We start from the raw sequence: 139,459 nt of genomic DNA, 5'->3' as shown, positions 1-139,459 counted from the left end.
CCAGCTTCGAGAGGCCGCCCACGTCCCGCGGCGGGTGGCCCCTTCCTCCATCTCCCAAGCCAGCGACGTGCCTCCTTCTAGCCCTTCCTGCATCACAGAATGTTTCCCTCTGACCACAGCGGAGGAGGTTCTCCGCGTCTCAGGACCCGTGCGATTCGATCGGGGCCACACAGAGCATCCAGGACAGCCTCCCCACCGCAAGGCCCGTGAGCACGCCTGCGAGTCCCTTTTGCCGGGTCGGGAAGCATGTTCACGGGTTCTGGTGGCTGCGGTACAGGCATCTCGGAAGGGCGTTATTCTGCGGGCCACGTGTGGTAGCCGTAGCCATCGTTCTTATCTATTAGAAGGATTTTTTTTTTTTTTTGATGTTGCCGATTTCTTCTTTTGTGGCTGGACTGTCCCCAGTGGCCACTCACTGCCATGGGAGGAAGAGCCAGATCAAAAACTCGACTTGATTAATCTCATCACCAAAGCTTTAGAAAGTTGTTTTATTTCATTTATATCCCCCCCCCCTTGGCCTAGGAAGACTTCAAGGACTATTACGGGTCCTTCGGAACGTGATGAGGATGATGCATCAGGTGCAGAAACACAACCTCCTCTTTCCCTCTTTCCATGTGGACCCTCTCGCGACAGTAGAGCACAAATGCACCTGAAGTTGAGGGAAATGAGACATAATGTAGGACCTGCCTCACAGGGTCGTTGTGAGGCTTAAATGAATCACATTTAATTAATTTGTTAATGGAATGATCCTAACCCTCAGAGCAAGGTCTCGTGTATAATACGCTTTAAATAATTTTTTTTAAGAAAAACATATTATTTTCACGATTTTAGAAGTACGCCTCGATGAACAAAGGTCAAATGTTCTCCCCCTGGGGTATAATTTCAGTCCAAACGTGTCCTCTGGGGGGTTCTAGTACGTCATGGGCTTCGTTGCTCCCTGCATATCCTCGTTCCTGCATGAGTCAGCGAGCTGGCCCGTGTCTCTCGAGGTGTCCAGACTTGGGGTCACAGGGGACCTTTTGCGCCCCAGGACCCTGCAACAACAGATCTGGCCAGCTCTTCCTCCAAGGAGAGAGTCCATGATGTTTAGAAATCCAGAGTTTGAGTGAGAATCCCTGTGAATCACCTTGGAGAGTCGAGATGACGCTGGCATCTTCCGCTCCCCTGACAGCATCACTCTTGCCTCCTCTTCTTCCCTAAATAGCCGGCCTGTCCCTCTATATTCTCCCAGGGGTTTTAAAGCTCCCTTATGGTTTTTTCTAGCCTGCGCTCAGCACAGATCCCTGGTAACCTCCCAATCAGCAGTGACTTTTCCATGATAAGGATACTGACCCTTATCTCAATCACTAAGGGATTCTCAGTTCTAAAATAAATAAATAAATAAATAAATAAATAAATAAATAATAAATAAATAAAAATTGACCAGTCCGTGATACAGACATGAGGTGCCTAAAAAGTAGTGAAATCTCATTTGAATTCTCCTACACGCACACCTTGCCACCAGGAAGCCCTGTCCCGCAGATCAGAGTAAAACGGGGCCGTATCCCCTTTCTGCTTTACTTGAATGCTCAGACACTCCCATGCCCCGTTAGCAAGAGGTGGTATTTTGGGAAATCCTCGACTCTAACGAGCCTCACAATCTCCCAGGAGCTTGCACAGCGCAGCAATAATCCGGCCTGCCCTCCACACGAAGCTGGAGGAGAAGTGGGTAGAGGGGTCCGGGGCAGCTGTGTCGTCTCCCTGGCGTCACCACGGCGGCTGGTTCTGTCCAGTTCTTCCAATGCCCGCCCCATTATTTCGACTCTGAGGTTGTAAGTCGTTCGGATGACGCCTCCATCCTCAGGGATGCTCCCCTTCTCCATCTTTTCGCTGCCAGGAGAGCTGGTCCAGGGGAGCTCCTAGAATGAATGATGCGTTGTGTAGAGATTCGCTCTACGGCACAAATTGTAGGGTCTTGGTTCCAGATCATCAGCCTAGATGCCTTCTCTCTATAAGGTTGATTTTATTTTGGGGACCTCATAGCCCTTCCCTACCCTGGGTTAAGGGGAGCCCTCCACCCGCCCGTCCTCAGCAGCTCTACCTAAGAAGACCCCAGGGAGGAATTGGGAAGCTTGGCCCCTTGTCTTCCAAAATGCCTTGGGCTTTTATGCAAATCAATTGTAATTTTCCTCCAGAATGAGTTTCCCCAAGTAGCAGCCTTGCTATGTTGACAAAACTCAGGTGTGCCCCAAACCCAGCACACGGAGTGCCTCTGATGCCTGTACTGACCTCTCACAGGCGAGGGAGAGATGAGCCTCTCTTGGCAACACGTAGGCCCACGCATTTGAGATGAAAAAGCGGAGTCTGAGGACAAAGTCAGACCTGGCCGTGTGAGGCGTTTGAGAACACATTTCTGGCTGACCTGTCCAAACATCAGAATACATTTCTTTAATTTGGGTGAGTTCTGGAAGATTGGAATGCCTGAGATGTGCACACAGAGGCACGGATGGCAACGCTTCCGTCAGATGCGCTGGCTACTGGCAAGGCCTCCAGGAAGATCTCCCGATATCAACATTCCACGCTCTCCTCGGACACGAATATTTGTTAGAAGCAAATTGGCAGCAGGCGGAGGCCCTGGGGACCCCCCACGGCAGGAGCGGAGTGCTGCCCTTGTGGATGGGCGATGCTCGGGACCCCAGACTTCGGCCTGCTCCCCGCCGGCGCTGACAGGACGTGAGAGCAGGACAGCACACGGGGCGAGGCTGCGGAAACCGCGCTCCGCTCGCCAGAATCGTTGGACAGTCTATGCAACACCTGGGGGGAGGCTGACCCCGGCCAACGACTCAGGCCATCTTCACGTCCATGCTGGTCTCCACTGGCCTTGCAGCCGGCAGCTTACTGAAGCGGCTCCACTTCCTCTCCGGGGAGAACTGAGGGCCCGAGTCCTGCAGCCAGAGCCCGGGTGGGGGGCTCCCACCTTCCCCTCAACAGGCAGCTCTGGTCGGTAAGGAGCCCACATCCGGCCCCAGAGGGTGCAGAGCGGCGTCCCCGGGCCTCCCCGGGACAGGGCCCAGCCAGCGGCGGGCGGGAGCCGGTGAGGGGTGCACTAACCACTATCACCTCCAGCTCCACGTTGCACGGAGCAGGGCGGTAGGCCCACGCCACACTGGAAGATGCTAGTTCTGGAGCCGCCAGCTACCTGGCCACGTGTCTTTATCACTGAGCCTCAGTTTCCCTCCCTACAAAGTGGACACAGCGGTGCCACCCCGACCGGTGAGCAGGTGAGGTCGCGTGCTCTGCTGGATTGAGCTGGGGCCCCGTACTTCTGCGCGGCTCAGTGCATCCGCCTGCCCCTCCCCGGAGGGGTCCCGGAGGCGTGCGTGCTGACCCCCCGGGTGGCCGCGGGAAACCATCCCGGGAGGGGGCGCAGGGAGCAGGCAGCGGGCCGGATGGTTAGCTCCTGGGCAGGATCGCACCGTGAGCTTTACGACAAGCAATAGAAGGAGAACATGAAACATCCAAGTGCCACGCGGCGACATTGAGACGTAAGAGGTTTCCAGAGGCATCTCCTTGACAACCGGAGACCCCGAGGAGCCGGCGCAGCTTCTGCGCCTGTTTCTGTCAGAACAAACCATCCCTTCGTCACATCTGTCCTGGGGCCTCTCTGTGCTCCGCAGGAATCCGCGTTTATTCAGTAGCGCGGACTTGCTGCTCTGCGTAAATGCTTCACAAACGAAAATCCCAGGACACAGAGAAAATCACACTCGGGCTTCCTAGGGCCGCGGCCCAGCTCCTCCCAGCGGTGGCCCGTCTCTCTCTCATCGTCTCCCCCTGCGCAAACCTCTCCAAAAGCTTTGCAAGCCCCGGGGATGAAATCCCGGAGCCTGATGGGGCGCCCAGTGGAGCCCATGGCCCCCACCCGTGGGCGCGGGCGCTCTTCCCGGAACAGCCACCCACCCGCCCCCACCGGCGTCGGCCTGTGCGGGGGGAGCCCTGGCCCCCAAGATGCACCCGTACCTCCCCGTCTGCTCCTTCAGGTCCCTGCGCACGTGTGCCCTCATCCGAGGACGTCCTGCCGCCCACCTGAGTTAGCAGCTCCTGTCCCGTCACGATCAGTTCTGGGACTTTTCCAACGTTTTCCCCCGTTGCCCTCGTCCCCGCTGCCGCGGGTGCTCACGTGTGTGTGGGTGCACGTGGACACGTCCGCAGATCGACAGACACGCCGTTCAGATGCCTGCTTCGCCCGCCGCCTCGGGGTGCCCGCCCCTGCCTTGTTCCCGGCGCCCGAGGGGACTCGCCCCGCCACGCAGAGGGGAGCTGACCCGGGGAGAGGAGCTCGCGGGAGGACGGACCGGTGGTGGCCACGCAGGGAGAACTGGAGGAGCGACGTGTCCGGAGAAGGAGAAGGAGAGCCGTGGGGCCACAGCGGCCCTGCTCCCCCAGCCCGGCCTCAGCCCGGCAGCCCAGGGGGCTCCATGCCGGCGTCCAGGATGCAGGCCTTCCACCCGCCCTCTCCGTCACCTTCCTACTGACCCAAGTCTCTGCTTTTTTGTCTTTTTTTACTTGTATTTATCTATTTCAAGGTGGGAGGGGTAGTGGGAGAGGGAGAGACTCTGGAGCAGACTCCCCCCCTGAGCTCTGAGCCCAGCTGGGTCAGGGTTGATCTCATGATCCTGAGACCCTGACCTGGCCGTAATCCAGGGTCAGATGCTCACCTGATGAGCCACCCAGGTGCCCCCAAAGTCCTTCTTGTCTCTCTAATGCCCACCCAATGCTCCCCACCCAGCCCCTCAGCCTTCATGCACCCCTACAAGTTTCGTCAGGTCCTCTGTCCAGCATTAAAGAGGGTTTTGGGGTTTCTTTTCATTTTTTTTTCTCTCCAACTAGATAGTAAACTCGTTCGGGAAGCGAACACGTACAGACTTTTGAGGTGTGTTTGAATCCTGACCCCCTCACTTGGTACCGTATTTCACTGGATCTAAACCAGCGTAAGGCACAGCATTATTTCATAAACCAGGAAAATACCGCCGATCAGCTATATGGCATGATCGACTGCAAAATGCATCCTGGAAAAAAAAATGAAAAAAGAAAAAAAAAGTGAAAAAAGAAAAAAAATGAAAAAAAAAAGTAAAAAAAAAAAAAGCATCCTGAAAAGCGAGAAGGGTATGTCAGAGAATCGGCGAGATACGGAGGGCGTGTGGTCTCCGGTGGGCGGCTAGACCTCTGAAACTCAGACTTTCCTTTTACGAAATGGAAACCACACCTTTGGGTTCATTCAACGAGTATTTGTTGAGGGCTTACGTGTTGCAGTTTTTTAGTTAAGAGGGAAAAGGAACGGGCTCTGGATGACTTCAGCAACAGGAGATTTACCGGAAGGGGATAGGGAGCTGGGAAAATCGGAGAGAGGCCGAGAGGCCAGCAGCAGAGCAGCCCGGCGGCCGGGAAATGGGGACCATGGCAACCGCCTCGCTGGGGGGGGGGTGCGGCCGCTGCGGCATGAGGCGTGAGGCATGAGGCTCGACCTCCGGCGTCGGGTCCCAGCCAGCACCTGGCACCGCTGCCTTCATCAGCGGGAGGCCCGCACCTGAGTCTGCCCCCCCCCCCGACAACACAACACACGGCAGGGGAGAGAGGATGCCCCCAGCAACCTGGGGCGGGTCAGGGGGGCCACAAAGGCGGGACGGACGCTGTGCGGCGGAACGAGGCCGGGGCAGAGCCAACCACCACCGAGGGCACAGTCTACCCCGGGCTGCGCTCCGGCCAGGCCAGGGCCTCCACGCCCGCTTCGGCCTCGCGGGCCCGCGGCTGCTCAGGAGGTGGCGGCGCGCTGTGCCACTGTGCCAGGCTGTCTAGCCTTCCCGCTCCCGGAGAAAATGCACGAAATAACGGGGCCTGAGATACAGGATCCGCAGGGGGAGCCAGTGAAGTCCTGCGCCTCGGAAACTGAGCTGCACAGTGTGCGAGTGGGGAGGTGGGGGCCTCGTGGCCACGGGGCCACACGCCCCCCAAGTCGCCCCCTCGCAGGGCGGCTGAACACTTGGCAATTCACTGTGCTGCCTGCAAGGCAGGCGGGAGGCCCCAAACTCTTTCCCTTCCCTCCGGGTGGAGGCTGTGTCTCCTCCCTCCTTCTCACCAGGCTCCCATCATCCCTGCAAAACCCCCAGTGACGGGCCCCTGGGGGCTCAGCGGTGCAGCGTGAGGACGTGACCACGGGTCCCGGGATCGAGTCCCGCGTCGGGCTCCCTGCATGGAGCCTGCGTCTCCCTCTGCCTGTGTCTCTGCCTCTCTCTCTCTCTGTGTCTCTCAGGAATAGATAAATAAAATCTTTAACAAAAAAAACCTCAATGAAATTGAAAGAAGCTGAAAACACCTCTCGGGCAGCATCACTGTATAATAATAGTAACAATTGGTCACCTTTCTAAAAGTATGTTTTTAAGGCACCCAAATATTTTAGGCTTTTCTAAGGGAAAATGAGGCACCGGCGGGCTGAGCCTGTGGGAGGAGGAAGATGCGCCCCTGCGGGGGGCTGGCCCCCTGGGCCCAGGACCCCTGGGGCTGAGCCCGCCCACCCGGGACGCTGGCCGCTGTGCAGACCACACGTGCGCGGGGCCCCAGCCGGCGGGGGGACACGTCAGCAGGCAGCACTGGGCCGCGGCTGGGGGCGGGGACAGGCACCTGCGCAGCCAGCACTTCTGTGCAGGGTGGTAGGAAGGGGTGGCCTCGCGTTTGCCTGTTCACGGCACGGGGACTCATGTTGCCACAACGCCATCGGAAGGGACAGTCATCAGAGGGGAGCCCCTGGCCCGAGGGAGAGCCCCATGGGGCTTGGGCAGGACCTGCCAGGTCAGGTCTCGGGCTGCGGTGGTGGTGCCCAGGGAACAGAGGGGAGGGCTGCAGAGGGAGGGCCGGGGGACGAGGGTCACTGTGGGCGGGCAGGACCCTGGGACCACGAGTGGAGGGTCACTGCGGGTGGGACCTCGGGGCCCTGGGTGGGACTGGGGTCACTGTGGGCAGGCGGGACCCCGGGTGGAGGGTCACTGCGGGCGGGAGGGACCCCAGGTGGAGGGTCACTGTGGATGGGCAGGAGGGGACCCTGGGTGGAGGATCACTGCAGGCGGGGGGAACCCCGGGGACCCTGGATGGGACAAGGTTCATTGCGGATGGGGGGAGCCCGGGTGGAGGGTCACTGCGGACATGACCCTGGGGCTCCGGGTGGGACTAGGGTCACTGCGGGCGGAGGGGACCCTGGGGCCCCAGGTGGGGGGGCCAGTGTGTGGGGGGAAGGACCCCGGGGCCCCGAGTGGAGGGTCACTGTGGACGGGAGCCCCCAGGGAACCCCGGGCTGCCTCCCAGGACAGGAGGCTCCCAAACATGGACTTTTGTAAAGAAACATTGCCCTCTGGTGGGCACCTGCCCGCGATCCTAACTGCTGTGAAAATTCTCGGAGGCCAAGGGAGGGAGATGTCTGGGAGCCTTTTTCTCCTGCGGCTTCAGCCCCTCGCCCGCCCGTCGCCCGTCGGGGCCGCTCCACAGGCCGATTCTTGAGGGACATTCGCATCAGCGTCCAGGGTCACGTTCATCCAAATGTAAGGTGACGGCCACCGGCCTGCGGCCCGTGAAGACCAAGCCCCGCGCTGCCACTGGGAAGGCCTCTCCATCAGCCCGGCTCCAAGCGAGCCACCGGGGTCACCTCGACACCTTCTCCCTCACGTGCCCCCCGGCCCGGCCCGACACGGGGTCCCGCAGCAGCGTCCCCTCAACCTCTGTGATGCGCCTCCCGGCGTCCCGCAGTCCCCGCGCCCCTCAACAGGCCCCGCTCCTGCTCCTTATCTGATTTCCTTGCTTATCTGGCTCCGGCCTGTGTTGGGGACTCAGGTCACCGCGCTCTCCCTCCAGGGCTCTGCATCCCGCCACGCCAGCCTCCCTTGCTTTCCGGGACATCCCACGCCCTTTCCCACCTCAGGACCCGCACACGCGCTCTCCTGGCTGGCTCGGGTGCTCTCGGCCCTACGGCACTCGGATACTCCCCGTTCATTTTTCGGGTGCGAATCGGAAATACTTGACTCTCAGTGTAAACTGTCTCCATTTTGCTTTATCATGACATCTTCTTAGTTTTTTTTCCCCAGGGCACCTTACTTTTAGCAACTATTCATACGTACGTGTATCTGTTTTTTTAAGGTTTTCCAACTCTTCACCTCCCTTATGATCGTAGGTTCCTCGAAGGGAAGAGCCGTACCTGTTTAGTTCACGTCTGTATCCTTGGGGCCTCACGCAGAGTTACATGCATAGGGGACTATTTAAAAAAAAAATTGAAGGGGATCCCTGGGTGGCGCAGTGGTTTGGCGCCTGCCTTTGGCCCAGGGCGCCATCCTGGAGACCCGGGATCGAGTCCCGCATCGGACTCCCGGTGCATGGAGCCTGCTTCTCCCTCTGCCTGTGTCTCTGCCTCTCTCTCTCTCTCTCTCTCTCTCTCTCTCTCTCTCTGTGACTGTCATAAATAAAAAAAAAATAAAATAAAAAAAATTGAAAACTCACTCTCAAGACCAATATTGCTGCCGTTGTTAATAATAATACTATCTCATTTAATTTTAGTGCGTGATTCATTAAAAGTGCTTTTGTCAAAAAAAAAAGTGCTTTTGTCTGGGGGCACCTGGGTGGCTCAGTTGGTTAAGCATCTGACCCTTGGTTTTGGTTCAGGTCATGATCTAGGGGTCATGAGATCGAGCCCCATGTGGGGGCTTCGTGATGGGCACTGAGCCTGCTTAGGATTCTCTCTCTCCCCCTCCCTCCCTCTCCTGCTGCCCCCAACTCTCTCTCCCCCCAACTCTCTCTCCCCCCAACTCTCTCTCTCTCTCCCCCCAGCTCTCTCTCTCTCCCACGGAAAAGGCGCTGTTTTCATTCCACCAAAGAGGATGTACAGTGGGTGCTATGACCGAATGTCTGTTTCCCCCAAATTCACATTTAAGTCCGAATGCCCAATGTGACGGTATTAGGAGGCGGGCGCTCTGGGAGGTACTTAAGTCCTGAGGGTGGAGCTTCGGGACGGAATTCCTGGCCTTATAAGAAAGGGGAGAAAAGTAGGTCTTTCCTTCTGATATGGGAGGATCCTAAGGGAAGACGGCCGTCTGCAAGCCCGGAAGAGCCCAACCGTGCTGACTGCGGTGCCCACCCCCACCCCCACCCCCCGAGGCCTGCTTCAGCGGCCTGAACTCGGACAGATGCCAAATAAGCACGTGGAAAGATGTTCAGCGCTCCTGGGTGTCCCTAATCTCTTTGCCTGAGGAACCCTCTGTCCAACTGCACTGGCTTTCGCAGTTCGAGACTGTGTCCTCCTTACCGCTACTGCGGCCCAGCGGAGCGCCTGCTTCCTACCCTGCGTACGACCACCCGTCCGCGGGAGCCTTCATAGACGACAGCGGGTCTTTCTCATCAACAAACCTCCCAGAACAGTGTTTTCAAGTGAGGGTCCCAGTCCATTAGTGCGTCAAGACACCCGTCGAGTGGGATGCCACTGACGTGGACTTAAAAGATGAACCAGGCCAAAAAACAAAGACAAACAAAAGAAAAACAGCCACAGGAGATGTTTGCAATGTTGGCATCTTAGTCTCGAGACAGAAGCGTTCAGAAGGTACCTGCGTTTCCCTCTCCCCACCTTCCTGCCTCAGCCCGCCAAAGACCGCGGTTGTGCTCGGCTCCCAGGAGAGAGGGTGCTCCCACCCACACCCGCAGCCCCTCGGCAGCCCCCTCGCAGGTGGTGCAACGGGGCGGCTCGGCCTGGGGGCTGCAGCCCGACTCACCCCAGGGCTTCTTGTGGCTGCTGGAGTCCTCTTCTCTCCTGACCCCTGAGCAGCGGCATCACTCCCCGGGCTCAGGTGTTCCTGGAGGTCCAGGGTTTCGCTCCACAACGTGAGGGTGAGGCGGGCAGGCCCTCCCCGCCCAGTGGGTCAGTGAGTGGGTGAGAACCTGCCGTGCAGGCTCACTGCTCCACACTCAGCCAGTCTCCACTCGAGGGAGTAGAAACCCCCTGCTGGCCTCCAGACCCGGCCCTCCAGCCCCGTAAGCGGACGTGCCTCGTACCCATCACACACCTGTGCTTCTGCGTGTTCCCTGGTCCTCAGACACGTAGCTCCTTGGCTCCTTGGCTCCTTGGCAGGGAGTCTTGGAGGTTTGAGGCACCAAAACTCCACCTCAAACCACATGCAAGACATACCGAGACCTCGGTAATAGGTGAACCGGATTCATTTCATGAATTTTTAAAGACTTCACTCATCGCTCTAAGACTTCAGGCAAGTTTTTAATCTCAAATCTTCAGTCTTGCGTGTTTAATATAAGTGGTGGGACTTGATGTCCCGTCCGGGGCGGCGATGGTAACGCCGGCCTCATAGGTGGCAGTAGGGATTTCCTGGGACAGTGACTGGCACGAGTACGAGCTCACTAGATGTTAACCTTCCTATTAGTTCCTTCCGATTAAAGTAAAAATATTTTAGTATATCATGGTGCATATGTGCAATGACTAGGAATTTAGTCCAAAGGACTCTCGTCGTGGACGTCATGGCAAGGAAAACGCGAAGGTCAATAAAAGAAGTAACAGAAAAGCACGATTCAGGGAAGAAGAAAGGTAAACAAGACATAGTCCCGGGGCCAAAGGAAAGGGGAAAAGAAAATGAGTCACCATGTAAGAGAGCCTAGAAACGCTGACGCTTACGTAGCTTCTCTGGGATCTCACGTCCGGCAACGTGGCCTTACGAGGCGGCCCGGGCGGCCGTCGGAGCCCGGAGCCCCACCGCCCAGGCCGGCATGTGTCTGCCCTGCCAGGCAGCACCTTCGAGTCCCAGGAAGGGTTAGGGACACGCGACAGAACGCGGCTGACGCAACGCAGGTCGCTCGGTTCCTTCCCCAGATGCCCCTGAAGTGTTCGGCGCACCGCAGGCCAACGGGGAAAGGGAGAGGAGACCAACACGGGCCAGAAGGGTAGCCCAGCGGGAAGGCAGCCGACAGGCGACGAAACGGGCTGAAATCTAGGGTCTCCAGGGTGGGGGACGGGTGCTGACACGGAGCTGGCTGCTTCCTTCTGCCAAAACCCACAGGGGCTCAGGACCCGGAGACACCAAGTATTTTTGATGATAGGGATGGGGAGAGGGGCTCACCACATGACTGCCTGGAAGTGTCTGTGAGACCTCCACACCCTGCCACCTGTCGCAGCCAGCCACCACCCACCTGCCCTCGCTGGGGCGGAAGATGGGGCCCGCTGGGTTGCACGGTAAGCTCACCAGGGCAGGGATTTTCATCTGCTTTGATGGCTGGTAGGTCTCACCCAGAATTACGCCTGGCACGAGGTGCTAAGGGAAAACCAGATACATGTGTTGAACGAATAAATGATTGGAAATCCAGAGAATGGGCAGCCCAGGGGGCCCAGCGGTTAGCGCCGCCTTCAGCCCGGGGAATGACCCCGGGGTCCTGGGATCAAGTTCCGCATCGGGCTCCCTGCATGGAGCCTGCTTCTCCCTCTGCCTGGGTCTCTGCCTCTCTCTCTCTCCCCTGTGTTTCTCGTGAATAAATAAATAAAATACTAAAAAAAAAAAAAAAAAAAAAAAAGAGGAAATCCAGAGAGTAAGGACAAGAGCCGCGGTTGAGTACAAGGTACTAGGAAAAGAAAGATAAAGTAAAAAAAAAATCTAGGTTTATAAAGCAAAACAAAACAAAAAACCACGATGAGACTCGCAGGCTCCTAGAGTTCCGACAGCCCGGCTGAACCCTGCCCCAGCCCCAAACGGAGAATCTGCCCTCCTTTCTGGCCCATCTGAGTAGTTCCAGAGAAGAGACCTGCAGAACCAACACCGGTCTGCAGTCAGAAGCCAGGCGTCTGCTGCGGCGCTCACCACCGCCACTCAGTAAGTCCTGCACACGGACACGGGTTCGCATCAGAATCAGCCAAGGACCTGCAGGCTTTTGAGGGAAGCTAACGTGAAAGACGCAGGCAAAAAAAAAATAAAAAATAAAAAATTCAAAAAGAAAAATGAAAAAAAAAAACTCAAAGGAAACAAAAGAGACAATGGAAAAAAATCTCAAAAAATAATTTAAGGATAAGATAGACTTTCTCTTTGAAGGAGGAGGAGTAAGCGTGCTGTCACGGGGCAGGAGTGCTGAACGCCGGCCCCCGGGTTACCGGCCTAAGGAAAGAGGTCGGGGTGGCAACTGCACTGCGAAACATAATTAGTATTTCTAAAGGGCCCAGGGCCAATCAGATTAAGGGGCAGGGTCAAAGGCAAGATTCATTATTACTGCCAGGTTCCTGAATTCCAAGCCAATTCCAAAAATGTGACCTAATCTACCAAAAGCTTCGGCAGATGTCCAGGGCAGCCTGACTGGAGTCGCCAGCACTGTGCCCCAGGATGTCCTCACACTGCAAATGAATAGAATTTGGCATGCGTGCAGCTAGCCCAGAATGAGAGTCTCTGCTCCCAACAAAACTTGTCTCATTTCCTTGCTTGGCATTCAAGGCCGCCCACGATCCAGCCCGGGGTAGCTCTCCTTCATTGCTTCAGCGCTTCACGAGCACTGCCCTGCAGCGGGCGAGGTCCTAAGAGCTGAGGATGCGGCAGTAGAGCAAAGAGACGTGGCCCGTGGAGCTACTGCCCCCCCAGGGAGACAGACCAGACCGAGGGGAGGCTCAGCAAACAGCGCTGGACGGTGGGAAGCGGAAGGAAGAGCAAGGCAGGGGGTAGAGGGACGGGCGAGGGCTGCTTACGGCCAACGTCGGGTGGAGGAACCGGGTTATCGTCCCACTTGTGACAACCTACACACAGACAAAATATCCCAAACAACAGTTTGCAAAACACTGTCCTTCGAGTGACCTGGGGACCGTGACCCTAGAGAGAGGAAACCGATGAGGGGAGCCTCGCCAAGCCTCCCCCCCCCCCGTGAACTGTCCTGAGGGGGTTCCCGGGCACAGCAGAGAGAGGGGACTGGTGGGCCCCCTGGAGTTGGACGTGGGGATGGGAGCTCAGGGAGGCCAAGGCCCCTGGGGCTCACGGGACCGAGCCCCAGAGGAAGCGCCAAGGGAAGGAGAACCTGGAGACCACAGACAGTCCCCCAGACGGTGCAGTGATGGGAATAATGAGTCATGGGGAGCTCACGCAGACGGAGAGCCACCCAGGCCAGGGCAAGAGCCACCTGCAAGGATCAGAGGTAAGTGCCGGATGCTCACGTAGGGCCAGCACCGCCGGGGCCTCTCTACCCGCCAGACCGGAAAAGCTCAAGATTCCTGGAGCCCTGGGTAGACACGCAGGCCTTGCTCCGCTGGGGCGAGAATCGGCTCTAGAGTGACAGCTGCTCCGATCTCGTTGAGTAACTCTTAAAAGCAAGACCTAAAAGTATGAATCTGTTTCCAAGTAACTTAACCATATTCCAGAACAAAGCTCCAGGCTATTTATAGGAATACAAAAATATCTCGCGCAATCCGTCAGCGGCCTCTGGAAGCAGATCCATGCCCAAATCGGTAGGGGAACCATATACGTGACCAATAAATACAAGAAAAGACGCCCGGGAAGTAGGAAAATCACAGGAAGACGCCCAGGGAGGGCTTTAAACATGAGAGGAATGTGGTCAGAACACCCTTTAGGTCAACGCGCCTTTGTCGCGTTCAGCTCTGTGACGCGGCACGTCATCCTCGGGGTAGTCTGGATTTCTGTTTTTAGAAATAGCGAGGTGATAGGGTACGGATACTGCTGCGGCGGCCAGGAGCGTGCCATTGTTGGCATCACTCTGTTATCTCGGTATTCCTGGAGCAATCGGAAACACTACAAAGAAGTCCTCTTAACCGCATTTTCCGGGAGTCCCCAACGTCCCGAACACATCTTGGATATTCCGAGAACCGGGCGGCGTGCGCTGCAGTCACAGAGGTTGCCGGCCTGGTATTTTCCATCCTCACCGGAATCTAAGGCTCGATGAGCTTCACAGGTCTGTTACCCTGGTGCCCGAGAAAACACCCCCATTCGCGTCACAATGGAGCTCACAGGGCAGACCGGGGCCCAGGCTACAGACGGGGACAATCTAATCAGGGCCCACCAGGCCGCTCCCCCTTCGGCCTCCGCGGCGGCCTTCTGTTTTCTCCAGGGAGGGTCTGGGGTGAGTGGCTGGCAGAGAGAATGCTTCTGTTGAGCCATTTAATTACGTGGCATCTCGGTACATTCCACGCCGCGGCCAACATCCAGCCCTCCCGGCCGGGCCGAGGGCGAGGGCGAGGCCGGAGCCAGGGCCTGGGTGCTCCAGCCTTGGTACTTACTCCGGGCCCCGGGGTTTCTGTGAGTGAGAGCCGGGCGCTGGGCAGCACCGCCAGCCAAGGAGGAAACTGCCAGACTCCCCACGTGAGCCCAGGCCACACGGACTGTGGAGACGGGAGGCTTCGGGGGCGCCGCAGGCAGGGGCGAAGGGACGGGACTGGCCTTTCCCGGGGAGCCGACGCCGTCCTTTCCTCCACAGCTCTGCGGGCCGGGGATCCCCCCGGAGCTGCGGTTGATGCTTTGGGACCTCCTGCCTCCTCCCCCGGGATCACCTACTCAGCCCAGGCCCTTCTCAATCACTCTGTCTTGGAGAGACCCGTGCCGGACGGAGGACGGAGAGAAGACCCCCAGTCTCCCTCCAGCTCCGCACCCCCCCGGACCTTGGGGCTGCCCCCATAACCTGTCTCGGGCTCCGCGTGGGCCCCCGCTTGACGCCCTCCGCTGACGGGGCCTCGCTGACCCGGGAGCCCGCGTGGGTCACGGCGACACGGCGGTGCCTGGAGTTTCCACTCTCCAGGGCCACGGGGCCTGCTCTGCAACGAGCCAGACGGCCCGGCCCGAGTCCCCAAGCGCCGGAGTCAGCACCAGGCCTCGGCCACGCCCGCCCAGGCCCCGCAGCCCTCCACCCACGTGGGACGGAACCGGGCGGCTTCGCCCAGGACCCTGCCCACGGTGTTGGTCATAGCCCTGCCCGTGGCCGCACACGTCTCGACAGGTTACTTGGGAGTTTCCAAGACCGTGGGTGCCTCTCCCCGGCCTGACTTCCACCTGGGTAGACGGCAGCCTCTGACCGAGCAGAAAAACCAGTTTGTGAGGCACCTACCCAGGCAGCCTATCCAAAAGGAGGGAGCTCTCCGCGACTTTCGGGGCAGGTTCAGGCAGAGTGTGGCCGCGCGCAACAGGACGGGCAAAATCCTTAGGAAGCAAGTCTGATATTCCGGAAGAATCGTTCCCAGGTCTGCGGGGACCTCACCGCCCCCATCGGCCGCATCTGTTAGAATCCCGTTTCACCCAACTCTTTCTGACGGCTGCGCGACTTAGGGTGTTCTTGCTGGGTAGCACCTCACATGTGAACTGCAACTAACTCTAAAAATCAGTTCTGAGTTTTAAGAAGTTCTCTTGTTTGATTCATGAGGGATTTTATAGCAGAGAAAATCATTGTTTTTAACGTTTTATTTATTTGTTTGAGGGTGAAAGTTCACCCAGTGCCAGCAGGTGTGTATCTGGGGTGGGGGGGACTAGGGGAGGGAGAAGGACAAGCAGACTGTGCACTGAGCAGGAGCTCAAGGCCGCTGGACCCCAGGACCCTGAGATCTTGACCCTCAGGGAAACCAAGACTGAGTTGTTTAACAGTGGACTGTGCCACTCAGGTGCCCCATGAGAAAACCACCTCTTTTTAAAGTGGGACATTAGGGGACGCCTGGGTGGCTCAGTGGCGTGACCCCGGGGTCCCGTGATCGAGTCCCACCATCGGGCTCCCCTGCTTCTCCCTCTGCCTGTGTCTCTGCCTCTCCCTCCGTCTCTCTCATGAATAAATAAAATCTTTTTTAAAAAATGGGAACATTAGAGACCACCCTCTTATAATCTATTTTAAAGACAAGTAAATGCCCAGTAGGGTTAAGAGCCCCAAATTCACAGTTTGTCAGTGGCAAACTCAGGACTTGATCCCAGAGGCTCCATCCCATCATGTGTACTTCACTACACTGCTACTCTTGGGCAATTGCTTTATTTATTTGGATTTATTTGTCTCCAGTGCCATTGCAGGGCTAGGAAATAATTGGGCCAGAACACATAGAAAAGGGAGGAAAAAGAGTGGAAGGAGGAGCGCCTGGCTGGCTCAGTCAGTCGGTGAAGCCACCGACTCTTGATTTCTCAGGCTCCGGAGGTGGACAGTCTGCACCCAGCATGAGTTTCTCTCTCCATCTCCCTCTGTCTCTCCCCCCCTGCACTCTCTCTTTGTAAAATAAATAAGTAAATAAATAAATAAATAAATCTTTTTAAAAAATAAAAATTAAAAGCCTGAAGGAAAAAAATAATTAAATAACCTTATAGTATGAGAAGGGTTAAATGCAATAAAATATTGTCCAGGTGCTACACGGAAGACCCAGGGGCCAGCCCTCCTGGGCTGTGTTTTCCTGTCGTGACCAACTGTAAGAACGAGTGAGATCTCAGGGATCATCTGCCGAGACAGACCTCGTGCGGTGACTCCTAGATCCTCTGCTCAGCGCTGACCCATCCGTGCCTGGTGCCTGACCGTTCCCAGCCCTGTCCTCCCGGGCGTCGCCCTCAGGGAACTGCTTTGCCTATGGCTACACCTTTCTCCAGGTGCAGCGTGTAGAGAAGACTACGAAGGGGACTCAATCTAGTTAGTTTTTTTTTTTTAAAGATTATTATTTATTTATTCCTGAGAGATACACAGAGAGAGAGAGGGAGGGAGGCAGAGACAGGCAGAGGGAGAAGCAGGCTCCCTGCGGGGGGGGGGGGGGGGGACACTGGATCCCGGGACCCCAGGGTCACGCCTTGAGCTGAAGGCGGACGTTGCCCCGCTGAGCCCCCCAGGCGGGCGTTGTGAGCTGCATCTGCTTAGTTCTGAAGAGCCACCCACTCCAGTACCTTCTGGGCTCCAGGCCCAGCTGTGACCACACTGAGAGGAGCTTCTCCCTCTGCCCAGGCCTGCCAACCCCACTTCCTTACAAGTGAGGTGTAACCTTTTAACCACTTGCCAACTAAACTTCAGGTAAGGTGTTTCTAGGTAACTCAATCTGAAATCCCACCTCGATTAACACGCGGCTCCGAATGGGGCTAAGCCCAGACTTCCCGCCCCGTCATCCTACTAACCTAAGCCACTCTCACCTGCTTTCCCTCCTGTGCTGGCTGGAGCTCTGGTTACAGCCGCCTTTCCCGGAGCCGCCCCCTCCCAAGCCCTGGGAGGCCGACTAGTGTACCTGTAAGATGACTGTGCTAGTACCCGACGGGGCCGGGCCGATCTTTTACTTTGACAGCTGTTATCTTAGTGGGGGAGTCCCCAGAAGCAGACCTAGCGTCGAGGACTCAGGGGAAAAGGATTTTATTAGCATCCAGACCAGCTCCGCCGATGGGCCATCCGCAGAGTCAAGCACATCTGTGCAGAAACACAGGACCCCGGACTGGGTCTAACACCTGCTGTTGCCACCTTGAAGTTCCTATAAGCCACGAACACTCTTCTGTATCTTGCGTGGGGCCCTGCCAATCACATAGCTGGTCTGATTAGAACGTGTTCCTAGGAAGGAGCACTGGAAGGGGAGCGGGAGGCGCGGCAAGAATGCGATAGCAGGCAAAGTCCCACAGGGGAGGGCGCGGAGTTTGGCCCGACCTCACGAGGAGCTTTGGAGACGGCAGGGGCCACCCTGGGGTTGCCAGGAGGCCAGGAACCCACTCTGTAGCTCCGTGTGCTCGGTGGCCAGTATCGGTGGCTGGGGCCAGGGTGTGTGCTGCCCCCCCCCCCGCAGATGCAGCAAGTCCAGCGGCTGAGGGTTCTGAGGAGCAGTCAGGCTGCTGGGCCCACAGCCCGGGCCAGGGTGTCCAGCCACACACTGTCCCCTCCTGCAGCCCCGGGCCACGGCTGCCCTGGGCCTCCCTTCTGGTCCACATGCAGATGTCCCTCACCGACGCACCACACTGTGCCCACACAGGTTCCAAGTGACCCACTTGGGCCTCACCTTCTCCTCTGTCCTCACCCTGTCAGACAAGAAAGCAAATCCCGGGGGTCAGCGGAGGTCTGCTGGCCGGCAAGCCCTCTGCCCCGGCCTCTTTCCACCCCTCTGGGCTCTGCAGGCCTCGGCGGGCTCACCTGCGTCTGCAGCCGCTCAGCGCCAGCTGGGGGGGGGGGGCGGGGGGCAGCACCTGCCGGTGGTGCCGACCGTCTGGCCTCGGTCCACACAGGTGGCTTCTCCCGCCCCTGGCGCCGATCCCCCTCCGAACCCAGAGTTCGCGGCCGGCCGGGAGCCCAGGGTCCGGGACAGACGGACGGAGGAACGGAGGAGCCGCGGGGCTCGCGCTTCCAGGTCCGCAATCGCGGTTCCAGCACCGTTTTCTGGGAAACAAAACGTCCCCGTGGCCCCAGGGCCCTTTAAATTGGACTGTGACTGTTTTCTTAAGACATTCCTGGAGCCCGGCCCAGCTCCTGGGGGCGCTGGCAGCCCGCGAGGGCCGAGGCGAGGCCGGCGGGTGAGCGGGGAGTCCGCACGGGCCTCGGGGCGGGGGGCGGGGGTCGGGGGGGGGGGGGGGGGACGGGGAAAGGGGAGGGCGGGGGAGCGAGGCCCGCGACCTAGGGCGGTGGGGCCGCTCGTCCCTGCAGCGCCCCTGCTCCCGCCTCTCCGCCCAAGGGGGAGGGGGAGCCGGGGAGGGGAGAGAGGGGGGGGACAGGAGGAGGGGGGAGGGGAGGAGGGGACAGGGGGAGCCGGGGAGGGGAGGGGGGGGAACAGGAGGAGGGGGGAGGGGAGGAGGGGACAGGGGGAGAGGTGGAGGGGGGAGGGAGGGAGAGGGAGGGGGAGGGAAAGGGGACGGGGAGGGAGAGGGAGGGGAGGGGAGAGGGGAGTGGGGGACGGACGGAGGGAGGAGGGAGGAGAGGGAGGGGAGGGGGGACGAGGGGGCGAGGGGGAGGGGGGAGGGGGGAGGGGGAGGGGAGGGGGGGGAGGGGGAGGACGGGGGAGAGGCGGAGGGCGGGGCGTCCGGGAGGGAGGCCCGGGCCCCGCCGCCCCGCCCGTCGGGCCGTGCGCCCCGCCTCCCCGAGCGAGCGAGCGAGGCAGCGAGGCGGAGCCGGCGCCCGGAGGAGCGGGAGGAGGAGGCGGAGGACAGGTCGGCCCGTCCCGGAGCCCGCGGAGCCCGAGTCCCCGGCGGCGGCGCAGCGGCAGGCGAGTGGGCGCGGGCGCGGGGGGCGCGGGGGGCGCGGGGGGCGCGGGGGCGCAGGCGGGGCGGGGGCGGGGCGGGGCGGGGGCGGCGGGGCTCCGGGCGCTGGGAAGCGAGCGGGAGGGAGGAGGAGGGAGGGAGGAGGAGGGAGGGAGGGAGGGAGGGAGGGAGGGAGGGAGGGAGGGAGCGTGTCCCGGAGGGCGGGGACTGGTCGGGGCCTGGGCGCCGAGACGCGGAGGGGGAGGGGGGAGAGGGAGAGGGAGGGGAGGGGGAGGGGCGGACGGCGCGGGCCCTCGACGGGGCGGGGGCGGGGGCGGGGGCGGGGGGGGGCGGCCCGGGGTTCCCAGCGCTGCCCTGGGGCTGCCCGCGCGCCACGCCCCCTTCCCCGCTCCCTTCCGCTCCTTCCCGGGCCGGGCGGGGGGGCGCGGGTCTGCGGGGAGGCCCCAGGTCCCTCGGGGCCGGGCGGCCGGAGGCCTCGGGGTGGTGCCCGCAGGGGCGGGGGGCGGGGCGCCAGGCGGCCGAGCCCCTGCTCCGGGAGCCCCGAGGGACCCTGGCGGCGCGGGGACCGCAGCCCGTGCTGGTGGCGACGGCGCGGCCCTTGGGGCGTCGAGGGCGCCCGCCCGCCGGGACCGCGGCCTCCTCCGTACCCGGGGCGAGCTCGGGGTCCCCGCGGAGGGGCGCGACCTGGGGCGCGACCTGGGGCGCGGGACCCGAAGCGGCGGGACCTGGGGCGCGACCTGGGGCGCGGGACCCCGAGGAGAGGGACCTGGGGTGCGGGGCCCCGGAGGGGCGGGACCTGGGGCGCGGGACCCCGAGGAGAGGGACCTGGGGCGCGACCTGGGGCGCGGGACCCCGAGGGGCGGGACCTGGGGCGCGGGACCCCGAGGAGAGGGACCTGGGGTGCGGGACCCCGAGGGGCGGGACCTGGGGCGCGGGACCCCGAGGAGAGGAACCTGGGGCGCGGGACCCCGAGGGGCGGGACCTGGGGCGCGGGACCCCGAGGAGAGGAACCTGGGGCGCGGGACCCCGAGGGGCGGGACCTGGGGCGCGGGACCCCGAGGAGAGGAACCTGGGGCGCGGGACCCCGAGGGGCGGGACCTGGGGCGCGACCTGGGGCGCGGGACCCCGAGGGGCGGGACCTGGGGCGCGACCTGGGGCGCAGGACCCCGAGGAGAGGGACCTGGGGTGCGGGACCCCGAGGGGCGGGACCTGGGGCGCGACCTGGGGCGCGGGACCCCGAGGAGAGGGACCTGGGGCGCGACCTGGGGCGCGGGACCCCGAGGGGCGGGACCTGGGGTGCGGGGCTCGGAGGAGAGGGACCTGGGGTGCGGGACCCCGAGGAGAGGGACCTGGGGTGCGGGACCCCGAGGGGCGGGACCCCGAGGGGCGCCGATGCGGCCGGGTCCGCGGTCCCGGGGCGGGCGCGGTGCTGCACAGACGCGGCCCTGGAAGCCCGAGCGCCGCCGCCGAGCCCCGCCCGCCCCGCCCCGCGGCCGCTGTACCTGCGCCGACCGACCGACTGCGATGCGTCTGGGGGCGCCAGTGCCGACCGGGGTCGGGTCAGGTCGAGTCTGGGTCGGGTTGGGGTCCGCGGCCTGCAAGCCCAGTTGGGCCGTTTTCTGGGCCGCCCGCAGGTGTGCCCGGCTCCCCTCCCCCTCCCCCTCGGCTCCCCCCTCCCCTCCCCCTCCCCCTCGGCTCCCCCCCCCGCCTCCCCTCCCCTCCCCCTCCCCCTCGCTCCCCTCGGCTCCCCCCCTCCCCCTCCCCCTCGCTCCCCCCCCGCTCCCTCCCCCTCCCCCTCGGCTCCCCCCCCCCCCGCCTCCCCTCCCCCTCCCCCTCCGCAGGTCACGGCCCCACCTGGAGGACAGGAGGGCGGGGCACCCGAGTGACCGAGTGACCGCAGCGGGGGCCTCTGTCTCCCAAACAATCCCAGTCCCGTAAAGAGCTGTTTGGGGTTCGCAGTGTTTTTTTCTTTTTTTTTTTTTAAGGCCGAATTGTGTGTATGAACAAGCCTCCTGTTTTTCAGCAAACATATGATTCACACACACATAATCTTTTTAAAGTAATCAAACATTTTATAGACTTTAGTGATAAAAGGACTTTGGGATCCAATGTTCGGTCCCTTGGCTCCCCTCACAGTGAACCAGCACCATAAAAGCCTGGTTTCAGTCCAAAAAGTGCTCAACAGTCTTAACAACTGCGTGTTTGGGCCTTATAAAAAAAAAAAAAACGTCGTCGTGTTTTTACTGCATTTGACCCAGGTTCTCCCCTAGGTATGGGACGACGGCATTGGAATTCGTGTACAAATACATAAAAATGTGAAACTGTGTTTCACAAGAGACCGAAAAGATTGATATCGTGAATCTTTCCGCGGAGCCCGCTGCGATCTGGTCTGGAAGATTAGCCTCCGAGGCCGAGATGGGTGGTGTTGGGCTTGTGCTCTCACTTGTTGAAGGACATGGGTGGTTTGTCAAGTTGTGACAGCAAAGAGCTTCCTAGTCAAAACACCGGAGGAAATGGTTCCCTAATGCCAGATTAACTTTGTTTTCCATGTTGAAAACCTCTCTGAAAAGAAAAAAAAATTAAGATTTCAAACAGAAGCGTATCATTGCTGGATAAATTGTCAGATTTGTGTTGATTTTTTTGTGTGTGTTAAGTTTTGTATGTCAGTTGAAGCTGAATTTAGGGAGGTGAGTTGTAGAAGCCAGAATTCTTTTTTTTTTTTTTTTTTTTTTTTTGAGGCCTGATTTGGAAGAGAAGCCCTTTAACAGTGGTTTGGAGTATGAATTTTGGTTGCAGAAACTCCATTCCCCTAGATGGGAATATTTAGTTAAGCTTTTAAGCCTGATTTGTAAAACGGGGATGATACTGGTCTCTCGTTCAAGGATTTTTATGGGAATATACGGAACAATCTTTGCAAAACACGTCGACGGCACCTAACACACAGTTAATAGTCAACATGATTAGATATTTTACTTCTCTAGCTTACTCCAGCGGCAGGCTGTTGGATAAATTACAAGACGCCAGTTTAAGCCTCCTGGAAATGCTAGGGAGAGCTATTTTAAATTCCAAAGAAGCTGCCTGATTTTGTAGGTAGAGCTCTCTATCTATCTAGAGGCACCAGATACCTGTATATATACGCGTCATGTGTCCACCACAGTGGTATGAATAATTGTGATTAATGGATTAATCTGATATGCTTTTAGTGCTGAAGTTATAGTCGTATAGTAGTTTTTAGAGCCAGGCAGCCAGAAATATGAATTATTAATCATATTTTAAATTTAAAGAGGGGATCCCTGGGTGGCTCAGCCGTTTAGGGCCTGCTTTCGGCCCAGGGCATGATCCTGGAGACCCGGGATCGAGTCCCACATCAGGCCCCATGCGTGGAGCCTGCTTCTCCCTCTGCCTGTGTCTCTGCCTCTCTCTGTGTCTCTCATGATTAAATAAATAAAATCTTTAAAAAATAAAAAAAATAAATTTAAAGAGAGTTTATATCTTAAAAAGTTGTGTCTATTAGCCCTGGGTAGGAAATTACACCAGGAGCAGAAATATTTATCTTTAACCAAGTATGATTTTTAATTAAAGCATGAAAAAAAAATGTGGTCTAAGAGTTTCCAGTTCTGTTTCATGAACCGACGTTCGGTGCCAACTGATAAGCCACCAGAAGTGTTTAGGACCGACGGGGAGCTTTTTGTGAACGTTTCGTAAAGGAGTCGTGACTGGTTGCGAACGTACGTTTGCGATCGCGGGTGTTCAGCTGATTCGAGGACTCGCCACATTGTTGAATCATTCGCGAAATTTGGAAGAGATGCTTCCGTCTTTAATGCAAATGGTCTTAAGCACCTGTTGTTTCATCCCTGATGTCCACAGGTGCGGGGGTTGGACGGATCGGAACGGTAGCTCCCGTAACAGAGGACGCCTCGTTTTACTCGGTGCCCCGCAGGGATGCGGAAACGGTGCCGCGTGGTATTTTTGCGTGACTGTTAAAGGGTACGGTGTTACTATGAATTGTTTCTTGCCTGTGACATTATACTCTGAAGCAGTGAAGGAGCTGATTGAATAAATTATTGATTCTTTTCACTCCTACGACCTCCTAGCACAGTGACGGATTCCCGGCTTATGCTTCTAGGTGTGTAGAGTGTGGCAAGTTGCTTCCTCTCCTCCTGCTTCCGCGAGGTGTTGTGACAGTTAAATCAGTGAATCTACCTAAAGCGTTTAGAACAGCGAGTGGCACATAGTCTGTGTTCAACAAATATTAATGTTAAATCATTACTTCCTGAGATTTTCTCTTTCTGAATATTATATAATGAGCATGTATTGCTCTTATAACCAGGAAAACAATTATAGGAAATTCTAATGTTTCCCCCAAATCTAAAGAAGCTCGGTAATTTAAAAAGTCCTGCCAAACCGCGCTAACAAAGTAAGAGAATGTCATTAGGCAATTGTTATCGCATTTTTTAAAATGTGGGATGGATTGCTACATTCATTTGTTCAACAAATTCCAGATCTCGATCCCATTCTCCTTTCTTATTGATACACTTGAAGTCACTAATGCACGAAGTGCTATGTTAGGGTGGGCCAGGTGGGGAAGGGCGGTGTGCACAGTCACAGCGCATTATTAACAATTCTAGCCAGCTCAGCAAAAAAGCTCATGCAGATGAAAAAGTCTAGCAGAAAATACAGACCAGTGGATGGTGGGATTCTGGTGCTTTCCCTCTTTTCTATCCAGTTTCTGCAATGAGTGTGTGAGTGTGTGTATGAAGTCCCCTTGTGTAACGGTAACTCAGTAAAAACTCCGGTTTATTGGCTGCAAATAGCAGGATTTCGTTTTAGGAAAAAAAAAAAAATACCTAGTTGAGTAGCAGTTGAAGGTCCTGAAATGTTAAAACCTTGGTAGTGAGAGTTGTTTGGCAGTGAAAGAGAGGCCCTTTCAGAATTTTGTAGGTTTATCTTTTTCTCCCCTCCCCCCCCAAGATTTACTTATTTAGCTTAGAGAGAGAGAGTGGGGGAGAAGCAGAGGGAGAGGGCGAGTCCTGCTGCAGACTCGCTTCCCAGCGAGGCCCAACGGGGGCTCCGTCCCGGGCCGGAGCCGAAGTGGAGGGTTGGCCGCTCAGCCAGGTGCCCCCGTAGGTTTATCGTCTTGAGATGTGTTTGGAGTTAAGGTTCGCATGCAGACCCGGCCTCCCAACGTTGAGACTGGTTGGAAATGGTCACTTGGAGGGTCTGGGCCCTGCCCTAACGCGCGTGGCCCTCGCCTGTCACGTGCCTCCAGGACGGGACATTCCCGAGGGAGACGCAGGTGCACGTGGTCTAACAGGAAGGTGTTAGAGCACCACGGTGCGTCCATACCTTGGGCTGTTCTGTGTCCTGGGCCCAGATCTAAGCCCGTCACCTGTACGACCTCGCTCAGCCCTCACAAGGAGGCCGAGGGTCCCGCGGAGCCCAGACCAGGGTCTGACCCCGAGTAGTTCCCACCCCGTGTCCATGCAGTCGGCACAGCTGCCTGGAGCTGCCCTGCAGGTGCATCCAGGGAAGGGCTGGGGACGGGGGCTGGGAGTCCCATGCAGAAGCCACGAGTCACACCCAGGGGGAGACGGGAAGGAGGCCCCCGATTCTCATCCCGCCTGGAGGGGCTTCTCCATCGGCGCCGAGAGGTCGCCTCAGACACCCACAGGCCTGACGTGGGCCGTAAAGTCTCCCACGGCTGGACGCCCAGGGAGGCCTTGAGGGTGCCGGTGAAGAAACCGGCCACGTCCTGTTCTCAACCTCGTCCGCCCAGGCCCCGTCGTCCCCGCTGGGGCCGAGGGCCGGAGCGGCGGGCGGGCGGCGGCCTCCAGGGCAGCGGGCGGTGGCACTGGAGGCCGCTTCCAGCTGGGTTTTTCCGTCAGTTGCCAAGTGTCTTAAAAATCGTTTCTAGCGCGACTTCAGCGTTCGGTTTGTCACGTCCGGCTTTATCGGGTCCCGTGAAAGTGAGGGTCTGCTTGCCCTCCTCGGCCAGGGAGGGCCTCTGTCGTCTTGTCATGGGTCTGCCTTTCAGAAGTCTGTGTGATGAAAGCCAGGGTGTGGCGGACGGTCACGACTTCGGGGCTTCCGATTCCGCCGGAGAGTTAGCAGCTAAGAGAACGTCTTTTAGGGTCCGCTCGGTGACCCGGTCGCCGAGCCGCCTCTGTGGTTTCCACGCCCCGGGGGTCACGGCAGAGACCTGGCTTCCTTACCGCGTGCGTGATCCTCGTCCTCAGTCCCCGTCGCCTGACACAGGGCCCCCTAGGGTTGGCCCAGGACAGGGGTGTAGGCTCGGGGTACCGGGGTGGCGGCATCACAGACGCTCGCTGGCGAGGGCTGTCGGTCCACCGCCGACTGTCTACCTGCTGGAGGGCTCGCTCTGAGGGGCCGTGTGCGCCACGTGACCCCCGCAGTGGACTCTCCACGTTACCAGTAGAGAATAATCGGGCTTTTATTTAGTTGCAGATGCTATGGGGTCACGGTGTCCCTGAGCCCCGGACGTTAAGCCCTGGCTCTCACTGGGACCCTTTCACTGGGACCTGTGATGACCTCAAAGTTTGCCTGCTTTTTGCAGAAAAAAAAAAAGATCATTGCAGGGGAGCAACACAATTTCGCTATCAACACGGGCCAGTGAATCCAAGGATGGAGAGAGGACTCAAAACCCAAAAGCTGCGTGGACTTTAGTGAGGCTCAGTGAGGACCTCGTTGATAGAAAACCGTCACCCTGGGTTCATTCGACCTGAATCTCAGGCAAATTGGAAAAGCGTGGAAAGCAGCCGACTTGGTGCGTGTCCTGCACCCAGACTGTTGAAATCTTTTGAATTCTTAGACTGCGACCTGCACACGAGGCCACGGGGCTTTGCACGGGAGGGTAAGGTCCCCACCGGCTGCTCAGGTTGTCGGGAGAGGCGGACGCCGGGCCACATAGCGGAAGGACTGAATCGAGGCTTCCTGCCAGGGCCGCCTTGGACTCCTGTGCGTGGCGGGGGCGCAGGTGCGCTCGGGGCCTTGGGCCGCTGCCCCGTACGGACAGGCAGCGCGTGTGTGACCAGGAAGACGCGCGGGCTCCTAGATGCCTTTTGCCTTTTACCCTGGTCCCCCGTGGCCTCGTTCCCGCCGCGCAGATCCCCAGACACACCAGGCGGATTCCCCCCGGGCTTCCCAGCCTGCGGAGCCACCTGTTGCATTCCCGGGGATGGTTTGGCTTCCGTGGGATTCCCGGAGGCCCGAGTCCCCAGGAATCTGGAGCCAGCAGCGTGTCCTGTGCGCCTGCACCCCGCCCCCCGCTCTTGGAACATGCGGATCCGCTGAGCGGCCTGCTGCGGCCCTTACCACCCACCCGTGGCCGGCTGCCCGTGTGGGGCGAGGGGCCCGGCCTCCCTGCCTCTTCCTCCCACTTCCTGCTGTCCCGTGTCCCCGGCCGCGGCCACTACCAGGGCCCGGGGACGCCCACAGGGCGCCCGGCAGGGGAGGTGCAGGTGCCGGGGGCCGCACTCACCCGCACCCTGGCCGGGGTTTCTCTCCTGATGCCCTGCGGGCCCCGCACCCCTTCTGAGCCGACGTCCTCCCGGGACACGTGTCTTCCCGGCCTGTCCTGTCCCCTCCTCCACGCTCCTGTGACAAATGGCTCGTCCAGCCTCTCCGCTCTGGGGCTGTTTTGTGCAGCGAGCTCGACGCCCAGGGTGGAGCCTGAGCCCAGCATCCGGGGCAGGAGTCCCACGCGGTCCCGCCTGAGCCACCGGGCGCCCCTCGTCGTTTCTCCTACTAGGGCATGTGTTTATCCGGCCCGAGCCCTCAGCCACGGGTAACGGTGATGCCCAGGCGGCTTGCTCCGCCTCCGCGCCCCCAGGTCTTCCCACACCTGCAGCCGGCCTCTCTGCCCCACACGGCCCGTCCCCCTGCGCCCTGCTTTAGTCGCCCTCCCGCCCTTACGCCCAGGGCTGTGCGGGTCCTCGTGCCTCTGCAGGTGCAGCTGGAGGACCGGTTCCCAGACGCCACCCCGCGAGCCGGCCCGTGACCCCCCGGGAGGGCTGACTCATGGCGCTTCCCTCCGGCAACCGTGCGGCCCAGCCTTTGCCCCCGGCCCCCTGGCAAGCCCCGCGTCGGCCCCGTGCCCTCGGCCTGCTGAGAAGCGGGAACTTGCAGCTGTTGGACGGCCCGGAAGGAGGAGCGAGGTGGGCGCCTGGGGCCGCGGTCGGAGCCCGGCCACCCTCCTGCGGGCACCTGCCGGCCTTCCCCGGACACCGGCCTGTCGCCCACGCTGCCCGCCGAGCCCCTTAGACGCGGGCTTCGGACGTGCTCGCTCTTTCGGGCCCGAGGTCCCGGGGCTGCCAAGCTGTCAGCGCAAACCGAGGGAAGTGGAAAGTAGGGTTTTGTGCCCGGCGCTGGCGTCTGATTCGTGACTAGTTTGGGGCCAGTGGCGTCGTGGAGCTGGGGCTCGTCCAGAACCGCCGTGAGGACGAGCTTCTGGAGCTTCTCCCCCTCAAACGGGAGCAGGAGACGGGGTTGAGCGTACGCCAACTCCAGCGGCATTTCCTGCGGGATCTTTAAAGAAATCTAGAGCTTTCTATCGATGTGTACGCCCTGAAAGGCTCTACGCGCCACGTTTTTTTGGTTTGTTTACGCTGAACTGGGCTCTTGCTCTGGCCTTGACTTCAGCCTCAGGGAGCTGTCGACCCCACGTCGTCCACCCGTCCGTCCCGAAGTGCGGTGGAAGGAGAGCGGCCGGGGCTCGGGCTCGGTGACGACCCTGGGCCTGACGTCGCAGATTCGCCTTTGCCCTCGAGGGCCCTTGCGTCAGCCCTGGGGTGGGCGTGCTCCTGAGGCCAGTTGTCCTCTTTTTAAGAATAAAATCCATCAACAGAGAAATCGTGGCTCAGGAAACAGGCGACCGTGGTGTCCTCGGTGTGCTCGTCGGCCTTCGCACAGGCCCGTCCTGTGTCCTGTCACCTGCGTCTCCTAGGATGGAAGGAAGGAAGGAAGGAAGGAAGGAAGGAAGGAAGGAAGGAAGGAGGTCACGGCAGCGCCGCGCCGCTGGGATCTCCCTCCCGGGGCTCACGCGGTGGAGGCCGGGAGGTGCCAGGAGGGGCAGCCCAGCCGGGTGCCCACCCTCCGCCCCGCGTGTCGGTGCCGGACCCTGGGCAGTGGGCGCTCTCGGGGCTTCCGTCTGCGGCTGGGCGCCCGCTCCACGAGGACAAGCACTGGACCAGCTTCTGTCCCGGTCCCGGCTTACCTGGCACCTGCGGGTGCTCCACCCACGGGAGGTGAGTGCTCCTGGGGTCCTTACCTGGGGCCCCGGGTCACACGGGCCTGGTGGGGGCAGCCGTTCCGGCCTGGGCTCTCCGCAGGATGCTCGGCCTCCGTCTGCTTCATCTTTGCCTCCAGCCAAGAGAAAGTTCTGTTTTTAGGGAATCGTTTGCTTCAGGTGGGCCCACCCGGATAATCCAGACGCCGCCCCTACCCCCTGTATTAAGGGGGTGACCCTAATTATAGCTGTGAAGTCCCTCTTCCGTGTCATATAGTCACGGGGTCCAGGGACGAGGACATTAGGCATCTCTGGGGACCAGGCTGGGTCCTCGGTCGTCCCACCATCGGGGACGTCAACACAGTATCCTCAGAATTGACGAGACACGATCTTGAGCTGAGGAATCGGTCACTGATGTGCGTAAATGACGTAAACGTCCAGCGTGTTGGCTGCAGGCGCTCGGGCGCGGAGGACCCCTAGCACTGGCGTGGGATCACACTGTTCACGTCCAACCCGGCATCTTGAATCGCAGTTGAAGCCGTTCACACAGTTCGGTGCCTTTGGCAGCAAATAGTGTTCCAGGAGTTAGCTTGACGACGAGGGTGCGCTCGGAGCTCTGGGTCCTCCTTGCGGACGCCCCCCAGGTCGGCGGTGCTGGCTGCCCTGACGGGCCAGGAAGCAAGGTGGGCGAGGCCGAGAACTGCGGGAGAACCCGCGGGTGGTGGCATCTTGCTTGGAAGCCGGCGTGACCCCGAAGTCTGTGCTCTTCACAGTCCCTGGGGCACCGCGTGACAGGGACGGGGCCTCCAGGTCCATGCACTGGAGGGGAGGGAACACGGAGGACACGTGCCCCGTGACGTGCCTGGGGCTCATGGGGGTCTTTGCCGCTGACGGCTTAGCTCATTGGGGACAAACGTCCTGTCTCTTCATCGTTCCCTCGGTTTTTATCAAGTTCAGAAAAGATCTTCCGTCGTCCAGCAGGTGCTGTCAGTGCCCTACCCCGGGGACGCCGCCGTGAACGGCTCCCTGGCTCATAATACGCGTATTTGGGGTTCATCCCCTTCCTGGCACCCAGTTCCTAAAACTCTGGGAATTTTGAAGGGAGGAGGGTGATAAACACTGTTCTGTTCTGTTAACGGGTGACTCTTGGGCCCCACCTAAGGACGGGCCTGTTGCCAGGGTGACTCAGCTTTGGACCTCGGCCGTGGCCCTCTGGCCTCTGGAGGTGAGGAGCTGGAGCTTGGCTCGCTCAGCAGTGGGACCAGATTGAATTCTTTGTGTCCCCCACGGAGCCTCCGTGAAACCCTGGGCGGGGGCAGCGCCTGGGGGGACGCCTGGGAGGCTGTTCCCGAGTCGCAGCCCGTCGCAGCAAACCAGGAACCCGGTGAATAAAAGGAGTCGAGTCCGTGGGTGCTCACAAGGAGCCCGGCTGGAGGGCGCCGGGCCAGGTTCAGCGGCGCTGCCCTGCCCTCCCGGCTGGCCCCACCCTCGCACGCGGCCACCGGGATCCCTCTAGACCTTGGGGCTGAGTAGTCACTTCCTGTCCAGCAGCCCCCCGGGTGTCGCGTGTCCGTCACCACGAGGGGAGCGACCCCAGCACTTACCCCACGGACGGTGCTGGAGGCGAAGTGAGTTCCTGCGGCGCCGCATGAGGAAGGCCCCCCTGAGCGTGGTCATCCTGCGTGCAGGACCCCAGCGCACCCCTCCTGCTGCCTCCCCTGCCCCACTGCCCTCCTCCCTGCTCCCCTCCCTCCTCCCCACCCACCTCCCTCCTTCCTGCTCCCTTTTTCCCTCCTCCCCGCTCCCTCCTCCCCCTCCCCCCTTCCCTTTCCCTTCCCTCCTCCCCTCTGTCCTCCCCACCCTCCTCCCTCCCTCCTCCCCTCCCTCCTCCCCCCTCCTCCCCTCCTGGTCTGTGGGGTCGCTACAAAGCCCGCATGGACTCAGGCACCGGCCAAGCAGTTACCCCCTCCTCACAGATGGGGAAACTGAGGCTCTTTCTGTAGCGTTGCTGCCGCTCGTCCTGGGTCGTAGAGCTGGCTACGGGCAGGGAGAGCTCGGAACCCAGGCCCCCTGCTTCCTGCTGTGTGCAGCCCCGTCGACTCCTCCGCGCGAGCTGGGGTCTGTGGGTGCTGGCCAGGCTCGCAACCGCTTAGCACTCAGCCCCGCCTGTGCCGGGACGGTTGAGCGGCAGGACCAGGGCAGAGGACCTCAGGACACCTCCCCAGGGCCCGCCTGGCCCGCTGGTACTGATGGCTCACGCTGTCCACGCCGAGGGCCACCTGGACACCTGCCTGCGGGGGGGGGGTTGGGTCACGCCGTCCACGCCGAGGGCCACCTGGACACCTGCCCGCGGGGGGGGGTTGGGTCACGCCGTCCACGCCGAGGGCCACCTGGACACCTGTGGGGGGGAGGTGGGTCACACCATCTATGCCAAGGGCCACCTGGACACCTGCCCGCGGGGGGGGTTGGGTCACGCCGTCCATGCCGAGGGCCACCTGGACACCTGCCCGCGGGGGGGGTTGGGTCACGCCGTCCACGCCGAGGGCCACCTGGACACCTGTGGGGGGGAGGTGGGTCACACCATCTATGCCAAGGGCCACCTGGACACCTGCCCGCAGGGGGGAGGGGGTCACGCCGTCCACGCCGAGGGCTACCTGGACACCTGCCTGCAGGGGAGGGGCAGAGGTGTCCTGGGGCCACAGGAGACGCCCCACCGTGTCAGGCGCTTGGAGGCCTCACAGAGCACTGGGAAGGACATCCAGAGGGCAGCGAGGCCGCTGTTGCCACTTTGTCCACGTCCCTACACGTCTGCGTCCTCTTCCCCCACTGCCGAAGCGGGAGGGATGCCCTTCGCACGTTCTGTGCTCTCACCTCCTAGGCCGGGTCGTCGCCTTCATCCTGGAGGCAGGGCAGAGGGGGATGAAGTCACCCAAGTTCTGACCTTGAATTTTGGTGTTGAGAAAAGTCTAAAATTGAGGATTTTAGCTTATCTTTAAATGGCTTCATCTTTTTCCCTGTGTTTCGTCAGAAGAAAAGAACAGGAATCGTCCAAGGGACGAGGCTCCGTAGTGAGGCAGCCTTGCTAGAGACGTGGGCACCCGTCTGTGGTGGAGGTCAGCTGGGGGCTGACCCTGACCGAGGCCACGCTCAGAGCCCAGCCGGGCGGGCGGCGGTGACAGGCTGGGCGTCCGCGGGGACGTGGGGAGGGCTCGGGGCCGCGGGGCGCGAGGGGGGCCGCGTCTGCCAAGAAGCATGACTCCTGTCGGCCGCGGAGCTGCCCGGCCCGCCTGGTTGTCCCCGGGTGCCGAGAAGCCGGCCCCGTACAGGGGAGACGGCGCTGCCCCTCGTGCAGGTGACAGAGGCCCCGGGCGGCGAGCAGCCTGAGCGCAGGTCCTGTCCTGCGACCTTGAGCCGGTCGCTGCGGTTGCTGCCTTGGCTTCCGTCCTGGGAAATGGGGATGGCGCCCCTTCTTGCTGGGGCTACGGACGCCGAGGACCGTAAGGTGCTGGACCCTGCCGGCACTCAGGGAACTAGGAGCCCCGTGAGCGGTGGCCATCGTCATCCTAATTAACTGGACGGGCTGACACATGATGCGGGGGTCGGGGGTGACCTCCGGCTCCTGCTGATTCTGGGGTCACCATGGGAGGTGCCGCCTTTTATCCCCACGCTGCTCCAAGCTCACGTTTCTAGGATCCTTCTAGGATCCGGCACCCTGAAGGGTCGTCGAGTGCTTATTAGGATGTGTTACCGTCGAGCCGCACCTCCCGGAAGTACAGGATGCGGCCGCTGCTGCAGGTGGGCCGGACCAGGCAGGGGCGGGAGCTGCGCGAGGGGACCTGCTCCCCGCAGCCCGGGTGCTACGGGGGGTCCAGGCACCCGACGCTCCGAGGAGCCAGCCTGCCCCGCAGAGATCCCAGCGGACGGTGTAGCCTCCGTCACCTGCTGAGGGGGGGTCGCAAGCTGCCACCTGCAGCCCCAGGGGCAGGGCCCCGTGATCGTGGGCACCAGCTGCCCGCCCTCTCCCCAGCTGCACCCCTGTCGGGGGGCTGTGCCTCCGAGCCGCCCCATGCCCCGGAACGTTCCGCAGCAGTGGACGTGGGCAGTCAGGCCGCCGCTGGCTCCCGAGTGGCTTGGAATGTGACTCGTGTAGCCGAGGACTTGGCGTTCTCACTTTACGTGCTGGCGGTTAGCCCTGCTGCAGCCCTGCGTGCCACGGCTGTGATGGTGCACGGCCCGGCTCCACGGGCGTGGGGGGGAAGGCCTGTCCCCCCCCACAGCCGCAGGTGCACCGTCCTGCTGCCAAACCCCGAGGCTCCCTCTGGGCCAGCCAGCCCCGTGCGTGGGGCCCTGCAGGACGGGCAGGTGCCGGGCCTTCCTCCTCAGCTGCCTCATCGTGTCACTGTCTTCCTCTAAAATAATGACGATTCTCCTCCTCCTCCCCCTCCTCCCCTCTCCTTCCTCCCCTCCCCTTCCTCCCCCTCCTCCACTCCTCCTCTCCCTCCCTCTCTTCCCCTCGCCCCTCCTCCTCCTCCTCCCCCTTTCCTCCCCCTCCTCCCCTCCCCTCTTTCCCCTCCTCCCATCCACCCCCTCCTCCCTTCCCCCTCCTCCCTGTCCTCCATAGTCTCTGGTGTTGGGAAGCACACTTAGTTTTGATGAGTCCTGGGTGGGTTTTCTCCCCCTGTGATGCCGCAGCTGGTGACCCCGTGTGTCAGGGTGAGCCTGTCGTCAGAGCCATGACTCGCAGCCCGCATGGAACATGAGCTGGAGGACTCGGGACTGACGACAGACGGCAGATCCGGCCCGTGGTCGCTCAACTAGGCGCCCTTCCTCTGTCCTCCCGGAGGCTGCTGTTTGCGGGACAACCCGAAGCAGGTCCCCTCTCTCGAGAGCTGCGGCTCTGCTTCCTTTGGCTCCTTTTTCCCACATCGCCCTGTGGGGAAAGTGTGGCAGCGTGGGTGGTGCAGGGAACGCGTCTGCTCCCAGTGTGGCCCCTCGTCGCCCGCGTCAGTGCTCCTCCGGCCCCGGCCGCCGTCCTCCACCCATGCCTGCGCTCGCTGGCGGGCCTTGACCCGTCCCAGAAGTGCGTCACCCAATTTTGACGGAGGCGTGAAGTCTGTTCCTGCTATGAGGAAGTAAGTCGGTGTCCTGACCGCGTGTGAGCGGGGTCGCAGCCGGGCGGCAGGCAGAGCTGGGCATCTGGGGACGTTCGCCTCCGAGCATGTGGAATAGCCAGAGACGGCAGCAGGACGGTGACCTGGAGGGTGCCTCGGTGTGAAGCGACTCAGCTGAAGGACGACTCGACCCCAGGGCACGTTGTTGCACGGCGGCAGGATCTGCCATAGGACCCTGGTCGAGTCTTTGAGATTCTTCGGTGGCGCCCCCAAGGCCGTGACATCTGGACTCGACCAAAGAGCGCCGTTCCCGCCTCTGCGGTTCCTCGGGGCGGCCCAGGGGAGAGGCCGGGCCCAGGGCCGTGGGTGGCGCCGGCCCACCCCGCACCATCACGCTGCCTCAGCCACGTGCTTCAGCTTTGTTCGGAAGGTTTCCTCTGCTTAGAAAGAAGACGATGGAAACCACTTCCCCAGAGCAGTGGCTCTCAAACTTCAGCGACCGCGTGACTTACTGTTAAAGCAGACGCTGCTGGGCCGACGCCCGGGGGAGTCCGTGTCGAGGCTTGGAAAACCGTCCGTGCACCCAGCTGCCCGGTGGGGCCGAGGGGCTGGGCCCGGGGGCACTTGGACCAGAGAACCACCGAGTGTGGACGACAGAAGGAGTAGCGTTCGCTATGTACTGAGTGTCAGGCCCCGTGTTGGACTCTGTGCCGCTCCAAGCTGCAAGCTTGCGCTACTGCCCCCGAGTCACCAAGGAGGAGACTGAGGCTGCAGAGTTCTGGTGACTCACCTGCCCTTGCTGAATGGGGGGCCAGACCCCAAGGACACCTGCCGCCTGTGGGCCCAGGATCCCCACTGTGTGGCCCAAGGCGGGGAGGGGGAGGATTGTGGTCGGGGGGTTGAACGTCCAGATGTGAAGAAGGCCTGACCCGCAGGCCGCATGTCTCCCCTACTGGACGTCAGCGATCGACGCGTCCCGTGACACGACGCTGGGAAGTCGGAGCAGGTCTCCCATTAAGGACAGAGTCCGGGTGGATCAGCGTCTCCCACCGTGGACGCAAGGGCAGCTACTCTCACGGAGGCTCGCGAGTCGCTTGTTTGGTCCCTGGTGGCGAGAAGCTGCGTTTCTACGAGGAACGACTGGGCACGATGGCACCAGAGCGCAGGGTGGGCGCCTCCCCACCGTCTGGGCCCTGGGGAGACGGAAGCAGACACAGTGTAATGAAGTGAGTCTCATTCAGGAAAGCTGCTGGGACGCTGCCGCCTTCCGGGGTGGGATTTCTCGCCCCGGCCGGCCCGTGCCGAGCCACAGCCTTGACCTGGCGTCCCCGCGTCCTGGCCTCTCCCTGCCCCGTTGCTGGCCGGGCCCGCTCTTCCTCCCAGACCCGGGCGTGTCCTGCGCTCTGTGTCCTGTCCCCCCTCTCCCGGCTGCGTTTCTGCTTCTCTCCCATCTCATGCAAGTGACCGTGTGGGGTAGGCTCACCCGGAGCAGAAACTCCCCTTCCGTCAGCCGTGCCCAGGCTGCCCGCGCTGCTCGGGGTTGGGGTCATCGTGCCCCTACTGTGCGCCTGACTCGGGCCCAGAGCGCGGCTTGCAGCTTCCCCACGGACGCCTGGCGGGTCCTCTGGATGGGAAGGGACACCGCACGTGGTCCGCAGGAGGGAGGGAAGGGAAGGAGGAAAATCCCGTTCTCCCTGTCGTTTCCTCCACCATCTCCTGCGTTTGGTCTCTCACGGCTTTTCCTGAACCTTCTCAACTTACCTTCTCGACTGGTGCGTCTTGACCTTGTGTTCATTGTGACCCTGGAAGGAGAAAGACGTGTCGCGAGGTGGCTTACATTTAAAGGAACGTAGGTGTTTCCCTAGGGAGGTGAGTATGACAAGTGAGAGGGGAGTCAGGTGTTATTGGGCGGGGTTGACTCGGGCGGGCCGCAGACTGTAATATTCACTACTGTCCCCCAAGAGCCAGCTTCCGCCCCGGAGAAGGGAGCGAGCAGTTCCTCGCAGGTGAACAGTCCCTCACCGGGAGCCTGGGGACTTCGGCTGGACGCGTCCGTCATCCCGGGTGTGTCCTCACGCCCGTGGCCAACGGCACCCGGCCCTCCGTCTGCCGCTCGTCCTGCAACGCCTGCTGTGTGCGCTCCCGGCCCCTCGGCCGCACGACTGGCACCGAGCGCACCTGCGACGTCTGGGCCAGGACCGCGTCTTGGGGGGACGGACTCACCTGATGACAGTCCTGTTCTTTACTGATCATCATAGAGGACTTTGAAAATAATACGGGCCCTGATAATAATAATAATAATAATAATAATATGGGCCCCAAATGCCACCTTTGAGAAGTTTGCATCTGGGGAAGCGCCGAATGCCCTTCAGACATCCGGTTTGGCAGAGCAACAGGACAGCGGACGGACGTGGGGCCTAACGTGCCATGCGGGTGAGGGTTGGGAGCCGGTCAGGACTGGTTTTCGGCAGGTGCTTCCTTTCTGCGTGTGTCCCTGACCCCACTTTCTCCCTTTTGTTCCATGTGCCCCCGTGCAGAGTGTCCCAGAGGCGTCGGTTGGCCCTACTGTGTGTCCTTGCCTGCCCGCCCCCGCCCCCCAGGCGCCCCCGGACCGTGGTGACGTTGGCCTTGGCATCCCCAGGCCTGGCCTCCTCGGCCCGCCGGATGCTCGTTCTTCCATCACCCGTCACCCAGCAGCCGGAGCACGAGCTGCTGCTTCCTGCCCAGGCCCGGGTTGTGAAAGCCCAGTGGGCGGGCGGGTGGGCTCTCCCCGGCTCTACCAGCGGCCCCCAGGCGTCCGACACGTAGCTCCCCCTCGTTGTCCTCCCTCCGCTTCCCTCTCAGCCTGCCTGCCCTCCCTGCAGCCAGGAACTGGGCTGGTTGCTTTGTGTGCGTTTTCTCATTTAACACCCACAACGAGCCTGTGCAGCCACCAGACGGGGGGGGGGGGGGGGGGGCGGGGGCGGTGGTTACGGACCAAACGGGGCCTTGTCAGCCTTTGGGCTCATCTGTGGGATCTGAGGCCGCCCCCGCCCGTCTGTCCTTTCACTTCGGGCACAAAAACGGGGCCAAAGTGCTCTGTCCTCCTGCCCCTCCTGCAAGCCGTCCCGGTCCTGCTGCGTTTCGTCCTCGTGCAGCTGACCCCCGGCTCCCCAGCTCCTAACCACGCGTACGGACGACACCCAGGCCGCCCACGGCACGACCCTGCTTTCTGTCCCCTTGGGCACAGGAGGGTGTGGTGGGAGCGACTCGGAACCTGGGTCTGGGTCTGGTCCTGGCCCCGCTTCCAGCCGTGCGGACCTGAGCACAGAATGAATTCCCCTGAGCCTCGTCGCTTCGTTGAATTCAGGGGGCATTTGGCACGTGTCTGGCGCGCTGGCCGCCGTGCGGGGGCTGCCCGTCTTCATTATGAGGAAAGCAAGCGCAGCCCCCACCCAGAGCCGCCGGCCGGCCTCTGCTTCCCCCGGTGCGCGGCAGGGGTGCCGGGTCGGGTCTGCTCCTGCTCCGGCAGAGTTCCCTGCACGCGCACGTCCAGCTCCACCTCGAGTTCCCTGCACGCGCACCTCCAGCTCCACCTGGGCTCGCGTTCCCCCACCGGAACCTCTGAGCATCCTGCGCCGTCTTGGTGGCCCCACCAGAGAGAGACCTGGTCCCTTAACCCGTCCCAGAACCCTCATGCTTAGAACGAAGGTCTCTTCACTCACTGAGGGGTCCCGGAATATTTGTCGAGCGCTTTTCACAACCGTTTTTCACGATGCGGTTCAGAGACCCTGGGAGCCTCGAGGTCCTTTCAGCGCGTCTACAGTCGGATTCATTTTTATAAAATCAAGATGGTCTTTGACGTGTTTGTTCTGTTGATCTTTGCGATGACGCAGAAGCGTGTGGCCAAGCGTGGTGCCTCGTCGTGACCGCGGCGGTGGCTCCCCGAGTGCTCGTGACCCGCATTCCTCACCGCCCCACGCTCACCGCTTAAAAAAAAAAAAGCCGTTTGGACACATTGTGTCCTTGAAGCAGTAGAAAGTATCAGCTTTGTTAAGCCTCAAGCCTTGAGGGCACCTGTTTCCAGGTTCTGGGTGGATCGAGCTCCTCTGAGAACAGCTGACGGTCTCGAGGGCCGCCCCTGGTGCGACCTGGGGGGCGTGGGCCTGCCCGCGGAGCCGACCCCGTTTCTGGTTGAAAGAAGGTCTGATGGGCGGACGCGGACAGGTCAGACCTGGAGGTTTGGTCGGGCAGTTTCTCGAGACAGAACGAAGCCCGGCTGACGCTCCGGGAGAAGCAGCTGTCGGTGTTTGTCACCCGCGATAAAGTCCTAGCTTTCAGGCAAAAATTGTAAATGTGAAGCGAGTGGGTTGGTGCGAAAGCCTGACTGCCCCCCGCTGCACCAGGAGCTTCCCCCACGGCCTCCCGGGGACATCAGCGCTCCCGAGGCCGGGCGACGCCGTGTCCGCACGCGGGGGCCTGGGTGGCTCTGCAAGGCCACGTGTCTCAGGGCCCCGTGCGAGGAACAGTCGTGTTCAAAAGCACCCCAGGCCGGTGGGTGTGAACACAGCGAGTGTGAAGGGTGATGCAAAGGGCTCGGGCCCACCTGGGGGCTTGTCCCTTGCGGAGGTTCGGCGTGACGTCACGGAAGGCGGCCGCATGTGCTCCGCGTGTCCCGGCCTCAGGTTGGGCCTCCTCGGCTCTAGCGTCCCCAGGACGCGGGCAGAGGCCGGGATGGGAGTCGGTGGCCCCGCTGGAGACCGCAGACCTGGCTTCGGGCAGGTCGACGGCCGCGTGAGTCTCGCTGCCTCGCGGAATTTTTTGTTTTGTTCTAGAAAACGATTTTTCATTCAACGTCAGTTTGGGTGAGACCTCAAGGATTTACCAGTTATTTTGAACGCGTCAGTGAGTATTTTTCAGACTTCTGTTTTGGCCTCTGGTAGTAAATTCATCGGTAGGTTGAGGCCAACGTGCAGGAGCCGTTGGCGGGCTTCAACTTGGAGGCGTGGAGAGGGCCCGAAGACCAGGAGGTTCGGGAGCTGCTCCAGGAGGACCGTAGGTGGGAGGTTCTGGCTGGCGGCGCTCACCGGGAGACCTAGCGGCCTCCAGGGACGCCGGCCCTGCCCGTCGGTGGCTCTGGACTCGGCACTGCAGACTGGCTGGAGGACCAGGAGGACGAAGCCACTGTAGACACGTGCTCCGCCTCCGTGGTGTCAGCGCGTTGGGGCCCAGCAGGGCCGTCCCCGGAGGCTGAGCCCCCCAGAGGCCGCGTCCCTGCCACCTGCCCCACGGAGCCCCTCCAGGACACCTGGCCAGACGGCCCGGTCGGCATGACCCTGACTAGCGTGGCTTGGACCCGCGCCTCTGTCGGCCACGGCCCAGTGGCCCCGAGGTGGCCTCGTGCGCCGGGCGTCCCGGACCCTGCGGCAGCGCCAGACCCGCGTGTGGGTGCTGTGGGCCTCCTGGGGTCCTTTGTGGGGATTTGCACACAAGGCATGGCCAGCGCAGGGATTGTCGCCCGGGGCCTTCCCATCTGCGGCCTGGACGCCATCCCAGAGAGGCCCTCGGGTGGCCCCCGTCAGCAGAACCTGGGGAGGCCGCGGCTCACGCCAAACGCATGACAGGAGCCACCGCAGCGAGCGACCCTGCCCTCCGCTTCATGACCTGCCCCCCCTTTTGGTCTCCATGAGCCTGTCCTGCGGCTCACAGCGTCTGTGTATCCACACAGCTTGCTGGACACCTAGGCCTGAGGGTTGGGGTCCCTCTAGAGTCCCCACACGGGGCCTTGCCGCGCAGGAGGGCAATGGGCTGTCCGCCGGGGAGGTGGCTCGGAGGAGATGCGTCAGTGGGGCCTGGCTGCGGCGGGTGGCCAGGGCGGCAGCGTGGCTGGGAGCCGCGTCGGGGCTGGGAGAGGATGAGGGGAGCGGCCCCCGGCAGGGGAGGGGCCGCCGGGCACAGGTAGCCGGGCTGCAGAAGGACCTCGGGGTGCATCATGTGCCCCGGCCCCACCTGGGCTCGTGCTCAGCACCCAGTCGTGGGGGATTCTCTCCCCACCCCACGTGTGTCCCCCCTCCATGTGTCCCTCACTCTAAAATAGTCTTAGAAAACCTCCAAGAAGCGGGAGGGCAGCCGGCCCGGGAGAGAGCAATTGAATCAGGGAAGCTGGAGGAGGCTGCGGGGAGACCCTGCGGTGCTGGGGGGGCGCTGGTCACCGGGGGGGGGGCCACCCCAGCCCACTGCAGGAGCTGCAGAGCCCGGCCAGCTCCCTCCCCTGAAGGCCTGGGCACGGGGGAAGGGGTGCCTTGCTGGGCACCCTGGGCCCACCTTAGGGGCACGACCGGATCCGGCCTCCTCCGGATTCCCTCCGTCTCCCACCCCGTTTTCTAGGTCAGAGCCTCTCCAGCCAGGGTGTGAAGCGTGTTACTGGGAGTCCGCTCAATGGGACCGGTCGAGGATTTGCTCCAAGTCAGGACTTCCCTGGCAAGGGGCCCCTTTTCTTTCGGCCGCACCCTCCTGGTTGGGCTTTTTGAGGTGTCAGGCGTGGAGCGTTAGGTCTCAGGTGTGTGTTATTCATGCAGGAGTCGTGTTTGCTCACAGTCAGCTTAACTCAGGGCTTCGTGCTGCCTCCACTGCCGACGCATCCAAGTGCCGGACGCGCACTAGGACTCGCTTTCTGTGCGTGTCGTGTCCCTGGTGATACCTCGTGGGATGGCATTTCCACCTTGCAGCCAAGTGTCGACGGGTAGGGGGTCCCTGCCTTTCAAGGACCTGCATCTCAGTGGCTGGACAAGTGGAGTATGAGTAGAAAAGGAATTTTGGAAGTTTTCCTTGTGAGCCGGACTTTTTGTGTTTTTATCAGGTCAGAAATTTCTGGAAGAAGCCGGAGTCAGCCGAGGAAAGGGTGTAGAAGGGCAGGCCTGACGCAGAAAGCATCCCGGGTGTGCCAGTCTCGGCAAGGAGTGATTGTCCCTGCACAGCAGACCGGGTTATCTGATGTGCAGCTTGGAAAGTGTCACGTATTGTGCTTTTCACACACATACCCACACACGGGGCATTCATCCTCACGTGGTCTGGGGCACTGAGCACAATGTATATGCTGAGCTTGGCGGATAAATGGATGCCCTTTATCAGTAGGGCGTTTATTTTCATCATAGGCACCGAGAAGGCACGTTTTCCAAACGGGTCACGCGTTCACTTCTGAGCATGTGAGAGTTCTGTCATATTGATCCTAAGGGGGTCTGTGGAGGTCGAGTGGTAAGAGAGAAAAGCCAGTTTGCAAGTGACTTGTTAGATTCTGAGCTTCCCCTGGGCTCCTAAGAACCATCCTTAGGAGTGTAGAGTCACGTTCCAACGCCTGGGTCCGTCCATCTGTGTATTTTTGCGTCGTTGGGATCAGTGTAACATCCTCTTTGCTGATCTGCTTTTGCACGTAACCTTGGTTCATGTTGCTCTTTTCCTGTGTCCTCACACCCCACATCTTTCTCCTTGTAATGGCAACAAAATAATCCCCTGGGCTGATAAGTAGCCGTCGGTTTAACTTTCTATCCAAGCGCTGGACATTTGGGTTGTTTCCAGGGTTTCACAAGAACATATTTGCTGTGATCATCATGTGCAGATTGCTCAGTCAGCAACTTATTTTGCACCTTCTGGAAGGGCAGTCTCTGCCAAGGTCTTGGAAGTGATACCAACTCATTAAGCTAAGAGTCTTCAGAACTGGCATTCAGGATTCCCTGAGACAGCATCTTAGTCTTTGGCTTATTTTTCTTCATTTAATTAGCAGATATGGAGAGAGGACCTGTCGTGGGCCAGAGACCACTAGGCCCTGGTCCCCAGCCGATGGTGCATAGAGCAGCCAGCGGGTTGGAGATGAATGCGGCGGGGGCAGACGTCATCGTGGTGACGTTGCCATCCCGTAAACACGGTGTCGGTCAGACTTCCAGGTGCACAATGGGCATTTGGTCTTCGTGAGGCAAAATGTCTAGATGTAGTGCAGGGTAGCAGATGGTAGGGTGGTGGTAGTAAAAATTGCAGATTAAAACATCAATACAGTTTTTGTTCTTTCTAAATTAGGCTGACAAAGCGATGGCTGGGTTTGAAGCTGTACGGTGTAGTGAAAGCACGAGCCTCTGGATCCAGGGAGTCCTGCATTTGACTCTTAATTCTGTTACTTGTAGACTTGTGGTTTTGGGGGAAACAGTTAAGCCTTCTGAACCTCAGTATCCTTATCTCTAAATTGGGTATAGTAGTTTCTGTCCTTTGAACTGTGTGTATTTCTAGTGCCCAGTCCAGGGTAGGGGGCTCAGCAGATGGTTGTTGGCAGAATAGAAGATGGATGGATGGATGATGGATGAATGATGGAGGGATGGTTGGATGGATGGATGGAGGGATGGTTGGATGGATGGATGATTAGATGGATGGATGATTATATGGATGGGCGGATGGATGGATGGAGGGATGGAGGGATGATTAGATGGATGGATGGAGGGATGGATGATTAGATGGATGGACAGAGGGATGGATGGATGATTGGATGGATGGAGGGATGGATGGATGATTAGATGGATGGATGGATGATTGGATGGATGGAGGGATGGATGGATGATTGGATGGATGGATGATGGATGGATGATTGGATGGATGGATGGATGGATGGATGGATGGATGGAGGGATGATTGGATGGATGGATGGATGGATGATGGATGGATGGATGGATGGATGGATGGAGGGATGATTAGATGGATGGATGGAGGGATGGAGGGAGGGATGGATGGATGATTGGATGGATGGATGGAGGGATGGAGGGAGGGATGGATGGATGATTGGATGGATGATGGATGGATGGATGGATGATTAGATGGAGTGATGGATGGAGGGATGGAGGGATGGTTGGATAGATGGAGCAGTCACTGTGGATTGAGAAGGACTTGAGGGGCAGCCCCAGTGGCGCAGCAGTTTAGCGCCGCCTGCAGCCCAGGGTGTGATCCTGGAGACCCGGGATTGAGTCCCACATCGGGCTCCTTGCGTGGGGCCTGTTTCTCCCTCTGCCTGTGTCTCTGCCTCTCTCTCTCTCTCTCTCTCTCTCTCTCTCTCTCTCTGTGTGTGTGTGTGTTTCATGAATAAATAAATAAATAATTCTTTAAAAAAAAAGAGAAGGACTTGAGGTCCTCTGTAATAAATAATATATCAGCAGCAGGCTATATCTGCCCTATTACCTTGAGGTTTGTTGAGCAGATTTTCTCACCTCTAAATTAAAGGAAACCACATTAAGAATCCACAAGTGTCTCTGTTGGGGCGCCTGTGTGGCTCAGTTGGTTAAGCATCTGCCTTCGGCTCAGGTGAGGATCCCAGGGTCCTGTCCCTGAGCCCCGCCTTGGGCTTCTTGCTCCGTGGGAAGCCTGCTTCTCCCTCCGCCTGCTGCTCTCCCTGCTTGTGTTCGCTCTGTGTCAATTAAATAAAATCTTAAACAAAAAAACTCCTCTCCCTTGTCATCTCCTGTATATTAAAAGCTATAAATGACAAAGCGTGACTCACTGTGGCCCTCACCAGTAGGGGCTTATTTCCCCAGGCCTTCAGAAAGTGTGGAGGAGGCAGCTGCTTCTGCCATTTGCCACCAAGGATCTCTGCTGCCTCCGTTCCTTTGATTTACTCTGTGTTGAGTTTAAAATGTAGACTTTTTGGCGGCCAGCGAATGATCGTCACGGTTCTGAGCCTCGTGACCACTTTCAAGGTTGGGAACCCGAGAGGCACCTGCCAGGCTGCTTCCGTCTCTGATGAGGAGGCAAAGTCCTTCCCCAGCATCCTCAGGCTTCGCTGGGTTGGCAGGGCCCCTGCTGCCCGAGCCCAGGCCCTTCGCTGGGCCCTGCATCTCCACCCGAGCAAACCAGGCCTCCGTCAGCAGGGCCGTGCTGAGGCTGTGTGGACGGGCAGCAGCCCGCGTGCCAGCCACACATCACACAAGTTAACTGAAAAAGTAAAAAAAAAAAAAAAAAAAAAAGGCAGAAGGGCAGGCTTGGTGGAGGTGATTTATTTATACGAGGCCCCCAGCTCAGGTGTTGAGACCGTTGGTTTTAAGCTGGGTGGCGCGTTTTTGTGGCTGCGCGTGACCTTGTGGTGCGTATGGAGGGGTTTTCTTTTTTTTTTTTTTCATTTGTTTTGACTGACAGAAGGAAACAGCAGTAAGAGCCACGACAGGGAACCGCTCTCTAGCGTCAGCTCCAGGCCTCTGAGATGCCGCAGCCCGGACTTGCCAGACGCCCTGCGTGGACGGCGGCCAAAGGACGGTCGGCGAAATCCTTCCCCAGCCAAGCGGAGCGAGGGCGAGAGGATGGGGCCTGAAGAGGCCGCGGGGGGGCTGGCGGCGACACTCCCATGGTCGCTAGGGTTCGGCTGATCCTGGCTCGCGGGGTCACGCCACGCACACGACCTAGCAATCCAGATCCGAGGTCACAGAGAAAAGAACGAGTTTTTGTGGGGGTTTTGGCTTGGACGACAAAATGCCTCGCGATCACCCCCACCATTTCCTCTTTGGACGCCCCCCACCCACCTTCCAAAGGGTTCAGTGGGGTCCCGTGCGCGGACCTCAGGACCTTGGCCTGTAAGGACGTGCCTCCAAGTCGGCCTTCGCCTGACGTCCCCGTGGTGGGCATTGGCCGTGCCTGGAGCCGGCCCTCGGGGACTCGCTCCCCAGTGGTTAGAGCTCAGGGGTGTCTCGTGTGTGTCCCACAGCCCCGGACGTCCAGGTGCAGCGGCCGTCAGAGGAGGAGAAGCACCCGGCAGGCAGATGCCAGCGGGCTGGCCCCCGAGGCCGGGCACAGGCGAGGGACGGGGCGGGATTCAGAGCGAGCGACAGGGCGACAGGGAGAGACCGGGTCGGCAGGGTGGGCCTCACTGCCCCAGGAAGATGCCAGCAGGCAGGAGGAGGACGTCCCCGGCGCCCCCTGCTTGGCGCATCCTGGTAGGTGGGACGTGTGGGGGAGGCACAGCCCCTGGCAGGTGCCCAAGGAGCCGCCGGAAGGCCCAGCGTGTGCAAGGAGCTGGCAGGGGCCCGCGTGTCCCACTGAGTCTGTCCCCACAGCTCCGTCACGCTCGAGGCCGTGAGGTCACGGTGACATGCTCCCTGCTGAGGGACGGCAGGTGGGCATGGGGGTGGGGCAGGGCCGAAGCCCGGGCCCCCCGCGGGGTGCTGCAGCCCAGCCTGGGGCTTGGGGGAGGTGCCCAGAGGGGCTGGATCCGGGGGCGCCTGGAGGGAGGGCGGCCGACACCTGCAGGTGGACCCGCGGGACGGGCGGGAGGCAGAGGGAAGCCACAGGTGAACAGGGTTGGGTGGGGCGCCCCGGAGGCAGCCGTGTAGACAGCTGTCCCCAGTCTGGTTGTGGCCGTCGTTGCGTTTGGGGTCTGGGCGCAGCATCCGTGGGAAGATGAGCAGAAGGCAGGCCGGGAGCCCTGGGCGCGGCGAGGGGCTGCCAACGGACGTGCACCTCTGAAGGCCAGAGGGGGCAGAACCCAGCCGGGGACCCGGAGGACCCTGGGGCCCTGCCTTCCCAGAACAGCCATCTGCCGACGGGGAGGGTCTACGCTCAGCAGACGCTTGACGTTCACAACGCCGCGGGCACCATCCGTGACCCTGGGGCTCAGAGGCAGCGCCCGCAGACAGTGGGACCCTCCGCCCGGGCGCCCTGCTTGCCGGCCCTCCAGGCTGCGTAGCCCAGGTGGCGCTGGGTGTGGATGCGGGTGCTCGGGGTGTCCCTTCCTCCGGGCTTCCCTCCCTCTGGGACATTGGCCCCAGGGCCTTTGTACCTCTGGAGTTTCCCTCCCCTGGAGCCTCCTCCCTCCAGGCCTCCCTCCGTTCTGGGCCTCCTCCCTCTGGGACATTGACCCTGGGGCCTCCCTCCCTCTGGGACTTCCCTCCCTCCAGGGCCTCCCTCCCCCTGGAACCTCCCTCTGGGACATTGACCTTGGGGCCTCACTCCCTCCATGCCTCCATACCTCTGGGCATTGACCCCAGGGTGTCCCTCCCTCTGGGGCCTCCCTCCTTCTGGCCTCCTTCCCTCCCTCCAGGCCTCCACCCTCTAGGGCATTGACCCCAGGGCCTCCATCCCTCCAGGGCCTCCATCCCTCTGAGGCCTCCTCCCCTGGGGCCTCCCTTCCTCTGGGGCCTCCATCCCTCTGGGGCATTGACCTCAGGGCCTCCCTCCCCCTGGGGCCTCCCTCTGGGACATTGACCCTGGGGCCTCCCTCCTTCCCTCCCTCCAGGCCTCCACCCTCTAGGGCATTGACCCCAGGGCCTCCATCCCTCCAGGGCCTCCATCCCTCTGAGGCCTCCTCCCCCTGGGGCCTCCCTTCCTCTGGGACCTCCCTCCTTCTGGGCCTCCCTCCCTCCCTCCAGGGCCTCCCTCCCTCTGGGCCTCCATCCATCTGGGGCATTGACCCCAGGGCCTCCATCCCTCCGGGGCCTCCCTCCCCCTGGGGCATGGGCACAGTCATTTCTCCTGCCTCGCTCATGCCTCCCTGCTTGGATCTTCTGGTTAAGCCTGGAGTCCTTCCCAGGTTAGCGTCAATACTGCTTCCTCCGGGAAGCCTGCCATGCTCACCCCACACTGGAATCGCCACTGCCCTCTGCGCCCCCGGACTCCTCGTCCTTACGACAGTTCCACGCCGTGTGCTGGAGCTCTCACTGCCCCGTCGGGCGTGACGTACCGTGGGCTCCGGGAGGAAGGAGCCTGTGTTGGTCTCTGTCCTCTCGGCAGCGCTTTCCACGTTGCCAGGCTCGGAGTAGGTGGGAAAGGCTCGTGAGGGGCAGGATGGTGAAGGGCCCACCCCCTCCTGTCCCTTGCTTGGGCCGTGGGGGCCCTGCCGACCGCCGGCCGACCGCCCCCTCGGGAGCCCGAAGCCGCCCCAGAGGCCGCAGGAGGACCATGTCGCCAGCCTAGCCGGGTTTCCCTTGGGCGAGGCGCTGAGCCCGCCGTGAAAATACACCGGGCACCGAGCCGGGCTGCGGGGTCACGGGAGCGTCGGCGGGGGCGCAGGCGCCGAGCCCATCCCCCAGACGGAGGCACACGGCTTTCTGTTTGTACGTACGCGGAATAAAAAAAATATCCACTGGGACGAGTTTCGGTGCAGAATCCTCCCCTCCGTTCCGAGGAGGCGGTGGCTCGCAGGCTTCGCTGTGCATTTCGGCTGTGTCGGTTTATAATTCGATCCAGGCTGTTTTTCTTTCTCCCCAGCGGATGTTAATCGTTTCCTGTGAATTTTCATGCTATTAGGGAAACAGATGTTCCGTATTTTTATCTGCGTTTTTCCCAAGGGCTGAGCCAGGCCTCCCGTAGCCGGGCGTGTGTGCGCACGCCGTGGACCTGTGAGGAGGCCGTTCCGTCGGAAGCTGCGAGTGGAAGCACGGCCGGTGCGGCGGCGGCATTGCACAGATGCGTGCAAGGCCGCGGGCGTTGCCGGACGCTCTTCACCACGGTTTGGCATCGTTCAGCCAACACCGGCCTCTGGCCCAGGGATGCGTCGGGACTCCTCGCGGCGGCGGGACAGGGAGCGGTGCAGCGGAAAGCGCAGTCACTGCGGCCTTCACGGCTCTGAGTTTTAACCAAACTGTATTTTTTTTTTTAAACACTGTCTTGCAACCGTGGCAGGTGCTTGAGGGAGTCTCCGTGAGGCGCCGGGGGCGGAGCAGGCGCCTGGGCTCTTCGGGACGTGCAAGCGCACATCGGCCACGGCCCGGAGACCCGCTCCTCCAGCGGAGGGGGTGGAACATGCCCACGTACCGGTGCGGGAGGTCGACAGCGAGAGCGGCGTGGGAATTCAAGAAGCCCGAGAGGGAGGGGATGCTGGCAAGGGGCGCGGTGCTTACGCTGGGTCCGAACAAAGCATAAGGAAGCGACACTTCCCTTAGGTCTGAGTTATTGGGGTTGTTTTAACAGCATACGGGCTTTGGGTGGATTCCCTAAAACTACACCAGCGTTCCTTGTGAGGCAAACACACGCGGCGTCATGGATACGCGGAGTCCAACCCCCAGACGGAACAGACCCAACTCGCAGAAGCGGGAAAGTGGCCACCGGGGCAGGGGCCGCGGGGAAGCCGGTAGACTCAGCTCTGAGGTGACCAAGGTCAGGCCAAGCGTAAAACCTGTTGACTGGAGTTGATTAGCACCGTTTGGTGTCAGTGAAACTCCCTGGAAAAGCAGGACTTACCTGCCCCCACCCCGCCCCGAGGTCACGGGCCGCGCGGCAGGCACTCGATGCCCTGCAGTTTTCATGTCCCTTGTACCCCCAGCGAAGCTAAAGAGAAGATGCCGGCATTGCCGCAGGGCCCCGGTGAGGCGCACGGCTCTCCGAGGCTCTGTGCAAAGGCCCGGCGGCAGGAGGTGATGCAGGCGGTGCTTTGGATGATGAGCCATTTTGCACAAACACGCGTGTCTTTATTTGGCTCCTCTGGCCGCGTCCGGTCTTGGCCGTCTCCCGGCCGCGGCTGAGGCACCTGGCCCCCCGGGGACGCAGTGGGAGCCGCCGTCCCCTCCGCGCCCTCACGGGGTGGCTGAGCACGTCCCGGCGGGTGCGGGTGGACTTGGAAGGGCGATCACGCGGCCGGCACTTCGCCGGGAAGCACCGCCACGGCTCGACAGTCACTGCGGCCACGGCCGCGGCCGGTCATTCATTCAGATGCTGTGCAGATGCGAAGGGGGCTCTCCCGAGCTTCAGAGAACCGGGAGGGTATTTACGGCAAATGCAAACACGAGCTCTGCGCCGTCGGGAGCTCTAAGGAGCTCACTCCAACCCATGACAAAAACGTCAAGATCCCGCGACACGAATAAGCAAAACATAGGAACTTACTTCCTCAGTAAAGGGGGGAATGTTCATATTCGCTAATCAGAAACGCAGATTGAGACGGCGTGAGGAGCGCCGCTGTGTGTGCAGAGCCTCAAGGCCCGTCACTTTGTGGGTGGCATCGTTGCACGCCAGCAAAAGCCCTATTGAAAAAAGAAACTCTTAACTCTACCGTAAGGAATTCAGGGAAGCTGGGGACACGAGGTAAAGGAATGAAGCAAAAAGGTGAAGCATGAACATGAACGTGCCCAGTGTAGCCCTATTTATAATAATGAAAACTGACAACAATCTACATATTTCGCGTGTTTAGGGGAGTGATATAATGAATTGGGACTTTTCGGCACGAAGGACTGTTATTAGGCCCCTTAACCGTGATGAACCTGTGTAGCAACACACATTTAAATATTTAAGATAAAATGGAAGAAATAGTCCTCATTTATGGAGCCGGTCCTAGTGGCATTAGGCCAACATTCTCCCTTTTTATTCTTTTCCTTTTAAGATTTTATGTATTTATTCCTGAGAGAGGCAGAGAGAGAGGCAGAGGCACGGGCAGAGGGAGAAGCAGGTGCCCTGCGGGGAGCCCAACGCAGGACTCGATCCTGGGACCCCCGGGTCACGCCCTGGGCCCGAGGCAGACGCTCCAACGCGGAGCCCCCGGGCGTCCCTCCCCCTTTTTGTCTTACAGCCCCCATGTGCGAAAGGTATCGTCACACTGTGGAGTCGAGGCTCAGAGCCTAATTGCTCAGGGACTCGCCCCTCACCGGTGCAGGAGGGACGTTCAGTCCAGGTCTCGTGATTCCAGAGCTTTCCTTGGGTTCCTGCCAGCAGCGTGTACCTGGCCTCGGTGTCCGTGGCCGTGGGGACCTGAGCACGAGCCCAGTGGTGCTCCCGGCCCCGCTGAAGCTGTCGCTGCGGAGCCGCGTGTGAAGCAGCGTCGCTGCCCTTGCAGTGGGAAGACGGGCAACATCGGTGGAGCGTGACCTTCCAGTTGCTTCTCCGGCTGTTCTGTGTCACCACAGAGGGGTTGGCAAGGTGGGAGTCATGAGTGTGTTTTGAGCGCTTCTCCGTGGCTCTGGTGTCACCAGGCTACGTCCCCGTGTTACTTGCCAAGGAGCTGGGGACATGCGGCCCCGGTGCCTTCACTGGGGGCGTGGCTTCCCATGCCCGGCTCTCCCCGGGTTACGGCTGGTGGGCAGGGGCACCGCCCTCACTCCTGGTGCCTCCAGACACGGGTGTACGCCTCGTGGGGCACATGCCTGCGGTAGCACCGTCTGTGGGCTCTGAGGGCCCTCGTGCCCATTTTGCCCCCTGAGATGGCGTCGTGTCGGGATTCGCAAGTGGAACCAGAGCCGGCGTGAGTACGGAGCACCAGAGGAGAGCTGGACACGTCCGCGGAGCCCCCGGGTCACTCTGCATTCTGCACACGGGGAGACGGAGGCACCCATTGGTTATGTGACTCGCTGGGGGCTGCAGGCAGTGAAGACAGCTGGGAGCCGGGCCCACGGACCCCGTGATCGTCCCGCTCCCTCCAGGCTGTGTCGTGCGTGGAAACCAATGCGATCAGGATCCACCGGCTGTTCCCAGGTGTCCCGGGGCTAGAGGCCCGTATTTCACGATTGCAGCAAGTATCTGGTGGCGCCGGGAGCATAGCAAGGTGTCACGGGCATTCTGGGCAAGTCCCAGCGAGCGGAATTGTCGGGAAGATGCGAGAGCGCAGCTGAGGACACGGGCAGGGCCGAGGAAGGAGCAGCGTCCCCAGGGTGCGGGGAGCCTGCGCGCTTGGCCATCCCGGGTCCGTGGGGTCGTGACCAGAGCCAGTGGGTGCCCCTAGGGCGCAGCTCCTTACGTGCGGCCCAGTAACCGCGTCCCGTGTGCTCACTCACCTGCACTCTGGCCCCGGGACCAGGGGAGGAGTTTCCAGCCGCTTTGGGTGGGATGCGCCGAGAGCCGCCGCCGTTGCCGTGGACAGAGCCGTCCCAGAGCCTGCGTGCCCCCGACGCTCACCTGCGTCTCTCCAAGTGAACAGGGTCCCATCCGTGTCCTGTTCTCGTAAAATGAAGATGTTCTACTTGAGGGAGAGGGAGCAAGTACACCGGGGGGAGGGGCGGGGGGCAGGGAGAGCGTCTGCGAGCACTCACCCCAGAGTGAGGGGCTCCAGGCGTGGCCCGGTCCCAGGACACCCGTGGTCTGAGCCTGGAGCCAGACTCGGACACCTTGGCCCCGAGCCCCCTGCGCGTCGGCCAGGTCGGGATTCCCGGTGTCCGTCCCCCCACAGCCTGCTCCTCCCCCACAGAAGCTACCGGTCGCTGGAGCCAGAGCCGTGGTGTTGCAGTGTCGTCTACACCCGTCGTCTCCCTCGTCCCTCACAGCTGCTTCGTCAGCGGGTCCCCTGCCCTGAGCACCCTCACTGGCCTGCGCCGTGTGTCCCTGGACAAGCGCACGGCCCCGCAGGTGGCCGCCCCGGCCCGTTTATCCACGCAGCCCTCAGGCCCGTCCACGCAGCCGCCCGACACACTGCGAAGCTCTTCAGTCGGTCCCGCTGCTCCCGTGTTTACGTGGAAGCGTCCTCGGGACCTGCTCCATGTCAGGCGCCTGTAGGGACTCGTCTGGGTGCCCATGTGTCCCCTGGCTCTGTCGCAGTGCCAGGCCCGGTGTCGGGAGCCTCATCCCCTCGTTCACAGCCATGTCTCCCACCGTGCAGCTGTGCCCAGGACGTGGTTTATGCTCAGTGAACGCCTCTTCTCAGGAAGAGTCCCGGCGCAGTCGTCGTGACGGAGACCACGCTGGCGCCCGTGCATGGGCGGTGTGGCCTCCTGTCTGCGGCGAGGCCGTGGGGTGGGTGTCAGAGCCGTGTGCGTGCAGCTGCGAGCTCTCGCGGGGCCGCCCCTGCCGTGAGCCCAAGGACGCTCTCCCCCCAGCGCCCCTGATGTCCCGCGTCTTGCAAGTCTCGTCTGCCTCCTGCTGGGGAAGCAGAGGAGCGTCCTCCAAGGTCACCTGTCGTGACCTGCAGGGTGGAGCGGACAAGCTGCCGCCCCACGGCAAAAGGAGACCAGCCACAGAGACTTCTGTTTGGAACACACCCACCGAGTCTTTGAGACCAAGTAGACCTGAAGAAAAGGGATTTTGTGTCTTTTTTTCCCCTTGAATGTCGTGTTTCTAAGAAGACTGTGTGTTCTCCGGCTCTCCTGGGTCACGGCCAGCCGAGGCTTCGGAGGGGAGCGGGGAGTTGTCGGAGGCGAGACGGGCCTGGCCGGGCCAAGGACGATGCCAGCCCCACACACACTGGCTGCGCGGAGTTGCTGACGTCACAACGTGCTTCCCGCCCAAGGACGCTCCTGCCCCGGTGGTTCTGTGCCCGGCCTGGCTCGGCACCGACGGCCCGGGTGGCCGCGGGCTGCTGACCCGTGTGCCTCGGTTTGCTCACCCGCTGAGTGGGCACGGGAGGACCCACCCCGTGCAGCCGCTGAGCAGGCTGGGGGAGCGGAAGCGCGTGGACTAGGGCCCGATGGACTTCTCCGCGGAGCCCGGTGAGTGCTGGCCGCTGCGGCACAGCGCCGTCCCTGAGCCACCGAGGGCTTCGGGGGCTTCCTAGCGAAGGTGACCTACGGGGCGGCCAGTGCAGGAGGGAGGCGAGTGCGTGACAGCAGGACACGCAAGGCACGAGCGAGTGAGGCAGCGGCCCCTGGGCGTGCGGGCAGGTCTGGCCTTACAGGTGGCGGCGACCGAGAGCCCCCGGGCCCCTGGGGGCTGAGGAGGCGGGACCTGGTGCAGAAGCTCGAGGAAGCCGCCGAAGGACTTCCGGGCTCAGCCTGGGACCCCAGGTGACGGCGCCCTGGGTGGCCTTGCCTGCCCCTGCCGGCTGCCCCAGACCTCGGCCCGGCCCCAGCCGCCAGCACAACCCGCCGGCACCGCTGGCACCTGCCACGTGTCACGGGTGCGGCCTTGGGTCCCGGGCTGCCCACTCCTAAGTGGAAGTAAGCGTCCGATTTCAGGTCCTTCGCCTATTGGGAGCCCGGAGGTAAGGCCGCACGGTGGATTGGCCTCCCAGCCCTCCCAGCCGTGGCCTCCGCGCGGGGGGCGGGGGGCTGGGGCCGTGGGGCCCAGCCCTGTTGGGCTCGTCTCCCCGGGAGTCTGCTCAAGATTCCCCCTCTCCCTCCATCCCACCCCTGTGCACGCTCGCTCTTGCTGAAATAAATCCTTTAAAATAAAGGCCTCACGAACAGGCGCCCCCGAGGTGTGGTGAGCATCGTGGAGCCTTGGGCCAGCTCTTCACCTCCCGGAGCCTCCGTGTCGTCATGAACGGGAGCGGACGTCCGCTCAGCTTGTCAGGGCAGCACGAGGACTGGCAGGGGCGAGCTGCTAGCGAGGGTTCCTGGGTACCTAGTGCTGCGTGGACACCGCGAGCCCCGTGACGTCCCAGCAGGATGACGCCGCGAGGGGGGTGCTGATGTGTCCCAGGGCAGGGGAGCAGACGATGCAGCCTCCGTGTGCGCGTGCCTTGCCCCGGCGGCCGGGGGGGTCTCCCTGCGCATGGCAGGCCGTACCCCTTGACGTGCGGCCGCCCTCAGTCCCGAGCCGACCTGCTCGGAATGAAACACTGAAATGGCTCCTTAGTGGCGTTTACGTTCGTTACCCAACAAAACCTCATCGCCCGCGTGGATGCAGTGAGCACCCTGGGGTTTGCCCTTCCCGTGGGGTTACTCGGGAGTGTGAAAGCGCGTGTGGGGCTCGCGTCTCGCCTCCGTGGAGCAGCACTGCCCCCGGCGCACCCTCGCCCGTGACCCAGAGGTGCAGACCCTTGTCTGCACCCGGGCGGCCTCCACATCACCCTTGGGGCTTCCACCCGGCGGCTTGGTCCTGGCAGGACAGGCTCAGGGAACGAGGCGAGGAAGGCGCGTTCCGCTCACGTCGGGGTCCGGCCGGGAACGCTACCGCGGGCGATGCCAGCACCCTCGGGGCCGGGCACAGGATGCCGCCTGCCCAGGGCTCGGGGCCACGTAAGCCAAGATACCCCGTCGCCCGTTAGGAGCCAGCAGAGGCTGCACCCGGGAGCACCGGGCTGCGCCCACCCCCGCGCCCACCTGCCTCACTGTGTTCGCTTGACTCTTTCAGGTTCGTCCCCGCTTCCCGCCTGAAGGCGACGGTGGCCCACAGCACGTCCGACCGGTGAGTCCGCTTTCGTTTCTCGCACAGGGTGACCGTTGAAAGGACGCTGCCACCTCCAGGCCAGACCCCCCGGCCCGGCGCTCCGCTCCGGCGTCTGTTTATTCACACTTTCTTTCTGCCTCGGAAACGATTCGCGATGTCTCCAGGCCTTAAAAACCCACACGGATCCGTGTTCCTCTGCTAGGGACGCGGTCAGGGAAAAGATCTGTGATTACTCGCCAACCGCTACTAAAATAAAACCTCTTTTTTAAAAAAATTTTTATAAAGAGACTATTGTGAGGCCCCCGTCGATGGTGCGCTGGTTCAGGCAGTGCCCAAAGCAACGTGCCCGTCCAGCCAGGGAGGCAGCAGTGGCTCGCGCGGTGCTGGACGGACCCTGGCTCACAGCCGACATACCGGCTTCTGGCTGCCGTGTCTCCCCCCCTCCGTCTTTGCACCTGTCGCTGTGGTGACGTAACCGGTACCAGTGCCAGAAAGCTGCCTGTACGGTCGGGACGGTGACGTGGCCTCCCTCCCGGACGCCGCGGTCGTGCCGTTCCGTGCAGCGTGGAGCAGTCAGCTTCTGCCGCGTGAGAAACCAGCCCGAGATAAACTGCCAGAAACACCCCCGCGAGGCTGCAGATACGGGATCAGCCTGTTAGTAGAGCGGCTGCAGGATCGCTTGTGGTGCCCTTGAGTCCCCCGAGGACCACAGGGCGTGGAGTGAGGCCCCCAGCCATGCCCATCCCGTAGCCCACAGGCCTCCCTCCGCGGCCAGATGGGGGGGCCCTGGCAGCCCAGGTGAGCAGCCCCTGAGGTGAGCAGCTCCTGCCACCACCAGGCTGCCCCCCACTCCCTGCCGTGTTGCTCATGCCTCAGCCCGACCTCCAGGCTGTCACCCCGTTGCTCAGGGGCCACCCGTGCCTGGGACCTCCCACGGCAGCGGCCCTGCTCCTCCACCCGCACCCTTCACCCCGCCTCCTCTCCTGCTCACCTCCCACTGGTCCTTTAATTTCAGTCGGGCTGGCCCGTTCGCCATTTCTCCCGAGGACGCCCCATGCTGTCGCCCCTTTCCCTGCTTGGAATCCCTTCCATGTGCGAGGCCGCTAGAGCTTCCCGTCCTCCGCGACGTGGCCGTCCCTGCCTGTCCCTGCCGTCTGGGGCCTGCCCCGCTCCGACCCCGTTGTATGGTTCGTTGTCTCGGCCTTGGCCAGTCTGCTTCCCCTGCTGCTCCGTCGGCGTTGTCTTTACCCCCGAACAGGCCGGTGTGGGATGGCCGTCACGCCGCGGTCCCGGACAACCTCACGGCCGCGGCGTCCAGGCCGTCCTTGCAGTGCCGCGCGGCGGCTGAGGGCAGAGGCCCTCCGTCAAGCAGGAAGGCACGTGGACGCCGCTCTTGGTTGTGGTCGCGTGAGGCACCTGTTCAGATACCAGCTCCTGGCCCGCCCCGGGGCCGTTCCCATCATCAGGTGCAGGGAGGAGCCCGGGAGCACGGGCTCCCGGGATTGCTCTGAGTCTGCAGCCACTTGCTGTGGAAAGAAGGAGAGACTCATGTGAGACTGCTTGAGCCCTGGCCTGCTACCTCTGGGCTCGTATGAGCCCCACCTACCTGAGCCTCAGTTTCTCCACCTGTGAAATGGGAATAATGTTTGAATTGTGGCCTGCCAAGTCTAAAGGCTGATGTACGTGCCCGTGTTTTACAAACCGTAAAAGATAATTAAAGTGCATTAATCAGTGGTGGGGCTGCGGCCGGCCGGTGTGGAGAGAGGGGCAGGTCCTTCGTGGCCGTGGGCCTAGCTCTGGGGGAGGAAGGGCAGTGGGTAGTCGCGTGGTCGTCCCAGCGGGACCAAGCAGAGCAGCAGAGGCCGCAGCGCCTGCTGGTTGGGCTGCCTGTTTTGCGTCCGACTGCGCCCGGCACTGTGCTGCCTTCCGTGAGATTCCTCCACGTCCACGCCAAGGCCGTCGCGTCGGTCGCATCTGTAGCAGCTCGACCGCCTCACACCACTAGCGGGTCAGTCCCTCGGGTGCTTTTCTCCTCTTTCAAAATATCTGCTTAAAACTGTCCGTCCCTGAGAAGGGAAGTTCCTGGTTGGTCCCAACGTCGAGTCGAGTACAGGGTCCCGCAGACGGGAGGACTTGGGAAGGGAGAGCCGCCGGCGGTGCTCAAAGGGGCGGGGGGGGGGGGGGGGGGGGGGAGGGGGGGGCAGGCCAGAGGGGCCCTCCACCCCCACCTCCACACCTCCACGCCCACCCCACCCCTTCCCATGCTCCACCCTCCTCCATGCCCCCACGCCCACACTGCCCTCACCCCCATGCCTACCCCCACTCCACCCCCATACCCTCCCCTACTCCCAACCCCACCCCGCCCCCACACCCTCCCCCTTCCCTTCCCATCCCCACCACCATGCCCACCCCCACCCTGCCCCATACCCTCCCTACCCCCCGCCCTCATGCCCACTCCCACCTCCACTCCTAGCCCCACCCCTGCTCCCCACCTCCACTCCCACACCACCCCTTCCCCATGGCCCACCCTCCTCCACGCCCCTATGCCCATACCCCACACCCCACCTGCATGCCCAGCCCCCTCCCCTACCCCCATCTGGCCCCCACCCCCTCCAGGACGCTCACCCCATCCCCGCCCCCATGCCCACTCCCACCCCTTCCCAATGCCCCACCCCCACCCCTTCCCCATCCCCACCCCCATGTCCACCCCACCCCTTCCCCATGCCCCACCTCCTCCACGCCCCCATGCCCCACCCCTACCCCTTCCCCTTCCCTACCCCCACGCCCACCCTACCCTTCCCTATGCCCCACCTCCACCCCTTCACCATGCTCCACCTCCTCCACGCGCCCATGCCCACCCTCACCCCACCCCCACACCTTCCCCTACTCCCACCCCATCCCCACCCCCACCCCCATGCCCACCCCCACCTCCACTCCTGCCCCTACCCCCTACCCCACCCCTTCCCCATGCCCCACCCTCCCCCACCCCCCATGCCCACACCCCCGCCCCCACCCCCACGATGCTCTCCACCCCGTCAGGGCTCTGACGCCGAGCCTAGGCATCTGGCTGTGGACCCCGATTGGTGCAGGAGTCGGACTTGCCCCACTGCCCCTGTCATGAAGAGCAATAGGCAACTTCTGAAGGGACCCGTGAGCTGTTTCTCTCGTCCCGGGTCACCTCCAGGTCCACAGCCGGACCCAGCCCTGCCCTGGGCACAGGGAATTTGCAGCGGCCTCGTCCCCTGGCTCCACAGGTATTTCTCCTGCTTGGAGCCCCCTGGCTCTAGGCCGTTCCTGATGCTGGAATGTTCCGGCGAGAACCGGGGCGGCCTGAGGCTCTCACCACCTGTGAGTGTTGGTTTAACCTGGGCCAGCCTGGGTTACTGTTGTCCACCCCGGCGACTTTCTTCTTCCGGTCAGAAGCTTTGATGCTTATGGCAAGGAGTGGGGTCTGGTTGGCGGCAGCGTCGGTAAGAAGAACCGTCAGGGGCAGAGGGTCATGGGAGACTAAGCAAAGCCTAGACTTTTTATAGAAACACCACAGGATGAGAAGCCCTTAATCCAGTAGGATCGCTGTCAGAGAGCAGCCCGCAATTCCCCAAGTGCACCCAGAAACGGGGACTTCCTTTTGAGCTTTATTTTCACTTGGCTCCGGCTTAGTTGTTGTTTTATTATTGTTGTGGTTTGGTTTGCAAGTAACAGAAATCCAGCTTAAACCAGTGGCTTGACTTCACGGTCAGGATGGCTGGAGCGGGCTTCAGGTATGGCCATATCCAGGAGCTCAGAGGCCATCGTGAGGTCATTACCTTCCATGCTCTGCATCCGTCGGCTCAGCCCAGTGCCGTCAGCTTGACCCCGGGGGGGTAGCCGTCGAGCTACGTGTGGGTCACCCCCGCGGCTCTGGATCCTAGTGAAGAGAGCCTGCGTGTCTGGCCGTTGTTCTGACAACAGCATCAAGGAGGCGTCTGGACCGGCTCGGGTTGGCTTCCCTGCCTGGCTCAGCTCGGCCAGAAGAACGTACAAGACACTGAGCAGCGTCATGTGTTCCCGTGGCCCTCGTGAGGGTACATCCCGCCAGAGCCGCGCGCAGTGAGGTCCCTACGACAAAAGGAAGAATTTCGTTACGAGAAGGAGGAGGAAAGACCGAGCATGCCACGAGCATGCCACGCAGATAAAACCTCTAGGTACCAGAGTCCGCTGATTGAGGAATTCGGGCGGGGGTGGGGGTGGGGGCGGGGGTGGCCACTGACCTGGAAAGCTCACAGTTAGATCCGGCTTCTGATCCGATCCATCAGCTGCCGGTCGCAGGTGCCGGGGGCTGGTCGCCTGACCAGGGTAGTGACAGCGAGCACGCGGAGGCGTGAGGGTGGGCGACCCCGCCCCCCACCGTGGGGTCAGGTAGGCGGCCTCGGGCCGCGGTCTCCTTGCGTCCCCCAGAACCTAGGGCGTGACCGCTGGCGTGGAGGAGCGATGGGGTCTCGGGGTCTGCAGGCCTTGAACGAATCAGTGAACGGGCTTCTACGATCGTTGACAGAACCGTACCTACGTTTTGTTTTGTTTTCTGGGAAAAGGGATCGTATTTCCTCTTCTCAGAGGACCCTGTGGTCCCCGGCTGTTTAAAAACCATTGCTCAGGCTTGCTTACGTCGTCGTGCGTTCGGCCCGCGTGATCTTACACATTCGTTTCTGGTCTTGGCTCGACTGGTAAAGCTTAGTGCCCGTGAGAGACGTAGTTCCCTGTGGGATGGACGCAGTGATGTCAGCGGCTGAGCACGTGGCACTGAACTGCGGGCTGAGGTTTCAGGCATAGATGCAGACTGCAGGCCTAGTTGCCACCTGCTGAAGTGCTACCCTGGTGCCAGGCTCTGTGCTAGGTGCGTCGCCTGCGCTCTCTGAACTACTTGTGTGCAGACACGACACTACTTCTGTGAGCCCTGGGCCTGTCCCGGAGCGCCGGCTAGAACCGGCTCCTGCCGGCCGCGTCTCTGGGAACACAGGATACAGACTCTGGATTTTCCCTCTTCCCCACGTCTGCTGCTTTGGGTCCACCTTCCAGACAGATGAGCGGATCCTGGGAACCCAGGGTTGGAAGACACTGCTCAGATCATGCAGCTCAGTGGTTTTCAAGCTCTGCTCCTTGGTGTTCCAGCTTCGGGACGAGGGAAGGCTGGGCAGGCCCCAGGTTCCTGCCCTGCTTCAGCCACCACTGTCTGCTGGAAACCACTCATCTGCGGGAATAAAAAGGGTTCAGGGGGACAGCCCGGGTGGCTCAGCGGTTTAGCGCCACCTTCGGCCCAGGGCCTGATCCTGGAGACCCGGGATCGAGTCCCACCTTGGGCTCCCTGCATGGAGCCTGCTCCTCCCTCTGCCTGTGTCTCTGCCTCTCTCTCTCTGTCTCATGAATAAATAAATAAAATCTTAAAAAAGGGTTCAGGATTAAGTGTCAGACTTGAGGTGGAGTCCAGGCTACTGCTTTACTCACTGACCTGTGCGACTCAGAGTGGTGCCTAACCTCTCTGAGCCATAGCTTCCCCAGCTAGCAATGGGGAGAGAACATGTGCCTCCTGGAGCTGTTAGGGGGCCTGGCCCAGGTCGCATCTGTGAAGTCCCTGGCCCCTGCTGGCCCGCCAGGTTACACACGTGACCTAGGAGACCTAACAGGATGCAGCTGTATTCTTTGTTGTGTGTGGTTCTTTTTTTTTTTTTTAAGATTTTATTTATTTATTTAGAATGAGCATGAGCTAGGGGAGGAACAGCAGGAGAGAGGGAGAGAATCTCAAGCTGACTCCACCCAGAGCACAGAACCTGACTCGAGGCTCCATCTCATGACCTGAGATCATGACCCGAGCTGAACTCAAGAGTCGGACACTCGACCTCCTGAGCCCCCAGCTGAGTCTGTCTCTCACTGTTCCTTCAAAGTCTACGCAGTGGAGTGTGTCTTGCCCCCATTTCCTCTTCAAAACTCGGTCAAGCCCATGACTCTTCTGGTTGCTCTTAGGCAGTGAGGAGTCCCGTGGCCCCTTTAGGTGACACACGGCAGACATGCGCATTTCCTCTGGAAGCTGGAAGTGCTCAGTGTGGCCCACAGCAGTCGGCCTTCACCGGAGAGAAGACGCCCGCCATCCTGCGGGGAGGGGCCTCCCCGTGCTCCAGCCCTGCCCGCTCCAGCCCTGCCCGCGTCGGGCCTCCCTGCGTGAAGCTGACTGCTGCCGTCCCGCCTGGCTCCGGGTCCTCCGGGTCTCTCTCTGTCCTGCTGGCTTCCGTGGCTTTCTCAAGGACTCCCTCTGGAACTTTCCGTTGGATCTCCCAGAACTCAGGCACGTCTCCTGCTAGCTGTGACGTCAGCCGGCAGCTTCGGGCCTCCACACACGTTCCCGCAGCCTCAGGCGGGATTCAGCCCTTTGGATGGAGCCTGATTCAGGGAGACAGGCCGGCATTCCTGGAGCCCAGGGTTCCCGGGGCTTCAGCTCCCAGAGGGGGGCTGGGCAGCCACCCCTGAGTGGCCTTCTGTTCCTCCAGGGTCCGCACCTGGGGGACCCCAACCGGGCCTTGCAGGTGTTGCTTGTGAAACCCCTTCCCTGAGGCTTGAAATGAAGGGCCAGCCGTCTGCCCGTCACCGTCGGGGGGGGGCTGGGGGGGGGTCTGAGCCCTGTAAGGAATCTGCCCCACAGACACCTCCGTGGCGTTCCGCTGCCCCGAACCCGGTTGGGCGTCCTCCTCATGATCTTGGAGCCCGCGAGGTCAGCTTCCTTGAAATTTCCACATTGTGGTCTGGCCCCTTGTTCTGGAATTTCCCATCTGTGGACTCTTGATGCTGGAGTGGAAACTTCCACTTTAGCATCTTGTCAGATTAACTGCTACCCCCAGCCGGGGCCAGGAGCTCCTCTTCAGCGCCCCCCAAAGCAGCCTTAGGTCCTCCTGGAAACCCGGGCCAGCGCCGCACGCTCCCTGCCCAGCCCCGCACGCTCCCTGCCCCTTCCTCCCGCCCAGGTGTCTCACCCCGATCCTCAGGGAACGGGGAGCGGGGGGATTGCTGGGAAGGCGCTGCTTCCAGAGCCCAGCCTGCCCCCCCCCGTCATGTTCCCATCATGGGGGTGGGAGGTGCGCGTGCACCCCAGGCCGCACATCTGCCTGGGGCAGAGATCCCAGGTGCAGGCCGCTTCCCCCGACCCCCACCTCTGAGGTCCCAGAAGCCCTTGACCTGCCTCCGGGAAGGCTTCCCTCCCATCGTGCCGGCGGCAAGGACCTGGAAACTCCACGCTCAGCCACCAGCCACCATTTCTGGTGCTCGTGACCCTGACGCGGTTTCTCTGGCTCCGAGAGCTGACTTGCCGCGCCTCGTGGGGGTTGCACGACTCTGAGAAGTGAAGGCTTGCAGTGTGTGTGCTCGCTCGTGCCCCGATGACGCGGGAACCCCAGGCGGGCAGGCCCCCCCCCGCACCCCCCACCATTCCCGCCTGGGGCCTCACCTTGGCCTCGGGGGACGGAGGGCTCTCTGCTTGGCCGTTCAGGTGGCGTAGACAGGCGCGACCCGGGACACCTGGTGTGTGTGCCCGCTGTGCGGCCCGGAGGCGCGGGTGTGGGCGGGAGGCGGAGGCCGCAGCTTCCTTAGCAACCCAGACACGTCGGGCAGAGTCTCTGAGCCTCCATCTCCTCATTTGTTGGGTGAGGGTAATGCCAGGTGCCCGGAAGCGGGCGGCGTTAGGGGAAGCGTCGGCGCGGGCATTCACAGTGGCCTGCCACACGGTCTACACTCGGCAAGTAGCAGCTTTTACCATTATTTGCTTTTGACTGTTGCCCTGATTCCTGAAATGTCCTCAGAGCCTTGGAAAAAAATAGTCCAATTCTCCAACATTTTTTTTTGGGGGGGGGAGGATCAAATAGGAATCGGAGGGGAAAAAAATCAAAGTATGTGCAGCTTCCTGCTGTAAAAAAGTATTTTGCAAAGCTCGTAAGTCCTTCGTAGCAAACGATGTGACTTTGGGTTGCAGAGGCCACGTGTGTGGCCCAAGGGCTGGGAGCAAAGCTCCGGCTGCCCAGCCCCACATGCACCACTCAGGACCTCCGGCCGCGCGGGCCCCGGGCAGGCCAGTTGCTCCGAAAGCCTCCGTTTCTGCGTGGGTAGCGGTGAGGGTGCTGCGCAGCGTCGCTGTGGGAACTAGCGCGTGGGGCGTGCGGGGTGCAAGCCCCAGAGGAGGGTGGCTCACCTCTTCCCGGCGTCTTCACCTTACGGGGGAGAATCTGCACGACGTTTGTCCCTGGCGACAGACGGCTGCACGGAGACACCGCGTGTGAGAAGCTGTTCTTGCTGTCGTGCTCGGGAGAGAACGAGAACGTCGCGGGGCAGGGCCGCTCACGAGTACCAGGCCGTGGCGGGTAGGACAGCAGGCTCCGTCCGCTAAGCCGCTGGCCTCTTGAGGCCTCCTCTCGTTTCCTTGCCAAGAGTTGGCGACGTGGTCTTGCCACTAGCCCGGGAGACGTTTCTACGTCGCTTGTACGGGTCGTGAGAAGGCGCAGCCGTAGCCGTGGCGGCCAGGCGCTTGGGATTCAGAGCGGTCTGGTTCTCCGCAAGCCTGCGTGGTTGGCACCTTGGTGGAACCAGCGGGGATCTTGAGAGGAGACAGGACCTTCCCGTCGGGGGCCCGTGGCGGAGCTGAGCCCTGACCCAGGAGGACCGGCCCCTCGGACGCAATGGGGCAGGCGTCCCTCGGGCAGATTGTCGTGGGGTCCTCCCGGGGCCGCGGACACTCCCGGGCAGCAGCGGGTCCACGTGGAACCAAGCAAGCTCGCTGTTTGTCGGGCTGATTTCGAAGCCTGCGTTACTCGTGCCTGGACGTCTTTGGTGAACGACTGCCCGGTGAGCAGGAGCCCCGTTCTGACGTGGGGTCTGCAGACGATTCTGGAATACTGTGTGGAAGCTTAGGACCTGGTGGAGAGCCAGGGCCAAGGGAAGGGGCGCAGCCTCAAGGGAGGGGCCAGAGGGTGGGGAACACAGGCCGAGCACCTGCCACGAGCCCAGGCACCTACGGCAACACACTTGCCGCCGGCCACCCGGCAGCCTTTCTGCCCCAGCCCCGTGGGCCACTCCCTGAGCCCAGAGCTGAGCCACGGGACCACAGAGCAGCCGCTGCCGATCCATGGACGAGGGGCACCCCATGCAGCCGCGCCGACCGGGGGCTTCAGCCTCAGACCCCTCGCTCCGAGGACCCCTTCGCTGCCATCAGCATGTGCTGCTCCTAACTCTGTCGTCTTGTCGTAAGACCCCCGAGAGTCCACGGCCCAGGATGCAGAAGGCCAGGTCCTCCGTAGGCCCCGGGGGACCGACCGGCAGGCTTGCTCTAGGGCTTTCCCTCCGCCCTGTTGGTGAGCGCTCACACTCCAGGTTGCTTCGCTGCTTGCCCCCACGTGTGACCCCTTCTGCGCCTCACCTGAGTCCCCGCTGGGGGGACCTGACCCTTCAGTGGAGGGGACGCAGGCCCAGTGAGGAACTGCCGTTGGGGCTGGGTCGCAGCCCCGCACACCCTCTGAAGGGGGAAGGTTCCGGCATCCCTGCAGAAAGGCAGGCCGGTGCCCAGCCCTCCGGCAGCTTCGGGGTGGCTCGGAGGAAGGCCCTGCAGGGGCAGCCGGGAGGCGTCGGACGGCCAATGTAGGCCTGGTGGAAAATTCTCCTAAAACAGAAAGGAAACGAAGCAATGTCCATGAAACTGTGTCCACGCTGGCAAAGCCACAACCGCGTGTCAAGCGTCGGGCGGGGGCCAGCGACCTGCCCGCGTCCCTCCCCTCCTATGGCTCAGAGGCCTGCGGTGCTTTGCTTACTCAGAGCTCAGTGTGTTGGGAAGGAGCGAGAGGAGGGGACGTGGGTCCTAGCCTGGCTTCCCGGGCCCCTGCGCACATCCAGGCGTGCACGGGGCTTCCCATCCGTGAGGCGCTGGCCGACCTCGCCCCTGGAGCAAGACCAGGTCGCCTGGGCCGCGCGGGGCAGGGCCTCGGCCTCCCCGTTCTGGCGGCCTGTGCGGCTCAGGGTACGAAGGGCCCTGCTCTGCACAACCTTTTCTGGTTCTTTTCTTTCCTTTTGCCTCGAAACAGTTATTCTAAACTCAGGTTTAAATGCGTGTTTTTATTTTTTTTCAGATTTTTTTTTAATTTATTCATGAGAGACACAGAGAGAGAGGCAGAGACACAGGCAGAGGGAGAAGCAGGCTCCGTGCAGGGAGCCCAACGTGGGACTCGATCCCGGGACCCCGGGTCACGCCCTGGGCCGGAGGCAGATGCTCAACCACTGAGGCCCCCCCCCATAAATGCATGTTTTTACGTCTGTAGAGAACGACATGGTTAAGACACTACCAGGTTCAAGGCTCACACCTATTACAGTGCACTTGGGGTTTTATTTATTCTTTTTTTTTGCCAGGTCCCTCCATCAATGCTGGTGATGGAAAGTTGCTCCCAATATAGAGCCAGGAACTACCGGGATATAGAAAATGTCAGGCACCGCCCGGTTACGTACGCGTGACCCTCGCGCCCACGCGGCAGCTCGCCTTGCTCGCCCGGACTCCGGGGTTCGTCCTGCTGGGCCGACGCCCCCGCCGGGTTCACCCTCCCTGGCCACTCACACCTGCCCGACAGTCGCTTTCGGCCGCAGCGAGGCCAGCGACGTTTATTTTCCACTTCCTACACGTTTCGTGTTATTTGAGAAACCCAAGTGCGAAACGGAAGGATAGGGAGTTGAAACAGAAAACCCTCTCCCTGTGTTTCCTCTTTTGTTAAAATAGGATTTTTATCCTGACGCCCTGGCTAAGCCCCTGATGACTCCCCGGCTTGAAAGGAGCAGCTCTGACCCAGTTACTCGGCTTCCGTCGTGTCTCTGTAACGAGAGCCCTCGCGGTGAAGGCCTCAGCCACCGGCTTGTTCACCACGCGTGGCTCGTGTCCCCGTGGCTCTGGATTCCCACCCCCAAGTGGAGGGCGCCGTCGCATTGGTACGAGTGATGCATTAAGACTTGGTCCTTTCTCTGCTCTCAGAAGCCCCGAGATGCTGGGTGTTTGGGGCCGGGCCTTGTGAAGAGGCCGTTCGTGGCTCCTGCAGCCGGTTCCCTGCGTACCTGGGCCTGTTCTTCCTCAAGAGAAGGATGCGAAAGGGACGAGTGCACACCCACCGCGCAGGTCACGATCGTGAATCTTCTTGAATACTTCGGAAGAGGTTTCTAATGATTAGTGATCGTAAGCATATATTTTGTGTATGATTTTTCATCTCACGCAATTTTCATTTAAGAAAAACATTTTTGGGGCCATCTCTTCTTTGCTTTTTGTGCCCAATATATGGAAACCGATTGTCGTAAGTGCTAAGCAGGCATGTGGGGGTGGGGCTAGATGTCCCCCGGGGTAAGGTCCTGGAGACTGGCCTTGTGTCTGGGCTCCAGAGGTGCTCGGGGAGGAGTGAGCCTGCGGAGCTGGAGTCCCTGCCGGCCTGCGTCCGCCCGCCGCACGGGCTCGCTGTTCCCCGTGGACACTCATGCTCCACGCCGACGGCTGCAGCACTGCACCTGCTATCTGGAGGGACACACACACACACACACACACACTCACACACACACACACAGCCCCTTCTCGGTCCTCCGTCCGCCGTGGAAAAGGGCCGTCAGCCTGGTGCCGAGACAGCCCGACTCAGTACCGCGACGGCCGCAAGCCTCTCCCTTCACAGGGCTCTCAGGCCTTTGTTCTCACGCACAATTGCAACCCACTCCACCTGGGACTGCGCCGCGGGACAGGCGGGAAGGCCAGGGGCGAGGTTGGCACCAGGAAAGGGCTGTTGGGGCGAGGGCGCAGCAGGGGCTCGCAGCTCAGCAGAGGCCGGCGGTTCGCAGACGCAGTTTGTGGTAAACAGCGTGAGACGCGGGACGGCGGTGCTGAGCCTCCCTGCACAACCCTGCGCTCTTTCCCAAGGAAGCGGGTGCCCGCCTGGGTCCACCTTGCGTGCCCCGCCCCCCCGCCCCCCCACCAGTTGCTTGTTAATGAAGAACCTCATGCCCTTAGCACGGTCGGTATTATCCTGGGTTGTTTGTATTTCTTTATTTGAGAGAGAGCGTGCATGGGAGAAAGAAAGAGCACGAGCAGGGGGTGGGTAGAGGGGGACACAGGCTCCCCGCGGAGCAGGGACGACGACGACGATGGTGACCCCGCCGTGGGGCTCAATCCCAGGACCCTGAGATCTCAACACTTAGCCACCTGAGCCACCGGGTGCCCCTGTGTTATCTTCTATTTCTTTGCGGTAGGAGCTCGAGGTCACCATGCAGGGGATTGGGGGGTGGGGACACCCCGTGCCAGCCATCCTTTAAGATGGAATCTGCTCGTGCAGCAACGCAGGACTCTGGGTCTTTGCCGACCCCGACTGTCTTCCAGCACGGCGGTGTGCAAGGCCACTCCACCCGAGGAGGCGTGGACACCGCTGTCCAGGAGGGGCTGCAACCTGACAGGAGCTCTTAGAAAAGAAGTCATCAATTAACATTCAAAACATCCTTAAAGTAGCCTGAATCCATTCTTTTAACTTTATGACTTAATCATTAATATGGAAAATAATGGAGAGAAGCCAGTAGGTAGACAGTGCACAGGAAGAAAAAGAAAGAGCGTGACCCGGGGGTCGTAGCAACAGTGCACAGCGGCCCCAGTTGCACGGTAAGGGAGCGTTCACGTAATGGGATCTGGCCAAGGTCATTGAAAGTCCCGCATCCTCGCTTCTGTGGCCCAAAGCGCATGACCTTAATCTGTCAGGATAAAGGCCAACCGAGGGGCGTCTCACAAAATAAGGGTCTGCCTGCCCCAGGATCGGAATCGTGAAATACAAAGAAAGGCTCAGGGACCATCCCGGAGTAAAGGGCAGCGGACGTGACGCTTGAACGCGGCCTGAACTGGAAGGTTCCGCTGCCGTCGGGCCAACGGCCGAGGCAGCCCGGGTGGTCCTGGGGTCGCCAGCGTCAGCTTCCGGAGCCCGCTGCCCGCTGACTGCAGCGTGCTGACGCGAGAGCCACGCGGGAGGATTCGAGGCCGCGCGGCCTCACGCCTGCGGGTGTCTCGTGCTCTCCGTCGGAGGCGGAGTGCGGGAATTAGAGGAGAGGCGCCTGCGCGGTCTGGGCGGTTTGCATCCCACTCAGAGTCGACGCCGCCGGCCGTGATCTCAGGGTTGTGGGGTCGCGCCCCACGTCGGGCCTGTGCTCAGCCCGAGTCTGCTGGACTCTCTCCCTCTGCCCCCCTCCCCATCCCACGCTCGCGTGCACGTGCTCTTCCAAATATATTTTTTCAAGAATAAATAAAAAGTAAATATAGCAAAAATGTTGACATTTGAGGAATCCAAATCTGGGTGAAAGACCTCAGAGAATCGTTTTCGCTGTTGCTGTAACTTAGATTCTCTAAGTCTGAAATTCTATCAAAAGTCTTAAAAATGATGTTTGTGAAGACGTGATCACGCAGGGAAATGCCTCTGCTGCGAAGGAGCATAAAATCACAGAATGTGATTTCAGCCCCTTTAAAAACTCACGGAGAAAATATTGGAAGGAAATAGAGCAACACGTGAACGTTTGGAATCTGTTGTCCGTGTTAATATGTGTCACACATTTTTCTCTACGTAGCTGATATAACTTGAAAAGTCAGGAGGAAAAAAATCTTGCGGAAAAAACCTGGCCATCGTCGCGGTCAAGCTGGAGAACATCCCTGCACCGTCGAGGGTCTCCCAAGCCTTTGCTCCTTCCCACTTTCCTGTGTTCATCTGTTTCTAATCTGTCCCTCCAACATAGAAGCTTTTTGAGGAAATCACTTTTGCCGAAGCTCCATCAACACGGCGCCGTCGGCTTCGGGCACACCGCGCCCGCCTGTCACCGTGCTGTCCTCGCAGTATGACCGACCGTGTCCCCCGTGCTGCGCTGCAGCCTCCGTGACCGGTTTGCTTTATGATTAGAACTTTGTACCCTTTAAATCCCCCTCAACTGTTTTACCCACTCCCCATCCCGCCCGCCTCTGGCTGACACCAGTTCTGTCTCTGGTATCTGTGAATCTGTGGCTGGTTGGGTATTAACCTGTTTTTTTTTTTTTTTTTATATTTCACACGAAAGGGAAAGCCTGTGGAATTTGTTTATCCCTGCCTGACCTATGTCCCCTAACACAGTACCCTAGGTCCACCCTTGCCACAAACGGCACGATCCCGTTCTGTTCACGGCTGAGTTATAGCCCGTGATCTGTGGATGTGCATGTGTATACGTGTAAATACCCCCCACGTCCTCTTTACCGTTCACCTGCGGGCGGGCACTTAGCTCACGTCCACATCTTAGCTACTGCAAATAATGCTGCATTAGGCATACGAGTGTGTGTGTCTTTTCATATTAATGGGGTTTTTTAAAAAGATTTAATGTATTTATTAAAGAGAAAGGCATTTTGAGGGCGAGGGGCGGGGGGGAGAAGCTGACTCCCCGCTGAGCAGGGCGCCGGCTGTGGGGCTCCATCCCAGGACCCTGGGGTCGTGACCTGAGCCCTCCGGGCGCCCCTCATGTTAGTGTTTCTGTTTTCTTTGGGTAAATACCTAGTAGTGGGATTACCGGGTCATGTAGTATTCCTATTTTTAATTGTTTGAGGAGCCTCCGTACTGTTTTCCACAGTGGCTGCACTAATTGACATTCCCAGCAACAAAGCCCCAGGCCTCCTGTTATCCTCCTCTTTGCCAACACTTGTCATTTCTTGTCTTTTTGTTGGGAGCTGGTCTGACGGGTATAAGGTAACATCTTACCGTGGTTCTGATTTGTATTTCCCTAATGGTTAGTGATGCTGAGCATCTTTCTACATGTCTTTTGGCCACGTGTATGTCTTCCTTGGAAAGACGTCTATTCCAGTTTTCTGCCCATTTTTAATTAGATTATTTGTGTGTGTGTGTGTGTGTGTGTGTGTGTGCTGAGTTGTGTTCTTTATATATTATGGGTATTAACTCCTTACCAGGTATATCGTTTGCAAATACCTTTTTCCATTCAATAGGTTGCGTTTTTGTTTTGTTCACGGCTTCCTTTGCTGTGCAAAATCTTTTTATTTTTGGTGGAATCCCAATAGTTTATCTTTGCCGTTGCTTCCCTTGCCTCAGGAGACACATCCGTAAGCGTTGCTAAGGCCCGCGTCCGAGGTGGGGAGGTGCTGCCTGTGTTTTCTGTTAGGCGTTCTGCGGTTTCAGGTCTCACAATTAGGTGTTTAATCAGCTTTGGGTTTATTTTTGTGTGTAGTGTGAGAAAGTGGTCCAGGGGTAGTGTATTAAATGCATTTTCCACTGAACACTATTTTCAACTTGCGATGGGTTTATCAGGACATAACACCGTGGTACGTCGAGAACGATCTGTGTGCACGTGTGTACACACACCTTTGAAAAGTTGGTTTCTCTGTAGTGATATTTTAAGGGAAATTCTACATTGGGCAGGAATTCAAACACCCCGATCTCTTAAACCTCTTCCCGGCCCCGAATTCCTTGCTTTCCTTTCTAGTTCGTTGGAAGTCGGCACCTTTGCAACCAGACACAGTGCTGGGTACTGAGCACGTAAGGACAGATGGGTTCATGGTCCCACAGACAGACACATCCGTGACCCCGCACCTGTGGTAGGTCCCGTGGGAGCCCAGCAGTTCCCTTGAGAGGCAGACTGGCCCACGGCAGGGATGGGAGTGTAGGCCAGGCTGGCGTTGACCCCTAGACCCGGGAGGTTAAGTGAGATGGTGCCGTCCAGAGACAGGCGCGGAGCGTTCCGGGCTGAACACTCCAGCATATGCAGCACATCCTGTCACCGCGGCCCTTCAGGGTCATTCTGGAGATGCTGGCCAGGGAGGCGAGCTCTTTCCAAGACCTGGGAGCACCAGATCCCGCAGGGGCTGCTTTCCCAGGTGCAGGAAGAAGTGGTCCAGGCACCCGGGGAGGCTGCGTGTGGCCGGCGGCCGGGTCCCCTCCACCTGCAGAGTCCCGGCAGGGCTTTACCTGTGCTGCCCACCTGCCCCCGGGGAGCACTAAACAAAGGGTCGGGGCAGTGCCGTTTGGGGGAGTTTGCTGCTCTCTGAGGTACCACTCAGTGGCGCTCCTGGAATGTGTGTGATTCGTCTGGAATCATAATAAAAGCAAAGGGCCAGGTCTGCCCGGCACCTGGCCCTATAGGCTGCGTAGCTGTCCCTGGAGTCCCAGAGTTACCCCGAAGTGATGTCACGAAACGTGTCCCCTGCTTCCCTGGACAGTAACTCATCCTTGAACCACCGTCCGCCTGGGCCCATTGTTCATGCCAGTTGTGAGAGCCTGAGGACACTGATACATGAATATTTCGGATCCACCGTGTAACCGGATCCAACAGGGGCAAAGCAGTTAAGAGCCCATAACTGGGTTAGGGCGAAAGCTTCTCCCTTTATCTTCGGACCTTTTTATTTTCCTTTTTGTAATGATTTGAGAGCACGATTTTTTCACTGGGGTATTTTCATGTTAAAGATGCATCATAGGTTCTTTTATTTTTTTATTTTTTTATTTTTTGTGTATTTTTTTCATTGGCATTGGATTGGCCAACATGCAGTACAGCCCGCAGTGCTCATCCCGTCAGGTGCCCCCTCAGGTGCTTAACAGGATCGCATGAGGTGCCACAGATTCAGGACATGGCGAGGAGTGAGCCTCGGGGCTCCCGGTCACTAACTGGCACCGTGTGTGAAGACGAGCACGGCCTAGTCCCGGCTCTACCCCCAAGACCCTAGAGGAGCCCCTGAGCTGGGGAGAGGCCTTCCACCGCTCGCATCTGGTCCAACAAGCTCATTTTTCAGGACCTTAAGAGACAGAAGAGCCCCCGCGATGGCTCGAGGCCTAAGTGTTGTCCCCGTCCTTTCTGAAGCAGGAGTCGCAGCCCTGGGACTGGGGAGGGACCCGGCGCCCCGGGCAGCTCGGGCTCGGCCGGCCGCACAGCAGCAGGGCAGTCGCCTTGGCCGGCGGGGCCGGGCTGAATCCAGGCGACCTCTGAATCCAGGTCCCAGCCCCCAGGTCTAGGCTGCCCATGTGTCCCGGGGCCTCAGCTCCCCGCCTGCCCTCCCTGAGGACAGCGTGTCCCTGGTGCCACTAGGTGTCGCGCTTGGCCCAAGGAGTGGAAGGGAAGGACGAGGGGAAAAGGTCGCCCTGACCCGGCTCCCTGAGCGGAGGGCCAGCCCGGTGCTCGCAGCTCCCAGTCCCGGGGCCCTGGGTGCTTGGGGGCCCCGCCGCGGGGGCGGCCGCCCGGGACGTCCAGGTGCGGGTCTGGGTCAGGGCCCTGCTCGCGCCAGCGAGGGCCCCCCACACCCCGGAAGGCGGGCCCCGGCACAGGGGTGTCCCTGAGACCCCGCGACGCCGCGGCCCATGCCCCCCGCCCATGGGGGCCTCAAGGCTCGCCGCCTGCTTTCAAGAGCCGCTGGCCGGCGGGTGAGGGGAGGCGGGGGCGCTCGCGCCGAGGGGGGCCCGGGCACCCGCACCGTCCTCGCTGCCACAGTTCAAAGGGAGGATTTGTTTGTTGCGTGGACCTTCAGGCAGATGGAGCGTCTGGTTTCTAGAATCCTTTGGGGACAGTCTTCTGGGGGTAAGGAGCAGCGCTCATGGCACACTTAGGTCGCCCCACGTCCTTCTGGTTGAGCCTCACAACCGCCCGTGAGGAGGCAGCGCCGGCCTCTGAGGCCCTTGTGGACGGAGATGAGGGGACGGAGGCGCGGAGACGGTGACCATAGCCCTAGGCCGTGGCCCCGCCTGCTTCCCCAGTGTGGGCCGGGCTCCCCCCGAGGGCCGGGCTCCCCCCAGGGCCAGGCTCCCCCCGAGGGCACCCGTGGCACCTGCTCACCCGAGGAGGCTGCCGAGAGGCCGTGGAAGGAAGGGGGGAGCAGCGCACACAGCTGGCTCCTCCCCACGCGCCGCGCCGTCCCCGCAGCCTTTGATCAAGTAGGTCCTGCTCGGTGTTTGGTGTTCGTGGTGCGTGGTCGGGCCAGGATCCGCCCCTGCGCAGCTCCTCCTCCTTTTACCCAAAACCACACATCTGCCAGCTTCCTCTGGCCCGTGGGGCTGTGTGCCTCCCTCTGAGCGGGATTCTCACGCAGCCTCCTGCGGACAAGCAGACGGCCTCCTGGAAGCGGGCTGTTCCTAGGGCAGGTGTTTTCGGGGCGCGCTTGCACACGGGGCATCTCCGCCAGTTTTGTCTGCTTTGAGGTCCCGCTGTGGTACAGCTGAGGCCTGGTGGGTGGGGGCGCGGGCCCCTGAGGCCCTCGGCGCTGCGGTCCCACGGGCCGGGGATGCAGGGACCTGAGCAGGTGCAGGCGGGGGACGCGGGGAGCCCAGCAGGTGTGGGCGGGTCACGGGGAGCCAAGCAGCTGTGGGCAGGGGCGTGGGGAGCCCAGCAGGTGCGGGCGGGTCACGGGGAGCCAAGCAGGTGTGGGCAGGGGCGTGGGGAGCCCAGCAGGTGCAGACGAGGGCGCGGGAGCCTAGCAGGTGCCAGGGTGGGGGGATGCAGGGAGCCTAGCAGGTGCAGACGGGGGGTGGGGCGTGGGGAGCCCACAGGTGCGGTCGAGGGTTGGGGCACAGGGAGCCGAGCAGGTGTGGGCAGGGGCATGGGGATCCCAGCAGGTGCCAGGGTAGGGGGGCATAGGGAGCCCAGCAGGTGCGGGCGAGGGCGTGGGGAGCCCAGCAGGTGTGGGGGGGTAGTGAGCTCAGTAGGTGCGGGTAGGAGGGGACCACGGGGACCCGAGCAGGTGCGGGGGAGGGGGCGCAGGGAGCCCAGCAGGTGTGAGTGGGGGGCGCAGGTGTCCACCCTGGGGCAGCCGGGATGGGGGGTGGGGGTGGGGGGAAGCAAGCCCAGCTGTGCGTGGGGAGGCCTGCAGGGCAGCACCGGTGTGACCGTCGCACCCCCGGGGCCACGGGCCTGGCCCCCGACCCGCCTGAGCCTCTGGAGCCGGGGCCTGTGGTGTCACCTCTCAGAAGACCTTCAGATTCGTCCTTTCTTTCCTTCCTGCCCCTTCTCTTCCTCCTGCGATAGGGAGATAGGATCTGGGGGCTGAGCTGTGGCTGCCGTCGCAGGGCCCGGAGCACGCCGGTGACGCGGCCCTGCAGGGACGAGCAAACTGACTCTGTGTTTGTGGCATTTTCTGGGAGAGTCTGCACGGGGGGGGGGGGGGGGGGGGGGGGGGGGGCGGGGACAGGCCTTGGCCGGTGACTCAGCAACAGCGGGCACAGCCCCTGCCTGTTTGTGAGAAGCTGTGGCTTGTTGTGTCTCTGCAGACGTGACAAGGGCTGTGGGTGGGGGACGGGGGATGGGTGGGGGGATGCAGTGGGGGGGACACCGAGGGGGAATAGGGGGACAGGGGGATAGGGACGGGATGGGGGTGACGGGGAGATGGGCAGGGGGATGCATGAGGGATGGGCAGGGGGATGGGGCTGGGGCCAGGCGGGGGGCTGCAGCGGGGGCCGCCCTCCCATGGGCCCCACCAACCCCTGCGCTGCTGGCAGCCCTGAGAGGAGGCCCTCAGCTGCACGGAGCACCTAGCCTGTGGGACGTGATCCCGGGGGCCGCGGGGAGCCCCATGAGCGCCCCATGAGCGCCCCATAAGCGCTGAGCCCCTTGGGGTGCCGTCCTGTTCTCTGGGAGCAGCCACCCGTGTTAGCCCGAGGCCCAACCTTCTAGCCTGAGCGTGTTGCACGGTCCTCGTGGGGACATGAGGACACGCGTGTGCTCCGGGAGCTGAACGTGCCTCGTGCGCCTCACGTCGCGGCCCGGGGAGTCGGAGCGTGAGTGTCCGCGCGGCAGCGGCTGAGGTGCAGGGCAGGTAGGTGGCCCGCGTGTGGCCTCGCTGCCCGGACGGGCCAGCCCACAGTCATTGCTGGTCTCCCTCGTCCTGGGCACGAGTGTATTCACTGTTTGTTTTTCTCTTTTTATGAAGATTTTATTTATTTATTCATGAGAGACCCAGAGAGAGAGGCAGACGCAGGCAGAGGGAGAGGCAGGCTCCCTGCGGTACCCGAGGCGGGACTCGATCCCGGGACCAGGGTCACGGCCTGGGCGCAGCTCCGCCGCCAGCCCCGCCTCCTACAGCCCTCCCTCCGCGGTGGGCCTGCGTTCCTCTGCTGCTGCGGGGGGACAGGGAGAGGAAGAGGCCCCGGAAAAATAGGCAGAGAGGAACGTGCCCTGCAGGGGGGCTGGTGACGCTGCGTGGAGTTGGCCGGAGACGGGGAGGCGCCTCAGGGACCGAGTGGGGGAGACAGAGTCAGCGGGGACGGGGCGGGACCCCGCGGAGGGACGGGAGGTGGTGGGCGAGCGAGGGGCAGAGCAAGGGGCCGACATCTGCTGGGGCCGTGTGTGTCCGCGGGCTGCGGGCTGGGGAGGCCGCGTGTGTGTCGGGCTCAGCACCTGTGCACGGGTCCGACCCCCTCTCTCAGCCGCAAGAGAACCTCGTGTTTGGAGGACAGTCCTGCTGCCCGAAGACAACACGGCGACGTGTGCGGCCAGGCCCCACGAGGACGGGTGAAGTCACCCCGAGAGCCACAGCGGCCGCGCGGGTGAGGACTGAGGACCCGGAGGGAGTGAGCGACCCCTCCGCCCTCTCCCTGCCGCCCCCTGCCCCCATCTCGCTGCCTCCACCAAAGACCCCACATCCCCTGTCTCCGAAGGAAACGACACGCATCAAGGAGACACTTTGTAAAGCGCATTCCCGGGAGCCGGGCGCCTGGGCCTCTGAGTGCGCCCCGGAAGGCCGGGCCCTGATTGGCAGCGCCTCCTGCGTCCCGCCTCTGGAGCGTCATGAAGCCAGGGCTCCCTTCACTGGCCTTTCATCACCAAGATGCCCGGATGCCCGGGCCGCCCCCTGCAAAGGCAGCGTTCTGCAGCAGCGGAAGCCTTTAAAAAGTGGACTGTCGTCCAGGGTGCGGGTTCTTGCCACTCCCCTCCCTGCTCCCCTAGAGGAAGGCGCAGCGTTCCCACCGCCGCGCCCTCCCCCTGCCGACCACCAGCCTCTGTTTGGGTTTGGCAGGTGAGGACGGGGACTGTTGATCCGCGGGTCCTCAGCAGCCCGGTGCACACAGCTGCCCCCCTGTGTACAGAGCTCCCCCCTCCATGCACACAGCTGCTCCCCCCGTGCACACAGCTGTGCCCCTGTGCACACAACTGCTCCCCCATGCACACAGCTGTGCCCCCCACCCCGTGCACACAGCAACTCCCCCCATGCACACAGCTGACCCCTGTGTACAGAGCTGCTCCCCCGTGCACACAGCTGCTCCCCCGTGTACACAGCAGCTCCCCCCATGCACACAGCTGTGACTCCCCACCCCATGCACACAGCTGTGCCCGTGTACAGAGCTGCTCTCCCCATACACACAGCTGCTCCCCCATGTACAGAGCTTCTCCCCCCATGTACACAGCTGCTCCCCCATGCACACAGCTGTGCCCCCCACCCCGTGCACACAGCAACTCCCCCCATGCACACAGCTGACCCCTGTGTACAGAGCTGCTCCCCCCGTGCACACAGCTGCTCCCCGTGTACACAGCAGCTCCCCCCATGCACACAGCTGTGACTCCCCACCCCATGCACACAGCTGTGCCCGTGTACAGAGCTGCTCTCCCCATACACACAGCTGCTCCCCCATGTACAGAGGTGCTCCCCCATGTACAGAGGTGCTCCCCTCATGCACACAGCTGTGCCCCCCACCCCGTGCACACAGCAACTCCCTCCATGCACACAGCTGACCCCTGTGTACAGAGCTGCTCCCCCCATGCACACAGCTGCTCCCCCGTGTACACAGCAGCTCCCCCCATGCACACAGCTGTGATTCCCCACCCCATGCACACAGCTGTGCCCATGTACAGAGCTGCTCTTCCCATACACACAGCTGCCCCCCCGTGCACACAGCTCCCCCCGTGCACACAGCTGCCCCCCCGTGCACATAGCTGCCCCCCCCCGTGCACACAGCTCCCCCCCGGCTGTGGCCTCCAGGCCCCTATCTCTGTCCTGGCACAGGCGGCCCACATTGCTGGCATAGCGTACATTCCCGGACAACTGAAGTAGCCGGGAGCCTTCAGAGCATCCCGGTGGGTCGTGGGTGTCTGTTCCGGGCGAGGGGGGTGGACATGGTGGCCCCCCGGGGGCTCATATGATGCTGCCCACAGCGAGTCTTGCAGCAGCGGCGCGTGCAGCCTCCCTTGAGGACCAGGCCTGCGTCCAGGCTGCAGCGGGCGCCCACCTGGCTTGACACACACTGACTGGCATCCAAGCAGGGAGGCTTAGCGGTCCCGGGTGAGGACCCAAGTCACGGACCAGCCACTCGGGGAGCTCTCGGTGCTGCCAGAGCTGCCGTTGGAAGTTGGTGTCAGAAACCACATCAGGAGAGATCGAAGTTGGCACGCACCAGTGTTCTTCCATTTGTTTTGAGTGAATCGCTGAACTCCAGCTCCTGTGCCCCAAGCAGCGTTTAGAGTAGCGCTTGCTTTAGGGGTGTGCGGCCTTTGGCCTCCACGTTGGGCTGCACGCCTTCCGCGTCATCATCACCGACCTTCCGTGTATCTCCTTTCGCCTTTGCCCAGATTCTAAAAGAATGAATATTTGAGAACCTTGAAATAAGATAACATCGCGGTCTCTCGGAGTTACTTCGCGGTACTCACGAGGTTAAGCATGATTTTTTTTTCTTTTGCACCTAATTTAAAAATCAAAACACCAACTGGTGGATTCGAGCCAAACCCCTATTTTTAGAACCGTGTTAAAAAAAAAACCGCCGGTTTTATTTTAGGCCACGCGGAGGGACGGACAGCCACGGAGGAGGCTCCTGGGCACGGCTCCATCCCTCAGGCAAGAGCGGCCTCCCCGATGCTTCCCCAGCAGGGCTGCTTCCAGACCTCTGGCTCCTGGGTTCCTGGGAAGAAAGGATGTTGCAAGCTTAATTTCTGAAGAAGGAGGAGGAGAACAACAAGAAGTGTTTTGTGACCTTCCCTCCAGCGCTGAGCTGGGGTGGGGCGGGGGCGTGGAGACTTTTTTTTTTTTTTTAATTAAGAATGGAGGAGAAAAGTTGCCTTCTGTGTTCCTACAGGACTCGACTTAATTGTGCCTTTGTCAGCAGGGAGTTGAGAGGGGAGTCCGCTTTTTACACAAGGAGAGGGCCTGGCCTTTAATTATCCCAGTTGGCCTTCGGCTGCGGGCGGTCGGGCGGTCGGTGCACCTGCTGAGGACCGGCCTCCGCCTCCAGCCTCTCAGCCCCTTCCTGCACCGACCGGTTCCCGGGGAAAGAATCCGGAGGCCTGCGGTGATGCAGGAGAGCTGAAATCTTTAGGTCACTTTCTTGGTTTTTTGGGGGGTTTTTTTTTGCTTCTCAAGCAACTTAAAAGTCGCAGATTTGCGGCTGTATTACCACATTCCACAAATTCAATGAAGAGTAAGTGCTCAAGCTGTCGTGCCTTGAGAGACCCTAGATTCTAAGGGGACGGACCAGTGATCCGGGCTCACTCCAGCCGTGGCCAGTGATGCAACCATTTCCCCAAATATTGATCTGTCCACGGCCCCGTTACCTAGACCGGGGAGGTGCTCGCGGCCTCTCCGCGGCCTCCAGAGGTGCTCTCCGAGCTGCCGCCGCCTTTCACCGTCACCCACGGGGTTAAGGGGGACGCACCTACCCTTTTCTTCACGTTTGAGGAGAGAAAATGAAAATTCAAAGAAATGAAGCCATTTTTCCAAAGTCCCAAAACTCCCGTGCAGGAGGGCCAGGAGCTGGGGCGCCTGGGCGGGTTCCTGTCCTCCCCGTCACGCCGTGCACGCGTCCTGGTCGCCATGGTCCCACGGGTGTAGCCCCGGAGCACACGGTGCAGCCCCTGTCCTGACGAGGAGGCACGGCCCGAGCAGGGGAGCCCGGCGGCTGGTGCGGCTTGCTCCCGAGCAGGACTGAACGCTCCCCCGAGGAGCTTCCTCCGTCTGTGAGAGGGGGCCACGCGGGGCCACAGGGCCGTGGGGACGGCGAGGCCCGACATGTCCACGCCCGCTCCGGGGAGGCCGTGCCAGCCGGGCTGCCCGACGTCACAGGCTGGCGTCCCTCTCCGGGAACGGGTGCACGTCGGGGACCCGGCAGTCAGAGAGGGGCCCCGCACGGCGGGCGGCCGAGGAGCAGCCCCTGGGCAGCTGTCGCCTTCCTCACGCAGCCGAGCTCTGGGCCTGGGCCCCCGACTCACGCAGCAACGGCCGCCCCAAGCCCCGCCGCGCGCCCTGGAGCCATCCTGCCCCGGTGCAGCCGAGGTTTGGGCGCGTCCTTCCCGGTCGGATGCCAGCACCGGGGTGCCCCTGGCTCCCACCACGTCCGTCACTTCATGCCTCAGTTTCTCCCTCCGCCAGGTGAGGACAGTCGGGGCCGCCCCCGGAGGCTTGGCGGTTGTTGCACGGCGCTCGGCAGGGCCTGGTACCCGGTAGGGACCTGCCAGTGCCGCTGTGCCGGTCCCCGGGCCCAGTCGCCGTCCCACGTCCCTGGGGACTCCCCGCCCCCCCACACCAGAGTGGCTCAGCGCAGCGTGGCAGCTGGCCGTCCTCAGCACCCTACTTACAGGCAAACACCGTTTCCTCCTCTCAATAACGTTTGCAGAAAATTATGCAGCGCCCACCTGCTGCGCCCCCGTCTCCCTGGGGCAGCGCCACCCAGGACCAGGGTGGCCAGCCCGCCGCCTGGCTTATTAGCTTCCACCGCCACCACCCTGCCGCCACCTGGGTTCATTGCTCTTGGAGCTTTTTGAAGTTTGAAAAATATATGTTTTAAATTTAATTTTTTTTTTTTGGTTTCTCCGTTTGTCCGTCTTTGAGGTCTTGTTTTGGTGGCAGGGCCAAGAAGCAAGCTCAGAGGTCGCTAGATGGGCGTGAGCCCACGTGGCCCTCTTCCCCGAGGCTTCAGCTGCGGAGCGTGCCTCCGGCGGGAGGCGTCCTGCCCGTGCTCATCCCTCCTGGTCCAGCGGACCCCCGAGGGTCACGAGTGGCTGCGGCCTCACGCCGTCCCGGCCGCCGAGGGGAAACTCTCTCGAGTGCTGGACAGAGAGATGTTCGCGCCGCGGGACGAGGCGGCGGCGTTATCCGCTAACAAGCTCGTCGCATCTGGCTTTACGTGCCTGGGTCTGCCGACGCTGGCCTGCCCGGCCGAGCCAGTGAGCGGGCCCCGCCGCTGCGCCAGGTCCGAGGTGCGACACGCTCGGTGGCCGTCCGGGGGCTGAGCCTCCGGTCCCTCGGGCACCAGGCCGCACTTGTGGTCGCCGCGCTTCCCCTCCCCTTCCCCACGTCGGACCCTGGGAGGCGGCTTCGGGCAGCACCACCCGACCTCAGTGACCCAGCGGGACCTGAATTTTGCCCTTGGGGACCAGAGACCTTTGTTCTCCCGATGAAGTAGACGCTGTGTCCCTGCTGTTCCATCGAGTAAAACACGGGGTTCACGGCCGTCAGGGTAGTCGTCGCCGCGAGCAGCCCTGGTGTCGGGTCTCCTGTTTTCCTTTGAACCTTTTTTAAGTTAACTCTGTGTTTAAGTTTGCCTCTTTCTTAAAAAAATTTCTAGTTAAATTCAAGTTAGTGAGTGCGCGGAGTATGATTAGTTCCGGGGCAGCGCTCAGACACGCCAGTGCTTCTCCCCCTGCGGGCCTCCCCCGTGACCCCGTCCCCTGTGACCCCAACTCCTGTGACCCCATCCCCATGACCCCGTCCCCATGACCCCATTTCTGTGACCCCATCCCCATGACCCCATCCCCTGTGACCCCATCCCCGTGACCCCATGACCCCATCCCCTGTGACCCTGTCCCCATGATCCTGTCCCCATGACCTCTCCTCCCTGGACCCATCCCCATGACCCCATCCCCCGTGACCTCATCCCTGTGACCCAGTCCCCATGACCCCATCCCCTATGACCCCGTCCTTGTGACCCCATCCCCGTGGTCCCATCCCCCGTGACCCTGTCCCAGTGACCCCGCCTCCCATGACCCCGTCCCCGTGACCCCATCCCCCATGACCCCCTCCAGCGACCCCCAGCTTGTCCCCCAGGGTTACGAGTCTCTTGTGCTTCATCCCCCAACCCCCCCCCCATCGTCAGCTTAGTGTATCCTCCCTCCCCATGACCCTGTGCCCCAGATTCCCCGGATGAGCGGGACCACGTGGCGCTACCGCTCCTCTGACCTCCTTCCCTCCCCTAACAGCCCTGCGCGGTGGCAGCCTTGCACGGGCAGGACCCCAGGGGCCCTGACGCCTGACTGGGATCCCATCGTGTCTACACAGCACATCTTCTTTATCCATTCCTCAGCTGGTGAACATCTGGGCTGTTTCCGTGCTGCGGCTCTTGTAGACGCTGCCACCATAAACACGGGGGTGCGTGTGCCCCTTCGAGTCACTATATCCATGTCCTTTGGGGTAAATCCCCAGCACTGCAGTTGCAGGGTCGTAGGGCAGCTCTATTTTTACCTCCTTGAGGCCCCTCCACACAGTTTCCCGCAGCAGCTGCGCCAGGTCACGTCCCCGCCAACAGCGCAGAGGGCTCCCCTTGCTCCACATCCTCCCAACACCTGTTGTTTCCTGACTTGTTAATGTTCCCCGTTCTCACTGCTGGGGGGGGGGGCGGATCTCGTGGTGGGTTTGATTTGTGGTTCCCTGACGGCCAGGGACGCGGAGCATTTTCTTGTGTCTGTGGCCTGTGTACGTCGTCTCTGGAGAAATGTCTGTTCATGCGTTTTGCCCATTTCTTGACCGGATTAAGTCAGCCTCTTCTTAAGCGGTATCATCCAGAAAGCCATTGGTCTAGTGCATAATTATCTTTTTCTAGCAAACATTAAAATAAACATTAGCTATTATCATTAAGGAATCTACGTCTGCAACCACCAAGTCATTGAACGTTCCAAAGAGGAGAAAATAGCACTTTGCCAGGGAGGCCAATCACATGGTATGATTTACTAGTCTCCTTTTTTTATTTTATTTACTAGCATTCTTTCACTGAGAGTTGTGACTTTATTTATAACCAAAAATATTTTTTTTAGCGTGTGTCACTTTGTGCACACTGTTCTACACACTTTTTCTTCTTTTTCTTCAACTTCTTTCAACTCTGTCTTTAAGGCTCTAACCACATTCCCCTTTTGAGGTAATAACCATCCTTCTCTCACAATGCGATACAAGGACGGAAGCTCTGAGCACAGCGCCCGGCACGGAGTTAGAGCTGGGAGTCGTGTGTACCTCTTTGGTCCCCGTGGCTGTTTTCGGCTCAGCTGAATTTATCAAATCCTCGGGATCACAGAATTCTTAAATTCCTTGTGAGTGTGTGGTGTAGGTACAGTGGCTCGCCTCCAGGAGAAACCGGCACGTGCCTAATGAATGAGTAAAGCCCGGGCAGTCGGGGAATAGTCAGGGGTAAAAAAACAGAGACCGGGGTCAGAAGGATGTGTCTTTTTTATTTTTTTTAAAGATTTTATTTATTTATTCATGAGAGACACAGAGAGAGAGAGACAGAGACACAGGCAGAGGGAGAAGCAGGCTCCATGCACCAGGAGCCCGACGCAGGACTCAATCCCGGGTCTCCAGGATCACGCCCTGGGCCAAAGGCAGGCGCTAAACCGCTGCGCCCCCCGGGCTGCCCAGGATGTGTCCTGACATTAATGCACGTCGTTGTGAAGGAGTCTTTGGTGACTGGCTTTGTCCAGGTGGTTTCTGAAGGGGTGTTGGGGAGTCTGTGTCCGGCCAGTCACCCCCCACTCGCGCCACCTCTCACAGGAGAAGGAGAAAGAACTGAAGTTATCTCAGGACCTTAAAATCGTTGATTCCTAAGCTTGTCATTGGTCCCACCACTGGCTTGAAACATTGGAACAACTTTCCCAAAGAGCTTTTACCCCCTGGTCAAAACCCCGGAGGCTGAAGGCCCCAGGCCGAGCAGCGTGGCAGCGAGTGGGCCCCGTCCACCCCAGGACCATGTGCCGCGCCTGGGCCGCAGCTCGGCAACCATATGGGAACGTGTTCTCTGGAAAGAAGCCAGGAATCTGGATTTTTATGTGCAAACTCTCAATTTCTAAACGTTGGCGCTGCTTTGTTGTTGTTGCTGTTTCAACTAATTCTCTGTGGGCCCCATAAACCAGGTCTGCAGGCCGACTCCGCCCCCCGCCCCCCGCCCCCGGCTGCCAGTGTGAGTCTTGACTTAGAGTTTGCTTCCTTGATTTTAGAGTTCGTCCTTAGGTAAGAGTGTTTTTTCAATGACTTGTCCTAATGTGCATCCGTCCGTGTTCCTGGAGTGCCTGGCAGATTTTCCGTGTGGTGAATGCAGCCCCGATGTCCCGACTCCGGATCCGACACTGCCACGCTCCTCCGTGGGGGGCCGGGGAGCAGGTACCCCGGGCCCCCGGGCCCCTGCCGTCGGTTGCGGCCCGGCCGCCGCGGGTGATGCGGGGCCGCGCGCGTGTCCATGTTGCAACAAGACCTGACTTGCGCCAGCTGACGGCAGCCTGGGCCTGGCCCGCGGGCAGCGATCGGCCTCCGCTCCGGCGGGAGGGAGAAATGTGGGGGCCTCGACCATATCGTTGGATGTTTCGCTGGTCTTAGCGCTCAAACAGCAATAGCAGGAGCGCGCTCCTAGTCCCGCGTAGGCAGCCAGGCTCACCCTCCTGTGTCCTGGTCGCTGTCCGTCTGCGTCCGTGAGCCTCATACACCTTGCGAGGGGCACACGTACCAGCGTTTCCCTTACTGTAATATCCTGAGCACTCTTACGCGGCAACCCGACCTTCAGAATCGAACCTGCAAGGCTGTAGGAAGCTGCCTCCTGCTCACGTAGCACGGTTTGTCCGCTTCGGTGTTTTGGGCATTTTGTTTTCTCCATTTTCCATTTTTCAACAATTAATACTAAAGACCTCTATACGCACATGCCTTTTATGTTGGGTTACTTCCTTAGGATAAATGCCCTGGGTTACAATTACTGGTTTCAAAAGATAAATATTTTTTTAGGCTCCTTGTAAGGGATTGTAAGGCGGCTCTGGAAGAGCTCCAGCCCCTGCGCAGAGCAGTCCCGGCTCCACGGTAGGCTTCGCCCACGCGGGCTGCCGGGACCTGGAAGGTCTGAGCTCACGAGTCTCTCCATGCCCAGCCCCGCGCTGCTCTAGCGAACAGGAGTGGAAACACCGCTTCCCTCACCCCTGAGGCTCATCCGCCGCATGTTCCTCGCGGTGGGGGGATCACTAGGCGTGAATCTAACTCTCTGCGTAGACGGCCCTGGAGCAGGCTCCTCCGTCGAAGGCATAGGTGTAGACGCCCCCTCTGGGAGGCCATCCCTGTGCCTGGGCGCCCACACGCCCCTCTGCTCTGTGACCTCCCAGCGTAGCCACGGCCCCGACGACATCCAGCAGGCTTTGTCGCCTGTGTGACGCCAGCCCGCCCTCGCTGCCCCGTCCCTGGCCCCGGCACGCAGCAGCTGTCTGAGACACGCCGCCTGCATCACAGTCCTGCTGGTCCCCGTGTGGCGAGTCTGTTGCGCCCTGATGGTCAGTGGGCAGGAGGCTGCAGAGACGCCTGCCCTCCCGCAGGGCCCGGAATTAAGGCGGCCTTCGGGGACTTACGCCGGCAAGACCCCCAGCGCAGTGAGGGGAGGGCTGCCCAGGGGTCACCGGAGGGACGGGATCTCACAGCAGGAGAGCTCGGCCCAGAATTGTGATCCTGGCCTGACTATTAGTGGAAACGACGCCACAGGCCCCCGTCTGAGTACAGGATGCGCTCGTGGGAGGCAGGACGTCGCCCCGAGTCTGCAAGGGACACAGTTGATGTTTACTGAGCATTGTCCAGGGACGGATCTGCTGGGCCCGAGGTCGCTGCACAGGCGGGTCCGGGAGGCCTTCGAGGCGCAGCACAGCCCAGCGAGCCGTCTCACTCACCTCCCCTTGCTGAGGCCACGCGCTCCCCCCGGACCCTGCTGTACCTCACATGGCCACACCCCGAAGCACCGGATCCCAGGGAGGCCTGCCCCGAGCAGGAGAGCAAGCCTACAAGGTCCTCTGTGTCCTTGAGCGTGACGAGCACAGGTCACCATGGAGGTTGCCCTGTGAGGGCAGGGGTGGGGGTGACGAGCACGGGTCATCCTGGAGCGTGGTCCTGAGCTGTGTGGCCGGGACCGAGCCAGGTCACCCGCCCATGGCTGCCTGGCGTCAGGGTGGGTCGTAGGTGGTGCCAGCAGCACCTTCTCCTGGGGCGGGGTGGGGGGCAGGCGAGGGGAGCGGGATTGCCGGAGCCCCTCCAAGGGTGTGGCCCATCCAGGGAGGGCAAGTGCCCGAGAGGAAGGTTCTGGCAGGTGCAAGGCGGGGCCGAGGCTGCCCTGCAGGTGTGCGGCAGGTGCAGGTGCGCAGCCACACGGAGGCGTGGAGCCCGAGGCCTGAGGCCCAGGAGAGGCCCAGGAGAGGCAGGAGCTGGAGACGCTGGGGGGCAGCGCGGGACGGTGGGGAGGCCGGGGCACACAGGTCAAGTGTGCAGGGTCCCCTGAGGGAGCCCCGTGACCCCCGCCCAGGGTCTCCACTGTGGCTGCACTGCAGGCCCGAGTGGGTGTCAGGAGCTGGGCCCGGAGCGCAGGCCGCGGGGCCCCTGTGGAGGCAGAGCTGAGAGCACGATGCTCCCTGCGTGGCTGCCGGGAGTCCCCGCCGGGCGGGACCGGGAGCTGCCAGCCAAGCGGGTGTCAGCCCCGTTCCAAGCGGCCCCCAGACAGGGGGGCCTGTGCCCTGTGCTCCCTGTGCTCCCCATGCGCCCTGTGCTCCCCTTGTGCCCCATGCGGCTCGTGCTCCCCGTGCTCCCCGCCCCACTGCCCACGGCCCTGCCGAGGCCTCTGGGCCCGTGGAGGCAGCCTGGCCTCGCCTGCGACCACCCTGCCATCTAAGGAGCGTCCTCCCCAGGAGCCTGTGCACCTGGGCCGTGGCCCAGGACGCTTCCCTCATGTCTCCTCCGCTGGTGGCCCCGCGGGGGGAGCAGTGGGCGGTTCCGGGGCACAGACAGGCTTTCAGGGTGTCCGGCGGGAGGAGCTGCCGGGAGGAGCGCCGCTGAGCAGCCGGTGCTTCTGGGGAGCCTGTGCTCCTTCTGACGGCATCTTCCCAGGTCCCTGGTTCCTGAGCTCCTCACGGCCCTTGGTGGCCGTTCCCATGGCGGCCGGGCGTCGGCGGTCAGGGCCGGCCCTGAGGAGCTTGGCCCACTGCTCAGCCTCTCTGCAGCTCCCTGGGGCACCCATCCTGCACATGAGGAAACTGAGGCTGGGCCGCAGTTGGCGGGGTGTGCGAGGTCCGTTGAGTAGCAAGAGCGGGAGCCTCAGCTCTGTCCCAGCAGCTCCCTCTGCCCCCGCGTGTGAGCCTCCGCACAGCTCCTGGGACTGGGTCGCAAGTGCACCTGCAGGCCCCGCGGCAAAGCAGCCTGCGCATCCGGGCTCCCCGCGGCTCTCCCCTCACCCCGGGGCCGCCAGGGACTTAGCCTCCCCTGCCTTGGCCCTGGTGGCTGCAGGTCCTGGTGCAGCGGGGACCTCTCCCCTCCCCTCATCTCCCTCCCCTGCTCCTCCCCCTCCCCTCCTGTCCTCTCCACTTCCTTCCCCCTCCCCCCTCCTCTCTGTACTGCCCTCCTCTGCCTCCTCCCCCCTCCCCTGTCCCTCTCCTCTCCTTCCCCCCTACTCTCCTCCCTACCTCCTCCCCTCCCCTGGACTCGCTGGGCCCTCTGTCTGGTGGCCCAGATAGCAGCTTGGGCTGGGCTCAAGGTTGGCAGGCACACCTCCTGGGACGGGGGACAGCTATCTGGCGTCGCCACATGCTCAAGGGCGGCCCCGGGCCGAGGCTGCAGGAGCGGTGCTGCTGAGGAAGGAGCACAAGCTCGAGCTGAGGCGAGAAGCTGCCCTTGCAAACCCCCGGGGGCCCTGAGCTCCGGACGGGAGACACTTGCTGAGCGGACGGGAGACACTTGCTGAGCGCTGCGCCCTCAGAGTCACCGCTGCCCTCTGACCCTGCAGCGGAGAGGCCCTCCCAGGGGACCGGGTGCCGGCCGGGGGCTCTGGGGACTGCAGATTGGCCCTCGGCGCTGCTCTCCCGGCACCTGCCGGCCTCAGCCGCCCTCAGTGGGCCGGTGTCCCGGGGTCAGGGTCCTCCCTCAGGGCAGGTGCCCGGGGTCAGGGTCCTCCTCCCTCCAGGGCAGGTGTGTCTGGGCTCCAGCGTCATCACCGTATCCAGGGTGCATGTGTCCGGGGCCCCGGTGGCATCACCGTATCCGTGGTGTGCGTGTCCGGGCCCGGGCGTCCTCACCATGTCGTGTGCTCCGTCAAGGGCTGTTCCCTGCTGTGCCGTCGCCTGCGCAGTCCCCACGTGGGGCCCTTGTGGGTGGTGTGGCCCCAACACCTCAAGGCGTGGCCTTGGCAGACACACCCCGGGGCTGTCCCCCCACCCTGCCCGCGGCTTTCAAGGGGCACGTCGACTAGCGCGGGATTCTGGAAGGCTCGTGGGCCCAGGGCGGCGGGGTCGTTGCATCAAGGAGCCGGGAGGGCGCAGGCCTGTCTCTGGGGGCAGAAGGACGGCCCGTCGGGGGCACGGCCCTGCTCCCAGCCACCCCCCGGCTCGCGGGACAGCCCGATTCTGGAGGCGGCTTTGCGGTCATGTAGGCTCCTGGGCGGCGGCTGCCTGGCAGATGGGCAGCTGGGGGGGACCAGGCTCGGCAAGGCCCCCACTGCCCTCCCCGTGGCACATGGTCCCTCCTTGGGTGTCAGGGGCACGGGGCACAAGGTGTGGGGTCTGGAGACACGGGATGAAGGCTGTTTGCGAGGGGAGGCGGAGAAGCGGGTCCAGAGCAGGGCCCTGCGTCCAGGAGGGGAGTCGGGGGCAGGCAGGGTGCGTGGGGGTCCTGCGACCGTCGGGGCCTGCCCTGTGCCAGCCCTGGAGGCAGATGGCGGGGAAACGGGCAGAGGCACCCAGGACAGCCGCGCTCAGAGGACGCAGGCGGCAGGCTGGAGACCGAGACGTCCCCGGGGACAGCTGGGGACGGGGTGGGGAGGACTGTCCCGCGGCGTCGGTGCCAGATCAGGGGCCTGTTGCGAGTTCTCTGGCTTTGCCTGGAATCCTGACGTTCCACGGAAGCGCCTTCCCACCCGACGGTCGTGTTCGGGGGCGTGTGTCGCGTGGTGCCTCCGCCAACGGGCGGCACGGAGCCCTTGCACAGGGTAGCGGAGCCAGAGATGCGCGTCCTCTGACGTCCTTCCCCAGAACCTTCTGGCTGAAGGCGAGCTCGCCGTCGTTGGGGGCGGGCTGCACCTTTACACGCCGCAGACGCTGCAGGGGCACACGCCTGGGGGCACAGCGTCCTGCCCCCTCCCAGTTAGGGGCTTGCACACGCGTAACGTCCCCGGCTCCAGGAGCTGCCCGCGCCGACCGCCCTCCCGCCACACGCATCGTCCCTGCAGGGCCCCGGTGCAGCCCGCGCCGCACCCGCACCCGCCGTGGTCGCGGTTCACCCACGTGGGCGTCGGGAGCCTAAGCCAGCGCATGGGACAGCTCTGAGGCTGGGAAAGGAAGGACGTGGAGCCCGGGAAGCAGGAAGAGACCAATGAGCAGACTCCAGCAGGTAATAGAGCAGACAGACCGACGGTTGCCAGAGGCAAGTGGGGGGGTGGCGGGAGATGCAGGCACCCGGGTGTGGGGGGGTGGAGGGCACGGCGCAGGGGACACAGGCCGTGACCCCGCCAGAGCCTGTGCGGGGACACGCGCGGCCTGCAGACCGGCCGAAGCTACGGCTGCTCCTGAAACCAGCGGGCGCCCCGTGCCAGCCACGTCCCAACTCTGAAATCAGAAGGGAAAGGAACAGAAACGGAGCACCCGTGTGGTTCTCCCTGTTTAGGGCCGGGGCGGCCGAGGCCCAGGAGGAGGACAGGAGCAGAGCTCACGGGGAGGCCGGCCCCATGCCCGGGTTGCCCCACTGCGCCCAGAGCCCTGCGGGACCTGCCCGGGTGCGCTCCTGTGGGCGGCTTGGGCAGGAGGCCTGCAGGCGGGCGCCCACGAGGGGTGGCTCGGGCTCCTGGAGGGCAGCGGACGAGGAGCCGGCCTCCAGGCGCCCTGCGGCTCCTGCCTCCACTCGGTCCACCTGTGAAGTCAGCTGTGCTCCGCGTCGGAGACACCGGCATTACCGGGGCCTCACGTCCCAGGCGGAAGCAAGGAAGCACGTGTGGTTACTGAAAGCCGAAGAGGGGAAGCTCCCGACAGGCCGCGAGGAGACAGGAGTCTTCCCACGCGAGCGCCCCGAGGACCTGTGCTAGCACCGGCTCAGCCTCTGGAACTCCTGCTGGGCCACAGGCAGCTCCGTGCGTGCGGTGTCCTGCGGTCCCCCTCCCGAGCGTGACCCCGGCTTCATTAAGGGCCAGGAAGGGTCAAGGGGCTTTACGAGGAAGCGTCTGCACAGGGGAGAGGTGTCCATGTTGCCGGTGAACGGTGATTTGCTCGGGAGCGTCAGCCACGCCCCGGGCACCGCGGGGAGCAGCGCCTCCCCTCCAGCTCAGGCCCCGACCCGCACAGGCCGGGGCGCCCGGGGTACCCGTTTCCTTCCCATTACTTCACCGTATCCGTGCCGACGGGGAGGAGTCACCAGGCCAGGGGCCGGGCAGGAGCTGCTCTGGAAGCCAGGGGTCGCGGCGACCTCAACCCAAGGCCCGCCGCCGCCCCTGCCCTAAGGACGGGGGAGGACTGCACGCACCGGGGCTGAGTTTGGGGACCGCGCCCCAGACACGGACGCCGTTGTGTAGTGTTGGGTCATGGCCCGCAGATGCTCAGTGAGGCTCCCTATGGACACGCACTTGGAGCCCAAGCTGAACGCTGAGCTGCTCCGACTCAGCCTCTTGGTGCAGCAGATACTGCATCTGGGGAAGGAGCACGTGAAGCCCTTTTGTGATGTGACACGATCCCCATACATGGGGCTCGGGCCCTCTCCACCCACCTGAGTCACCGCAGACCCTTGAGTCACCATTTCTTTGGGAAAGAATTTCAGGCCGTCACCTGCTGCCGGCGGGCGGGGGGGGGGGTGACTTCCTCCACTTAACAGGCCTGACCTGGCGGAGGAAGTGCTGGATGCCGAGGGCCCGCGTCTCCACCCTTTAATGACAGCTCATCTCCTCGTGGAAATCGCCATCGTGTACGGACCGTGAGGTCCTAGGATCATAGGGCCTTACTTTTACTTTTAATTCTTGAAATTCTCAAGCACGCGCCAAGGAAGAAGGGATCCCGCGTGCCCGTCCCCGACGCCGCGGCCAGGCCTGCTCACCATCCTCTCGCCCTCTCTCTGCCCAGCTAGTGTCCGTCGCCGAGGACTGGCCGCACCTCGGACGTCCTGCACCCGGAATCAATGGCGCCTGCGCCCGAGCCTGGCTTCCTTTGCTCCGTGTGACGCCTGCAGGTTGGCGCACGAGGTCTGCGTGCGGCTCTGCTTGGTGGCCCTTTGTCCCCAACCTGTGGGCAGGCTCCTGGGCTGAGCCGCTGGCCGCCCGCCCCCCTGCGTCTCCTCCCCTGTACCTGCCGGGCCTCATCCCAGAGCTCCGGCCTCAGCCCCGGCCCTCGGGCCCTCGTAACCCCCCACCCCCGCGGCCATGGCGCCCCTTGCTTGCTCACCCTTCTCCTCCTCTGCTGTTCTCTCACCTTCCCTGTGCCTGGTGCTGCTGCTCAGAAACCCTTGGGCCCTCCCCCCTCACAGGACGGTCGGCACAAGCCCAGGGCTGCCCCTCGGGACTCGCCCTCCAGCCCGCACCCCCCCCCAGCACCTATACCCAGTGCCACCCCTCGAGACCCGCCTGCCCCCCCAGCACCTGTACCCAGTGCCACCCCCTCGGTACCTGCCATGCGGCCCAGCATCCCATACCCAGTGCTGCCCCCTTGGGACCCCCCGTGCACCCATCCCCCCAGCACCCATACCCAGTGCGTGGTCTCAAGAATTAGGGGGAGGGACGTGCAGCGCCCAGGGCCATGAGGGCGTCACTCACCGAAGACAGGGCCTCGGAAAGAGGGTGGGCGCAGGCAGCGGGCGTCGCCGGCTCCTCCGGGGTCCTGGTGAAGCAGCAGCGCTCTGTGTGCGGGATCTTCAGCAGCTTCCCTCTGAGGCTGGGAGTTGTGGGTCATGGAGCCGGAGCCTCGTCTGTCCATGAAGGCCCTCGGGTCAGGCAGGCGCCCAGGACCCAACGTAGGCTCTTCGGTTTCCTCGTGCCAACAGCCCCACCCGAGGGACCCGCGTCGTCCCGTCCCAGCTCAGACGCACACGCCTGAGTCTGGAGAAGTGACGGCAGCGGGTCACAGCAGGGACGAGCCAGGCACCGCCGGACCTGACGGTCGCAGCCCCAACCACGCCGCTGCCTCTGTCCTGCGGGACGGAGCCCCCGAAAACCGAGTCCGAGGAAGGAACAGGAGCCGTAGAAAGGCTCCTCAGGGGACAAGGACAGGATGGGCCAGCGGCACCAAGAGGAGGCACTTCCCAGAAGGAAGGGCTGCTCGGAAACCGCCTAACCCTGTGCAGCGGGGAGCCCGCGGGGCCGTCAGCGCTGACGTCGGGTGCTTGGCCCTGCAAGTCCGGGTCGTGGGAGCAGTCGGCAGTTCCCCGGCCTCGTTCACAGCGTTGAAGGCTGAGTATGGGTGGGAAGAGCCGTTCTTTCACGTGGACGTGTTTTAATTCCTGAGCAAACGCACACATGGGTAGAACCACCAGGCAAGACTGAGCATCGTATTGGCGTTTCTCTCCAAACTGACTCGGAATCACCGAGGAAGCTTTTTGGGTTGTTTTTCAGATTTTATTTGTTTATTTGAGAGAGAGCACGAGGAGGGCTGAAGGAGAAGCAGCTCCCGCTGAGCAGGGAGCCCGACACGAGGCTCGAACCCAGGACCCCAGGGTCACGACCTGAGCAGAAGGCAGATGCTTCACCAGCGGAGCCCCCTGGGCACCCCACGTGGGAAGGCTTAACACGGACTCCTGGTCCTGCCACAGACGACTGGATCAGACTTTTTCTTATAACAGGTGCCCCAGATGCTGCAGACACACAGGGGAGATAGGAACCCTCTACTCAGGCTCTGCAGCTGCCTCCGGGTTTATTAGCCAGACGGGCTCACTTCCGTGGCTTCCTGCAGCTTCCCGGGGACGTGGGGTCATCCTGTGTCTTACCTAGAACCAGTTCTCCTTCCCTCGGGCCTTCTCCCAAGGCCGCTGGACCCGGCCGCTGTGGCTGAGCCGTGACGACCTCGTGCCTGAGCAGCAGGCCCCGTGTGGAGTGCTCCCTGCCGCCTCCCGGTCCTCCGCGTGTTCCTGACGGTCAGAGGCAGGCCCTGCAGGCGGTGAAGAGGACGGCCCCGGGAGTCAGGGGGCCCCGGTCTACCCCACCACGGGCATCGGCACGGCCTTTGGCAAGACCCCTGTGACCTGCGTCTCCTCTGTGAAACCGAAACGGGAACAGAGCTCCTCTCTGAGGGGATTAAATGAAAGGATCCACGGAATTTGCTTACTGCGTACATGGGGGTAGTCGTCAGGAATCATCGTGACAGCAGCATCGCCGTCCAGGGTCGTCATCAGGACTCGACGTGTGCGTGGGCAGCAGGCGGCATGAGCTCCTCCACGGTCCCGGTGGGGCTGCGAGCGTCTGCAGGTGTAAAACCTGCTACCTGGTTGCTCCTCAGGGGTTTTATTATTTGACAGGGAGGGAGGGAGAAGCAGGCTCCGCAGCAGGGGCCCCCCGGGGCTGCATCCCAGGACCCCGGGGCCGTGCCTGGAGCTAAAGGCCAAGGCTCCACCGCGGAGCCCCCGGAGAACGACCCTGAGAGGACTTTGAGGTCTTGAGAGACGGTTGTTTGCTGTCCTCCCTGTGCCGACCCTGGGCCCACAGAGCCCGGCAACAGCGCCGCTCGCCCAGCGCCCACCCTTCCCCGCCCCGCCCCTCGCTTCCCCCTTGGCCTGGCCCTTGTTCCTTGTGCCCTTTGCTCTCGAAGCCGCGCGGAGGGCAGGACGTGCCGTTCACAGGCCATGCTTGCTCTTGCAGCCGCGGGCTGTGCTCGCAGGCAGGAGGCAGCGTCGGGTCCCACGTCCCTGTTGTCAACTCTCAGGCTCCGGGGCGTTGGGCAGAAACAGCGAGGTCACCCCGCAGCAGCCTGACATCCTGCAGCCGTCGGCGTCCCTTCACAACAAGCACAATGTGCTTCACAGGGGCCAGGGAGCTTGTGCAACCAGCGCGGGGGCTGCAGGGGCTGCGGGGGCTGCAGGGGCAGGGGCAGGGGCTGCGGGGGCAGGGGCAGGGGCTGCGGGGGCAGGGGCTGACTTCCAGCAAGAGCACGGCCAGGCCTGGAGCAGCAGGGCGCCGGGAATCCCGAGGCTGCTGCACCTACTTTGTCAGCACCCTGAGCTCTTGACGGACGCCAGGATGCCCCTGCCCCCCAGTCCCCAGGGCACAGCCTGCCTTCATCCCGAGGGCACAGCCCCCCCAGGTCCCCCCTCCCCAGGGCACAGCCAACGGTGAGCTAGGCCCGAAGTCCTGGCTGTTCCTTGCGCTGCCCAGATCCCGACGCGTGCACCCCTGGGGACCCCTAGTTGGGGGAGAGCCTCGGTGCCTCAGTTGGCCTGAGCTGCCGTCACAAAGCCCCACAGACCCGAGAGGCTGCAAGGCCAGATTTGTCCGGGAGGTGAGCCGTCTGCAGTCAGGCAGCGACAGGGCCCGTGCCCACAGTCTTCTCGTGAGGATCCGGTTCGGATGGGATCGGCGCCCAGCCTACTGAGCTCATCCCACAGAATCGTACCCCTAAAATCCCTGTCTCCAAAGGCAGCTGGGTTGCTGGGGGTTAGAACCTCGATGTGTCACCGTGGGGGAGGCACGCTGGAGCTGATGACGGGGGGGGGGGCGGTGTTGTCTGCGCAGCGCTGGGCTCGGGGCACAGCAGGGGAGGGCGGGGTAGCCCGGTGCTGGGTGCAAGGTGCTGGGTGCTGGGCTGCGGGGTGCTGAGAGCCCATCCAGGGGACGTGACCAGAGGACGTAGGTGCTCACGCTCAGCACAAGCAGTCTTTGCATTTATTGCTCTCGCACGCTCGTTTTATCTGATGCTCTCAACAGCCCTTTGAAATAGAGAAGTACTATTATCCCCGTTTTCCCCATGAGAAATCTGAGGCTTAAGTAGGTCATGAGTCCCTCCCCGGGGCCCCGGCGCTCGGTGGTGGCAAGGGCAGGAGTGAGCTCCGGTCCCGACCTAGGCCGTGGGACAGGTTACGCTGGAGGGACGCGCAGGTGTGCCGGCAAATGTCAAAACAGCAGCAGCCACGCGGATCCAGCCCGGTTCTGCAAGATTTTCTCATTTTTCCAGAAATCTTTCTTCATCTTAAAGTGATATATCTTTCAAGTTAAAACACACACACGTGTGCACACCTGCATGCACACATGCATATGCACGCACAGAGACACATGGACACACGTGTACACATGCACACACGCACGTGCACACGCATGTGCACACATGCAGACGCGCACCACGCACACCTATACATGCACGCACATGGACACATGCCCACACGTGTACACACATGCACATGCGCACACACGTGTATGTGTGCACACCTGCACATACACACACGTACATGTACACACATGCACGTGCACGGACACACATATATGCACGTGTGCACACATGCACGTGCACGCGCTTGCATTAACCCTGTGCAGGGCCCAACCAAACACGTCTGCCCTCAGCCTGTAGGCTCTGGCTGAAGCTAAGTGTGCACGGGGTGAAATGTGTGTTCCTGGACGGCTCACGGACCCAGTCTCCGGCCGTGTTAGAAAGATGCCGCTGCCGGATCGGGTTGCCGTGCGTGAATCCTCGTCTGCCAGGGAACCTCGGGACCCGCGATCATTAAATAGCCGTGTGCACGGGGCACAGCCCTGTGCCCACACTCCTGGTGGCGCTCCAGCCACCCCGTGAGGTAGGGCTGCTGCCTGCACCCCTGCCACAGACAGAGGGACGACGAGGACAGGGAGGTGTTGACGGCCGAAGCGGAGTGACAAGGTCGTGGAGTTTTTATGGGGTCCGTGCAGACCTTTGCGCCTCTGGGGCAGGGACAGCGCTAGTGGCCCGGGGTCTCCAAACACTGACCTCAGCCCTGCCTCCCCGCGACACCCAGAACATGTTGCTCAGCTCGTGGAAAGGACAGGGGACGTCTGCTGTTCAGGGCACTAGACGAACAGACACTTTCCGCAGCAGAAGGGGCGTTGCACAGACGCCGGGCACTCAGCAAGCCCAGGACTCCAGGTCGTCGGTGTCAGGGTCACCCTCGCCCCGAGTGTGAGTCCGATGAACGGAGGCTGCACCCTTCCCTGGGCGGTGGAGCGTGGCTGCTGCGGGGAGAGGCCTACAGGCTGGTTCTGGGCTTAGGAGCCGCGTGAGCCAGGAGCCAGCGTCTTGAATTTCGGGGGGCCTCATCCCTAAGGTGAGGACGAAACCGTAATCCACCCTTCAGGGCAGGGCGCGGCTTCACGGCCCCTGCACACGAAGGCAGCATGTGCACCGGAGCCTCCGTGCAGACGCCAGGCGGTCATTGCCTCGGAAGCTCTTCTCCAAGAAGAGAGCGAGCCTGTTATCCAGCTGGTGGCCCGAACCCCCAGGGAAGAGCAGAGCACCCCCTCGGGAGGCCCAGACGGGGCGTGGCACACAGGCCGGGAGGAAGTGCTCTGCGGGACCCCCCCCCACAGGTATTCCTGCGAGGGAGCCTGACAGTGAGCGGTTTGCTCAGAGCCACGCGGGGGACGGGGTGGCCCCAGCCGGTGCCTGGGAGGTGGAGCAGCGGCAGGACAGCTGCCTCGGGCCTGGGAGCCCGCGTGCCCTGGAGGCAAGGAGGGTGCTGCGCTGTTCTCCCGCCACAGGGACATTAGAGTCCTCAGGCTGCAGCCCGGGAGGCAGGCCCTGCCCAGGGGAATCCCACTCACATTCTGGAGGCGGGGCCAGTGCTCAGAGCTCGGCCTGGGGGGGGGGGCGGGGTGAGCTGTGGGAGGAGGGCAGGGTGGCACCGGGGGCCCAGGGGTGGATGTGGCCACCGAGAAGCCGGGGGCGTTGGGGCTCCAGGGGGCAGGACGTGGCTGCCGTCGGGGGGCGAGGGGGTGGCCTCCCGTCTTGCAGCCTCTGTGGCCCCAGCTCACAACCCTCCTGTGGCCTCGGGAGTGCAGGATCAGCCCAGGTCCCCGCCGGCGCCTGGGGCACAGACACTGAGTCCAGCTGGTGGGGGAGGCCCCTTGCGTCCACCTGATCCCGCAGGTCCTCAGGCCGCCACCCTGAGGTCTGGCCGGCTCCCATCCCCCAGACACGGGGGCACCCGCCCCCACCAGCCTGCCTGTGGCACCCACCCCTGGACGGGCTCATGGCCCCGGAGGTCCCCTCGAGCCCTTCCCAGGTGGCTGGGGACAGAGCAGGAGAGCAGCGTGACCCCAGGGCCCAGGCCGCAGAGGAGCGTCGTCAGCCACAGCCCCAATGGGGCCAGGCTCCTAGTGCCCGAGGAGGCCACTAGAGGGGGGCGGGGGGAGTTGGGTTAGAATTCCCAGCCACTCCACGGATCCCCTTCGACGTTGGCGTGGACGCAGGGCGTCCATCACCGACAGTCTGAGCGGAAAGGTCCCCACTTTTTCTTGAACACACACTTCCCCATCGGCCTAGCATTCCTCACACAGCTGCAAACCTCGATAGCGTCTAAAAACGCACCCTTTGTGCAGTTCCGCAGAGGTGCCCTCCCTCGCCGCTCCCTGGTGCCGGGGCTTGAATCCACGTAGTAGTTGGGTGAAGGAGCCAAAATGAGATAAAAGTCAAACCCTCCGTTAAGGTGCAGAGCAGGGATATTAGACCACGGGTAACGGGGCCTGGCTTGCAGACGCTCGCAGCCGCCGCAGGCCCCTAACTACCCCAGATGTTTGTGTTTCCTCTTAGAAGATTCTAGAAGAGGCTCCGTCATGCCGTATGTTGGGGTGCATGGATTAGATGCCTTGTGCTGCAAGATTCATGGAGGAGCTCCTGGGGGAGGGCCTTCTAGCAACTACCCCCAGAGCCCGCGACGACTGGGGAGGTGCACCCTTTCCCCCTTGGAAACGGAGGCTTTGGGACCGTCTAAACAGTTGTGGTCTTTTCAGGTTTCAGGTAGAAACAAGAGTTGAAGATGTCCAGCAAAACAGCAAGCACCAACAACATCGCCCAGGCACGGAGGACGGTGCAACAGCTGAGGATGGAAGCCTCCATCGAGAGAATAAAGGTGAGAAGCCGGCGGGGACGAGGCCCCTCTGCTCTGCAGACGCTGGGCCACGTTTCAGGGAAGGTAATGCCCCATAGGGCAGCTTGGGCTCGGGATCCTCCCAGGCCAAGCGGGGAGTCTCCCAAAGCTCTGGGCAGCCAAAGGGTCGGAGTTAAGCTTGTTGGGACGGAAAAACCTAAAACCCAGGACGGGCACCTGCCTTCCCTGAACGAGCACCGTCAGGTCCCGTGATCTCTGTTCCGCCTTGGGACGGGGGTCCGGGTGGACACCCTCGTCGTACCTCTGGAGTTCGCTGAACGCTCCAGAGTGATCAATACGGGTGAAGTAGCCGTGGCAGCGAGCCAACGCGCACGGCCTCCTTTGTGAAGGGCGCGCTGCTTTTTAAATGCATGTAGACTATTTTAAGGACACGTTCTGCACCCAGGGGCAGTAGTGCCAGCCTTCGTTGAGCTCTGGAAGAAACGGGAAGGCATTTGTAAGGTCGCCTGGCTGCGCAGCCCTTGCCCCCCGAATCCCAAGAGGGGACGCGGCATTGCACGCCCTGGAATGTCGTGACGAATGCTGTCTCCTAGAGACTGAAGCAGTCACCTGATACATTCCTCCGGGCCTGGGGAGAGTCACCTGTCTCCAAAACAGGAGGCTGCCTATGCTGTTGACAGGCCCCAGCTGCCCCGTGCTCCTTGCCTGGAGGCTCTGGGCTGACGGTTCTGTGGGATATCCCACCCAGGCGTGGCATTTTCCACTTTTAACTCCTGCCAGAGGAAGGCACGGAGTCCTCCCGCTCGGGTTTGGTCTCTCCTTTTTATTTTCCCAAGCTCAGGGTTTAACAGTGACTGTCGAAGCTCTTCTAGAGCTTGACTCCCTCCCGCTCGCTCTCTCTCTCTCTCTCTGAGTATTGACTCCAAGCCAGGAATCCAGTTCCTGAACTCCGTTCTGAATTCCAGTCCTGTATCAAATACAAACGAAGGCACAACGTCCCCCGATGCACGTATACGTCCCCTCTCCCCACCCTCTGAGACATTTCAAGTCTATGGATAGTCCGTTGTAGCAACAAACACCCATAGGCTCTTTGCCAAGATCCACCAATGATTAACAGTTCGACACACGTGCCTTCTCGGTCTACACCCACACAACACACATCCTCTAAATAAACCAGTTGGAAAAAAAAATAAAAATAAAATAATAAACCAGTTGGAAGTCGTTCGCAGACATGGTCACTCTTCCCCCTTGATTACTTCACCACCTGGCTCCTAACACAAGGGCATCCTTCTTCACGGCCACAGTACGACGATGACATTTAGGATCCTCTGATAACCCAGCACACAGTCCGTTTTGGAAGGATCCAGGCGCGTGTTTTGCAGAAGGGTCCTCACTTTGGATACCACCTGTGTGCGATGATCCGATTCCCATTACTTTGGCAGGAATACGTGCCAGCTGGGGGGGGGGGGGACGTCCTCTGTGCTCACCCCAGGAGACAGGTGATGTCCTTTTGTCTGACCTTGAAGTCTGATCACTCAAGGCCAGAGCTGCCAGATTTGTCCATTTATGAGCCTTTTCCCCTTATTAACTAACAAGTAATAGAGGAGACTGAGGCTGGCTCTCGAAGTATCACCCCCACCGTCTTCCACCCAATGGGCCCGCATTCAACTCTGCTTTTTTTTTTTTTTTTTTTTGGTGTTCAATTTGCCAACATATAGAATAACACCCAGTGCCCGTCCCATCAAGTGCACCCTCAACTCTACTTTTAATGTCTGTTTGCTTTGGTTTTTTTCTACACGTCAGGTTTCAAAGGCATCAGCGGACCTCATGTCCTACTGTGAGGAGCATGCCAGGAGCGACCCTTTGCTGATAGGGATACCGACCTCAGAAAACCCTTTCAAGGATAAAAAAACTTGCATCATCCTATAGAGGAACAGTGAAAGGGCTCCTCGCCTCTCCTCAACAAAGCAAATTATGAGCAGCTCCTTGGAAGAAATTTACCTTCAGCTTATCTGGTAACCACTGCTAATAACTAAAATACTCTAACTTGGAATAATCGACTCCGACGTCTTTATTTTTCCAAGTTGCCTTTTCTTTAAAACACCTTTTTCTGATTTAATACGGAATAACGGTCTTCTTTTCCACTCGATAACTATGGTGTCCTCTTGGGTTACTGCTTAAGAAAAGTTGGTTTGGGCCATTTCGAAAAACAAAAACAAAAACAAAAACATGATGACTTAAGTCCTAAAGCCTTTACATCATCCTAGGGTTGTGCCGACCTGCACCGTGTCCCTGGGTGAGGAGCGCCGTGTGTGTAAGTCTTTGTATAAACACGTCTCAAGGCTTATTTCCTTGTTAAAAGGTCTCTCGGTTCCTCGGCTCCGGAAGCCAGGCCTCTGCCCTGTCGTATGTACGCAGTTCCCGTACAAAAAGTAAAGAACGTCCTAAGGCCGGAGCCACTGTAACTGAGTAAGGAAGACTCCTTGCTGACCTCTTAAGCTCATCAACTGCACCAAGTAAAATTAAAACCCGAACTACAGGCCCTCCTCTGAGGTTTTCCCAAGGGAGCCTTTGGGCTTCAGCGATCGCGGGTCTTGAGAAGGGGAAGAGGCCCCGGGCAGGACTGTGGGCAGCTGTTCCCCGGGGGCTCGTGTCCTCTGCAGTGAGGGGGACGTGCCCTGCAGGGGAAGGTCCGCCTTGATGCTTAAAGTAAAGGAGGGTCCACGGGAGCCCGGCGCAGAGAGAGCGAGAATGTGTGAAAGCCGTGGGCTTTTCTTAGCCAAACTTTGTGATTTCCTCCTCTCTGCCCTGCCCTTCAGCTCGCCTCTCCGGCCAGGACGGCTGTTCACAGAGGTGAGGCTCACCTCCCGGCCCCAACGGGGGGACCGTTTTGAAAGAACCCTACAGGAGCCAAAGTCATCAGATTTGTCAAATACCCGGGGGGGGGGGGGGGGGGCGTGTTCCCTGCTTGTCCCCACCCCCGGGGCAGGCTTAGACCTGGGGTACACTTGAGCGTCAGGGTGCCAGCAGCTGTCCTCAGGTTCCTGGATGTTCCTCTGGGTGTGAACGCAGCCCTCAAGTCCTGGGGCTTGCCCGTGGGCATCCCAAGGAATCTCCTAGGCCACAGAGTTATCTTAGTTTTATCAAAGAGGGAGGAAGGGCCCCCTTTTCTAAACGAAAAACGCTCCCTTAAGGGCGCACGCCATACACAAGCCTCTGATATTTTAATTCATCTTTAGTTCCTGAAAATATCTACTAATGAAGGATTAAAAGCTCACCTTCCAAAAGGATCCAGCCCCCAAGATGGAACTATTTACAGCGCTTTCCCCTAGTCCTACACGCTCTTGCTCTGCAACGCAAGCCCCCACCCTGCCCCGCCCCTACAGTCGCTCGTCCGGGTTCCGAGTCTGAAGCTGACTGGGGCTGAACAGATGCAGGGCTATTTTTAAGCTGCTCAAACCGAGTCAGGACTTCCCCAGCCACCTATCTTTTCAACATTATGAACTGCCCTCACTTTTCCAACATCATGTGAAAAATCATGCCACTGGCCTTAACCCCTTGACTTCTCCCGCTTGGTTTTGCAACACGCCCGGTTTCCAAGAAAATTACAGGCACCTGTTCAGGAGCGAGAGGGGTGACATTCGAAATGTGCACTAAAAACACATGACACTTAACGCTTCACTCCATGAGGCCTTTTCCTTTAACAAGTGTATTTTTCTACTGATGGTTTCAGAACACTAATCGTATTTTCATTCTGATTTTAACATTTTTCCTTAAGTATTTATAATGCAGCTTGTTAAATATTTTTATGAAATTTTATCATACCTACTCGGTATCTGTGCACCTCTTCAGTAGCAAGCATAAGTTTATTCTTTAGTACTGAATTATGTTCTTTTTAGCCAACGGGAGCCACGTAGGTTTTGCTCTCTATTTGTTGATATGCTTGTAGTGGGTAAGGAATGGACTTGAGGTCCCGGGAGGTTACATTTTTTGCCAGTCAGATATCATAAAGGCTAGGAGCACGACTGCCCTGTAGCTCTTAACTAGGCGTAGGGCATGTTCAAGAGAAGTGAAATCCCATCCTTTGACGCTGGACCCAGTGCGGAAAAATTGTAGCTAAACGTTGATTTACTTAACAGCTAGATGTCTATTTAAGAAAATCTATGTATAGGATATGCAGAAGTCACTTTTATTTATCAGGCTTTAATCTACTTATGAACCACGATTGAACTGTTCTGCAGCAGCTCGTTTATGATAATGGACAAATGCCCCGTATGCGGTGGGTTTCTTTCCCCAAAGCACCACTTTAAAGACACACTAATCACATAATATACGTGCAGCTTCTTGGCTTCATATCTAGGAAGCTATTTAAATAGGTTCATTATATTTTTGTCTTTAATACTGCTTCTGTCAACGCTGATCTTTTTTCTCATTCTTGTATGTTCGTTAGTGCATAAATCTGTCCAATCGAGGCCCCAGGACCATGGCAAAATTTCTTGACTCCAAAGTATTTTATAGAAACACTACCAGGTTGTCCACAAGGGTGGAGGTTGTAGTTACTTTTTCTTCCAAAAAGAATCTGGTTTTCACATTTCCTTACCTTATTAAAATCAAAGTGCCATAATTACCTTTTAAAGGAAGGGCCTGACCTGCTTTCTTTCTGTACTGTTTTTGTACTTTACTAATCTTTAAACTATCAAAGAAATTATACCAATGATTTAGCAATTTTGAGGCATAGGTTAGTTTAGGTAGTAAAAGAGGTGCTGAACGTTGTCTTCAGATGCCACCTTCTCAGCCAATTTACAACCAACAGAAGTGTTACCCGATTATTCCAGCTATTGATTGAAGATCTCTAGAGGCCCAAGAAATGAAGTACAGTACGTGTCAGTCCTTCTCAATAAAATATAATATTGGATTGTGTTATGAATTGTATTGATTTCTTTTATGGTGGAGCTGTTAATGGGAACAAGACACATGCATCAAATAGAATTATGTGTAAATTAAAATAGAACCCGTACCTAAAGTTGGGCGGCCTGGATCGTAGCCCTGGAGTGTTTTCCAGTCAATCTTGTGTCCCTGTGTCATGTGACTTTGGACAAGGCACTTCATCTTGCTGGGCCCCCGTTTCACCATCTGTAGAACAGGAGGCTTAAAGTAGATGATGGTGGGAACTTCCCCCAACCCCCCAGCAATGCCTCGGTCCAGCGGCCTACCCCCTCTACAGGTCCTGCCAACATGTCGGTGCTATAAGCTGCTTCAGATATACAATCGGTTCATCTATCACGTATGCTCATTTAATAGCTTTTGAAAGGCCCTTTTGTTACATAACTTTTTCTAGTTTTATGACTTGATTCCTGTAATGTCTTGTTTTTAGTCATGTAACTCTAAACATCCTTCACTTGATGTCTCAGTAATCTGCGTTTGATATATGGTTGAAGGGATTTTGTTATTTCATAGCATTCTTTGGCTACTCATCTGTCTAGCATCTTATTAACCTAAGCACTGTGATCATTGTTTGGAAATCTGTCCTATGGAAAGAATAAAAGCATTTACTTCACATGTACTTCACAGATTTGAAAGAAGTTTCATTAAAACGTTGTTCTCTTTAACAATGGATCAGTGCCTCACTGTATCATCCTACCCGTGGTTTGCTGAATAAATTAATAGAAGACCAGTTCTCTTCCCTTTCCCTCCATTCAGTTAACCTTTTCTGAACGCCTACTGAGAACCAGAAGTTGAACACAGGCTCTGACACTCGAATGAGCAAGACTCACACCAGCCTGAGCACAGCTCACAGTCCGGAGTAAGGTGGGTGGGAACGGCAGGTGCATAAACTAGTAATCAGAGTACCACGTGAGAAGGTGAACAGAGTACAGTACCGTGAGATCCCAGAGGAAGGAGAAGCAGCTCCGTTATCAGTGAAGTCTGAGAAGGTTTCCAAAGGAAACCTTTGGGTCTTGAGAAAAGAGAAACTTTGTAAGCACTGGAATGAAGTCTTGGGAGGAAGTGAAGGAAGAAGAGGAGAGTGGCCTCAAAACCAGGGTGCAGGGTGCTCCCATAGTACCCGTTTATCCTGTAAGCAACTGGAAGGCAGTGGAGGTTATTAAAGAGGAATGATACGACATCTAATGTGTGAGGGCTATTTCCTGTCCTGAGACACAACTGTGACCATGGAAACAGGTAAATGAAAAGGCCATTACACTCCCAATGACTCATATTCACCAAGTGTGTGCCAAAGGTACCCTACTCCTCCTTAGTTCCTTCTCCTAGGGCCAAGATTCCCGTGGAATGAAGGAAGAACATCATCATCCAGAAAGGGAAAAAAGGTGGCCAGTGACTGTCTGGTTATGGACCAGGCAGCAAACAATGATGATTCGTGCCTTCAGATGAGCCTTCTGTTGCTCTAGTTACTGTCTCCTTATCAGAGCCATCCATGCCTACTAAGGCCACTTAATTGTAGGCCAGCCCTGGGCAAACATGTACAGTTGGTCTCAGGAACCCCCACTTCAACTATCAGTTTTTTTTTTTTCAGAAAACAGTGTTTTCTTTGTCCTGAAGGAAAATACAATCCAAACAAATTCATCCTAAAATGCTAATGACTTAATGGTTAGTAGAAGATCACTGGAACTACAAAAGAGAACTATGGAAAGAGCAAAGCTTAGCATAAAGGGGCAAAAGTTAGAAGTTGTAGATCATCGAGAATTATACACATGAAGCATACCTATAGCCTATAAATTCTAGATCATCAATTATAAAAACAAGTAATTGAAATCATTGAGATACAGAATGGTAAGATCCCAGGTTTAGAAGTCTAAGAACTGTGCAACCAAAACATCTATGTGCAAGTTGCTACTGCTGGTCTCTAGATCCAGTCGCCACCCCCGTCCCCATCCTACCACACACACAATCTGTTTAGAGAAAAGTGACAGCCCTATTCACTAAAAGACTTTAAATCTGGTCCATAAGATAGTCATCCTGTGACATCATAAGGGCCCTGTGGATCCATAAGTTGATATATTAGGGGCAGGCCTAAGGCAGTCACACCCTGGAAAAACCTGGCCAGCAGTACCTGCTTCATTCCAGACAATGATAGACTGGAGCATTAATGTCCCCTAGGACCAGGTTAAGGACAAGCCTAAGTAAAAGCTGGCATGTGAACAGAATGGAAAAACCAGAAATAAACCCATGTTTATATGGTCATTCTATGACAAAGGAGGCAAGAATGTACAATGAGGAAAACAGTCTCTGTTAGATCGTGCTGGGAAAGAATGCAAAAACAATGAAACTGGACTACTTTTTATACCATATACAAACTCAAAATGGACTAAAGACCTAAAAATGAGACATAAAACCATAAAACTCCTAGAAGAAAACCCAGGCAATGATTTCTTTAACATCAGTCCATTTCCTTTCCTCCGGGAAAGGAAACAAAGGCAAAAACAAACTATTGGGACTACAGCAAAATAAAAGGCTTTTGCATAGTGAAGGAAACAAAATGAAAAGGCAACCTACTGAATGGGAGAAGATACTTGCAAATGATGTATCTGATAAGGGATTAATGTTCAAAATATATAAAGACCTTATACAACTCAACACACACACACACACACACACACACACCAATTAAAAATGGATAAGGGGCCCGAATAGACATTTTTCCAAGGAAGACATCCAGATGGCCAACAGACATGAAGCGGTGCTCAACATTACCAACATCAGAGAGATGTAAATCAAAACCACAGTGAGATACCACCTCACACCTGTCAGAATGACTAGACTCAAAAGAAATAACGTGTGGGGGTGAGGATGTAGAGAAAAGGAAGCCTCTTACACGGTTGGTAGGAATGCAAATCAATGCAACAATGTGAAAAACAGTATGGAGGTTCCTCAAAAAATTAAGAGTCAACATACCATATCGTCCAGTAATTCCCCTACTAGGTATTTATGCAAAGAAAACACAAACACGAATTTAAAAAGATATATGCAAAAAAATAAAATAAAAATATATATATGCACCCTTATGTTTATTGTAGTATTAAAATTTTAATTTTAGTATAGTCGACATAGTTTTAAGCGTACAATATAATGATTAAGCAATGCTATACATCACTCAATGCTCATCAAGACAAGTGTATTCTTAATTTCCTTCACCTATTTCACCCATTCCTCCACCCACCTCTCCTCTGGTAGCCATCTGTTTGTTCTCTACAGTTAAGAGTCTGGGGTTTTGTTTTGGTTTCTCTTTTTTTCCTTTGTTCATAATTCCACATATGAGTGAAATAATATTGGCATTTGTCCTCTGACTTTGAAATTACACTGTTTCATTTAGTGTAATATCATAGATCCATCCATGTTGTTGCAAATGGCAAGATTTCATTCTTTATAGCTGAATAATATTCCATCATTTTATATAAATATATATTCATATTCATCTATCCATGGACATTTCATTGCTTTCATATCTTGGCTATTGTAAATTATGCTGCAACATAGCCAAATTAGAGAAGCAGCCAAGCGTCTATGGGTAGATGAATGGATAAAGAAGAAGTAGCATACACACACACACACACACACACACACACACACAATGGTTTATTATTCAGCTATAAATAATGAAATCTTGCCACTTGCAATAACATGGATGGATCTAGGAGGGTATTACACCAAGTGAAATAAGCCAGTCAAAGAAAAACACGCACTATGTGAGTTCACTCATATGTGGAATCTAACAAAATTAAAAAACAAAAACAAAAACAGAAACCGACCCATAAACACAGAAAAGAATCTGGTGATTAGGGGATGGGGCAAAAAGGATAAAGTCAAGTGGGAAGTACAGACTCCTGGTTATGGAATTGATAGGTCACTGAGATACAAGGTACAGCGCAAAGAATATAGTCAACAGTATTATAATGTCATCATATAGCCACAGACGTCAGCTATTCTTGCAGGCATAGCATAATACACGGAGATGTGGAATCACTATGTTGTACACCTGAAACTAATGTAACATGTGTCAACCACACTTCAATTAAAAATTCTCAAAACAAACCCATGATGTAGTTCCTATTATTATCCCTGCTTTACATATGAGGAAATAGAAGCTTGAAGAGATCCAAATGCATATTTGATAGGCCTTTCAAAAACACTGAATTTTTTCATGAACAGTTAGTATGATGTAAAAGAAAGAACACGTGTCCTGGAATCAGGAAGTACAAGTTCTAGTCCAACTGCCACTAATTTGCTAGGCAACCTAAGGACCTTTAGGACTTCTGATCCTGTTTTCAGAAAAAAAGGATTTGAGAAAAGGATGAAGCCTGGGTAATTATTAGTATTTCTTCTAGCTTTAAATTTCATACAAATTTGAGAGATGAGAGCAATGCACTTTCAGTTACATTTTGCCATTTCCACTCCAGGTCATTTTACATTTTTTTCCTTGAATTAAAAATAGGAGGATCAAAGTCTAGAGTATGGGGTCAGGGAAGGATATGTGGGTTTGCTGTATGTAATTATAGGTATTTAAAAGATATTTTAAAAATCACTTCCTGATACTTCAGCTACTGACTCACCGGCAGGACTGGAAAAAATGTTTAAGGAAAAATGAATTGCAGAAAGGTATTTGATATATAGGCAATTAATAGAATTAAGAGAGCAAAACTCCAACAATGCCTACATAAGAGTTCAAAAACATAACTAACTACAAAAAAGAAAAATAGCTCCCTCAAATATTAAAGGTGAATAACAGGACATTTGGTTTTTAGAAGCAGGACAAAGAAGAATTCATTCATTTGTCGAAGTCCTATGAGGAATGTAGTAGTTCCTACTAGTCCTGTGCTAAATTTGTCCTAGGATAAACCCAGAAAAGACAAGGATCTCCCAGGATAGTTGGGGAAGGAGTTATAGGGTTGGGCTGTAGGAGATAACCAGATAAATTACTACTGAATGTGGTAAATGCTATTATAAAGAAGTTGGTTCTGAAAGAACAAGACAAAAATCACAGCAGGAAATATAAGTGGAAACAGAAATATGTAATATGCCTGATAGAGAAGTTAAGGTAATGATCATAAAGACACTTACTGGACTTCAGAAAAGGGTAGAGGACATCAGTGAGACCCTTGACAAAGAGATTTAAAAAAATAACCTGTCAGAGATGAAGAACTCAACAGATGAAATTAAAAATACAACAGTTGGAATAGTAGGCTACAGGAAGCAGAGGGGCATATCAGTGACCTGGAGGATAGGGTATGGGGAAACATGCTGAACAGGTGAGAGAAAATAAATGCTGCAAAATGAGAATAGACTTAGGAGAACTCAGCAACACCATCAAGCAGAATTAGCATTCACATTATAGGGATCCCAGAAGGAAAAGAGAGAGAAAAGGCAGGTGAGGTACAGAAAATGTATTTGAAGAAATAGCTGAAAATATCCTGAATCTGGGAAGAGAAGCAGAGATCCAGATTCAGAAGGCACAAAGATCCCCCAACATATTCAACCCAGGTCTACACCAAGCCACATAGTAATTAAAATGACAAAAAAAATAGTGATAATTTTAAAGGTTGCAAGAGAAAATAAAACAGTTATATACAAAGGAAACGCATAAGGCTATCACCTGACTTTTCAGCAGAAACTTTACAGGCCAGGAGACAGTGGCTCAATATATTTAAAGTGTGGAAAGGGAAAAATCTTCAGGCAAGAATAGTCCATCTAGGGGCGCCTGGGTGGCTCAGCCAATTAAGCATCTGCCTTTGGCCCAGGTCATGATCTCAGGGTCCTGGGACCAAGCCCCACATCAGGCTCCCTGCTCCCTACTTCTTCTCCCTCTGCCCTACCCTTCCCCCTGTTCATGCACTCACCCTCTCACTCTCTTAAAGAAATAAAATCTTGGGATCCCTGGGTGGCTCAGTGGTTTAGTGCCTGCCTTTGGCCCAGGGTGCGATCCTGGAGACCCGGGATCGAGTCCCACATCGGGCTTCCAGCATGGAGCCTGCTTCTCCCTCCTCCTGTGTCTTTGCCTCTCTCTCTCTCTCTAGGTCTATCATTCATAAATTAAATAGATAGATGATAGATAGATAGATAGATAGATAGATAGATAGATGATAGATAGATAGATCTTAAAAAAAAAAGAAATAAAATCTTAAAAGTCTATCCAGCAAGGCTATCATTCAGAATAAAAGATAAGAGTTTCCAAGACAAGAGTTAAGAACTCATGAACACTAAATCAGCCCTACTATAAATGTTAGGGGGGGGGGACCCTGAATGGAAAACAAAAGCTGCAAGTAAGAGTAAGAAAAATATGAAGCACAAAAGCAAAAATAAATATATATCTGTAAAAATTGGTCAAGAGAAGCACTAAATAGAAGAATGTAAAATATGATATCAAATATCTGAAACATGGAGTGGGGTACAGAATGAGTTTAAAATTAAGCAACCATCAGCTTCATATAGATCTCTAGATGCAGAATATGTTACATATAAACCAAATGGTAGTCACAAATCAAAGAGGAGTAACAGATATGCAAAAAACAAAGAATAAGGAATCCACGTATATCACTAAAGAAGACCAGCAAACCATGAAAGAGAAAAAAAGAAAACCACAAAACAATAATAAAATGGCAATAAATACATACCTATCAGCAATTACTTTGAATGTAAGTAGACTAAATGCTCGAATCAAAAGACAGCGGATTAAAAAAAAAGAAAGAAAAAGACAAAGGATGATGGAATGGATAGAAAAACAATACCCATCTATATGCTGCCTAATAGAGACTCATTTCACACCTAACTACACCTGCAAATTGAAAGTGAGGGGATGGAGAAATATTTATCATGCAGATGGCTGTCAAGATAGTTATATTGGACAGAAAAGACTTTAAAACAAAATCTGTAAAAAGAGCCAAGGACACTATAAAATCATAAAAAGGACAAATCAACAAGAAAATATAACAATTGGGGTGCTTGGGTTGCTCTGCTGGTTGAGTGTCCAACTCTTGGTTTCAACTTCAGTCATGATTTCAGGGTTGTGAGATCGAGCCCTGTGTCAGGCTCCATGCTCAGCAGGGAGTCTGCTTGAGGGTCTCCTGCACTCCTGCCCCTCCCCCTGCTTGTGCTCACTTTGTCTAAAACAAATCTTAAAAAAAAAAGATATAACAATTGTAAGTATTTATGTCCCCAACATAGGAGCACCCAAAACACATGTAGCATCTAAGAACAAACATAAAGGAACTATTCAATAATAATACGACAATAGTAAAGGACTTTAACACCCCACTCACCTCAATGGAAGGATCATCCAAACAGAAAACCGACAAGGAAACGGTGGTTTTGAATGATACACTGGGCCAGATGGATTTAAGATATATTCAGAACATTCCACCATAAAACAGTATGTATTCTAATACATACTCTTTTCAAGTACACATGGAACATTCTCCAGAATAGGTCACATATTAGGCCACAAAACAAGCCTCAACAAATTCAAAAAGATCAAAGCCATACCATGCATCTTTTCTGACCACAATACTATGAAACTAGAAATCAACCACAAAAAAAAAAAAAAAAGACAACCTGGGAATACCACAAATACATGAAGGCTAAATAACATCCTACGAAACAATAAATGAATCAAACAAGAAAATAAGAGAAGAAATAAAAAAGTACATGGAAACAAATGAAAATTAAAACATAATGGTCTAAAACCCTTGTGATACAGCAAAAGCTGTTCTAAGAGGGAAGTTTATAGCAACACAGGCCTAACTCAAGAAGCAAGAAAAGTCTCAAATAAACAACTTAACCTTACACCTAAAGGAACTAGAAAAACAAAACCCAAAGCCAGCAGAATGAAGAAAGAAGAGCAGAAATAAATGGTATAGAAAACACACACACACACACACACACACACAAATATAACAGGTCAATGAAACAAGGAGCTCTTTTTTTGAAAAAATTAACAAAATGGATAAACCTCTAGCCAGACTCATAATAGAGAAAGAGGACTAAAAATCAAAAATGAAAGAGGAGAAATAACAACCAACACCACAGAAATACAATTTTAAGAGAATATTATGAAGAGAATTTAAGAGAATATTATAATATATGAAGACATATATTATGAATATATGTCTAAGTTAGACAAATTAGACAACCTAGAAGAAATGGATAAATTCTTAGGAACATAACCTCCCAAAACTGAAGCAGGAAGAAACAAAAAATTTGAACAGACCAGTTACCATTAAGGAGATTAAATGAGTAATCAAAAAACTACTCGCAAACAGAAGTCCAGGACCAGATGGCTCACAGGTGAACTCTACCAGATATTTAAATATTTAATCAAACTATTTCAAAAAGTAGAAGGAAAACCTCCACATTCACTCTATGATGTCAGCTATCCCAAAACGAGATAAAGACGCCACAAAGAGAACTACAGGCCAAGATCTCTGATGAACACAGAAGCAAAGATCCTTAACAAAAATACTAGCAAACCAAATCCGATAATACAGTAAAAAGTATCATGGACCATGATCAAATGGGATTTTTCCTGGGTTGCAAGAGTGGTTTGACATTTGCAAATCAATAGGAGAAAGGATAAAAACCGTATGATCATGTCCATAGATGCAGAAAAAAAGCATTTGACAGAGTAAACACCCAGTCACGATCAAAGCCCTCAAAGTGGGCTTGAAGAATATACCTGAATAAAGGCCGCGTCTGGAAAAACCCACAGCAAACGTCATCCTCAATGGGGGGAGATCTGAGCGCTTTCCCCTCAGGCCCGGAGCCCGGCAGGGACGTCCACGCTCACCGCTGCTGTTCAACGTGGTACTGGAAGTCCCGGCCTCAGCCGTCAGACAACAAAAAGAAACAAAAGGCACCCAAATTGGTAAGAGCGACGAAGAACCAAATTAACAGAAACGGAGGAGAAACTAGCTTAGTCGAAATGAACACGGTCTAATTGGACGCTGGCTTCTCACTGTCCCCCCCGTTGGCTTACGAGGTTCCGGGGGGGGGGTCTTTTTTCTTTGACTCACCCTCTACTTTGCAAATACAGAGTAATTACGTAGAATACCTGCGAGGCACGCATACACAGAAAATCACTCGTGGGAGGCGTCATCGTCATTAGGTGACACGTGTCGGGCACCTCCAGGAACTGACCTAAGTGTTTTCCACACACGATCCCTTTAATCCTCGCAACAAACCAATGAAATACGCCTTGTGTTCATTCTCCCATTTTACAGGGGAAATCGCTGAGGCCCAGAGAAGGTACACTAACCTGCGCGGGTTCCAGCTATAGGATCAAGGACCGCCACCCCCCACCAAGGCCTTCCTGGCCGTAAGGGCCGGCTGTGTGGCCAGCTCCGTCCTTGACGGTCGTGCCGGGGGGCGACCTGAGGTCAGGAGGCTCCCCTCCAGGTGAGCCGATGCTCGTGAAAGGATTGCCTGGGTGACCGCAGTACAATGACGAACGGGGAGGCCATCGGAGTTAGGGGGTGATGCCGAGAAAGTGCGCGTAGTAGGTTCCTCCCGGACACTTGGCCGTAGGCGTCGTGTTAGGATAAAGCACGTTGGGGACACACGGACCACCCCTCGGTGATGAGGTCCAGGACGAGGGAGAGCGCGGTGGGGGACCGTGTCCTGGGGGGCTCCTTTAGCCGAGGCGCTGCCCACTTCCCAGGAGGCTCAGATCCACTTGGTCCCGTCCCCCAGGCTGACCCTGCGGCCCCCACCCCCGCCTCGGACAGATGCCCGGACTTCACCGTAACACCCTGAGGCTCGCTCTTCCTCACCCTGTGACCCTGGGGGAGCCTCTCCAAGCCTCAGCTGCTTCAGCGAGCAACCAAGTCAATAAATGTGAAGGCAGAGCCCCCAGGGGGCTCAGCGGGGGCGCCCAGGCCGTGACCTGGGTCTTGGGATCGAGTCCTGCGTAGGGCCCTGCGGGGAGCCTGCTTCTCCCTCGGCCTGTGCCTCTGCCTCTGTGTCTCTCGTGAAGAAATAAATAAAATCTTCATAAAAAAGTAAAATGTGAAAGTGTGTTATAGCCACAAAGTGCTATCAGAAAAATATGAACTAAAAAAAAAAAAAAAAAGAAAGAAAAAAATATGAACTGACTCCCTGCCCAGCTCCCATCTTGCAGCCTGGGCCGGGACCAAGCTGGGCCGGGTCCCCCATCCCAGGCTGGGGACAAGCTGGGAAGGGTCCTCCCAGGCTGGGCTGGGGATAAGCTGAGCAGGGTCCTCCCATCCCACCGAGGCACGTCCAGTGCACAGCAGATGGCTGCTCAGTGGCTCAGGGCCGCTCAGGGTGCGGGGCGTCCCGAGACTCAGCGACAGTCCCCGTAGGAAACTAGCAAATCTGTGTCCTCCTGGAGCACATCCTTCTTGGTCACAGCTCCTCCTGGAATCTCTTGGGCCAGGCAGAGAAGGCCCCGCTCAGCCCCCAGGGCCTGCGTCAGGGAGGCCCCCCCCACCCCGGGTCTGTGGGGCTCCTGCTGACCTTCTGGGGTGGGGGGGGGAGAGCCTCGAGCCCTCTCACGCTCCCCTAATGAGTTGCCTGGAGCTGAGCCTGCCCTGGGCCCCATTCAACCTGAAGCTCCGGGAGGGTCCTGAAGCCCTGGGGCTTTACTGTCAGCAGGACAATTGAGAAAATCTGACAATGCAAACACCTCACTTTATACAGCAAAACCCGGAGCCCCAGGCAGAGAGATGTGAATTGTTGGGGGGAAAGTTGAACCCTGTGCTCAAAAGGATTAGGACGGGAAGCCCAAGGGGTGAGGCCCGGGGCAAACACGAAGTCCTCGTCTAAAGGGAGGCGCCTCCCGGCTCCCGGGTGTTGCCATGTATGGTAATAGAAATCAGAATTCTTCTAAAAAATGCCTCCTTGTGTGAATGTTGACAACTGATTTTTTAAAAATTTAAGCATTTGCCTGCCAGATTTCTCTTAGCTGCCAGGTTTTGCACGGACCTCGGGAGCCTTCGCATCTTTTCCTCGCCTCTCACTCTAGTGACAGCACCTGCCTCTTCCCCCAGTGTTAATGGTTACCTTTAAAGTCTTAAAAAACAATTTTTTTTTAATTAAGTGATTGAAAACGCTGACTTGTAGGGCCCTTCGTGGCCTGGCTCCCACCAGCCTTCCCAGTTCATCATCTATTGTCGGAAAAATGTGGATCCTAGAGCCGGCTTGCCTCCGTCTGCGCCCTGGGGTTGGGGCTTCCTGGCAGCGGGGCTCTGGGCAGACTCCCCCTCTGCGTCCCAGGCTCCTCATCTTCCAAGTAGTCCCCACTTCACGGTCGCTGGGAGTGAAGAGCTTAGAGCCGCGCTCAGCCCGTAGTAGGCTCTGAGCGTGTCGTTGGCCGCAGAAGCTCGCCCCATGCCTTCCGACTGCAGCTGCCCCTCCTAGGACTTTGCAGGGTCTGCTGGGAGGACCCCATCCCGCTGGGCTCACTGGCCGGCAAGCTCCCCCGGGAGCACTCACATCATCACGTCCTGCGTCCCACCCCTGCCTCCGTCGTCAGGCATCGCCACTGGAGGCAGGGACCTTGCTTTCTCCCTTTCGTACCCCAGGACCTAACACAGGATGCCAGGCACCTCCTTTCAATCAATAGTGTCAAAGGAATAAATGGGCCGATCTTGATTTTTCTTATTTGATTGTAACCCCAAGGTCAAACAGCCCCCTCGGCTGCATCTACGTAACCTCTGTAGCACCTGTCGCAGGACCAGATCCATAGTCAATTAAGTAATTTCTGTGGTTTGCAAAAATACAGAGCCCGTGTCTGATGGGAGGGCTCCCCGCCATCCCCGTGGGCCCTCCAGAGGCTTCTCCCACTCGCAGTTCCTTGGGCCTTTCCTGTTACCCGGCGCTCCCTGCTTTCGATCAGATCTTTGATGTACGGGTCTCGGGTCTCGTTGCTTGAGGTTCCTTGAGGCCAGAGTAGGTGCCTGATTTTCCCACCATAACCACCCGGTTCCTTGCCCAGAGTGAACACTCCCTACGTATTTCTTGGTGTTCTTCATGAATTCAGGCTTTTTGCAGAGTTTCTTAAGTTTTTCTAAGGATTGTTAAAAAGAAAGAAAAAGATTCAATTTCAGGGACGCTGGTCCCACATTAAATCACGCCGTCGGGAGTTTTGTCCGTTTCAAAGACACCCATCTCGCTGCCTGCAGCCTATTGCCACATGTCAAAGAATAAAATTTAATATGTAGAGTTGACAATTAAGGAAACGATGATTTCACAAGCGTTACAGTAAAGCATCTCAAAAGATGCTTTGGAAATGCTGCTTCCGTTGGCAGGACCAAAGTGCTCTTTCCTAGAAATAACCCCTTTTTATTTAATTGGGAAATGATATATTATAGGAGATCCGTTACTTCAGGAGTCCCTTTATTACAGAAGTTTAACTTAGTGGGGACCTCGGTTGATCGTCGTAAACACCGCCGCCGCCTCCCTGGACGCTGAAGCGAAGTTGCGGGGGGGGGGGGATATAGGTATTTTCCACATACAACACCCCGGGGGTAGACGAAGGGCCTTTTGTTCCTGCGGTGACATTTCCACCTACTTGCAATAAGTGGGCTTAGTAGCACTTACGGCAACAAGTGAAGAATATTAACATCAGTCAGAGGCAGACGTTGCCCAGGGAATTGCACGCTTGCTTCCAATCGACTCCACTGCTTCAACGAGTGGGGTTCTCAAGGCCGCGTTAACTGTGCTATGCTGTCAGAATAACAACAGAATTAAAAAGCAAAAAAAAAAAAAAAAAAAAACAGTTTTGCTTTATTGTTGGGATCTTCCCGAAACAAAACAATCTGAAGAACGGATACTGCGGCTTCGTATCTCTAAGCTCTATGAATTTATAGATTTGAAACTCCCCCTTTCTCAAAACAAACATGTTTTAAGGCATCAGGGAAGCCTGTGTGAGGATCTTTAGGCTCCCGATTGCTGTCACTTGCGTTTCAGGAATGGGCCCCATTGAGCACCGCTCAGGAGCCAGGTGGTTTGCATTTATTTCTAGATCATTCGTTGAGTCAACAGATATTAATGCAATACCTACGGCTTGCTGAGAAGAGCACTAGACCTTGGGCTGCAGTCGTGAAGCCGACATGAGCTCTTACGTCCGGGGAAGGTATGGTTTTGTAGAAGAGGGAACAATTCTGGGTCATTTTACCTCCATTTTACAGATGGGAACGAGACGCAGAGGACTTGGTGCTGGCAGCGCTCCGTGGTCTTTACACCAACACTGCTGCCCTCATCTCTGCTTTCCTGGCTTAAGTCACTCGTTTTTGCAAGGGTTTTTTTAAAATTTTTTTAAGTCTTATTTATTTATTTGAAAGAGAGCGAGCTAGCAAGCGCGAGCAGGGGGAGCAGCAGAGGGAGAGGGAGAGCAGCCCCCCGGCCCCCGCTGAGCAGGGAGCTGCCCCAGGACTCCATCCCAGGACCCGGGATCACGGCCTGAGCCGGCGAAGGCAGCCGCTTAACCGACGGAGCCACCAGGCGCCCCTGTGCCAGGGTTCTTACTCAAGCAACTGCAGAAGAGGATTGAAAATCCTTAGGAAGATAAGAAAATCCTATTCAAAACTCCCTGTGCTCCATCTTTCGATAAAACACGTATTATATGCCACTTCCGTTCTGGACCGGGCACCAGCTGAAATAAAATGCAATGAGCTTGAACAAGGCCTAGGGGATCCCTGGGTGGCTCGGCGGTTTAGCGCCTGCCTTTGGCCCAGGGCATGGCCCCGAGGTCCTGGGATCGAGTCCCACGTCAGGCTCCCAGCATTGAGCCTGCTTCTCCCTCCTCCTGTGTCTCTGCCTCTCTCTCTGTGTCTATCATAAATAAACCTTTAAGAAAAAAAAAAAAAAACAAGGCCTAAAAGCCCACATTTCTAGCAGACGTGAAAAAGCGGAGACAATTGCGAGGTGAAGGGCTCCTGGGTCTAGGCTATTCATAAGTCGCAGAAACTTGGAACTTTTGTTACCATTAGTTGGTTTGGTTTCTCTCCCGACTATTTTTTCCTATAATTCCACGTAGTCGTGACAAGGACGGGAGACGGATGGCGGGGGAGCTGTGCGGGGTGCCATTTGCCAAATAGGCAAAAACAACAACAAAAAAAAATCCTGCGGACCGAAGCTATGTTCGGCTTCTCCTCAGTAAGCACTTTTGCTTTCCTCGGCGGCGCCCACGGGGACGGCTGCCGCTGGTTACGGGCGGCTGCTCCAGCCCGGAGGGGACTGTCCTGCTGAAGCCTCTCATCGGTCTCGCGCTCTTCTCCCGCGTCTCCTCTACTTTAAGCAGAGCCCTGAAACCGCGGCAGGGATGCTCCGCAGAGAGACCCGGAGCTCCCCAGAGGAGGCCCCGGGAGCCTTCCCAGGCCAGGTCCCTGTTTGTTCCTTAAACGCGGCTCTGCAAGCTGCACAGCCTTGGACTGCTGGTCCCTCCCTGATCGTCACCTCCAGCCTCTTATCCCAGCACCCCCTTTCAGCCCCGTGTTATCTCCCCCGAACACTGGTCCCGTCACTCCCGGCGTGAAGGCCTCTGCTGAGTCCCCAGTTTACGGGAGGAAGCCCCTGCTGCAGGGGGACACAGGATGCCCTAGGAGCCCCCTGCAGGGGGACACAGGATGCCTAGGGAGCCGGGCCTAACCGCCCCCCCCACCTGATCTCTGCCTTCCCCTCTGCACCGGAGGCGCCCACAACCAGCCTTTGTTCCCTCCGCAGGGTTTGGTCTTTCAGGGCTTCCACACCTTGGCACAGACCAGTGTTGCTGCCACCAACATCCTTTTCCTCTCTAGCTGGGGAAATGAAACTCGAGTTTAAAGACCCACAGAAAGTGATCTCTCCACTGTGAGACTTCTCTGGTCTTGCAAGTAACTTGGATCACTTGCTCCTCTTTGCTTCCTTAGCATTTTGCATTTATGCTTCCTAGGACATTGGGGTCACCAAACAATAATTATTCAGTTTTTTTTTTTTGCAAGTGTAATCTCTAACACTTCCCTAACTGCAACCCCAACTCCTCTTAAACCACCTTTGGTTTTTGGACTTTGGACATAGTGTAGAGTAGGGCACCAGTAAAATGTCTGTTAAAGTAATAAAACTATGCACGTCCAGCACAAACGTCTAGAAGCAGAAACATATACATACATGCACACCTAGTTTTCCATGCAGAGACACATATACTACAGATAGATGATTTCAGAAGGGTTTTTTAATTTTTCCATATAAAAAAACTTGTTTAAAATACATTCTAACTTAAAAGAAACAAAAGCACACACTGAGAAACGATGCAATTATTCCATACCAGTTTATTGCAGGTATTGTGTTTCAAAAAATTTATAGCATAAATAACTTCTCATGTCATAAAATAACTTAGTACAATTTATAATAAAACTTTTGAGAATTTAACATCTCATCAAAATACAATAAAATATGGTTTTAAAATAGGATTAACCCTTTCTGCTTTTCTTTTACTTGAGGGCATATAAACCAAAAATACCCAAGCTACTGCTGCACATTTGAACTTTAACAAAGCACATTTGGTTTATTTAAATGTAACTCAACCATCCTAAATTAATACATAGTTTGTTTTCCTTCCTGCGTGGTTCTTTGTAATTTTTGTTCCTTTTGACTTGTATTTGTTTCAACACAGCTTCCTTCTTCATTTTCACCTCTTTCCATCTGCAAAGTCATCTAGCTCCGGGCCCCCGGAATCTGTAGTTGAACTCACTCAGCCCCTTGACATCAGTTTCTGTAATCCTTGCATCAGTGTGGGGAGTAACTGCTTGAGTAACTACAAAGGTATTTCAAAACTTCAGTGCAATTTGGTTCAGTTATTTTCATTCAGATGCCATCACCGTTCAGGGAGGTTAATCACTGGAACCCACTGATCCATGTAGCGACTTTCCCGGCAAAAACAAATAAGTTGACTTAAGGCAGGATCCTTCCACTGTGAGGAATGGGGATTCTGGAAACAAATTGAGAAAAAAAAATACATTTACTATTAAAAAAGGAAAAAAAGGCAGCATTTACTAATAATTACACTCATTTCGAGGGAAAGACAACTTGAGCATTCTGTACTTTGGCTGTGTGACAAGAGACCAGTTACAACCATAAAAAGATCAATTTTTCTTGGTAGCTGATTTCTGGGGAAATCACTACGTAATGCTCTAAAGCACACCCTGCAAGCATGCATGGGTGCAGCCCTCCGCACCGCGAACGTGGGACTGCAGGATGTTTATTGCATTTTTGCAGGAGAGTAGCATTCACAGGCTTGTCCCCTGGAAGCCACCTGAGCGAAACAGCTCGGACAAAGATCTCCATGCCCCGAGCGCAGGGAGAGGCGAGCCCCGAGCCCCTAACAGTTCGCTGGAACTGCCACCGGTCATCCTCCCCAAAGACAGGGTGGTAGTTTCCAGGACACACAAATAGATTAGGCCGCCACTTACCTAGACCAGCCCATAAGTGGTAGAATGTAAAAGACAAAACTGTCCTATTTATCTCTGGAAACACAAGTTATCTTCCCACCAAAGGTAGTCATGGGGGAGGGGGGGAGGTCCATTAAAAAAAAAAATCCAAGATTGCAAAGAAAAAATTCCCATTCCGTCCTCTTCATGTATTTCTAGGGAATTAATAAGGTCGGTCTCCTACACCGCTTCTATTTTTAGCTTGGAGCGCTGGAGGACGAGGCCGACTCCTTAATGAGGGGGAGCCAGGAATTTATTTGGCTGAACCTAATCTGCCTGCTAAGGGAGTCGGTCACGGGAGGCAGCGCCAGCGCCGCGGAGGTGGGGAGGGGCCGCCGTGCTGACTCACGAGGCTCCTTCCCCGCGGCTCCCGCGTGCTCGGACACGTCCCGGCCGGCCTGCCCGCCCGCCCGGGATGGGGCCACACCTGTCGGCTGCGGTCAGGAGCTCAGCCCCGCCACCGACCCCGGGGCTCACGGGCACCAGGACCTCCGGCCCCGGCCCCGTGCACCACTCCCCCAGCCTCACCGTCACCAGGACGGCCGGCCCCGACCGCGTGCACCACCCCCCGACCGCGTGCACCACCCCCCGACCCCGTGCACACACACACACACACACACCCCCCCCCCGCCTCACCGTCACCAGGACCTCTGGCCCCGTGCACCCCTGCACCCCTGCCCAGCCTCACCGTCACCAGGACGGCCCGCCCCGACCCCGCGCACGCCCACCCCCCCTCCCCCGGCCCCGTGCACCCCTGCACCCTGCCCAGCCTCACCGTCACCAGGACGGTCCGGCCCTTCCCCCGTGCACCACCCCTCGACCCCGTGCACCCCTCCCAGCCTCACCGTCACCAGGATGGCCGGCCCCGACCCCGTACACCACCCCCCAACCCCGTGCACACCCCCCCCCCCGCCTCACCGTCACCAGGACCTCTGGCCCCGTGCACCCCACCCTGCCCAGCCTCACCGTCACCAGGACGGCCCGGCCCCGACCCCGTGCACCACCACCCCCCCCCGGGCCCCGTGCACCCCTGCACCCCTGCCCAGCCTCATCGTCACCAGGACGGCCCGGCCCTTCTCCCGTGCACCCCCCCCCCCCGTGCACCACCCCTTGACCCCGTGCACCCCCCCCCAGCCTCACCGTCACCAGGACGGTCCGGCCCTTCCCCCGTGCACCACCCCTCGACCCCGTGCACCCCCCCCCAGCCTCACCGTCACCAGGATGGCCGGCCCCGACCCCGTGCACACCCCAACCCGCACCCCCCAGCCTCACCGTCACCAGGACGCAGTGCAGGTCCGGGGGCTGCTCGGCGCCCTCGCTCGCGGGGCCGGCGTGGGGCTCGAGGAGCAGCAGCTCGGCCAGGCGGCCCGGGTTGCTGACGCGCAGGATGTCGATGTCGTTCTCGCAGCAGAAGGCCTGGATCAGGGTGAAGTGGATCTGCAGCGCCACGTCCCTGTCGTCGTCCTCGTCGGCCGCCAGCAGGCACAGCACCACGTTGTCCGGGTCGCTGCGGGCGGCGGGGGCGGCTGAGCGCGCGGGCCCCGGGGTCCCAGGGTCGCGCCCGCCCGCCGCCCCCGGGCCAGGTGGGGGGCTCCCGGGGGCAGATGAGGGGCTCTACGGGGGCAGGTGGGGGCTCCCCGGGGGCAGATGAGGGGCTCTGCGGGGGCAGGTGGGGGCCCCCCCCGAGGACAGGTGGGGGCTCCCCGGGGTCGCCTGGGGGGGCTCTCCAGGGGGCAGGTGGGGGCTCCGCGGGGGCAGGTGGAGGACTCACTCCCAGGGGGCAGGTGGGGGACTCCCCGGGGCAGGTGGGGGGGGGGGCTCTCCGGGGGCAGGTGCGGGGCAAGTGGGGGGGCTCCACGGGGTCGCCTCGGGGGGGCTCTCCCGGGGCAGGTGGAAGACTCACTCCCCGGGGGCAGGTGGGGGGCTCCCCGGGGTCGCCTTGTGGGGAGCTCTCCGGGGGCAGGCGGGGGCTGCGCGGGGTCGCCGGGGGGGGGGGGGGGGCGGGGCCCCCACTCACACGTTGAGCAGCTTGGCCGCCTCGTACACGCCGACGGTGATGGTGCGCTGACTCAGGGCTTTGCTGAGCACCTCCTCCAGGGCGTCCCCCACCTTGTCCATCCTGCCCGGGAGCCAGCGCCGGCCGCGTCAGCCCAGGCCCGGCCCGCCAGCCGCCCTCCGACCCCATCGCCCTCCCCGACGCCGCCGCCAGGGCCCGCGGGGAGGGGCGCGTCCGCCCGCCCGCCCGTCCGCCCGTCCGTCCGCCGGCGCCTCGGGGGCGGTGCCCGGGGCGGGCGGGAGGCGCCCCGCAGACCGCGCGGGCGAGAGGCGCTCGGGAGGCCGCCGCCCTACCTTTCGCTCTTCTGCTCCGCGGCCGAGAATTCCTCCAAAGTCATATTGCAGCTGCGGGTCCGCCCCAGGGCGCGCGTGCGGGCTGCTCGGGCCTCTGCGGGCGCGCGGCGCCTGGCGTCTGCACCGCGTCCGTCCGCCCGTCCGTCCGCCCGCCCGTCCGCGGCCCGCTCCGCCCGCCCCGCCCCTGCGCCCGCCGCCGCCGCAGCCACTGGGACAAAGGCCCCCTCGCCGGCCTTATGGGGCCGACCGCAGCCAATCACCACCCGCCTCATTTGCATGCGCACAGCCATTGGGTTATGCAAATCAGCCTGCCCCGACCATGTGACCCCGGCTCCAGGACCCGCGGGGAGAGGAGCGGAAGGGGGCGGAGCCACGCGGAAGGCGGGCGGCCTAGGGGGCGGGGCGGGCGGCCTAGGGGGCGGGGCGGGGAGGGGGAGGGCCGCGCAGGGAGGGGGAGGGCGGGGAGGGCGGGGAGGGCGGGGCGGGTCCGGAGCCGACTCTGATCCTGTGGGAGGCTCCGAGGAGGGTGGGGGCGTCTCTGCAGCGGCGGGGCGGAGGGGTGCCTTCCACTTGAGCCCCGAGCAGGCTGCCAACTGTTTTTCTGGTTGGTGCACATTTTTTTATTGTCGTTTCATGTCTTTTGTTTTTAGCAGTTGCTATTAAAGTCTATTTCCAGGGCTAATGCACCCAAGTCTAGTAATTATTAGTAAGCAGGTTACATAAAAAGAGTGTTTCAGACCTCTGGGGCAAAGTTGACTTCAGAAGTGTTGTTTATGTAAGTCTAGGCAAGCTGCTTATTAGTAGTAGTATTATTTCGGTGCCCTGATGGCTGGTTTGATTTATTTTTGGAAGGTTGCAAGGGTTGGAAGCTCAAAAAAGAAAAATCAACACATTTGTGTTTGGTAATGGCACGGAACCAAGCTGGAATCTTTTCCACGGAAAGCAGAGAGGCTTCCCACCTGCCCAGGGTGACTCTGGAAACCCTGGTCAGGAGGGGGGGCCGCATGTGCATTTGCTGGACTTACGACCCAAATTCACCTTTCCCAGAGAGCTTTTCCCAAAGGAGGACCCTTCTGCACCGCCCCAGCTAAGAGACACACACGTCTGACGCCCACACAAGTCTAAATTCAAAATACTCTCAATATGCCCTAAGCTTCCTTTCACAAGGCAAGTATGTCACTACCTTCCACAGAGAGCCTGTGATCTCACTGTGAGTTATTGATGTTAGATGCTGAATCATGAAGCTGCAGCTATAGGACCTTTTAGTCATACGCTAAAATTTCACCTTTGAGATAATGGCAACCTGTGGGTGGAAAGCAAGCAGAAGTTACACACTTCTGAAAAGCAGACTTCAGTGGATAGACTTTGACTTCATAGGTTGAAAGTTCTCGCCTTTGTTTTATGAGTGTATGCGATAAATGCAAGAACAAGTCTTAAACCTATTGAAGTCACCAAAAGTGGTGAAAATGCCTCCCGTATGCTCTCATTCGAAACAGTGCTTTGCATTATTAAGGTCTCCGGATAGCCAGAGGTCAGAGAAGTAATTTTTTGCAAAGGTGCATAGGAGTTTTTGCACCTGCATGTTTGTATCATTCTAGACGAAATATTCTCCAGCTCTCTTGATCTTAATTTAGTGGAAAAGAAAAGTGATATGTTGGTTTTCTGGCTCATTTGTTTGAGCTGACATTTTGCACTTAATCCCTAACTGCACCGTCAGCAAGGGGCCGTGTTTGAGTGAAGGAATGGCCACGGCCAAGGGCTAATTTACCCAGGGGTGCATGTGGATTTCATACCTGAGCCCTAAATCCTAACTTGTAATGCCTTTGTTAAAGAATTCCTCAAAACTGAAATCTAGGTGGGTGCTGAAATACTTTCAGTTCTGCAAACCAAACCCGAGTCACAAACAGGGCCTGAGTCATCGTTCGGAAACTGTTGAATGTGTTCTATGGAACTTCAAGGTTCTATCCACTAGGTGTTTCTTACAGGTTCTTTGGGAGAAAGTGTGATCACAGCAAGTGACAAAGAATTAGGGAATTATGTGAGTTTATTGATAGCAGGCCCTGTGACTTCCTGAACTTAGTGTTCTCAGCATCTCATGCAGTTTCTGCATTTGACAAAACAGTCAACGTTTTATTAAGTTGACTAGAATCCGAGAGCTGAACAAGATCTCAGGATCCAACAGTCCTGTGCGGTGCATGACTCTTCTTTAAGATATTACACCTGTAACTGATTTAAAAAAAAAAGTTTTGGTATCACACTGTATACCAAGAACTGTACAATCCCTGGTCCTTTGCCTTTAAAGTGTTTGCCATCTAATTGGTATGCCCATGCTTGGACTGGTTTTTGGGACAAAATAGTGTGCACTGTCATCAGCTAGCTGTGCTGAAAGTCCCATGACTTTAGTCATCTGAACGGAAGCTGTAGGACAGAACCCATGTATTGTTTAGGCCAATTCAAATGAACCACGGCCCTGATAATGCCCCACCCAGGTCAACTGTATACAGTGAAAATGTGGTATGATGTGGTTATTTCTTAACATAGGCTTAGTCCCTCACTCGAAAACTATACTGTGGTCTACATTTGGCCTCAAGGGAAAGGGACTTCAAGTGTTATGGGTTCTCTGTGAGCTAAGCCTAGCCTCCCAGTATTCAAAAACACTCATTTGTCATGCTTTCTGACTCAGATATGTTACATCATTTCACCTCATTGCTGAGTCTGCCTAGAATGTTTCATCAGGGATTGTCTTCCAGCCGTGGTCCTCTTGGCTGAAAGTAGGAGCCCCCATTTCCCTACAGTTAGGTTACCGCTATATATCAGAATGATCACAGATGAGGATTTATTTCATAAGCACTTATTTGCCCCGGGCGGGGGGGGGGGTGTTGCTATCCAATGACAGATCAGAGGAATGTCCCGCAGTCAGTATAGAACCTGTGTGCATATGTTTTTTAAAAAATAACTCTAATAGGTGAAATCATTTTAAAAACTATTCCAGGTAGCCCCGAGTACTTGACCTGCATAGGACTACAGTGACCTGTAGTAATATTTGTAAGGATGCCAAATGGTTTTATTCGGAAACCAGGTGAAAATATGTACTCAAGAATTGTTAAATTATTTTACTACTGCTACCTACTGTGCATGTTGAGTCTTTTTGATATTTTTCTTTGCTTTTATTATATGTGTAGTGTATTTCTACTGATTCTATAGTGTAGAAAAACCCTTTTTCTCAAAACTTAATCCTATAACATCCAAAGGAAATATGATGCTTATTATTTCAGTATTACATCATTTTATATATTAAAGGAGATCCATTAAGCTATGATACAGTTACCTAAGTATAACTATATAACTATTATATTTTATTATTAAAAATCATAAGATTTCTGATATATTTTTTCTGTAAGTCTGGTATAGCTAGTTTCTAAAGGCACGCTGTGAATTTTCTTTATTTTTTTCTCCCAGAGAAGGTCATTCAGACAAAATTTACTGTCACCTAAAAATGTGTTGTTTTTTAGGATCAATGTTTCCACTTGAATTTAACATAAATGTTTAGCTTCTTGGACTATCCCTGTGGTAGGCAAATTCCAAGATGACCTCAATGATCTCTAACCCCTGGTGTGAAGCTCTGTATATTCCTCTTCCCTTGAGTGTGGAAAGAATCTACGCCTTGTTTCTAACCAACTGAATATGGCAATGGTGCTGGGCTATCACACCCACGATCATATTAGATTCTGTGGCAAAGGTGAAAGGATTTCACAAATGCAATTAGGTACCTAAATCAGCTGACTCTGAGTTAATTGAGAGGGAGATTAGGCTAGATGGGCCTGGCCTAATCAAGTGAGTCCTTGAAAGAAGGCTTAGGCCTTCCCTGAAGAGATACTAGAAGCATCAGAGACTCTCCATCACGGGCTCTGAAGAAGCAAAATTTCATGAATTCGGCAGTACCCAACACCTGGAGGGACTTCAGAAATGGACCATTCCTAGTCAGTCCCTCAGATGAGGATGCAGGCCTGGGTCACACTGATTTTAGCCTTGTAAGATTGTGAGAAGGGAGCCAAACTGAGCCTGACCTTCTGACCTGCAGAAACTGTGAAATCATAACTCAGGGTTGCTAGAAGCCACTAAGTTTGGGGTAGTTTGTTATATAGCATCAGAAACCTAACATGAGGGATCCCTGGGTGGCGCAGCGGTTTAGCGCCTGCCTTTGGCCCAGGGCACGATCCTGGAGACCCGGGATCGAATCCCACGTCGGGCTCCCGGTGCATGGAGCCTGCTTCTCCCTCTTCCTGTGTCTCTGCCTCTCTCTCTCATTCTGTGTGACTATCATAAATAAGTAAAAAAAATTAAAAAAAAATAAAAAAAAGAAACCTAACATGAGCCCCCTACTGCCATCTCGTCGTGTGTTCAATAAATCCTTATCCTTTGCAAATACTCTTCAGTTATTAATATAATATTCATGGCAGTGGACTCATGCTGTTGCTTTCAGCCTTATGCCAAACACCTTGTGTTGACATCAGCTGTTCCCATTTCACCAGCCATGCAGGAGCTCGCCAGTGGAGGTGTCAAATGAAGAGACTCACTAGAACATTCCTCGCTAGAAGGACCCCCTCACCCTGTTCCTCACCTCCCCACTGAGTCGAGTGATGTCAGGAGGCATTTATTTTAGTAGGAACGGTCTCTCTGTGGATGTCCCTGAATGGTGGACTAATCACTGGTGAGGCAGGAGGTGGTCTGAGGTGGTAACTGGCCAATGGTACTTGAAAAGGTTCCTGAGTTTTCTATCTCTGAAAGAAGACAGATCATTCTTTTCACCTATTACTTAATTGCAAAGCTTTCTTCTTCCCAGCTCTTAACAGCTCAGTCCTTGGACCTCTTCTCTTCTCTGCCTATACTCGCTCTTTTGGTGACCTCATCCGTGGCTTTAAACATTCATATGCTGATAACTCCCAAATATACTTCCAATATGGCCAGTCATCATTCTTGAACCTCAGGCTTACTCATCATCTCGGTCTCAATATACAATAAGCATCTCAGACTTAAAATGACAAAAGTTGACCTTCTGATTATCCTTCTATAGGTCGATGGCAATTCCATCCTTCCTGTTTTTCAGCCTCCAAACAGTGGTGTCATCCTTGACTTCTTTCCTTCACAACCCATATCCAGTCCATCAGCGAACCCTATCAGCTTACCTCAGAATGAAAAATAATTCAACCAATTCTCAGGGCTGCCACCACCACCACCATCATCTCCCACCTGGATCACTGCAATAAATGATCTCTGCCTCTGCTTTTGCCCTTCCTCTGCTTACCTCCAGCAGCCAAAGCAATTCTATAAATAGCAAGTCAAGTCACAGTCGATTCTCTGGCCCAGACTTACATTAGACCCTCTTTTTGCTAAGAGTAAAAGCAAAGTGCTTACTATGGCTTAAAAGAACCTACAAAATCTGTCCACCATGATCAAAATGCTCTGGAATGGTGGTAGTGATAATTGCACAGCTCTGTTACCATATTAAAAACAACTGAACAGTGCATGTAGGGTAAATTATACGGAACGTGAATTACAGCTCAATAAAGCTGTTGTTAAAAATATGTATCAGCTCCCATCTCCAATCTCATCTTCTACTGCTCTCTCCTGGGCTCATCCCCCTCTGGCCACACTGACTTTCCTTTTGCCTCAGGGTCTTTGTACTGCCTGCCTGGAATATCCTTTGTCCTGATAACCACTTTGCTCACTCCCCTCAAGTCCCCTTCTTAAAGAGGCCTGTCCTGACCACTGAAGTTGCCGTATCCAGCATGTCTGATCTCCTAAGCCCTGTTCCCTCTCTCTTCAGCAAATTATATCAGTGGTCACTTTCTGATAGATAGGTAGATTTCATTTAAATTCAAATTAGTTAACATAGAGCGTGATATTAGTTTCCGGGGTAGAATTTAGTGATTCTTCAATTACATAGAACACCCAGCGCTCCTCACACCAAGTGCCCTCCTTAATAATGCCCATCACCCAGTTACCCCATCCTCCCACCCACCTCCCCTCCAGCAACTTTGTTTATTCCCTTCTTGTTAAAGAGTCTCTTGCCTCCCTGTTTTCATCTTATTTTATTTTTCCTTCCCTTCCCTCCTGATCCTCTGTTTTGTTTCTTAAATTCCACATATGAGTGAGATCACATGGTATTTGTATTTCTCTGGCTGACTTATTTCAATTAGCATAATATCCTCTAGTTCCTTCCACATCATTGCAAATGGCAAGATTTCATTTTTTTTGGTGGTGGAGTAATATTCCATTGTATGTGTTTATATATATATATATATATATATTTATAGGCATGTATGTGTACATACATATACATATACCCAGCACATCTTTATCCGGTCATCTGTCGATGGACATCTGGGCCTTTTCCAAATTTTGGCCATTGTGGACATTACTACTGTAAACACTGGGATGCAGGTGCCTCTTCAAATCACTATATTCGTATCCTTTGGATAAATTCCTACTAGTGCAATTGCTGAATCGCAGGGTAGCTCTATTTTTAACTTCTCGAGGAACCTCCACGCTGTTCTCCACAGCGGCTGCACAAGCTTGCATTCCCATCAACAGTGCAAGAGGGTTTCCCTTTCTCCACATTCTCGCCAATATCTGTTGTTTCTGAGTTACTAATTTTAGCCATTCTGACTGGTATCTACCTCATTGTGGTTTTGATTTGTATCTCCCTGAAGATGAGTGACGCTGAGCATTTTTTCACGTGTCTGTTGGCCATCTGTAGGCCTTCTCTGGAGAAATGTCTGTTCATGTCTTCTGTCCATTTCTTGATTGGATTTATTGTTTTTTGGGTGTTGAGTTTGACAAGCTCTTTACACATCTTGGATACTAGCCCTTTATCTGATAGGTTGTTTTCCAATATCTTCTCCCATTCTGTCCGTTGTCTTTTAGTTTTGTTGACTGTTTCCTTTGCTGTGCAAAAGCTTTTTTATCTTGATGAAATCCCAGGAATTCATTTTTGCTTTTGTTTCCCTTGACTTACTTCTGTATGTTGTCTACTATCTATCTCTACTCCCTTGGTACAAATTCAATGCAGTAGGATTTGTTTTGTTCACCGGTTGATCCCTAAGTGTTTAGAATAGTGCCTGGCACAGAGTGCGCTCTCAGTAAATATTAAATCAGACCCCGTTGAATGAATAAGTTGTGTAGATTCAAAGGTATAATTAATGAACTAGAACATTGAGCTATAAGTAAACTTTTGGTCTTATGTGTTGGAAAGGAAGATGTTTTGATTGAACGTTATTTTTGTTGGTTGCATTTTTTTTAATTACAGAGGGTTCTGCACCTTTATCTGCATTTTATATTCTTCTCCATACTTCCTCCATCCCCAACCTGACAATTTTTAAAATATTTTTTTCAGGAGCTATAAACTGGTCCATTTTGTAAACTAAGGACTTGTGACCTCTACCAGTCTGTACTGTATACACATATAAAACCCAGGAGATTAAAAGGTGCTTAATTGCCAAGCTTCAAGTCTTGTTCTTTTAATGTAGCATAAAGAAATTATAATGATGAGGAAAACGACCTTGAAAGGTTTTATGAAGGTGAGTTTTGAAGTAGGAGATTTAAAAGGGTAAAGATGTGGTGTTTTGTTATAGAAGCAACATACAGGAAACACAATGGAGATGAAATTAAAGAAATATATTCAGGACACTGCAAACCAAAGAAACAAGGCATAAAGGAAAATAGAAGCATCCTGTACTATTTGAACTCTTACCTTTTCCTCTGGCGTCAGTGCTTGCTTATAGCATTTAATCCCTATTTACTGAAAATTTTTGCCAGTAGAGCTTGTAATTTGAAATTGCTCAGAAAATCTGTTCTGTGAATAATGTGCATTTTTATCTTTCTCTTTGGTTCTCTTTTACCTTGGCAATGAAATGTTAATCTCAAGGTCTGGAAGGTGTTAAATATTAAAAGAAGACAATTCACTGTTAAACCCCATAAGGCTGATCTTTCGAAGAGAGTCTCGGCCACGGGGTTTTGAAGCACCCATTTCTGGATGGCTCTTCGGGGAGGATGTCTGACAGGACTCTGGCTACTGCTTCGCTTCATATTGTAAAGGTCCCAAGTAGCCTCATTTTTAGCAACCAGAGAATGTGGTAAGCACACTGTTATCTGGCTGTCCATTAGGAACACTTTACTCCTGTGCTCTGTGGACCATATCAGTGTGTGGCAAAGTGATGGATTGTGTTTAACATTCTGTTGTTGACCTGTAAGGATTTTTGCCATATGTTCTAGCTCATGCCCTTAAGAGATAGGAGGGGGAGGGCATATTAGTATCGCTGACCTCTAAGCAGAAATGTGTCAGAAATTTTGCTTTCTCAGCTGAAACATCACCCTTGGCAAGCTGTCCCTCCCTATTCTAGGAAAACATCACCATCAGATACAAGAAGGCCTATTTATAGATTCATTGGATTGTTGATATTTTATATCTGTAAATTAGGGAATTTTTAAAATAATGCTGTAAAATTCAGATTTATGTGGCTGCTTTGCACGCACAGCCGATGTAAATCTAATTTGATGTCCTTTCAAGAATGTGGCTTGAATGACACATGATATAGGCAGGCTGCTCACCTGCTCATATCTCAGTTTCCCCATCTGTCAACTATTTTTAATTTTTTTTTTTTTGGAATTCTCTCTCCCCAAAATAAATAGTAGGCATAATCCTTACATATGGAGAGATAAAAGCTGGCTGCAGCAGCCGGTAGGGATGGGGCAGGGGAGGCAGGGTTGTGCAGATTCAGCCTCCTCTCATCCCTCTCCCCCAAGTCAACCCACAGTCTCTGAGACACACATTGGTCACAGTTGGAAACTAAAAAGTCTGCCCTATAAGACACTTCCAGCTGTTAATATTTTTTTTTGCTTAGTAATTTTGTCATTCTGTAATTATTTTATAATTTTCACAGCCGCTGGAAAACTTCTATCTTACTTTACCACAAAAATGTTGTTTTTCTGGGCCTTAACAATTTAATCAACAAATACTCTTTGTCAAGAATCAAAAACACATTCATATTCTCCTGCTTTGACATCAATTTTCAACAGTTTCAATCCACTTCCGTAAGTTAGTTGAGATTATGTGGCAACCTGCCTTACTAAGCTTAATGTATTGCCTGGTCACCGAGTGCAGCAGAGCAGGGCTTGGCACTGGGTCTTAAACAGGTCGCACCTGGGAGTAGTGGGAACTCTCCCATCTGAGCAGAAACAGCCGCAACAGATGGTAAAACGACTGAAAACCAGGTGGGGTCATTGCTTAATGACCATTTGAATTAAGTTTGGTTAATTTGGCGTGTCTCTCATTATCCCTGGCAACTGGACCCTCTACTCCATTTTATAAGTTTGGATTTATGTCTTTTACATAAACTATGAAAACAAGCCCATCTGTGATCCTGAAGCCACACCGCCTTCCGTCCAACCACAATGTAAATCCTGATTTCTTTGGTTCTGGCTGTAAACATGAGGCTTTGGCAGGTCTCTGCATGTTACTTTTCTTGCAAGTTACATCTTCTCATCCATGACATGTTCCCTTCACTCTTGTCTACGTTTTTATATCTAAAAAATAACCTAACGTTTCACCTAAAATACTTATTAGTGCAGAATCTAAGATGTCAAAATTTCAACCCATGTGTAGCCCTTTAAAAGATTTTCTCCTGAAATCCATGTGTAACGGGGCAAGTCACAAAGGGATGTTTCAGAACATTTCTAACTCGGCTTGTGATTTATCTCTTTTTTTTCCCAAAGATTTTATTTATTTATTCATGAGAGACACACACAGAGAGAGAGAGAGAGAGGCAGAGACAGGCAGAGGGAGAAGCAGCTCCATGCAGGGAGCCCGACCTGGGACTCGATCCCAGGTCCCCGGGTCACACCCTGGACCGCAGGCGGCGCTGAACCCGGGCTGCCCAAGGTTTGTGATTTATTAATATAAAACAGCAAATCTGTTAAATGCTCATCACGTGCGTGGCGCCGGGATAAGGTCGTGTCTGCGCGGGCACCTGCGGTTCACAACCCCCTTGCGGAGGCTGCGGGTGCACCTGTGAGGGCTGCAGGCCGCGCCGTCTAGCCTCGGTCCTCCCCAGGGCTGGAGCTCGCGGCGGCCGAGCCTCGCACCCAGAACGCAGGGCAGCGCCCGCCGGTCGGGCTCCGAGTCTCACCCTTCGGGCTCCAAAGCACGTCGTGATGGCGGGACGGCCGGTGTGGGTGGTGCCCGTGGATGGTGCGTGTGGACGGCTGCATGGATGGTGCAAGTGGATGGTGGGGGGGGTGCTCGGACCCCCGGTGTGCTCGGACCCCTCCTCTGTGCGCGTCTGCGCGTGTGCTCGGGAGCTCCCCTGCTCAGCACAGAACAAGGCGCTTCCCAAACTGGAGAAACCCCCCATTCCCTTCGTCCTCCATCTGTGACCTGACATCAGGGCCGCAGGGACCAGGGTCGCCGGGAGCACCTAGGGGGCAGGGTGGGCGCAGGGAGGGTGGGAGGGACATGGGTGGGCGCTGGGACCCGGCCCTGGGTCCCCCCTCCCCAGCCGCATGGACCAGGGTCGCCGGGAGTGCCCCGGGGGGCACGGTGGGCGCAGGAGGGCGGGAGCCCCAGGTGGCCGCCCCTGCACCCAAGGCCGAGCCCAGGACCGGGAGGCCGTGGCGAGCTCAGTTGTCGTTCCATCTCCATCTGGCTGCTGTCACCGCGGCCGCCTTTCATCGCTTGCCAGAAGTGTGGGGCTAAGAGCCTCCCTCCCACAGTCTGGTTTCGGGCCCTTGCTCGGCTCACCTTCTGGGTGGCTCTGAAGGCTCCTCCTCTGTCGGAATCTGTGCCGCACCCTCAGGAGGCCACGTGGGCCCGCCCGCCGGTTCCCCACGTCTCCTTGGTGAACTGAATTTAGCAGATTTTCCGAAGTGTTGGTGGTGGGCCGCGGCTGAAGCGGTTTGAGGCCGGGAGCCAGGTGTGCGAGCACGCATGACCTCAGGCTGCGGGGCCTGCTCGGGGCTGGAGAGCCCAGGAGCCAGATGTGCAAGAGCGCTTGACCTCAGGCCACAGGGCTTGCATGGGGCAGGAGAGCGCAGGCACCAGATGTGCAAGCACACACGAACTCAGGCTGCGGGGCCTGCACAGCGCAGGAGAACCCAGGAGCCAGGTGTGCAAGTGTGCACAACCTCAGGCTGCAGGGCTTGCGGGGCTGGAGAGCCTGGGAGCCAGATGTGCAGGTGCCCTCAACCTCAGGGTGCAGGGCCTGCGGGGGGGGGGGGGGGGCTGGAGAGCCCAGGAGCCAGGTGTGTGAATGCACACGACCTCAGGCTGTGGGGCCTGCTCAGAGCTGGAGAGCCCGGGAGCCAGATGTGTGAGCACATAGGACCTCAGGCTGCGGGGCTTGTGGGGGCAGGAGAACGCAGGCGCCGGGTGCACAGGTGCGCACAGGTGCGCGGTCCCAGCAGAATGAGCGTCTGCACAGTGACTAGGAGGGCGACATGCACATCTTGGGACTTCGGGCAACGTCTCACCTGAGCGGGACGGAAGAGCTCGGAGGTGCTGTTCAGGGTACTTCGTCACCGTCGCATCCTTAGTCAAACTCCCCCCAATCCGGTACCGGTTAGGGATGCGGCGTCCGCGGCCGATCCAGGGGTCAGGGCTTGGCGATCTCGGCCCCACAGCCGAGGTCACGCTGGGTCAAGAGACCTCTTGACAAATGGCCTGTCGCACTACCTAAGCACTGTTGATGGTCATGGATGGAAAATGGGCTCCGAAAGTTCTGGAAACAAATGGAGGATCCTGATTGTTACGTAGTTTTGGCAAATGAATCCTTTAAGAAGTAACTGTGAAGAACCTTTTATGTACGCTCTCAGTATGCTGTTTCTAAGAAAATCCGGAGCCACAGGGCGCCCTGCACGAATCCATAGTGTGTGTTTCATGTAAAAAACGGAACAATGTGGAGGGACATACGTCACAACGTAAACACGTTCCTTTTTGAGTGGTGGGATTACAGGTCATGTCGATTTTCTTATTTTTGCTTACTTTTATTTGATAATGTTTCATAAAATAAGCATGTGTTACTTTTGTAAAAAGTATTTTTAACGGAGGTAAAACTTTCAGTGAAAGACGCAGATTGCAGGTATACAATTTGATGAGTTTTTGACAAATATATACGCTCATTTAACCCAACCAAATATAAAGTCCAATCAAGATATACCCCCAAAATGATGTGACCCCAATCAAGATACATAACTTTTCCATCTTCCTAGAAAGCTGCCTTTCGCCCCCTTCTAGTCAATCCCCACATCCCATAAGCAAGGACTGTTCTGATTTCTAGTTTTTTTTTTTTTTTTTTTTTTAAGGGAAGGGGTCAAAAAGGGAGAGAGAGAATCTTAAGCAGGCTTCACACTCAGCACTGAGCCTGATGTGGGGCTCGATCTCACAACCCTGAGGTCATGACCTGAGCCAAAATGACCAGTCGGATGCTAAACCAACCGAGCTACACAGGTGCTCCTGTTCTGATTTCTCTCATAGAATTTTATAAGATCTTAGATCCATTATTTTATTTTAATAGAAAAATGGGGGAATCTACTAGAGTGTAAGCTCTACGAGGCCAGGGGCTGTGTTCACTTGGTCCACTATATGCTCAGCAACCTGCACGCTCCCTGGCTGGCGCTGACTCAAGGAGCATCTGCGGGTGGAATGGGTGGACACCATTGTCCGGGTACGAGCCAGCAAGTCCTCTTCCCGCCAGTGTTCGCTGCCCGCTCACTATTGCCGCGGCTCGTTCTAAAGCCCCGGAGACAGAATGAGAGACGAGGGTCCCTAAAAATGATAGACATGGTGTCTAACCTCATGGGCCTTATAGTGCGTGTTGTCGGGAAGACTGGTATTAGTGTTTTAGGGGCAGACAGAATGGCATGGGGGCGGGGGGGTGTCCAGAGCCCGGTGCTTGGGGGGCCTGAGGACACGAGGGCAGCGCGGGTGAGGAAGCAGACAGAGCTGTGGAGTCGGGCAGGCAGGAGGTGATGCAGGCAGGACCTTGCTGGTGTCGGGTGGGGCTCATATTTATCCCAAGAAGAACAGGGAACCACCTAAGGGCACGGCCGACCTCCTGTTTTCACAGTAACAGTCTGACTCTTGGTTACAGCAAGGATGGTTGGGACGGGGGTGCAGGCCGACCTAGGAGGACCAGTAAAGGGGTGGTGGTACCGGGGAAAGGGGCTGGCGGGCCTGGAGAGCAGGGCGGGGGAGGGAGGGAGGCGGACTTAAGGCCTATTGGAGGTAGAACCGAGCCTTGGCGTGGGACTGGCTGTGATGGATGATGGACGGCTGAGCAGAGGCGTCAGGAGGGCTCCAGGCCCTGGAGGGAGCAGCTGCTGATGGTAAGAACCACTGACGGTTGTTTCTCTCAGGTCACTATGCCAAGGGGCCACGCTCATAGGCCGGCCTGGTGACCCTGCATACCCGAGCCGCACCTGCTGTGCACCTGATGCACAAAGGTGGTGACTTAGAATGGCTGCTGTAGGGCGACATGGTGACGGTGGGGGGTGTGCGCCCACCACGGTTTCTCTCGGGTGCTTTTCCTTGATCTCGCCTGTGTTCTTAGTCTTTCCTTTCTTCCTTCCTCATATTCTTCTCAGGTGTCTGATAACTCATCTCCACTAAGGTAATTACTGATCACTGTGGCTCTAAGGTGGGGCTTCCCGGCCCCCTACACTCCATGTATCTGGAGTATTTGCCTTCTAAAAGTAATGGAATGGGGCGGCCCGATGGCTCAGTGGTTTAGCACCGCCTTTGGCCCGGAGTGTGGTCCTGGGGTCCCAGGTTCAAGTCCTGAGTTGGGCTCCCAGCATGGAGCCTGCTTCTCCCTCTGCCTGTGTCTCTGCCTCTCTCTCTCTCTTTCTCTCTCTCTCTCTGCCTCTCAAGTGTCTCAATATTTGAGTGTCTCAAATACATACATACATACATACATACATAAATAAATAAAAATCTCTTTAAAAAAACCCTCTGAAGCTCAGTTTCTTCGACTATAGTTGGGGGGTAATGTTAATATCCGTGGGTTCAGTGTCTCCTACGTGATCATTTTTCACTGGTATGTCTCCTTGGGCACAATAATGATTGAGGAAGAGCGTGGCTAGATCTGCACAAGTCATCCCCGTGATGGGAAAAGCGATTTAGTAAGTGGACTATACCGATTAGCAATCACAAGTGTCCTTGTGCATAAAGACGAGTCCTTTGTTTGAAGAGTACACACACGAGTCAAACAAACTCCTATCATTTATGTCTGTGACTAATATGCGTGTTTATCGAAATCAGCTAACATGGGCCCAACCCCACTCACGTATTCAGTCATACGTGGCGGTTGAGCACACACAACAGCGTGCCCAGGAACTGAGCCCACCGTGGGGAACGAGACAGAGCTCCCGTGGATGCAGTTCCCACTCCGCTGAAGAAGATGCACTCGCAACAACTAATTGCAGGATGAATTGATCAATTATAACCGTAGTAAGTTCTACAAAGAAACAGTCACAGGTTACTGTGAGAGTTTATAGTACAGGATCTGATCACATGCAGAGGTCGGGGGCGGGGCGGGGGGGAAGGCTTCCGAGGAAATTACTAGTAATACTGTATTTAAAGGCTAAAAAGCAGTTCCTGACACAAAAAGGAGATTTATTTATTTATTTATTCCCCAGTTGTTGGAGAAATGCAGTTTCCGAGTTTCCCAGTGCTGGTCGTGCTAGCTCAGGATCTGACCCGAACAGAGCAGGTTTCAGCCTCTGTGACTTGATGTTTTGAAGCTGGGATCTTACCACTTGGTTTCACCCAGACGGAGGAGACGCACCAGGTACTCTCAGAACCGAGCAAGAAAAATTGGGTGGCGCGTCTAAAGGTCTCAACCATGTAATTTCCCTTAGCAAAGGTACATACGTCCTGCTGAGGAACCGTCACCCTACGGAAGGGCCTTGGGACACCAATATACACGTCCGAGAGCTCCCTCAGCCCTACACTGAGCTTGCAGCGCAGACACAAACCCACTTCACGCCCCGGGGAGCTGAGGGTGCGGGAGATGAAATAAGCTGCCCCAAATCACACCTGTACCAACCCTCATCCCGTGAAAGCCCAGGATCTTCCAGCTACACCAGGCCGCCCCGTTCTTAGCATGTGGTTACTGCGGTCCTCTTGAGGGGCACTTAGAACATTCAAGAAACAGCTTAAAATGACGGAGAGCCCTGGAACCAGGGAATGAGCCCAAGTACAACCCGTAATTTTTTTTTAATTGTTTTTTGAAAAAAAGAATGATGGCTTGTGAGCAGGTCCATGCTTTGACTATTAAGTTTGTCTATGTTGATATTCTGTTTCCTTGAAAATTTTTTCAGCAAAGAAGTGACAAGGGAGGTTAACATAATTAGCATTTCTGCAAATTGGGCGGAACCTCGAAGAAAATAGAACCCAGCATCAGAGGGTTAAGGAGAAGTAATTTAGTGGGTGAACCATTGTCAGCTTCCCAGGGTCTGGAGGTTTACTGTCTTTGTGTGAACGAAACTAATATTGCCGTATCTCCGTTGAACTTCCATTCCCAAAGCGCTAATGAGTTATTTAATGTTATCCTTGTTGTACTGGAGATCACATTCAAACAGTGCCAGAGAGCCAAAGAGAACGCAGGAAGCTTCTTGGGAACAGTTTGGCAATTGAGAAATCGCATCGGAAGGGTTTAAGGGTTATTTCTTTCTCTATTTCATGGGAAAACCCAAGTGACCCAAAAAACCATGGTTCTTTGGAAGGAGATCAAGAAACAAATAGACTCTTCATGTGCCTCTTTGCTTGTGGGAGTTGGAGAAATGGAAATCCACACAAAAACTTCATTTCTTGCAGTCTGTGCGTTGGCCTTCTCCAAAACTGGGGGTGTCCCTGATATGCATGATGCTAAGCACCACTTGAAATTGGTCTGGGAGGCCCCCACACCCTGGGTTGAGCCTTGGGTCCATTCCTCCTTCCTCACAGGCTCCTGGGCACCTTGAGTGTGAACCCTCCAAGCGGTGCCCCTACTTGTTCCCCAGGCATCCCCACTGCAACCCGCCCATTCAAGGCTTGAGCCTCCCTGGCCCCGTGTGACCGCCACCGCCGCGGTGCCCACCCTGCCCCTTCCTCCATATTCTCTCAGTGGGAGTGGGAGGGCCGGAAGTATCTTTTTGCAAATTAATCCAATTGCGTTGCATCACTGCTGAGAACCTTTATAGGCCTTCCTGAAACTATGGGGCAAAGTCCAGGCTGCACCGCAGGGCAAAGGTCTGCCCTCTGCGGGCCTCACCAGTGTCATTTCCTGTCTCATAAAGTGCTTGGGCCCCAGATACTTCATGTTCCAGCTTTGCTGGAGCATTTATGGTGCCCAATAGGTCAGGCTTCAGGGAGGTGCGACCTACGCTGTCGTATAAGACCCTGTGCCTACAACAGCTATTTGATCTGATGGTTTGAAATTCTTAATAATTTATGAACAAGGGCCCCATGTTTCCATTTTGTTCTAGGCTCTGCAAACTCTGAGGTTGGTCCTGGTGCCCAAACATCATCCTGCTTCCCGCCTCTGTGCATGGCGTGTACTCTTTTTTTTTTTTCTTTTCTGCCCAGCGAAACTTTTCCTGTGTCTCCATCTCCTGCGCTCTTTGTTGTCGTTCAAATCTTTTTTTTAAATAAATTTATTTTTTTATTGGTGTTCATTGTCGTTCAAATCTCATTTGAACACTGCTGCTTTAGTGAAGCCTTCCCTGCACCTTTGTCTTCTTGTGCTCTACACGTTAATCCCTCCCCTCCCTGGGCCACTCTTTATGCTGCAAATACAGCTATTAAAGTCCTTTCATGCTGTATGCAGTGATTAATCACCTACCCGCCTGTCACCCTCTACCAACCTTTGAACTCGAGGAAGGAGTCCAGGCAGGCCTAGGCCGTGGAACATAATGATTAGGAGCCCTGGAACCAGACTGTGTGTCTGGGTGTCACCCTGGACAAGTCACCTGGCCTCGGTCTTAGTTTTCTCACTTAACAGAAGGAAGATAACCGTAGAATCTCTCCTGAAGGGCCGTTCCTGCGAGGTTTGAACAAGGTGATCTACCCAAAGTGCTTGGGTCAGGGCCTAGCACATTGTAAGTGCTAGAAAAATGCTTCCTGTTCTTATACGTTATTCTTTTTTTGACTTCCAGGGATGTAGTGCAACGGCTAGAACATTTATTCTTGAACATTTATTGAATATCTACTGTGCACTGGGTTCTGTGCCGGCTGCCTGAGATGCAGAGTGAAATAAAACATGAGCTCTCCTCTCAAAAAGTTCATTTTAGACAGGGAGAGAGGCGAGCAACAACAGGTATGGCCCAGCACGATAAACTACCGAGGGCAGATTACTTTGAGAGCGCGGAAGAAAGGCATCCAAACCCGACTGGGGAGGTGAAGCTTGATCTGAATTGTGCAGAATGAGTAGGAATTAGCCAAACATGGAGAAGGAGGAAGATTATTTTAGGGAGAAGGAACACCTAAGAGTGACAATCTTGCATGCTTAGGGAACTAAATGTCATTTTATGTCACTGAAGCAAACGGTGTTGGGTGACGTTTGGAAGGCTAGAGGGAGTCTGGCAGGACAAGCAAATCGATTTTAGCTCTCGTCTATTGGTAGCTGCCTGGAATATTGTGTGGAGAAGAATTCCAAAGCCATGTCTAGTCTGTGGGAAATGTGATTAGCTACCTTGGTTCCCTTTGTCAGAGAAGTAGAAGAGGGGAGGGAGCCCGCATGTCACATGTCTGCCATTACTGATAGATTCTGCAGGGCCTCATATGCTGTATGGAGGTTGGACTTTATCCTGAAAACTATAGGGAATAATCGAAAGATTTTAAGTACGGCAGTGACACGATCAGATTACATAGTAGGTGTTCCACAAGTGCTCGCTGAACGGAGCGGACCCTGAGCCTCTCTTCACCTATTAATGATTCAGTGTATCAAATGCACCCAAATGATCTGAACCCAGCAAATAAAACATGCATAACTGAGCCTATCATGCTCAGAGGCACTGTGCTAAGTGCTGAAAGAATTAGAGCAGCATCCAAAAGGTGCTTAACATGCTCCCGTGGTGTGGTTTACACAGTAAAACAGTCTGGTTCACGCTGCAGTTTCAAACAGGGGATTAAAGTGGTATTAATAATTTATGCAGCTGTAATATTTCATGCTATGAGCTGGACAGATCCCAAAAGAAAGACTTCCAAGGGCTTTTTGAATCTCTAACCATTCTGCTAGTTACAAATCAAGCGGTAAGGAAATGATTGGAAGAAACACTATAATGTCCTTTAGCATGAATATGCTGATACATGTTTTTATAACTATTTCTAATAGGTATTCCATTAATAACTAGATGGAAAGGGCTCTGAATTTTGGGTTATTAAAAATAAATAACTTATTATTCTTAAGAATAGGTTAAAACTCTATAAAACCACAATCATTATCTTTCAACTGTGAGGAGCTGTGCTTCTGAAGGAATACACAAAGGGAAGATGCCCTTAACAAATCCAGTACAGTAGCCGAAGGTATAGATTTCTACTTATTTTCCTTGATTCCCAGGGGATTTAAGAACAGTGCAAATTACTATTTCCTTCCTATTACTAGGAAGGAAACATTGATTTAAAATAACTACAAAAGATGGAACAAAATAAATTTGAATATGAGAAAATCCAGTAGAGTCCATGAGTGGGATTAATGCACAACATATAAAAACTTGTATGCATCTCAAGACACTCAAACAACACTTGAGTTCATATTATGTACCAAAAAGAAAACTGCAATAATTGACTTATCTGATTTATTATAAGTAAAAACACTAAAAGGAGATGTTTCAGACACTGCCTAGAAATGATTAAAAGAATCAATGAAGATATCAAGATTAAAATTTCACTTTTTCGGAAAAATATTTTAAATTCTTTTTTTTTATTGAAGTGTATTTGACATTAGTTTATATTAGTTTCAGGTATATTATATTAGTTATATTAGTTTCAGGTATGTGAGAAGATTATTCCCTATGCTGTGCTCGCAAGTGTGGCCACCGTCTGTCACCGTAGCGCACCATCACAATACCATTGACTTATTCCCTATGCTGGGCCATTTATTCTGGTGATTTCTCTCTCTTTTTTTCTCTCTCTCTCCAAAGATTTTATTTTTTCATCTGAGAGAGCAGGTGGGAGAGCATGAGCAGGGCCTGGAGGAGGGGCAGAGGGAGCGGGACCAGACCCCCTGATGCACAGGGAGCCCGATGCAGGGCTCCATCCCAGGACTCTGGGATCACCAGAGGAGCCAGGCAGAGGCTTCACCGGCTGAGCCACCCAGGCACCCCTTAACGCTTCGCTATTTGTCTGCTTGTTTTGTCTGTAGCTTTCTGGCCTTTCCCTCCTTGACTTCCCATCATTATAAAGGCTGACAATGGTCACAGAACTGTATGGAAGAGTCTTGTCTTTGTGTAGAAAACCTTGTTTGCAGTTACATTTCAGGGGTTGAAGGCATAAGGAAAGGATTTGAACTGCAAACAACTTGAACGGTGTTATGTGCGCATCACTAGTACCTAGCATAGCTCCTAATATATAATCGATACTCAATAATGGTGAGTTGAAAGGAGAAATGAAGCTGCACAGAGTTTATTGATCCTTACAAAAATGCATAATAACCACCAAAGATTTATGCCTATTTGGTACACTTATCATAACTTCAAAGCTCAATTCTTTTTTTATTTTATTTTATTTATTTATTCCTGAGAGACAGAGACAGAGAGAGAAAGAGAGAGAGGCAGAGACACAGGCAGAGGGAGAAGCAGGCTCCATGCAGGGAGCCCGACGTGGGGCTCGACCCCGGGTCTCCAGGACCAGGCCCTGGACCGAAGGCGGCGCTAAACCACTGAGCCACCCGGGCTGCCCTCAATTCTCGATTTGCATGGTCATGTTACCTAGACATTTTCTTATAAAAGCATCTAAGCTACATTGAAGGTATATTAGGAAGATGAGA

General features: G+C 57.2%; 3 protein-coding genes and 1 long non-coding RNA gene across 5 annotated transcripts; 1 reads left to right on the top strand and 3 right to left on the bottom strand.

Annotated features, from left to right (window-relative positions):
* The first annotated feature begins 18,979 nt into the window (after positions 1-18,979).
* Positions 18,980-101,221, top strand: GNG12 (G protein subunit gamma 12). 2 transcript variants are annotated; one of them, XM_055339616.1, is made up of 4 exons: positions 18,980-19,153; positions 53,424-53,477; positions 95,561-95,679; positions 97,462-101,221. In XM_055339616.1, the coding sequence occupies exons 3-4, from the start codon at positions 95,587-95,589 to the stop codon at positions 97,585-97,587; spliced, it is 219 nt and encodes a 72-aa protein (XP_055195591.1). In that variant the 5' UTR covers positions 18,980-19,153; positions 53,424-53,477; positions 95,561-95,586; the 3' UTR covers positions 97,588-101,221. The 2 variants fall into 2 exon arrangements, with proteins under 2 accessions (XP_055195591.1, XP_055195592.1); XM_055339617.1 differs by lacking the exons at positions 18,980-19,153; positions 53,424-53,477 and adding an exon at positions 64,499-64,674.
* Positions 53,484-57,500, bottom strand: LOC129519294 (uncharacterized). Its single transcript, XM_055339668.1, has 3 exons — positions 57,266-57,500; positions 54,451-54,531; positions 53,484-54,092 (listed from the first exon to the last, which is right to left on the bottom strand). The coding sequence occupies exons 1-3, from the start codon at positions 57,498-57,500 to the stop codon at positions 53,737-53,739; spliced, it is 672 nt and encodes a 223-aa protein (XP_055195643.1). The 3' UTR covers positions 53,484-53,736.
* On the bottom strand, positions 89,465-95,554 carry LOC129519245 (uncharacterized). The gene is made up of 3 exons (XR_008666385.1): positions 90,921-95,554; positions 90,583-90,743; positions 89,465-90,450 (listed from the first exon to the last, which is right to left on the bottom strand). It is a non-coding gene; the product is annotated as an uncharacterized LOC129519245 (long non-coding RNA).
* Positions 101,222-115,911: 14,690 nt separating the features above from the next.
* GADD45A (growth arrest and DNA damage inducible alpha) lies at positions 115,912-119,632 on the bottom strand. The gene is made up of 4 exons (XM_055339229.1): positions 119,439-119,632; positions 119,107-119,208; positions 118,362-118,596; positions 115,912-116,590 (listed from the first exon to the last, which is right to left on the bottom strand). The coding sequence occupies exons 1-4, from the start codon at positions 119,480-119,482 to the stop codon at positions 116,477-116,479; spliced, it is 495 nt and encodes a 164-aa protein (XP_055195204.1). The 5' UTR covers positions 119,483-119,632; the 3' UTR covers positions 115,912-116,476.
* Between the last annotated feature and the right edge of the window lie 19,827 nt (positions 119,633-139,459).

This window comes from Nyctereutes procyonoides, unplaced genomic scaffold (genome assembly GCF_905146905.1).
Source record: "Nyctereutes procyonoides isolate TBG_1078 unplaced genomic scaffold, NYPRO_anot_genome, whole genome shotgun sequence".
In the NCBI taxonomy this organism is placed as follows: domain Eukaryota; kingdom Metazoa; phylum Chordata; class Mammalia; order Carnivora; family Canidae; genus Nyctereutes; species Nyctereutes procyonoides.
Note: the sequence above shows the minus strand (reverse complement) of the source record. Positions and strands in the feature narration are given on the sequence as shown.

Bases quoted from the DNA above. Each gene is read 5' to 3' on its own strand.
- LOC129519294 (XM_055339668.1), bottom strand. From the start codon at position 57,500: ATGACGCTGCTCAGTGTCTTGTACGTTCTTCTGGCCGAGCTGAGCCAG. The intron at 54,532-57,265 runs GTAATGACCTCA...GATTCCAAGCAG, and splicing joins ACGGATGCAGAGCATGGAAG to GGAAAGGGGCGACAGCATGG. The intron at 54,093-54,450 runs GTGAGCAGGAGA...CCGTATCTGCAG, and splicing joins AATTAAAGGACCAGTGGGAG to CCTCGCGGGGGTGTTTCTGG.
- GNG12 (XM_055339616.1), top strand. From the start codon at position 95,587: ATGTCCAGCAAAACAGCAAGCACCAACAACATCGCCCAGGCACGGAGG. The intron at 95,680-97,461 runs GTGAGAAGCCGG...TCTACACGTCAG, and splicing joins CCTCCATCGAGAGAATAAAG to GTTTCAAAGGCATCAGCGGA.
- GADD45A (XM_055339229.1), bottom strand. From the start codon at position 119,482: ATGACTTTGGAGGAATTCTCGGCCGCGGAGCAGAAGAGCGAAAG. The intron at 119,209-119,438 runs GTAGGGCGGCGG...GCTCCCGGGCAG, and splicing joins GCGGAGCAGAAGAGCGAAAG to GATGGACAAGGTGGGGGACG. The intron at 118,597-119,106 runs GTGAGTGGGGGC...CGCCGCCCGCAG, and splicing joins GCGGCCAAGCTGCTCAACGT to CGACCCGGACAACGTGGTGC.